Source organism: Trachurus japonicus, chromosome 7 (assembly GCF_045865225.1).
Source record: "Trachurus japonicus isolate A0001 chromosome 7, Traja_1.0".
Lineage (NCBI taxonomy): Eukaryota > Metazoa > Chordata > Actinopteri > Carangiformes > Carangidae > Trachurus > Trachurus japonicus.
Genome location: NC_140913.1, coordinates 2,253,808 through 2,397,986, shown reverse-complemented (window position 1 = coordinate 2,397,986; position 144,179 = coordinate 2,253,808). Strand labels below are relative to the sequence as shown.

General features: G+C 41.8%; 3 protein-coding genes across 5 annotated transcripts in view; 1 reads left to right on the top strand and 2 right to left on the bottom strand.

Annotated features, from left to right (window-relative positions):
• The first annotated feature begins 28,531 nt into the window (after nucleotides 1–28,531).
• bcap31 (B cell receptor associated protein 31) lies at nucleotides 28,532–64,295 on the top strand. Its single transcript, XM_085780800.1, has 8 exons — nucleotides 28,532–28,649; nucleotides 30,763–30,862; nucleotides 36,312–36,412; nucleotides 37,961–38,105; nucleotides 41,567–41,702; nucleotides 61,166–61,292; nucleotides 61,454–61,554; nucleotides 62,900–64,295. The coding sequence occupies exons 2-8, from the start codon at nucleotides 30,771–30,773 to the stop codon at nucleotides 62,924–62,926; spliced, it is 729 nt and encodes a 242-aa protein (XP_085636926.1). The 5' UTR covers nucleotides 28,532–28,649; nucleotides 30,763–30,770; the 3' UTR covers nucleotides 62,927–64,295.
• A 12,042-nt stretch (nucleotides 64,296–76,337) lies between these two features.
• slc6a8 (solute carrier family 6 member 8) lies at nucleotides 76,338–120,222 on the bottom strand. Of its 2 annotated transcripts, XR_015036127.1 has the most exons (14): nucleotides 118,610–120,222; nucleotides 102,106–102,237; nucleotides 97,991–98,258; nucleotides 94,775–94,907; nucleotides 84,882–85,016; nucleotides 83,184–83,287; nucleotides 82,922–83,046; nucleotides 80,825–80,937; nucleotides 80,384–80,521; nucleotides 80,129–80,231; nucleotides 79,082–79,182; nucleotides 78,278–78,448; nucleotides 76,606–76,851; nucleotides 76,338–76,563 (listed from the first exon to the last, which is right to left on the bottom strand). XR_015036127.1 is itself a non-coding variant. In XM_085780799.1 (13 exons), the coding sequence occupies exons 1-13, from the start codon at nucleotides 118,959–118,961 to the stop codon at nucleotides 76,717–76,719; spliced, it is 2,010 nt and encodes a 669-aa protein (XP_085636925.1). In that variant the 5' UTR covers nucleotides 118,962–120,222; the 3' UTR covers nucleotides 76,474–76,716. The 2 variants fall into 2 exon arrangements, 1 of the variants encoding a protein (XP_085636925.1); XM_085780799.1 differs by having other exon boundaries at nucleotides 76,474–76,851.
• A 17,401-nt stretch (nucleotides 120,223–137,623) lies between these two features.
• The window catches only part of slc35a2 (solute carrier family 35 member 2), a 16,529-nt gene continuing 9,973 nt past the window's right edge, over nucleotides 137,624–144,179 (bottom strand). The window contains exons 5-6 of one of the 2 annotated variants that reach the window (XM_085780789.1): nucleotides 143,844–144,179; nucleotides 137,624–138,324 (exon numbers count right to left, since the gene is read on the bottom strand). The exon at nucleotides 143,844–144,179 is cut by the window's right edge and continues 260 nt beyond it. In XM_085780789.1, coding sequence (XP_085636915.1) covers nucleotides 138,297–138,324; nucleotides 143,844–144,179 — 364 coding nt within the window. In that variant the 3' untranslated portion in view covers nucleotides 137,624–138,296. Of the gene's footprint in view, nucleotides 138,325–143,369; nucleotides 143,486–143,843 lie in introns of those variants that run through there. The other variant, XM_085780788.1, reaches the window with a different exon arrangement.

The window sequence follows — 144,179 nt, the reverse complement described above, 5'->3', positions numbered from 1 at the left end:
TCGTTAAAGATTAAACCTTCGATTTGATTATAGCTTTCTCCCTCTTTCCCTCCCTCCCACCCTCTGTGTGTGTGTGTGTGTGTGTGTGTGTGTGTGTGTAAAAGCCCTGAGTCAGACTGTGCTGCCTGTTAACCAGCTGCACAGTCAGCATCTACAGGTGTCTCACACACACACACAGCCACTCTCCCAAATTAACCGTTAATCATAAACGGTAAAAAAAAAAAAACAATGAGTCATGACTTTCCTCGTCTCTGCTGCTGCTCAAAGCTTCACACACACACACACACACACACTGTCGGTGGTCTCAGTAATAATTTCTTCAGTCAGCGTGTTTGATTTTTTTCTGCTGATGTTTGGAGTGCAGACTCTGAGATTTCCTCCTGACACATCATGTGATTAAATGGACTTTTTAGCGTTGGCTTGTCAGGTTTAATAATGAAAAGCCGTTCATCACTGCAGAGCCGACCTGTACCGCTCACTGTGACAGTCTGAAGGACGACACACCTGTTTGATTCAGATGACTGACATCACAGAATGAAGGAAATCCTCATATCATTCTACTACTGAAGCTCAAACTGTTCACCCAGCCTGGTTATACTGTTACTTCTTCCGGCCGTGATGATGCTCACATAGATCTCACACACATCTGAGTCATAGCTGATGAAAATTTAATGACAATAAAAAATAAACATAGTCTCTCTGATGTCACCCACAAGGTTATAAAGAGCTGTTTTGAAGTCAAGTGAGCCGCTGCACTGTCGCCATCTTGGCAGAGCCTGACTCCGCCCCTCATCCCAGCTGTTCAATCTATAGAAGACAGTAACCCTACGTCACGTAAAAGGCCACGCCCCCTCGCCGGTGAAAACAAAGGAGAAGTCCTCCGTGTGTTCCATAGGCGCTAATACAAAAAAACACAATGCCAAAGAGTTGTTGTGTAGAATTGTTTGTTGAACAACTTAAAAGAACCTAACATCAGATTTTCCCTACTCCCCTTAAAGTAACATTGCAGAGTTTTTCGGCCTTAAAATAATGTTTCCAGACTCATTGCAGTGATAGAAAAATGGTTAATAGGATGAATGGTGCTGCCGCTGCAGCCTGAGCCGGGTCGCGTCGGCTGAAACTGCACCATGTAACTTCCCTGCACGGGTACGGATCACCGCCCCCCCTCCTCCCCCCCTCCCCTCTGCGTCGAGGGAGAGACGTGGTGGGTAAAAGCGAAACTTATGGTTCCCCTCCGGTCGTCGTCGCTGTCGTCGTCGCCGCCCCCCCCCCCCCCCCCCCCCCCCCCCTTCTCATGTACATTTCTCATGAGAGCAAGGGACTGTCATTGTTATGTTCAATGTTTATGAGTAATGTTCATTTGTTATCAGTTTGACACCTGTTTTAATTGTTTGACAACTTTCTAATATCTGAACTCGTGTTGTGTTGTGGGATGAGGTCAAAATGACTAACTAACTAAATAACTATCTAACTAACTAACTGACAAACTGAGTGACTAAATTGACATTATTTAGCCCAGATTACAATGATTGGAAAATCAATTTTATAAATTTTTATATACACACACTGTTCGAAAAATAGAAAAATAAAGAGCTGTCTATATTGGTTGCCTAGCAACGACTATTGTTATTTTTTGTAAAGTATGTGTGTGTATATGAATGTGAAGCATTACTATAAAGTGTTTTGAACTGTGTGTCTGGCTGGCTATATAATATATATGGCTATATAAATGCAGTCCATTTTCCATTTTTGCATTAGAATGAATGGAGGTCAAAATGACCTCTTGGCGGTTCTAGGTAAAATCACAATTGTCTTCGTTCTCTTTTATACTAGAATCATGAAAACGCATAAGATGATGTAGAACACACTTTTAGGAAAAGTCATCGACTGGGAGACATAGGGTTTTTACGCAAACAGAGTTACATGCATTTTAAGAAGCGAGAGAGGTCAAAATGACCTCATGGCGGTTCTAGTGTTCAATTTTTCGGTAAAACGAGGTGATATAGCTGTCTGCTTGACAAACGTTAGCTATTGCAGGAGGTTTCCAGGCCGGTTAATGTTAGATAGGCCAAATCAAGACGGACTATGGTGGGATTTGTATTTACCGCCAGTCAAAACCAGCAGTTTGTTTTCACCGGAATGGGGGCGTGGCCTCAGTTGCTACTCTCATCTATGGGCAAAGGGGCGGGGCAAGTGTGTAGCATGTTTTACCATAGCAAACATACTCTGTCATGTTCATTTCTGCTGTTAAATTGGACATTTTAGTATGGGACTCTATGGGGACCGACTCACTGTTGGAGCCAGACTCTAGTGGTGGTTAGAGGAACTACAGTTTCTATTTCATTGTTCCCTTCATTTGCTGCTTAGCTCTTGCATAAGCTTCTAACATTAGCACATCATGCTTACCAGCTTGTTGTCAACAGTTATAACAAAGCTATGTCCAAAATCACTGACTCATTCAAACTAAATGGTGGGTCCTGGTGGGCGGGGCTCGGAGCATGGCTGAAGGCAGAAAGTTACAGAAGTCCTGACAGCTCGTTTTAAGGCTCAGACTGAGCACTTTGGTCTTTTCATAGTAGATTCATGTAGAACCTTGACCTGCTTTATAATGAAAATAAACACAGACCTTTATATTTAATTTCTGTGATTTCATCTCACAATGATGATCTCATTGTCTGGATGGAAACCTCTTGGACTCATTAACTGTGGGCTTTCTCTGTCACAGACTAAAGATAGAGGCGCTGCTGGTCGGAGCAGGATGGAGCCGGCGTCTCATCCTGTCTGTTTTACTCATTGATCATATAAACGTTAATGATGAAACTGGCTCATTAATTCCTAATAAGAGAGATCACAGCTCGTCTGGTTGAATGAGGGGCTGTGTCCGCTGTATAACAGCTTTATGACATTATTGTTGGATTATCAGTGTGTTAGTCAGCAGGTCAGACCTGTTTCTGTTAATTACCCTGACGGGAACATTCCTTCCCTTAGCAGCTTTAATGAGCTCCAACATTTAGAAATAGATTTGACTGTATCAGCAGTAAATGTCGCTTGTGGCTCGATTCTTATTTTCCAACCTGATGGTGAACTTCATGAGCTGAAGGCCTGCGGGGTGTTTGTCTCCTCTTCATCACAGCACAGTTTCCTCCTCCTCTTCCTCTTTTAGTAGATGTTTGTTATTTGATTGGACAACAATATTGATTTAAGTACAAAGAGTGAAGGGTGTAATGAGAACAAATGAGGAAATATTTTAAATAAGGTCACATATCTGCTTTATAGAGAGAGTCAGAAAATCCTAAAATAAATCAGAAAAACTGATGGTTGAACACTGTGGAGAGCTTAAAGTCCAGTCCCAGTTTGTTGGAGACTGTGAAATGTTTGTGTCTGTTTTATTGGATTAAAACGTTTATTTTTCGTTCATTATTCAATTATTGCTGGGTTTTTGTGTTTTAAGACTCTGTGTTGTTTGCCTGTTATTTTGTTAATGATCCACGTTAGGAGTGGACAGTGAGCCAGATGTGCTGCTTCATATTGATGAAGGGCCAGATGTGCAGTGACCAACCCAGAGACAAAGTGTAAGGCCCGCCAATGTAATAATGCCCACAAACGTAATAAACCACAAACGTAATAAAAATATGCAGCTTTTAATGTAATAATCCTGCAAACGTAATACATTTTCCACAAACGTAATAGCCGCTGCCTACTACAAACGTAATACGCGATTTCCCACAAATGTAATAACTATTACGTTTGCAGAGATTTATTACATTTGTGGGGAAGTGAAAATCTTCAATTTTCAATGTAATAAAATGTAATAACGCAATGGTCGTTGTGTTGGTTGTTGTTGTTTACATCTACTAATCGCCCCCCCCCCCCTGCCCACCCCCAAGCAGCGCATCTCTCTCTCTCTCTCTCTCTCTCTCTCTCTCTCTCTCTCTCTCTCTTCCTCCCAACCGTGTACCTATCACAATCAATCCTAAGCAAATGTTTATTATAGAAGCATCTGCAGGGGACAGCGCGTGTCATAAGCAGGAGGACAAAAATGTACGCAAAAGAAGTAAAAGAAAAGAAAGAGGCATCTCTCTCTCTCTCTCTCTCTCTCTCTCTCTCTCTCTCTCTCTCTCTCTCTCTCTCTCGGGCAGTGACACGCTGTCATTCATTCATATCTCAGCACTGAGACAGCGGACAGCGGCTTGGTCATATTCAGCACTACTAAGACAAAATATCAGCAGTTCCCCGATAAATCCATGGCACTGTACATATAGTTATGAGGCAGAAAGAGAACTCAACACTGTCTTCTCCCGAAGTAAAACAATATTATATAAATAAATAAATATATGATAAAGACAACGTTTCGAGCGACTGGCTCTTCGTTGTATTTGACTCCGTACAGCAACAATAATAATAATCATAATAATAATAATGACTATATAAGACCCCCCTACAGTGGAGCAGTTTGCAAGTAGCCTATGGTGTGTGTTTTAAATAGATAGCCTGGATAGTTTTACGCATGCCTCTGTCAGGCATACAACAACCACTTCATGCAGTTTTGTTAATTTTTTAGTTAATTTTCGTTTCTTTTGGATTTTTGTGCGTATTATGGAGCCGTTTTGGTCCATGTTTGTAAGTCTTTTTTTCCCCTGAATTATATTTTCTAAAGATGCAACAAGCGGGGTCGGAGTGTGTGATTGAAAACCACCACGGTCTGCTCCCCGTTCACGTATCGCCTCCTTCGGATGCCGAGACTTTGTGATTATTAGTTTTAAAACATCATACGTCATATATGTCAAACAAGAGATTACAGTTTACAGAGCGCGTTTGAGCCGCGGACTCCGAGACGAGAGGAGAATGACACCGGGTCCGAGCCTCTGATCAGCAGGTTTGGTTTTTAGCCAGGAGCCTCCACTCTCCCTGTAACAAGCTCCAAGTCATTTGTCAGTACAATTAGTCCCAAGCAGTTTAAAAAATGAAACATAAGGTAAATATCCTGCATATTTTCTCTTTTGCTCCTCTGACCAGATCGCGTCCATAGCGGTGTGTTGGCAACGGTCTGTCATACAGAAATAACAAAGTAACACACACGCATCACATTATGAAAGTGCTTGTGATTTTTGGGGGGCTAAAGTGGGGGACAACAGAGCTCAGCCAGGTGGAGAGCGTAGCTATAGCGCACACCCTAGTGTACATTAAAATGATAAGTTAGTTTAACATTAGGTCGGAGGGTTTTCCCCCTACCTGTTTATTGACAGGGCTGATACTGACAGAGGACACATATTGTGATTGAGAGAGGGAGATAGCCTGATTTTTAAAAAAAAGGTAAACACAACACTTATCAGTCTAAATAGGCATCTAAAGGTTTATTAATTCAATTCAATTTTCCCGCAGACAGCGGCGAGAGAGAGAGAGAGAGAGAGAGAGAGAGAGAGAGAGAGAGATATGGCTGTTTGAGGGGTGGGCAGGGTGGGGTGGGCTCTCCGTGATTGTGGAGCGGAGAGTCAGCAGCTGGATTTCGCACAGTCAGTAGGCTATTAGTAGATATAAACAACAACAACCAACACAACGACCATTAGTCATTGCGTTATTACATTTTATTACATTGAAAATTGAAGATTTTCACTTCCCCACAAATGTAATAAATCTCTGCAAACGTAATAGTTATTACATTTGTGGGAAATCGCGTATTACGTTTGTAGTAGGCAGCGGCTATTACGTTTGTGGAAAATGTATTACGTTTGCAGGATTATTACATTAAAAGCTGCATATTTTTATTACGTTTGTGGTTTATTACGTTTGTGGGCATTATTACATTGGCGGGCGTTACAGACAGTGTGAGAGATTTTCTCTTTCTATGACAAACTAACATCTGTTCCATATACGTACTATAGATGTGGTTCATGGTCTCAACCAGGTCTGAACCACCTCTGAACCTGCCAGGGTTAAGGGAGTGGTCTCTGTGCTAGTGTGTGTCATTAATAAATAATGGTTGTCATGGGAGCGGCCCATTAACAGCAGGGGGAGAGAGGGAAAATACCAAACACACATTGATATGAGGTGTGTTTGTGTGTGTTAGAGAGAATTAGACTGATAAACCAGCTCGGTCTCTCTGGAACACTGTTATCTGTGTGTGTGTGTGTGTGTGTGTGTGTGTGTGTGTGTGCGCGTGCACGCATGCATGCATGTGTGATTAGCAACTTCTGTCTCTGCTGAGGCTTCAGCTGTGACATCACTGCACATACATTCATCCTATCATGCAGCACAGATATCCATGTACTTGCATATGCACACACATTTATACTGTATATTCACTGTGTATGTGCATGTGCACTTGAATATGTAATGTATATTTGCATCAATTAAGGAATTTGTCTCTCTAGGGTTCACTTTCGTAGTATTATGTAGCTAAATTATATCTGAAGAGCAATTTTGAAGCTCAGAGTGAGCTGCTCCACTGTCGCCATCTTGGCAGCAACTGACTCCTCCCCCTCAGTCCCGGCTGTGTGGAGCTGTGTGGAGCTGAAACTCAAGGCAGATTCAGACTACACAAATTCAGGCCAATTTTCACATGATTTTGTCATGGCTGACAAATTTCCAGTGTTGGGCCCAATTATGAACATTGAGAATGATGAACAGATGTGTAGTGTGACATAGCCTAACTGAAGACCAGCCATTTCACATCTAGGATGCTGTATGCTGGGAAAGTCTATGTGAGAATTGGCTTAGTCTGACATGCTGATCCTGCATCGGTAATGATGCAGGAGCTGTCCATGGTCCTGCACATAATTACTCATTGTCGCAGAATGTAGGATTTTATCATCAAATGGGCTCTTTGCACAACTCCAATACTTGCTGAACTTAGTGCTGCTCCTTCATTTCCTGTCTTACATTATTGGACAACCTGATTAATCCAGGTGTGTCTGACCATTGTGACTACTCAGACACACCTGGATTAATCAGGTTGTCCAATCATGTAAGACAGGAAACAAAGGAGCAGCATTAAGTCCAGGAAGTAGTGGAGCTGTGCAAAGAGCCCATACTCACTATACTGTAGGATACATTACTGTAAAAAGCCCACTCAGATTGTTACAGAACTGTACTGTGAGGAAAGAACAAACTTTTCCTTTTTACAGCCAGTTTATTTTTTCAAGCAAAACATTTCAAAACAGAGCAATAAAAATTGCATCAACTGTGTATACATGTTAGCAACAGGACTTCAACATGTTTTCTTACAGGCTTGGATCTTTTGGCGTATCGATGAGCAAAATCCCATACCACCCTCTTCAAGTCCAGCCTGTGCACGCATTTATTTTCAATACATGGCCCGCCCTGACAGTCTCTCCTGTGCCATGGTGCTTCTCAGATACGTCTTCATTATGATACTATTCTATGATACTCTGTTGTAATACCTATTGGGAAACCACCTACCTTTTGTTTCTCTAGGATACAGACCTTCAAAACTGCATGGTCCCTGCCTCAAAATAAACTTTTTCACACATCTGTAATATCTACAGGGGAATTAGCCCTGTTACTGGGATAAGACATGTCAGTTTTAAGAGCTGATTCCAGGCTAATTTGAGATGCAGAGCCATCTGAGGCTATGTCACTGCTGCTGTCCACTTTTGCTGGCTGGTTGGATGAAGATGGATGCAACTCTGGGCTCTCCCTCAAACAATACTGAAGCAACGAGATGCTCCTCCTGACTTGATGTTGAAGCTGTGGGCCTGTGCTCTACCTTTCCTGGTGCTGAATCTGAATTTTTAAGTTAAAGTTAATCCATTGCAGGAAATTACATTGTTACCACAGCAGCACCAGACAGAAGACCACACACTTGCATCATACATAGAATAGCATGGATAAGTGATAAAAGCAGCAAGGTCTAAAATTTCATTTCACATGTTTTTTCATTGACCCCCCCCCCCCCCAAAAAAAACAAACAAAACAAAACAAAACGAAAAAAACAACTAAAATACGAGCAGTTGCTGCCCCCTCACCCTCTCCTACCCCCCCCCCCCTACTTCGCCTGCTGCATCGTCGTCCTGCAGCGACTCACCGTCACGTCGGTTTCAGACAGCAACCAGCAACAGTGAAACTGACTCTGCGATCCGCTTTCATTTCGGCATTTTGGTAGCTGGAGCTATGCTAATAGCATCCGTGGCTAAGCTTTCCTCCAGCTCCACGTTACACTTGTTCCAGCCTCTGCCCATTGTTTTTCTCTAGAAATAGAAACCTTTTCCAACTTTTTTATCTCCGTACCGATCGCGCTCGTCTTCTCCTTCTTCTTCACTTCTTTCTCTGATCTATAGTCTTCTTCGTTCTACACATCCCAGAAGCCCCAAAATGACTTGTGCACGACAGCGTCCCCATTTACCAGCCGCAGAAAAGTGCATTTGACGTCTATGGACGTCAATGGCACTCAAGCGTTGGATTTTGATTGACGTCCATAAACGTCAGTGGCACTCAATGAGTTAAGAGAAGTTAAGAGAAAACCAATGGCTCATGATTACAGTAAGTTAAAAAGCCTAATGGCAGCTGGCAGAAAGGACTTAAGTTTCCTCTCAGTTTTACATTTAGGAGGGATTAGAGCTCTGTCTGAAGGTCTCAAGGGCATGGAGGGGGTGCCTGTCGTTGTTCAGGGTGGAGTTTATCTTCTCCAGCATCCTCACGCTTGCAGCCTGCTCCACACAGTCCAGGGGGATGCTGGTGGTAGAGCAAAGCAAAGGCTGACAGATGTTGAAGGACCCCAACTCTCTGAGAAAGAACAGTCTGCTTTGTAAACTGCCTCCATGTGGCTGGACCAGTCCATTTTGTTGTCCAACAGAACACCCAGGTATGTGGAGACAACCCAGAGTGGATTTTTAGGTCTTAAAGGGATAGTTCACCCAAAATTGAAATTCCACTCATTGTCTACTCCCCCTCATGTGGACTAAGGGCTGGGAGAAGTTTCAGAGTCCTCCGTGGCTTCTCTGAGTTACAGGGGGTCTCGGCGTAGCAGTGCATGTCCATATAACGGTTGCAAATGGATACCAACTGTCTTCGTAACAAAAAGACACACCAAAAAACATCCAAATACCTCCATGCTGCTCGTATGTAATGTCCGTCTTGTATTGAAGCCCCGAAATGCGAAATTGTCCCGAAAAAAATTAAATAAGTCTATGTTTCAAGCTTGTTTGTAGCGGAAGCTCCTCTTCCCAGTTCGTCAAATTTGGACGAACCAGGGTCTGTCCTCTTCCCAGTTCGTCCAAATTTGACGAACCGGGAAGAGGAGCTTCGAGAAGCTTCCACTACAAACAAGCTTGAAATATAGAGTTATTTAATTTTTTTCGGGACAGTTTCGCATTTCGGGGCTTTTCATTCATGGTGACATTATGTAAATATGTGCAACCCTGTGAAGAATGTATACCATGAATGGAATAAATCAAAATGAAATTATAGCTGCTGCGCAGCGATGGGTCGGGTCCGGGCTACTTTTGGGCAAATTTAGGCAATTCTGAGCAACAAACAGGAGAATAGGAAGACAGGACAGTTGACCTTATAATGTTCAATTTGCATTAGTTGAGGATTGAACCCACAACCTCGGGAACCAAAGACTGTTGTCTATCGCACTGAGCTACTTGACAAGTGGCATTCAACAGTGGCTTCACAAATTGAGTAAGCCATTCACTGTCGTGTAGGCAGATTTGAAACCACAGTAAAAAGAAAAATCTGTTTTTGAGGTAAAATAATGATATGTATTTGTCAAACATCTACTATGAGTCTAAGATGTTAAGAGCTTTCGCACATGGTCCAGTCCAAGCTATTTGGATCATCATCGTCATCATCTCCCTTGCTGGGTCTCGAACTCACAATCTCTGACACCAAGAACCAGCTCTTAACTCGCTGAGCTAATTGGCTGTTAGTGAGACCTGCTGTGTAGCTTCATTTATCCACTCAGGTGAGTCAGTGCCCGGGCAGCTGTTGTCAAGGCAGATTTCAAAAAGTATCTAAACAAAAATCTGTTAATACATAAATTGCATTTAGACAGCAAAACAGCTTGAGGACATGTGACATCTTGATCTGTCATCATCATCCTTGTTGGGTCTTGAACTCACAATCTCTGACACCAAGAACCAGCTCCTAACTCGCTGAGCTAATTGGCTGGTAGTGACACCTGCTGTGTAGCTTCATTTATCCACTCAGGTGAGCCAGTGCCCGGGCAGCTGTTGTGATGAAATGGTCAAAATGTCAATAATTCAGTCATCTAAACAAAAATCTGATAATACATAAATTGCATCTTGACAGCATGGAAATGTTGGTGATTTGTTTTTAATGATACGTGTTTTGCTTCATAAGAGAAAATATGATGTTTATAAATTCCACTCTCACATTGACTGCAGTTGTTTCCATGAGAGCAGAATTCAAAATGTTCTCAAAAATTCAGTTTTTGAATTAAAATTCTGATATTTGCTAAACTTCATCAACCATGACTCCAGAATATTCTCATTTTTTTTCAGGAAGTTTGAAAATGTATTTAGCAAGAATTTGATGGTATATGTTTACAGTACTGTTTACAGTCAAACGTTTTCATGCACTGTAGGCTCAATTTTTGCTTAATCAAAAATCCGAGAAACAAGTTTTGTGGAGGACGGTCTGGAGATGCTCTGTAGCAAGTTTGGTGTCAATTGAGCAAAAATTGTGGGAGGAGATACATTTTAAAAGTTTTACAGTTATTGAAAAAAACAGAGTGATGGACTTCATAATTTGTAATAAGTTTAAGTGGACAAAAGTTTCAGCAGTATTGAGGCTACATTGTGGTGAAGTTTCAACACTGTAGCATCTACCGTTGGTTTGGTAGGAATTTTTAAAGTTTTTAAATTTAAACGCTTATTGTGCCCCCCCTAGGAGGGGGTCCTTGGAGTTGAGTGCATCTGGCATGGGACTGAACCTTTGTGCAAAGTTTGGTGAGTTTTCGCCCATGGGAAGTATGACTTCCTTGGAAGAAGAAGAAAGAAAGAAAGAAGAAGAAGAAGAATTCCTAGGAATACAATTGTGTCCCGGCAGCTTAGCTGCCCGGACCCTAATGAAATGAAATCAAGGACCATGTCTTTAGTCTTGGTGGTGTTGATCTTCAGGTTATTGGGGGTGCACCAGTCCACAAAATCCCAGACAGTGTTCCTGTATCCCCTCTCACATCCCCCCCTAATGCAGCCCACAACAGCAGAGTCTTCTGAGTATTTCTGCAGGAAGCAGGTGCTGGAATTATGCTGAAACATTAACATGCCGGGTAACATTTTTATTATAGCTTGTATTTTAATTTATGAAATAGCCTATCCTGTATTTATGACTCTTGTGTGACAGTAGCTATATTTTTCTCCGTCTGTAGGCTATATCTGTTTTTGTGCCTCATTATAAAGACAAATTCCCCGTAGATTAGGCTATATGAAAGCCTTAGAACGTTATATTATTCTGATTCTGAAAAGAAAACGTCAGCATAACGTATAGGCTAACTAACTTCACACAATAAGGCTGTTTAATAACTGTTTATCTTGCCAACATTATCGACACGTCTGACAGGATTTATCGTTTCAAATAGACTAGTGATTTTCTTAAATTTGGCAAAATTCAGCAGATTTGTCTTTGTTGTGGCATTTTTGGGCTCTGCTTTGATATTTCCGTTTCACTTTCTAAGTGTCTCTGAGTCACTGAGTTGTACTGATGTGAATTTCCCGCCTAGCGTATCAATTGGACCAAAGGTCTCTGACTAAACTCTGGACCAGTGAAGTTTTTATTTTATTTTAAATATTTGTTTAATTTTTATGCTCAAAATACAGACAATATCATGTCCTGAACCCTATGTTGCCATTAAAAAAAAAAAAAAAAAATTGTTTTACAGGCGGGTCTGGGGCCTATATGGAATGCACTTCGTCCAGCTGCTCATTTTGTTCTGACAATTCGGAAACACACAGAAACGAACCATACCTCAGACAAACCTGATATCATCCAGGTCAGAGGTCAGTAGGTCAACCTACAGACCCCGGATGTTGATAACAGCTAACCCCGGACTCAGAGGGGAATAGCACTATCATAACAAAATATTGGTGAAATTAACGAGTTTCGCAGCAGATAATGTTTTATTTAGAGGTTGCATTCCGGTGCCCTGTAGACTCACATACGGATATACGTGGCTCTCAGCTTGAGCTAATTTCGTCTGAAGGAGTCGTAAATGACACCAAAGTTATCTGGGTGAGTAAATTATCGTATTTTATGCTAGAAATAAGGTCCAGAATGTAAAAAACGGCAATTCCCCTTTAATAAAATGTCAACAGGTGAGTATAAAAATTCACCATCATACAATGATCATGAAGAATGAAAGTACCTATGAAGCCAAAACATGTCTGCTGTACAGTTGGACATTTTAAAATGGGAGTCAATGGGGACTGCCCACTTATTGGAGTCAGACACTAGTGGCCATTTAGAGGAACTGCAGTTTTGAACACTTAGCTACAGTACATGTTGGCTTCATATTTGAGCCTGTTAGTTTGCTGCTTGGGCTCAACACAGAAGGACCAACTCCTCAGATCATGACTCAGAAGTCCAACTAACCCTGACTCAGCACAGAGATTCAATATCTGGAGCCGAATGTACCTTCTGGACCAGAGATGGAACATCTTCGAGGCGCTAAAACCCAGCTGGATTTGACTCATGATGTTGTTGTCCTGTCTCCTGGCTGTGTGTGAACCCACTGTGCTCCACTATCTGCTTTTAGATCAAAGTTAAAGCTATAGTGCGTAACTTCTACGTGTCTGTAAATCTCCGTTTCACCCAAGCCACTACAAGAGGAGATGATACAACTCTGATTAAGCCGTTCGGCTCCTCCAACACCTCGCGGTATTTTTCAGTATTTGTTCTTTTTGTTTTTGGTGTCTTTGGCGACATTCCCGCGCTGGCGCACAGGAAATAACATGTTCTACTGGGTTTTACCCGACAACGAGAAGGGAGGGGGGAGGAGAGCGCTGCTAGAAGCAACATGGAGAACCTGAAGAAGCGACCAAGAGGTTCAGAAGTGGATCCTACTAAAAAGAAAAAGCCTTCCCGTTCGGCAGAAGGTCTGTTGGCGAAGAGAGTGACAAGCGGTAGCGGTAGAAATCCTCTAGGGGGCGACAGAAGTTACGCACTAAGGAAAAAACTTTCAGTTTTACTTAAGCCTCATAAAACTGAAAAAAACCTCCTGTGAATGTGGCAGAATGTCTGAATGTCAGCTCCATGAGGAGAGAGCAGGGAGGAAACTGCATCGTTATCATCGATTCAATCATTGATTTTATTTTCCGGCCCTCTGTATCTGCCTGTGAGATTTTAATGACCGCCTGTGGAAATTACACTTTAGTCAGAGAAATAGAAAAAAGTCCAGTAAACACTCAGGATTCTGAGTCAGTGAGGATCTATTTCAGACTGAGCACCAAAAAGGTGATAGATATGTGTGAAATAATCCAACAAGTTCACAGTTTCGACCTGGTGTCTCTGAGATATGAGAGTTTTTATTCAGCTCGCAGTCGGATCAGAGAGTCACTGAACTGCAGGAATTCACACAAAGTGGATTCTTACACCATTTTTCTTGACTGTAAAAGTGTCACCGTCTTAACAAACACCTCCTGTCAGAGCCAGAAACCCAGTGGACATGTGTGTGGAGGTCAGCACTTTTCACAGTTTGGTTTTATTTAACTTTGACTGTATAATCAGTGAAGTGTGTGCTGCACTGCCTCCGTTCAAAACAGCAGGTTGTGATGGGCCTGTTTCACTATCTGTTCTGTGTCTGTGTCCATCCTCCTGTAGAAAACTACCTTAAATGGGTGGTAGTTGCTTTTTCACTTTTTTGGTCCCGTTTTTCCTCTATGGAGTGCATATCTTCACTACATTAAAAACTCACTGCTTTCTGGTGAGACGAGATCTGGGACACTGGGTTGAAGGGTTTTCGCCCAAGAGACGCTAGGTGATAGGTTCTCCCCAGAAGTCATTTAACCATCACAATTACTCCAAAGCTGTTTAATTAAGGCACAAATCTTGCATAGTTCATCTTTAAAGGTCATAGGTGAAGCAGCTTGTTATGACATAGTTAGATTTTGTTACTAGGCGACATCTAGTTGTCAAAGCACAGGGAGAAGTGGGATGTTCTAGTATACAGAGAGATAAAGTCCATGTCAGGAGCAGTCATATGATATTAGTCAAAGACAGACTAACATATACCCAGAACCCTGCAAAAGACAAGTTTCCGTTCATCTCTTTTAATGAGCATTGTCAGTTTTTGCATAAAATACCTCCAACTGTGAATCATGAAAAACACATGCAGCATGACACATGATGATCACATGTCCACTACTTAAAATGTCCTACAGCATTGGATGGAAACACACACTGATTTAAAGGGTTTGAGCCTCTATACTGTAGAGCCTACAGGTTGTCTATGATAGATGTCCATGTGTAGTGTGATTATAAAGCAGCTCTAGGTTCTATGTTGATACTGTGAAAGTATCAAAGCCTCAGTCCCCTCCACAGAGAAATGCACACAGCCTGTATTCAGAAACTAAACCTTCAACCTTCAATATCAGCCAATCAGAAGAGAGAGTCTCCTCTCTTCTAATTGGCTCACTGGCCTGTTGTTGCCAGAGCTTCAGGCTAAACGATCTAAACAGAAAACACAAAAGTGGCGTTGCGTTCTCACACAGAGGAGATGTTAAACTAAGATGTGTTTTTGGTCCTTAAAATTGCAAGAATATCCTCTCTTGGATCAACACTTAACATTAAACTCAGGGGGAGAAAATATCAACCTTTTAATGAAATAATGAATGGTCATGTGGCCAATGGGACTATCTCTTGAACTACATCTCCATATAATCACTCTGAGAGACACAACTACATTTTTTGTGATGGTCGTGTTCACTCTGAACATGAACTAAACTGAACAGATGCTTCACAGATTCAGCCTCAGACTGGTCGTCCAATTTTCTTAGAATCCAGATAAATTTGTACAAAAGTTGTGTGATATGAAGTTTATGTTATAAACTGTACTGAATTTGTTTTAATATGATTAAAGTCGTTTATTGGGTTATGACTCAAACTGGGCTACAAGGAGTTTTCAGCACCTATCACTTAATCTGTGCAGAGATTAAAACCTACATGTAGTACAGGTGAACAGCCTCTGTCTGACTTTTACAGGTGATGAAAATTCTGTTGCTGTGAAAGTGGCTTTGGAAAAACTTCAGGACTTGGCTCAGTTTGATGGACTGAACACTCAGAGGCTCTGATGTCCACACAGGAGCAAAGAGAGAACAGCCATCGAGGGATTAGATTGTACCGAACAGCTTCTCCCTCTGAGCTGCAGTTAATGAGGCTCAGTGTTTGTTGGCGAGATGAAAATATCCACAATCCCACAGGAGAAAATTAACTGACGCTCTCCAGAGATTAGACCGAACACAGAGTTGTGGGAAGCTATTTACAGAAAAAAATGTCAGTCATAATTATGATTATCATCATTTAATGACTTTAAAATTCTTATTTACATTTTTATATTCTTATTTAGGTGAAACAGATGCTGGCAACTCCCAGTGGATCAGACTATCCACTGAGCTACACTGTAGGTAATATCATGCACCCTCCAGAGATTAGACAAGACCACAGTGTGTTGTTCATTGCTGATATTTAGGTCAAAATACAACAAAGTCTCAACTGATGAAAAATAGGGGACATTAGCTATCAAGAGATAAGACTAAACCCAGCGTTGGCTATTCCTGTGAGGCGTCCCCAGGGTGTCCAGAGCCTGTTTTCAGGAGATAGACGGGTCCCCTTGGACAGGTCTATTCTCATTTGTCGTCTGTAATAGGAATTGGCAACAGTAGTCATGGAGCAATGGATCAAAATCATGGCAGCTGTACAGAGGATAAATCAGGCTAGAACTCACACACTGTCCCCCTGGAAGCTTCAAACCACCACTGAACTAAGTTTGGGTACAGACTAATCTCTGGACACTGGGGTGTTTGTCACAGTGCGACATACACAACACAAGAAACTAAAAGTCACAGAAAACAGGGACTAAAAGAGAACCCACACAGGGACGGGGAGAACATGCAGTCTCCACCCAGAAAGGCCCCAGGCCCAGGAATCAAATCCAGAGCCCTCCTTCTAAGGCAAAGTGTTAACTGGGCCACCATGCTACCATAATGCTTCATTTTAATACTTTAATTCTGGATTTTTTGACAGTGTAAATGCTCTTATACTGAATCAGTGCGTTCTTCAGTCGTTGTGTCCCAGTTCAGGGGCCACATCCTTTGTGGGCCACAGTCTCTAAGGCTCGGACCGACGGAAATCCATGATCATTTCCTTTGTCTTTGAGGTGTTCAAAGACAAAGGAAATGATCCTGGATTTCCGTCGGTCCAAGCCCCCTCTTCAGCCAGTGAAAATTATGGAGTGGACATCAAGGTGGTGACATCCTATAAATATGTACACCTGGATAACAAGTTAGACTGGTCCCTCAACACAGATGCACTCAAAAAGGGGCAGAGCCGCCTCTTTTTCCTAAGGAAGCTCACATCTCTGAACATCAGTAGTAAGATGCTGCAGATGTTTTATCAGTCTGTGGTGGCAAGTGTTTTATTCTATGCTGCAGTCTGCTGGAGAGGAAGTTTGGGGGAAAAGCAGGCAAGGAGACTGGGTAAGCTCGTTAAGAAGGCTGGCTCTGTGATCGGAGTAAGGAGAGATACAATGAAGATGGTGGAGGCCATCCTAAACAACACGGATCATCCACTTCATAACACCTTGATGGACCAAAGAAGCAACGGTCTCGTCATTGCAGGACAGAGAGATACAGAAGATCTTATATACCCACAGCCATCAGACGTTTTAATTCTACTGCAAACGGTAGATGAGCTGACAGACAGATGAATTTCCCTTTGGGGATTAATAAAGTAATTTGTATCGGATCGTATCGTATCATATCGGATCGGATTGTATGAAGGTGTGGCCCTTTGTAGCTGTCACAGGCCGAGAGCTGAAGTGAAATGAGACAGTCTGGTAATGTGATGGGTCCTCAGCCTTACAGGGCTTTCAGACAGAACGCTGCAATGGCACCTCTGTGCTCTGACACCCATTAATTACAGTGGTGTGAACTCTGTACCTGAGTGCAGATCACTTTCTGTATGAAGGCCCCATTAAAACCTCTGGTAATGTCAGACATGTTTGACACCTACTGTAGGAGTTATAACCTGAGTGATTATAATCATGATGACATCAGTCCTGGAGCAACAGTAAACATTGTCACTCTTGAGGCTAACATGAGCTAGCATATAAGTGTTGATAAAGAAGTGACAGGTAAAAGCTGGAGCTTCTCCTCATGGGCCAATCCATGAATCTCTCTCTGTCCCAGTCGCTATCGTAGTGTCCCTGGGCAAGACAACCCTAGAGACACCCTGCCTGTTGTATGTTCCCCGCTGTGTCCAGACCGGGGAACATAGAACCTTATTTTAGAAAAAGGGTCCTATGTTCCCCGCTTTTCCCCAAAAGGACCCGGGGAACCTGCCATTTTTGTACCCATACCTGGAAGTGGAGTTGTGACTTTGCAGATTTTTGCCTATTTTTGAGAGAGAAGTTGAGTTGCGACTTTGAGTGAGAAGTGGAATTGTCCCATTGGTTGGGTTTAGGCAATGAAGAAATGAGTTGGTTAAGTTTAGTAAAAAAGACCAGGTAGAGGCTAGACAGGCCAGATAGAGAGAGTCCAGATAAGTAGAGAGAGTCCATCGACCGGCAACAGCAGGGAACATAGGACTCTTTTTTTGAAAAAAGGTCCTATATTCCCCGGTAACAGCGGGGAACATAGGACCCTTTTTCTGAAAAAGGGTCCTATGTTCCCCAGTATGTATTGCGACCGGGGAACATGGGACCCTTTTTCAAAAAGAGGGTCCTATGTTCCCCTATGGGGGAACATAGAACCCGGGAAACATACAGTAGGTACGCTCCATGCTTCTGTCAGTCTGCCCCAGGGCAGCTGTGGCTACTTACATCGGTGTGGATATTGGATGAGTGAATAATGGTTTCTGTGAAACGCTGTGGGTATCGTGAAAATAAATGTAAGCCATTATTATTATTATTATTATTATTATTATTATTATTATTATTATTATCATTATGTGTGCGATGTTACCAGAGTCTGAGCTTCAGTTTAATGACACCACATCAGAAGAAGTGAAGTAGGCCCAGGCTTGGGATAGAGAAGAAAACAGCAGACCTGTCTCTCCTCTCTCACCCCTCCTCCCCCATAAGCCCCCTCTCTTTTCATTTCCTAATTCCTCCTCCTACTCATCGATTGGCTGAATATTCATGTCATCTGTATCAGTGGGGGCAGAGGAAACACAGTCTCATGTCATTTGAGTCAAACACACACACACACACACACAATCTGTCCTAACACTGGAGCTGCAGCCAATTAGCTAATGGCTCGTTAAGGATGGCGTCCATTAGAGCTTCTAATCAATCAATTAAGCGCAACAGATGAGGATTTAATTGATCTGCTTCAGTCTTCCCATTGATCACATGATGCAGTCACCACGGCAACCACATGGGACAGAAATTATGATAGGGCTGAATCAGCAGGATTTCTCTCTCTCCTTCTGTGTGTGTGTGTGTGTCTGTTTGTCAGATGTGTCATTTCTTAAAGTTATAATCTGATGAACAATTGACATACTGTCACACATTTAATGATTCAAAATATTTTATTAATCACAATATTGTATTTGTAACGTGTTTTAGTTTTGATTGGTTTATATTTTTCTCGCTGGACTTGGATGTGTGTCAGACTGCTGAGACTAAACAGGGCCCAGTAGGGCCCACAAAAAACCCCAGTAGTCTAATCTTTGTATGACTGATTTATTCTGCATAAGACCCTGACTAATACTCATAGTAATGCTGCATTAGCATCAAAACAAAGTAGGCTAAATAAAAAATGATAATACATACTGTACGTAGTCTATGAAAAAAAGTGGAAAAGTCAGGGGGCAGGGGCCCACTTTAGTATTCTTTCAGGGGGCCCAGAATTCCTAGCAACGGCCCTGCATACAAACATAAAGTGTACATTTCCTATGAATGGATATTGGATTATTTTTAAAGGTGCAATAATGAAGGACCTACACCACCACCTCCACCTGTGGTACCTGAGCATGAAGAACTTCCCCTCTGGTAAAACCAAAAGAGGTTCCACAACTGTATTTTCTACTGAAAAGTTGACTTATACATCTATTTTATACATTTCCAGTGTTAGTAGCAATAGATTATTCATATTCATCAATGTACAGATATTATTTGTCTGGATACACAAACAGACAATTAGATGACAATTTACACTGCAAATTGGAAAATTACACCTCCCAAATATTTGTAAGAGGAAACAGTTTCACCCTGCTTATTATTGATGAAAACTAATCATACAATTGTCTTCTGTTCATCAGGAACTTTGTCGTGTTGACTCACTCAGTGTTTGGCTCTAAACATGTGATTTTCAGCTAAAACCATATTAGTCAACGACACCAGACTCTCCTCAAACATGTCTGCTTATAAACAAGGTCCGGCCAGAACGTCCTCATAACGCTGGTCCAGAGCCGGTCCTCACAAGGACACCAACACAAGAAGTAAACAAACACAAACAAAGTGACGCGAGCCAACCCCTGAGAAACACAGTGGAACAGTTTTGTCTGCGGGTGTTTGAACGCAGCTCCATCAGCAGAAGGTTTAGTTCTCTGTCTGTGGTCCAGTGGGCCTGCTGCCACCAAATTAATGAGACTTTATGGGCAGCAGTCCCAGAGTTAAACACACACACGCGCGCACACACTTCCTTCACGTCGTTGCTCTCATTGTGCGTCTGTGTTGTTGTGTTGTATTGTTGCTGTGTGAGCTGATAAAACCAGAGCTCTCTCCGAGGCTAAAGACAGAATGTGATTGACAGCTTGTCCTCAAAACTCACCTGGACTGATCAGTTTTTACCTCAGTGATTCTGTTTCAACAAAACGGTTTTTAAAAATATTTTTGTTTTGTCATTTTAGACAACTGAGGAAATCTGTGTACCAGATTGTGACAGGTCAGGACCAAAGCAGGTCCATTCTTGGTGCCGTCTCATATTAGACAAACTTTGCAATGAAAACTATAAACCCTTTTAAACTTCCATAAAGACTCTATACAGTGATCTATCGCTGCCCCAAACCCACCGTCTACCCATTGCCTGCATGTGTGGCGTTCAGGGAACATAATGCAAATTGTTGCATAAACGTCAACAACTTGAGGGAGGTTATGTCCTGTTATCCATTGGCTAGATTGTGTATGAAACATAAGCTAGTCACACACTCCACACATATGCATACAATTTCAGGCCATCTGTTACCACGACCTGTCTAACAGCTGCTCCTGAGCAGACATAACATTTGACTGTGGTATTAATTAATTCTCAATTAAACAAGTTTAACAAAGTTAAAGCAGAAGTAAGCGGAATATCTGTGTTAATAAGTCTTAAATAGTTCTATCTTCCGACAGCAATCACTTATATAGAGTGTTTGGTCTGAAACACGGGTCTGTCAGTCACTCTGCTCTGCTGTAAGCCGAGGAGAAAACTTTCCTTGTATCCTACAACCTTTATCCAATGAGGAGAGAGAACGGCATAAAGGGGCGGTCCTCTCTGTGTGTGCAGCCAAGGGATGCGTGTGAATGTGGTGACGTAGGGACGAGGGCGGGGACTGCTAACTCCATCTGCTGACAAGAAGTTAGCCAAAACCACCGGATCGCTTACTTCTGCTTTAACTAATAACGCCAAAACAACACACAGGTGTGCATATTTTGTGTGTGTGTGTGTGTGGGGGGGGGTTGACATTTTAGTTTGACATGTTTCCATCCAGGAAACCAAGTAAATAGCCTATGATTTTCTTTCTTTCTTTCTTTCTTTCTTTCTTTCTTTTTTTTGGCACTTTGAAAAAAGATAATTGGTTTTCTGATTACCTGGGTGATTAGATTTTGTGATGTTTGTAATGTCCATCTGTGACCGATGTTGTTCTGGCCTGCCCCAGGTCTCCCGCATCGTGGGTGACGATGCTAACTGTTTCGCCAAGAGGTCAATGGCCACTTGGCAAGTGGATTAGCACGTCTTTTATGGGTGAGTGTGTTTAACTTCAGTACCGCTAACCGCCACACGCCGTCACTTCTCCTTACTGGTACTGTATCTCGTGGCTGTGACTATACCCGCAGACATCCGATACACATAGGCTACACCAGACAAAGGTGAGTAAACTGTCAAGGTGGACATAAGCCTGTGATAAACAGGGCAGTGAACAAATGAAGCTCAGATGTATCTTTATTGTGGTCATGAGGAAAAGAAATTTAGATTATATGTTTATAATAGTTTATCAGTGTGTGTGTGTGTGTGTGTGTGTGTGTGTGTGTGTGTGTGTGTGTTAAGAACCTCTTACTCCATCATGGAAATGATTGATGAAGTGATTTTATTCTGAATTCACCACCTAGAATGACCCAAATATCTTATTTGAGGTAAGAATCAGACTCTTGACTCTGATCATATTTTATTTGACAGAGAAGGTGACATCACTGCAGCGGTGAGGTCATAGATGTTACTGATGGAGGCAGCCACTGTACAACATAGAATATTCTATTACAGCGTGTGTGTGTGTGTGTGTGTGTGTGTGTGTGTGTGTGTGTGTGTGTGTGTGTGTGTCCACTCAGCTTTCTCATCATTAATACATGTCATCATTTCCACTTAGAGTGTTTCTGACCTCGCCTCCCTCATAAACATCTCCAGTCTCTTTATTATAGGCTACATAGTCTTTTTATTCATTATCTGCTGCCCTGGTCAGTCAGACCTGAACCTGAACCTGTTCATGTTTTCTCTGTTAATGTAGAATCACATCTCTCTGACCTTAAAACACATGAAGCTGAGCTAATACTTTGACATTGCAGATTCAAGATTTGTTCTTTCTTAGATTTGACAAATGGGGAGCCTGAAAGTACAATATTGGCAAAAAAAAAAAAAAAGACAAACAAAGAGATGCAAAATAAAAGAAATGAATTAATTGAATAAGAAATTAAAAAATAATAAAAAACAGATGCAAAGCAGCTACAACTACACAAAACAACCACAAAAGGACACGCATGGCCACAAAAGTTACATAAAACAAATACAGATATGAAACAACCTCAAAGAGACAACCAAAACCACAAAGAGTGTGTGGCAGTGAGACTGGGACATGAGGTGGACAGGAGATGGATCTGCTGCCGTGGATCAGAAACAGACTTGATTCCAATCCAGTTTACAGTAAACTGCTGAACAGAAAGTCAGTTAACAATGACCCTGCTTCACGGTGATTACATTACAGGAGATAACGATATAATTGAAGTCATCCATATCTGCCAACAGTCATCATTCAGGGGGGGAGGGGCGGGGTCTCTGCGATGTGGAGGTCAGCGGTTCATCTGTGGATAGATATTTATTCCAGTTGTTTTAATAGTTTTTATGTGTCATTAGAACTCAACACCTCTCTCCCTCTTACTCCTGCCCCGCCCACCCCCCCACAGAGGCTAAAAGCCATCAGGGTTAAACCGCCTAGCAACAGTCGAGCAGCTCTTGCATCATTTATGATTGGGTGTCAGCCTGTCACATGACCCTGTCTGTCATGTTTAATAAATGAAGTCTGGTCATCGCTTTAAACTGTCTGCTTAGACACAACATTCATCTTTATTTCACACAACAGCAGAGAGCAGTCCATTGAAATGATTTTCAACGTCTGACCCAGGAGAGGAAAGCTTTTAAAGATAAATCTATCTAATATACATTCAATATATTACAAGGGCTTGGGGAAATTACTTTAAAAATAAAATATGTGGTTAGGCGAAGGGTTATTCCAAACTTTTACAAAATGATATAAAAAAAACAAACAAACAAACAAAAACAGTTTTAACACCACCTACTGGATCCTTTGGTGTCAAGGAAATGAGGATGAAGATGATTACCTGTCAGACCATTATCATCCAGAGCCGTTATACTCCACCTGTCACAGCAGAATCATCTTCTCCTTCTCCTGCTAAACTAGAGCATAAAGAGTTGATATGTCTCTGTTACACACACACACACACACACCAGCATCTCATTCATAACTGAGACCATCAAAGACTCCTCTTCATCCTGTAATCCTCACTGCTGCTAATCCCTCTGTCTTCTCTCCTCTCCTCTTCTCTCGCTTCTTTTATTTCCATTCAGCAGGGTCCTCTCTCTGTCTCTATCATCTCCCTGCTCAGTTATTACCTTCTTCTTCTTCTTCTTCTTCTTCTTCTTCTTCTTCTTCTTCTTCTTCTTCTTCTTCTTCTTCTTCTTCTTCTTCACCTGTCTCAGTCTTCATGTCTTTGTGGCTTGGACTAAATTTAGGATGTTTGGTTGGTTTGATATTCTTGTGTTGACGCTCTGTTCCTCTGTGGCCTGAATAAATCTCCAACATGACTCTTGACAGTCACAGCCGCTCTGACAGTGCTTGAATATAACAATATGTTGCAGTGGCCGCTGGGAGTTTTCCTCTCCACTGTGCGTGTGCAGAGTGCTGCTCCTGGTTTGCTGCTTTCTCTCTGTGATGCTCCGAGTTGTCACTTTATAGATAAAATTCAAAATGCGTGGAATCAGATTTTACCACATGTCAAACACCTGGAAACAGCTGGACCAGCACATTGTGCCTGGTTGCCATGGCTTCAGGTGTCTCTTCCTGTGCAGCTTCACCCTCACAGTCGTCTCTCAGGTTGATTCCTTGTGACTTTAGTTCAGCCTGATGTCACTGCTCATTAGCTGCTGTTTGCTTTAATCAGGTCCTCCACTCTTTATCACAAGTGTCTCTGTTTCTACAGGAAATCTGACTGGCATGTTTGTTTTATTTCCTTCAGACTTATTAAAAAGCAGCAGATGTAAAAAAAAAAAAAAAAAACCTCTACGCTCTGTGTTCCTCTTCATTCTCCCCCATGTTGAACTAAACTCTGTCTCTGCTTCCTCAGACAGTGTGAAACAGGTGACAGGCTGCGTTCAGGAACAATGCATCACAGATTTTCTGCTGTCAGACTTCCACAGTAAGTCCTTTAATCAGGAAGCCTCTTTACCTACTTATTTCCCTTCCCTTCCTTTCCTTTCCTTTCCTTTCCTTTCCTTTCCTTTCCTTTCCTTTCCTTTCCTTTCCTTTCCTTTCCTTTTGGTGCTCCTCCATCTTTCTCTCCTCTCCAAAGTCCATTCTTTCTTTCTGTCTTTCTTTTTCTTTCTTTCTCCTCATGGCTTTATTTCCCTAATCGTTTTATCCATGCACCATGACTCAAACGCAGACACACACACACTCTCTCACACACACTTGCACACACACACACACACACACACACACACACACACACTCCATCAGAAGGACACATTACCCCCTGCATGAACCGACTCAGCTCTGCCAGGATCAGGGGGGCTGCACGGCACTGATAACAACACACACACACACACACACACACACACTGAGGAGGGTTTCGTCATCTGGTTTAATGTTGCAGCTGATCGATGAGTCTGAAATATAACTCTGTTGAATAGACGACGGTTAAAAGACAAAATCTAACAATAAGAGGGTGAGGGGTGTGTAACGTGGCCGACTGCTGCATCTATTTGTCCCAAAAATGACAATGAGTGAAACAAGGAAGGTGAGACCTGACAGATTTGAGAGGATCAGAGTCTAGTGCCTGGGCTGCATGTGTGCAGGTGTTATAGTATCGAGCATGGTGTCAAAAGTGCTCCATCCTCAGACAGCAGAGTCCATTGTGATGGTTTATATTCTGAGTCTAAGGGTGGCACAAGAGGAAAAATCATGATGATGTCTAAAATTCTTCATCGGAGGGTTTCCTGAATACTGATATACTAACCATGACTACAGTACCTCACACTACACATCAAAAATCTCAAACTGTCCCTTTAAAGGAGAGATATTCTGCCCCTTTTCCACAAATTAAAATAGTTCCCAGGTGTCTTAAAGACATGTCTGTGACATGCTTTGGTCAAAATCCCCCAAGGATCAAACATCACAGCTCTTTCCATCCTCTCAAAACAGCCCTGTTCAGAACGGCTGGTTTCAGTGTCTGTCCCTTTAAATGCAAATTAACCACTGCTCACTCTGCCCCGCCCCCTGTACTCACAGGTAGGGGCATGGATGTATTATAATACATCCATGGGTAGGGGTGGTATTATGCAAATTTGAAAACTAATGACATCACTGGAAGACACCTGAGGGAACAGCTCGTACAACCACATGGATTTCAACCAAAGGGGCAGTTGTTGGTCTGAGAAGTGAAGCTCACTTCCGCGTTCAAAAAACTGCAATCCCCTCGGCTGTCACTGGGGGCTGGTGTCAGAAAGCAGCATTCTCCATAGACCCCCATGTTAAAATCGCAGACTTTACATCCTCAATAAACATGATCAAAGCCTGGTGTCAGAACATTTTTTGGTCTCAACCAATAGTTTCTACCCCCGCACACACTCTGAGGGGGGTGCATTTTATTTTAACTCTACTGTTTTACTATTATTAGGTTTAAAATTCTCGCATAAATTAGGGTGCGGAAACGTTGAGTGACAGGTCCGGAGCAGGTTTGGCAGTTGCTTCGAGGCCAGTGGGCGGGTTCTCGGCCGGTTGACCCGTTGAGTTACCGCCTCTACTTCAAATATGGAAAGTACACACCCACCAAAATCCAACATGGCGCTGTTCAGGCCACCATATTTGAGTCACAAAAACGACTCCCCAAAAGCAATGTGACGTCACCGGTGCTACGTCCATGTTTTTTACAGTCTATTCAACTATAGGGAGCCTGCACATTACAGATTTTTTTTTCATTTCTCACATTTTGGGGGCCGGAAGGCAAGACAAACACCTAAATATATGTTAAAGAGCCTTCAAAAAGTGTCCCCTTTAAGGTTACACACAGCCCCCCAGTCTCATGATCTCCAGCTACTAACCCTATATGTAGGGAAGTGACAAAAAATACCACTTTAATATGTTATTTTCCTTTGTTTGCTACATGGTCCTCAGAAAAAGTGTGACACAGGCCTTATGTGACAGTGTGTCCAGATGGGTTGTGATGGGTCAATCCAAGTCAAATGTCCAGGCTGATCCTCATTCCCACACTGTCTTCTTGGTGTAGCAGGTGCAGAGGAGCAGAGACGTCTGATTTGGAAGCACTGGGCCCGGTGATGTGCAACCTTTAAAACACACTGTCTGTCCAGCAATGCTTTCCTCTTTCCTTTCCTCCTTGACCTTGCCACCTGCATGCTTGTTATTTTGTTCTCACGCTATACAACACACACACACACCAATACAGGTTCCCTCGTCACAGACCTTATTAACAATCACATCTCATCATGTTGTTTTGTATTCAAGGGTATATTTTTTTAAATACTTATATTGTCCTCAGATTGCATTTCTCTCTTTTTTTCATGGCTTCAGAGCAGGGCCTTGACAATCATGTATAATTTTATAGATAAGGGAGTGATGATGATGCAGTACATGCTTTGCATTCATATATGGTGACGCAGTGTTCTAAACAAACCGTCAGCAGCAGCAGGAGACAGAACACCAGAAAAAACGCCATTCTGAGAAATGAATTGTGAACATCTCTGTGGGAAATACACTCGAACCTGACCTGCAATAATTTAATTTAAAAAAAACAGAAACCTGACCTGAGGGAAACCAAGAATATGCAGACCAGACTTGAAAAAGCATGAGAAATAATTAGATCCGTTTCAAAATGCAGTTGACCTGAACAGACCTGAACAGTGAGAGAACACAGCAGCATCATGCCCTATCAATTAATTTATTCAATTAACAAGCAACGGTGGAAAAGAGCAGCTCACTTAATGTTGCCTCTTAACGCTGAGGAGCAAAACGATGTTGGAGCTTATGTTCTATTGTGAGAATGGTTTCCACTCACATCTGTGCATGTGTATGATCATAACTGAGATATCCAATATCAGACCACTAGAAGCAGAGTCAAATTCAGCTTGACAATTTCACTTGTCTGTAGGTAGATACAGTAAATCACCTATCAAAGCCTCCAGGATTATCCACAGTGCGCAAATTGTTCAAAAAATGCTGCTCCGCCCTCTTTCCTGACAGGACCCGTCCAGGAAAATGCCAGGCAGGAGCTATAGGTACAACAGCTGGTATAGACAAGCAAGTTGCTGCCACAAGAGGGCAGTGAATTACATGATGGTTGTAAACAGGTAACATATCCTTTATGGGACACAGCACTGTTCTGAGATCAGATGTTAGTAAAGTAACACTACTCAGATTCATGTCCATGTGATGTGTTCTCCAAACACAAATTGATGTAGGCTAAAGTCCTGTTTCACCTCCTGGATCAAGAGACCAATCAAATCCCATGAAAATGACAGAAATCCTGCAGTTGCATCATTTTTCTAGAATGAGCTCATCAGCAGTTTCCTCATCAGACCTCCTTCTGACCTTAGAGGATGTGGCAAACCATGTGATCAGAGCTGACACAGTGTGTCTTCGTGTTTATTCAGATGCGCAGCATATTGACATGGTAGTAGTAAAACCAGTGGTGGTCACATATTCCTTCATCACCATGAACACACACACCATCCTGCCACACCAAACTCACTACAGCACAAAATGTGGATAAATCCACAACTGAAATAGCCTCTTAAGTCTCTATTTCCTCCTGTCATGGTGATCAGCTGTTTGATGAAATTACTTGAGACTTTTTAATCAAACTAGCCTATGTATTTGTGAGATTAATTTAAGGGTTTATGTCATCAGAAGGAACCAATGAGCTGAGAGCCACAGACAGATTGTTTAGAAACAGACTAACACACTGCTGTAAACATGCAATTTGGGAACAATTTGAAGAATTTAAACTATATTTCTAGGTCTTCAGTTGACCCATTGTTTCTCAGATATATTTGAAAACATTTCCATCAACTGCCTGTGGACATTTAGTCCAAATTTGGTGAGTAGCCTATCTGAGTTTCTAAAATAAAATAGGCCTATAAGATTATGAATACTGTACACAGTTGTATTTGTTCAGACTCGTGTGGAGATAGAAAAAAAAAACCCTAAGGTCATCTGGGAGCTTTTTTCCCCGCTACCATAATAATTTACTGTGGAAACACAAGAGGGAGCGAGAGCAGACTGTGGTTTTGGTTTGTGGATAAACTGTCAGAGTGAGACGTCTTTACTTTACTGTCTGCACTCACAGCTCAGTTAGGGCACGGAGATAGTTTTCTGCAGACAGTGTCTCCCTCTGCTGGTCGACTGAGGGAACCCTAGAATGGACGAATCTTCATAATTTCTTAATTTTGCAATTGTTATTTTATTTGTTTACTTTTTTATTTCATTTCTAACATTAACTTCTTTATACTTTTGCTTTACTTTTAGCTTTTCCTCGCAATTAGCCGTACGTCACGACTCCGCCCCTCTACCGCGGGTATATCCAATCAGGTGTTGAGGTCGTGATGATGTGTCATTAAACGCCGGAAGACGAAGAAGAGGAAGCTAAGCTAACAGGCTAATTGACTTGACAGGCCAGCGTGTGGACGCTGCATTTTCTCCGAGTACGAGTCCGTGGATTTTCTGAGGTGAGTCCCAGCCTGCAGTCAACCTGCCGAGTGACTGGTGTTTTATTTTGGGAGAGCCTGCTGAAGGAAGCTGCTAACTGCTGTCACCATGCTAACAACAACTAGTTCAGAAGTGTCGAAAGTTAAAACTCGGCGGAACAGACTTACAACAGTTTTACACAGACTCAGACTCGAGCATACACGCGTAATGGTAAACAAGAAGTTTAGAACAAAATTAATACACGTGACGTGTTCCAGCATATAAACGTGAGCATTATTAGCTTCAATTAACTTACTGTCACATTCCAGCTAATAAACAGGGCCGACGTTATGAGGCACATTCCGCTAACTGAAGTTTCAGAGTTTTCCTTTGGCCCATTAGCAGCTGTTCGTTAGCCTGTCCTCCAGAAAATACACCCAACTTTAACACGAACAGCTCGGCCTGCTTCCCAACAGTCCCATCTTGGTATAATATGGGTCAGGTTTTAAATGAAGTTTGGTTGTTGTCATCATCAGAAAACAATGTTTTCAGGTCAGTGGGTGTGGCAGCTGTTACCTGGGGGTTCGGTTATACAACATCTTGGATCATAAACAGCTAATCTGTTTCCACATCTGGTGGAAATATGTGACAGGCACTGAGTTGTTGGTCTTGTGTGTGACTGATAGTTACTCTCATAAAACAGAGGCACAGACTCAGCGGCCTGTCTTATCTTATCCTTATCCTATTACTCTTCATATTCAATAAGGAGCCCTGCAAATGGACTGTAGTGTGTTTCTGTGGCGTGTGTCAGCAGGAGTTGCAGCCTTGTTGCGCCACTGCATGACACAGCTGCTCTGAGTTGCCACACCCCCCCAACGCACACAGGCAGATCCACACTGACGGGCACATCATCCACTCAGCCAGAGCCACTGTCACTGACCAGGCAGGAGGTCAGCTTCTGATCAAACATACTGACTCAGCAGCTCAGGGAAATGACTCCAGCTGAGTTTAGCTGCAACTCCCGAGCCAACAAGAAAATCAAAAATAATCAGCAACTATATTGATTGAATTTTGTCAAGCTCAAGAAGAAATTCTTCAAATTCTTTGGTTCCAGCTTTTCAAATATTAGTAGTAATAGTATTAAATGTTTCTCTCTATTGTGTGTGATAATAATAATAATAATAATAATAATAATAATAATAATAATAATAATAATAATAATAATAATAACAGTAGTAGTAATAATAATAATAATGATGAATCATGATATTTAATGAAAATGTTTTGACATTTCACTTAGTTTTCTCTAGAAAGTAGAACCAGATTGTTCCACCGTAGACTCTGCCTTGTCAAACAACTTCTCCCTTTTTTCATCAGATTATGTATACCGGTATTTCAATTCATTCTTTTTCAAATATCACATTTAACTGACAGAGTAGCTGATAGTGGAAAATAACATTATTATTTCTAGCCCTCACATCATTTTCACACAGGAATTGTTTACTGCATTGTCATTGCATTGGACTGTAGCTGTGTTTGTACCTGCAACATTAGAAACTGAGTGGGCTTTGTAGATAAACTAATCTGTTTCAGCCGGATCAAATGTCCAGTCTGAGAGGAAACTCAGCCGCTCGGTATTTTAATTGGTTTTATTCTTAGCAGTGTGTCCTGCTGGATCAGGACTGGTGTTCAGAAACCTCCAGACATAAACACATCTCACTCAGCCTCTCGGCTTCTTTTTGATTCAATTTCACTTTTATATTCAGCATGAGGCTGTTTGAGGAGGGAAACCACTGTTAGAGTTTCTTTTACCGTGACTGCTGGCAGATGGAAGACTGAGGTGTCTGTGCTATAATAATTCTGCAAATATCTGATCACAACCAAGTATGTTTTGTTGTTGCTATCTTTATTATTATCATTATTATCATAATATTATTGACTGAATAAACAAACACTTGAATGAAAATACTGGTGCAGGGTGACATTACCTGACCACAGTGGTGGTGTTAAATCACACACACACACACACACACACACACACACACACACACACACACACACAGAGAGAGCTGAGCAGGACGGCAGCTTGTTCCTCTGTGGGACCTCTGGCCTGTTTCCTGACATGTGACCCTGTTCTCTGTGTTTGCGGTGCAGGAATCACGATGAGTCTGCAGTGGACGGCCGTGGCCACCTTCCTCTACGTTGAGGTCTTCTTTGTTCTTCTGCTCTGCATCCCCTTCATCTCACCCAAGAGGTCAGTCAGTGCTCACCTGTCCTGCATCTCACCTCTTAAACCTCCACGCTATGAGATAATAACGTATAATTATGTAACATTAGGACACATGAAGCAAATACTCAGAACTACTTTCACTTTTGAAGTCACTCTGCCAAGCAGCTGTGTCGGGAATGTAGTTCCAGTTACTTATTTACCTCTAAAACAACTCTGTCTTATAACGTTCCATTATTATCTCGTAGCGTGGTGAATGTGCAGGTCACAACTTGTCCACAAGAGTCTTTTGGAGTTGTTGGATTGTGTATTTGATGAGTTGATGAGGGAAAGGCGAAAATATACCATATGCCTCCATAGCGTTAGCTGAGCTGCTTGTATCTCTGCCCCGCAGATCGAAAACTAGCTTGCACCGACAATTAAAGGGGACCTATTATGCTCCTTTTTGCACAAACTAAAATAGTTCCTGGGTGTCTTAAAAACATGTCTGTGACGTGCTTCGGTCAAAATACCCCAAAGATCAAACATCACAGCAGCTCAAAAACAGGGTTCTGCAAAACGGTCTGTTTCAGTGGCCCCTCCCTTTAAATGCAAATGAACCACTCCCTCAGCATTGCGTTACCATGACGATGTCTACTACTAGTACCTATACTGATTTGGCCAAAATGTAGTATGCAAACAAAAGCTAAATCTGCAGTAGGCAAATTGCCAGATCTCCAGTCTGCATCTGACCAGTCTACATTGTGTAATGAAATGCACCCATGACCTAGTCTCACCCTAACCAAAGATGGTATAGAGTAGTCTTTGCCATGTAGGCTACTGTAACCATGCAACATGTAATATAACTTAAAGCAGATATCAGTGGCACGGCCGTTTCGGCTAATGCTGTGTTCAAGGCAGGCTTTTGAAACCGTAAGTTACAGCTTCAAGTCACAACTACGACTTGGTAGCGTTCCAGGTAACCCGTAGCTCGTGTTTTTACCGTCCTGTTGTCTGTGAAAGTTCCCTATAACGGCCACTCGTAACTTCCGACCCGTGAACTCGTACCAGATCGAACTGGTATGACTTCACAGGAAGGAAAAACACAAAGTACGAGTTTCCTTGAACGCACCATGAGTTAGCAGCCCCCGCCCTTGTCAGGCATCAATTGGTCCTCGTGCTACGTCACCACATTCACGCGCATCCCTTGGCTGCACACACAGCCCTTCATGCCGTTCTCTCCCCTCATTGGATAACACTTGTATCCCACAAGGAAAATTTTCTCCTCGGGTTACAGCAGAGCAGAGTGACGGAGAGACTCGTGTTTAGGCTGAAATACTTCATGTAAGTGATTGCTGACGGAAAATAGGACTATTTAGGACTTATATTAACAAAAACATTCCACTGATATCTGCTTTAATAAAATACATTAAAAATATATGCAGACTGGTCAGTTCATAGTAAAACAGTTATTTATTGATGTAAATGTGGTGATTTGTGCACATAGACTACAGAGCTCCGCAGCACTGCTCCTCTCTATCCTCCTCCTTCTCACAGCTTCACTTTTCATTCAAACTAATTCAACTGCCACAATTGTAAGATTTCATCAATGAGACCAACATTTATCTCCTAAAAAGAATAACCACACGGTGGTAAACGTCTAAAAAACCTGCTGGTATGTTTATTAGCGATGGTTTTCTCTACCGCGATGAGCACGGATGCCTGCCCGGCCAAGGAGGCCTGCAGACGGGCTCTGCCTGTGTGAGGAGCCGCTGCAGCTCCGGTGCTCCGTCGGTCCAGCGTTACGTCGGTCCGGCGAACAACGTCACCCCGGCGGTACGTCGCTGCTCACACAGGTACAGCTTCACTTACATGAAACGTCGGCGTAAACTTCTAAATAAAACTTAGTAAAGTGACGCTACAGCGCTACTACATGCAGGGAAAAAGCAGGAAGTAGACCGCTCCGCTCTCCGCTGTGACCCCAGCCACAACAGAGCAGCATGGGAGGAGGCGGGGCCGGCTGGAGCAGAGACCTTGGCATGACCATGTAGGGGAGTCCGGCACGCCATGACATCAACGCGACCTCATGTCAAAAAAAAGTCAGTGCAACTGAGTGTAACAGGGTGTGCAGAGAAATCCAAGAGAAATCCCAATCATCTAGCAGGGTTTACCTCCAAATGCATTAACCTCATGATATGACACTTCCACAGCCTCTAGAACCATTATCCAACATTTTAAACATATATAAAGGTCTGAAAAGCTGGAAAAGCATAATAGGTCCCCTTTAAAGGTAACAAACCTACTCCTAAAACTATAGGGATTATGGCAATGGGCGAATTTGCAAAAATGTTGAAATATCCCTTTAATGAATGGTAGGTGACACTTAGAGCAGAAAACATTCATCAGAATAATGGATACTGCATTCGTGTAACATCATCAATTAAGCAAATGTATCTATCTAACCAGTTATGATGTTGAACTAATAGTCAGCTGAAGGAGTATTGCCATTTTCTCATTTGTCATTGTTCAATCAAGACAACAGTATCTCCATCATATACAGTATACAGCATCTCACAAAAGTGACTACACCCCACACATTTTTTTGAATATTTTATCATATCTTTTCATGGGACAACACTGACAGTCCATCACCTTTACCCTCAGTGTCTTTAGCAAGGCAGTGGTCGTCTTGGAGATGTGTTTGGGGTCGTTATCATGTTGGACTACTGCCCTGGGCCCAGTTTCTGAAGGGAGGGGGTCATGTATGTCACAGTAGGGTTAGGGGACAGGCAGGCCCACTGACAGGCAGGGGTCTGCCTGTCAGTGCTCAGACCATACACTGCACACTGCATCCAATTGGTCTGCATGGCTGTCGTCCCAGAAGGAAGTCTCTTCCAAAGATGATGCACAAGAAAGGCCACAAAGTCTGCTGAAGACAAGCAGACTGGGGACATAGATAGATAGATAGATAGATAGATAGATAGATAGATAGATAGATAGATAGATAGATAGATAGATAGATAGATAGATAGATAGATAGATAGATAGAGAATACTTTATTCATCCCTAGCAGGGAAATTCAAGTTAGTCCAGTAGCTCACACAACAATGACAAAAAAGATGAACACAAAAAACATTTTAACAAGTGTTATATAAAACGATTGCAGCAGGAACAAATGATCTCTTAAATCTTTCGGTTCTGCAGGTCAGGGAGATGAGACTTTTGCTTCGGCTGCTCCTCTGACCTGAGAGGGTTTTGTGTAGAGGGTGTTGGGGGTCACCCAGGATGGTCTTCAACTTACACCCCATCCTCCACTTAACCACAGCCTCTACCAGCTCCTGGACATGGATTACTGGAACCATGTCCTGTGGTTTGATGAGACCAAGACAAACTAATTTGGTTCAGATAGTGTCAAGCGTGTGTGGCGGCAACCAGATGAGGACTACAGGGACAAGTGTGTCTTGCCTACGGTCAAGCGTGGTGGTGGGGGTGTCATGGTTTGGGGCTGCATGGCTGCTGCCGGCACTGGGGAGCTACAGTTCATTGAGGGAACCATGAACGCCAACATGCACTGTGACACACTGAAGCAGAGCATGAGCCCCTCCCTTCAGAAACTGGGCCCAGGCCAGTAGTCCAACATGATAACGACCCCAAACACATCTCCAAGACGACCACTGCCTTGCTAAAGACACTGAGGGTAAAGGTGATGGACTGTCCAACATGTCTCCAGACCTAAACCCTATTGAACATCTGTGGGACATCCTCAAGTGGAAGGTGGAGGAGCGCAAGGTGTCTAACCTCCACCAGCTCCGTGATGTCATCATGGAGGAGTGGAAGAGGTTTCCAGGGGCAACCTGTGAAGCTCTAGTGAACTCCATGTCCAAGTGCTGGAAAAAAATGGTAGCCACACAAAATACTGACACTTTGGGCACAATTTGGACATTTCACTTAGGGGTGTACTCACTTTTGTTGCCAGCGGTTCAGACATTAATGGCTTTACATTGTATCAAAGTGTCATATCTTCAGTGTTGATACAATAGAATATTTACATATATTTTTGTGAGGGGTGTACTCACTTTTGTGAGATACTCAGTGACTACTTTAAAATAAAAATAAAGCCACTGATGGGTCTCCTATGTGTTGTATCAAATCCATGCTGAAGTCCACATGCAGGTTAAGGGGGCTTACTGGACAAAAATCAAAAAGACTGACAAAAAAAGTACGAACAATACTTGAAGTGATAATGGTAATGATGATGACAATGGTCAACAGAAAATATGGGAAAGAAAAAGTAAACCACACCCATCTATCCATCAGCGTAATGACATAATAAGTGAAGCCCATACAAATACATAAACACAAGCAAAAACATATTTTGTCTCCTACAATATTATGTGAAAACCTTTTTGAATTTTATGTACTGTCATACCAATGAATCTTGTGTCCTCAGATGAAAGTGGAACATTAAAAGTCTCTGGTAAACGGAGCCAGTTCCAGCTGAAGAGGCTCATTGACTTGAGAGCAGACACAGGAGCAGCTGTGTGTTGATGTGATCACGTTAAAACCCTCAGACCTCCTGACTGCAAACTGATAAACTCTGATTAACTCGCCGCAGAACAGAGACTTCACTGAGACGTCTGTTTATCTGAAAAACATTGACAGCATTGACACTCCACTCTGACACTGAAGTCAGTGATTTGAAGAAATGAAAAAAAAAACATCACTGCACAGTTGATGTGTAAACTCACTCTGCAGTGGGACAGAAAATCCACTTCTGTTCTCTCAAAACCTGTGAGCAAAAGATTTAGGTTTAGGAGCGCTTCACTCAGACTGTATTTCCTTTCCTTTGCGGTCCTGACAACTGCTGCAGTCTGGGGCAGGAGGCTACACAGTTGAGCTTGAGAGGAGGGGCCCAGTTTCAATGTTTTGTTTACAAACTGCAACGAACAAAACTCCAGACTCTACCTTTAAGCAAAAAAGTGACAGGAACCTGTTTTTAACAGAGGTTCATTGATAAATGCTGATTTTACTTTCCAATTCTTATGAAGTTTGGCACAAGAATTTTACACTGGAAAATAAATGAACCATATTTAACATGTTTTTACATTCTAAAGAGCGAGCTACATCTTTTCCCAGAAAGAATATTGAATGTTTTGTTTGCCCTTTTAAGGGATTAATAAAATAGTCTTGAGTCTTGAGTCTTGAGTCTCTTTAACTGCTCTCTGCTGAAACTGTGAATGTGTGTCAATGTTTGGATCTCATTATTTTGGTCCACAAAGGTAGGTTTGATCTGTGATGGATTTCCTGTTGGTCTAATATTATTTTTTCAGTGCAGTCTGAAGTCACCACAGTTCACCTGAACAGTCTGATCTATGTGCATTTCTTATTAGTATTTGTCATGTGTGTGTTTGTGTGTTGTTGGTAACCACTAGATGGAGCCAGAGCCCTACAATAGGTTTATTATAGCAATAGTTGATGGTTCTGTGTGATGTTGCAGGTGGAACAAGATCTTCAAGTCTCGTATCATCCAGACCATCGCTCTGTATGGAAACACCTCATTCATGGTGGCCATCGCCATCCTCGTCTTCCTGCTCATCGGTATGTGTGTGTGTGTTTGTGTGTTTGAAACCTGCTGCTCTCAGCCACCTGAGAGTAGACGTATTGGTGGTGTTAAAGTTCAGAGTAAAGTAGACCCTCTTGTTTTAGTCACATGATCCACCTTGATTCTAAGTTGTGTTTCACTCAGACACATTACATCTAGGAAGCTGAAGAAGCTGCTTCTCTTTCTCTGTGTAAAATTTGGCCAACTTTGTAATTGGATGGGTACGCTTTTAAATTAGAAATAATAATGCTTGGTACACTTCACAATAAGACTCAGTTCCAACAGATCAATCACTTTATTCTTACAAATAAATTCCTACCATTCATAACTAGTAAAATTCTTATTGTAAAAAAAAATTGATGTTTTTCAAATTTTACATCGAGTCCCCCCATTTCCAAACACACACCTGACACAGAGGTTGATTGCATAGTTACCTAGCAAATACGTGATGACCAATAACCAATGAGATGTGAGGCTTAACATCTCAACCTGACAAATGATAAATCCACATTTTTGAAGGGATACTTAAACATTTTGGTAAATTCTCCTATTGCCATAATCCCTATAATCATAGCAGTAGGTTCATTAACTTTAATTGTTGGTGCATGTTGTTTTTAGATCGGCAGGGCAGAGACATGAGCTGTTCAGCTAATGCAACAAAGGCGCATGGTATTACCACATTTCCCTCGTCAAACTAAATACACAATCCAACAACTCCAAAACACACTCATGGACAAGTTGTGACCTGCAAATTCACCACGCTATGAAATAATAACGTATAATTATGTAACATTAAGACACATGAAGCAAAAACTCAGAACTAACTTGCGCTTTTGAAGTCACTGCTGAGCAGCCATGTCTGGAATGTAGTTACGGCTATGTGTTTCCCTAAAAGACAACTCTGATAACGTTCCATTATTATCTCATAGCGTGATGAATGTGCAGGTCACAACTTGTCCATGAGAGCGTTTTGGAGTTGTTGGATTGTGTGTTTGATGAGGGACAGGCGAAAATACTGCGCAGCATGCAGAGCTCACGCCTCTGCCCCGCCGATCTAAAAACAGCTTGCACCGACAATTAAAGATAATGAACCTTCAACCTACTGCTAAGACTATAGGGATTATGGTAATAGGAGAATTTGGAGATATAGAAAATATACATTAATATAATGTGTGAGAGGAGCTGATCTGCTCAGTGTGAACAAACAGATTAATAACAGGTTATAACCCATTCATAAATCTTAAATAAACACATAAGAGAATAAAAAGAAGCTGATGTGGGCTGTTCACCACACACAGGAAGTTATGATGTGAGATTCCAGCACAGGATATGAAACCACTCCCTCATTCATTCATTTGATCAGTTTCTGATCCTCACTACATTGTTGGATGCGGAGTAGAAGGTATCTTACATTGTGACTGTGAGTCATATCCAACCTGGAGATTAGCACCAGTGTCCAGCCCTAATGTGTAACAGTATCGGTCCTAGGATTCAGAATGATGATGATGATGATCTTCATGTTATTTGTGTGTGTGTGTGTGCAGATGCATTTCGTGAGGTGAGGAAGTACAGTGTGACGGAGAAGGTGGACCTGACCAACAACCCTACAGCCATTGAACACATCCACATGAAGCTGTTCAGAGCTCAGAGGAACGAGTACATCGCCGGCTTCGCTCTGCTGCTCTGCCTGTAAGACACACACACACACACACACACACACACAGCAACAGGCTGACTGATATAAATACAGGGGAATTTTACAGTGGGACGGAAAGAATGAGCAGCTGTGATTGTGTGTGTGTGTGCACGCGCGCCCGTGTGTGTGTCCATTTAGTCGCTGTAAATCCTTCAGCCTCATCTTGATTGGAAGGCGCTCAGAAATGTGAATTTATTCCTCTCTCTGATTGGCTGGCTGCTCAGGCAGAGTCAAACGTACGTTAAATCTGATTGACTGCCGAGCCCTGTGACACGGCGTGTTCTCATTGGTTAACGGCTTGTTGTTGGGCTGAAGATCCATAAACTTACTGACTGATGATCAGACACATTCCAAGTAGTTAACCCGATCTCTCTGTGCTCACCACGTCTTCACACGTGTGCGTCACACTCTCCCTCAGGTGTTAATGCTCACAGTCTGTGACATCACATGCTGCTTAAAACACTTGCCACCTCAGCAAAACCTCATAATGTATAGTTGTAACTTTTGGGAATCACTAAAGGGGCTACTTGAGAGACCGTCTGTGATTGGTTGATCTGAAACTCAAAAATGTAACATAAAGGTTTTGCGGTCGATGACTGTAGACCAAAGAGCCTCCATCATGGCTTCTGAAAAGCAGTTTTGAAGCTCAGAGTGAGCTGCTCTACTGTCGTCATCCTGGCAGTACCTGACTCCTCCCCCTCACTACTAGCTAATCCAAAAATGAGCAAATAGGTGTGCAAGCATACATCACTGTACAGTCATCATGAAGGACAAATTTCTGCTGGATTCATTTCCCTCAGTGTGTCAGTCCTTGCTCAGTGGCTGTGTGCTGCCTGTAGGGGGCAGCAGCAGCAGTGTTGGATGGACCCGGCCACACTGAGTCTGTAGGGGGGTCAGCCATGGCAGCTGCAGGTCTCTGCAGCTGCTGCATCACATGCTGTACTGCTGCTGCTGCGGTGAGTCATAGCGGAGGTGGAGGCAGCTCCGAGCCGGCGGACAGAGGGACGGCTGTGGACAAACTACTCTGTGACTGTGACTCAGGAATTTCCAGGCTCAGCCAAGAAGGAAATATGTAGCACGAGTTTATGGAAAGGCTGAAGAGCTGGCAGCTGACAAGATTATTTCAGGCCTGTGAAGTGACTATCAGCCATATTTGGAACTGAGATCTCCTCCTGCAGGTCGTCTCTCACATGGGGGAAAAAAAACCTTTTTTTTCTCTTTTGTCTTCATAAACTGCAGCTTTGGGTTGGATCTGGAAGCTTTTTATGTTTCCCCTGTGACACTCTGGATCACAGAGATGTCTGCTGTGTGTAGAGGAACAGACCAGCAGCGCTACAGTCTGGTGTTCCTGATTCCTCTCTGAGCTGCACTGTTTCAAAAAACTACTCAGTGAGCGTCACTGTGTCACTGGGTCACTTCCTTCATCAGCATCAACACCCCGTCCTGCTGCATTAAATACTCACTAAAGCACCAAATCTGCTGCTGAAAATAGACCCCAACAAAGTCATTATATTGATTGATAACTGCAGTGATCGGCCCTTTGATTATAATGTCCTTCAGGTGAATTTGCTGCTCACTTCAGGGTGAACTCCACAGCTGTATTTTAAACTCAGCTCTTCTCATTGCTATAGCTCAGTGCTAACAACACCGGCCTCAACCGAGCTCTGCACTCAGTTAGTGATGGCATCTGTTGTTATTTTTTTAGTCTCCTATTATTCACAGATCAGATCCACCGTATGATCAATACTGACACTGAGAAAAAAAATATCATCAAACAAAATCTGTGTTTCTTCTCTTGCGTATTTATGAGTGATACTACAAGTGCAAAGAAATGTAAACTATAAATTGTGTACAAAAATAACAATCATATTTTGATGGATAATTAGCGGACAAGTCTCGCACAAGAGTAAAGTTGACACACTCAGTATGTTTACAGGCAGAATAAACAACAGCCAGACTTCCTCTTACTGCTACGAAGACGTTGTGCCTCCGAGTTGATATTCCTTTGTTGATAAAACAAAAGGGAGCTTCAGACAACCTGTAAACATACTGAGATGGTCAACTCAACTCTCGCACGAAACTTTGTGAGATCGCACGGGATTTTGCGAGACTTTGTATTACAGCTCCGTTTACAAACATGTCTGCTTCTTGAAGTAAACAAACCCCTCGGTGTATGTTTGAAGCCATCCAACGTTTTCTGTGGGAAAACAATTGCAGTTTTTGGGATGCAAACAGCCTAAACAGCGTAAGATCGGTCTGCTCCCATTATATGCTGCAGTGGCGATGTGGGGACAGATAGAACTACTGCAGAACAGGAGACATTAAAAAGAAAATCTTCAGATTCATTATTTTAGAACTAAAATATTAGGAAATATAGGTTGAATTTGCAGGGAATTGTCCTTTAATAAACGTTGGTCTTGTTGTTGTTAAAAAGCTCTTGAATGTTTTCATGCAGTTTCCAACCAGGGAAAGAGGTCAGAGTTTAGTCGTGTGGTCAAATTAAAAGTCTAAAAACAGCAGGCCACTTCTTTAATGAGATCCAAGAGCACTGACCAGTGACCAACAGGAATGGGGGCAGTTATTCTGTATATTTGCCCCCCTCCGGTTGCTCCCCCACATCCATGCCCACCCCTGTGATCCGCTGTGAGCCCACCCTTACATCACCGCCTGTCCATGCCATGCACTGCACATACAACACGCACACCTCAGCTGGGAAATGTCAGGGGTAACTCTGTGGGCGTGTGTGCCGTTACTATATGTGTGTGTGAAGTGGTGAATGGCTATATTAGGTTGTGAGTGATGTGTTGAAGCCTGAATGACAGGTGGCCTGATTTACTGTAACACACACACACGGTATGTCTCAGGTTGTGTTGTTGTTGTTCTTTGTTATTATCACCGTCAGCAGCAGCTATTGGAGCAGGTTGTCAGAGTCTTGGTTCCAGTCCAGATTCTGGATTCTGTGTGTGTGTGTGGGGGGGGGATTTGTCCTTCATTAACCAGTGTGTTGGCTGTGTTTTTGTTTTATACTTTATTGCAGGACTGCACAAATTATTAATTCACATTCCATTACACATATTTATTTTTAGACATTAGAGTTATCCCACAAAAGCTGTGTACAACAGAAAAGGAAAACGCTCATGATAACAAATTATACAAAGAATAAAATACACAATTCATAAAAATACTTAGAAGCTACTGTGCTCTCTGTCAGCTGGACAAAATAACATTTCATTTTAATTAAAAAGTGCTTGCTGGTAGACAAATAAATAAAAACTATTTATTTATTTATTTATTTATTTATTTACAGTTAGTTACCAGTTATTTGCTTCAGAGCTGCAATTTTAAGTATCCTGAATAAGTATTTGTTTTTTTCTGTTGTGAGCTCAGCTGATGTTATTCCTAAAATAATACATTGTGATTCCACCATCTTTTTGTGTGTGCTGTGTTACTGCAGGTTGCTGCGTCGTCTGGCCACTCTGCTCTCCCAGCAGGCCTCGCTCATGGCCTCCAACGAAGCCTTCAAGAAGCAGGCGGAGGGTGCCAGCACCGCCGCCAAGAAATACATGGAGGAGAACGAGCTGCTGCAAGAGGTGACACACACACACACATACGCACACATGCACATACACCCATGCTCATGCGTCTCAGGAGTGGGGGGCTCGTGTCTTCAATGTGACTGTCAGTGAGTGACACCGACCAGTAGGAGGCAGCGCTGATCTGCAGCTGCCGCGGTGAAGCAAGTTAACACTGGCAATATCCAGAGGAACACGCTGCATTCAGTCTATGCGGCTCATTCACAGTGCCACACGCACGTGCTCGCACACATACATACATACATACACACACACACACACACACACACACACACACACACACACACTCTCTGGTAATCTGACCAGGGTTTGTCCACGGTAAAGAGATCACCAGGTTCTCCTCTGCTAAAAGAAGAAATTGCTTCATCTGCATGTGACAAACATTCACACACATGCCCACACCCACATACACACACACACACACACACACACACACACAGATTGTTGATTCTTGATAGTTCAGTTTAGTTTGGTTTCCAGGAAAACATTGTTGTCACTAGTTTTTCACCACAGGAAAACTAGTTCTGAGAAAATAATTTAGTAATCATATAATCAGGATTGGGAAATCAGCAGAAACTGCACTTTCTTTTTTTTCCTTTTTAATAAACAAAATACTTTTGGTGACAGTGAACATCTCACGGTGCTGTTATGATCACAGTGATCCGGTCTGTAATGTTGTTAATGAGAACATTGGTGTTACCTGCTTCACTAGGACATTGTTATATAAGCAGTTATGTGAAGCTTGTTATCAGCTGGCTCTGTCAACCCTGGGAGTTCCTCGGGGCTGCGGGGGCATTCATGTGACATCATCGGAGGCATGAATGAAGTGATTGATACGATATTAGATGAAACTTTGATTATCCCCTGTGAGTGAATTCAGTTATGGCAACAAACTCCTCTAACCATGTGACGCCGTTGAAAACATTTTAAAGTAGGTCAAGACTGTTTTTGCTGCCAAAACACAGAGCAGTGGAGGAGTGGTCCACGTCTAATGTTTTCTGACTCAAATGTTGAATTCATAACAGGTTGCTATAGAGAGTCTGGAGGTCAGTCTCTCTCTCTCTCTGTAGTGAGTCCACTCCCTGTGACACTTCTTCAGGTTTCAGTTTCTCTGAGCTCGTCCTCTGTCACAGCTGTGATTCTTGGCTGTTGATGGATTCTCTCTCTCTCTCTGAATGAACCAAACTCATCATGAATAAAGTAAAAAAAAAAAGAAACTGCTGCAGGTCAAACCGAGCCAACCAAAGAGCTTATAGTGCTGCTGTCCAACTCTGACACACTCGCTCGAATCAGTCACCAGCCCAACAACATGAAGCTACAGTGGTCAACAATAGTGCAGTGGTGTCACAAGTCTTGTGTTTTATTCACAATATTAAAGGTCCAGTGTGTAAAATGGGGGGGGGGCTGTGACTTCCAGCGTTCATATTCTAGATTGCAGCCTCACTCACTCCCGCTCACCCCTCCCGTCGGCAAAGTGACGGTGGCCTCCGAGGACGAAAAAACTTGTTACCCCTGCAGTTTTACACATGACCAAAAAACATGCATGTGATCGGCACTCAACTGCCCACATTTCCTCCAACATTGCTGCTGTTCACCTATTTGTTTATTTTTGATGTGTGGTGTGATGAAAAAGCGAATTAAATTCTTCCATCCAAACTCCCTCCATCTTTTAGAGCTGGTGGAGGTTTGTTGAGTTCTGCACATAGAATGCCAATCAGTCTCAGACAGTTTAATGTTCAATTCTCGTTCCCATTTAGATTTCACATATAGTGAGTTCCTTCCATTTTGTTTTTGTAGACCTCTATACAACTTAGAAACAATCTTAACAGGCGTACATTTATATGCATTAGTGAATACTTCAATCACTTTGTTTTCTTCTGTAGAAACTCCTCTTTTGATTACTGTCTCATAGAAATGTCTTAGCTGTAAATATCTAAACAGGTCACCATTATCTAAACCAAATTCTCTTTTGAGTTTTTCAAAAGTTTTGAAAGTTTTTCCCTCTAGATCTAAACCATTTTACTATATGTCTGCTGTTTCCTCCTGCTTCTTCTTTCTGTCTGCCTTCTTCTTCGTTGGTTTATTCATGAACGCGAAACTCTTGAAACGTGCTCTCTGGTTGGCTGGATTTTCCGTTCAGACTGCCGTACAAACATGGCGGCGCAAGATGGCAACACTCTCTAAAGCAAGACCCTTGCTATATGTATATAAAAGAATAATTATTAGGCTATGGAAACCAAACAATTTTTATTTTATAGCGATTATACACAAATATATTCATGGGTAGTATATTCAGATTTTGCCAATAAACCTTGCCAATTATTACACACTGGACCTTTAAAGGTACCAGTGTTTCCTCCAGGATTTTTTTAAAGAGTGGCGGCGAGGGTGGTCTGATCAACGGGGGGGGAGGGGGGTGCACGCGCGCGGGACCAGATTGTCCGAAGGGGGGGGGGGGTCATTTCGGCGTTTGGTCTATTTTGTGCACGAGCCGCGAGCCACCGTGTCAATCTTGGCAGGAAGTCACACAAAGAAACACGAGAGAATCCGGTCAATTTTCAAAATAAAACACCGCGAATGACAAACACGTGAGGCCAATGTGTGTACGTTTGTAGCCTATTTAATAATCGAAACAGAGCGCGACAGATGAACACACACAGAGCTGAGGTGCGAAGCGCTTGTCCCCCGGCCGCCACAGAGTCGTTAATTAATGGTTAACACTGGATGCGCTGGTTGATAAGTTTCGTTTTTAATGAGGAGGAAATAAAGAACTCAGCTGTGATTGAAAAGCATGAGTCGAAAGTTGTAACTGTGTAGTGGAAAGGGCTGCAAAGTAGCTACCTAAGGGTAACTGGTTGTGGAAACCCTGCTTAACATTGTTTTAACATTAAAAAATTTAAATTAAAAAAAATCATCATTCTGAAGGTGTGGCGGCTTTTATTTTGCCGTGGCGGTGCGCCACGATCAATTACATGTAGCGGAAACCCTGGGTACATTGTGTGAGAATTACTCCCATCTAGTGGTGCGGTTGTAGATCGCAAGCAACTCAGTCGTATTTTTCATGCTGCATTCACGTGAAATCGGTTAGATGGCAGACGGACAACAGCCGCTGCAGGTAACGGCTTAAACAAGCCTTTATGTAAACAAGTGACCCGTCAGCACGAGGCAAAACAATACACGTGACAATATGTTGTCATGGCGATGTCGTATTGTTTACCTGACCCACGTTTTACCGGCTTTCTCTCCACTTCTGTGACTAAAATGACATCTGGTTTGTTACCGACGGTAACGACTGCCCGACTGCAGGTGAATGCAGCATCAGTGTAACGCTCCATTCCTCCTCACTGCGTTACCGCGGTGACTTTTCACAGACGCCACCTCGACCTGAGCCGACAGCTCCGGTGTCTCCGCTGAGTTTCCGTGGTTTCCTACCGTCACGCTGCCACTGAACGTAAAAACATGGCGACACCACATGGCAGCAGCACCGAGCTTACCCGCTCCATGGAGATATGAATGATATGAACGGCTAATTCAGAGCTGAAAGGAACACTTCACTTTGTTAATGGGGGTAATTATTGATAATGAAAAACGTACTTTTGAACGAAATAATCGATTTTCGTGAATAGATAACAGGAGAACTTACACAATGTACCCTTAATGTTGTTATGTGATGTGATCCTCAGATAGAAGTCGACCCACAGTTTCTCGAACCTGAAACATACTGACTTTTATTGCGGCCCATTCAGTGTCCTTTAGTGTTAGAAACTCTCAGTTCAGTGTTTGCTGCTCGTTGAGCTCCCCAGAAGTAAAATATGACATTAGAGCCCGTTGCATAATAATGTGTCAGTTCAGTTGTTTGGTTCAAACAGGCTGTGGATGCAGGAAGCGCTCTGATGTCTGATGTTGTAAAATAATGGTGTAATTGCGATTGAACTTTTCAGAGTAGCAGTTTAAAACAGTTTCATTCTTATGTAACAGAGCGATACAACAGCTGTGTCCCAATTCGGGGGCCCACGTTCCTCCAGAGGATGTGGTCTGCGAGGGTGTGGCCCCTCGTAGCTGTTGTAGACTGTGAAGACGCTCGGGCCCAAAGAGGGTTTTCTCTTTCTGTCCCCTGCTATTCCCTTACATCATCACAAAGCACGCTTCCTGACGCCCAGGGTGTTGACTGTCGTACCATTGGCTGTTGAAGTGAAATTAAACCTAATACTTATATTCAGCAGTGGAGTCCTCTGGCTCTCTGTCACTTTTGTTTCCTGCCATATGATTTTCATTAATGGTGTGCAATGAATCTTGGGATAGGTTAGGCCAGGGAGGATCCAGCTGTTGGAGCCTCTGAGGGATGAGACCCTGAGGGATGAGACTCAGAAATACAGTGGAAAGGACTGATCGTTAATTTTAATAAGGTGTGATGGGCACCTCAGTTGGGAAGTGTTTTTCCCCTGTTCTATAAATATCCACACTGACAGAAACAGTGTGGATATTTACCGTTACAGTAACAAGAGTCGATTTGTTGCCTCCAGCCCACCTCTAAATTGGATAATTGTGTTTTCAAATTGTGTTTTTTTTTTTTTTCAGCTTTTTTAAGTTATATTTTCGGGCAATGTATGCCTTCTTTTATTAGATAGGACAGTGAAGAGACAGGGGGAAGAAGCAGGGACGGAGACATGCAGTAAAGATCGTCTCAGTCAGAGACAATCACAACATGGGCCGTGCTCTGACCACCGAGCACCCCAGTTCTTTTGGTTTTGATGAGCAGTTTGCTCAGCTGTAGCGAATTAACAACGATTCTATGACCAACAGATGTCTTGTTTACTGGCTTAGTCAGAGCTGAAAGTGCTTAATCAATTAATATAATAATTAATGTTTTTTTGTTTTTTTGTGTGAGTAATGTTTGGAGCCGGAAGGCTGGCCCTGAAAAATACATGTAAATGCATGTAGGACGGACCCACACGTTTGTTCAGAGTCAGAAGGGCGTAAGTGTAGTTGGTGCCCTTCAACAGCATTCAAAACGACTGACACAACTGCAGACATGGAACTTGTCTGAGGCAGAAAAGATTTTGATGAATATTATGAAACAAACTGATGAATCCTATATTGAAGAAGTTGAAGATGAGTCAGAGTTGTTTTGTATGTGATGACAGAGTGATGACAGTAAGACAGAATCATGCCTTGAGAGCCTTACTGGGGTCATCCCTATGTTCCCCGGGTCCTATGTAGCTGTTTTGTGTGTGACTGGGGAACATAGAACCCTTTTTTAGAAAAAGGGTCCTATGTTCCTTGCTTTTCCCCAAAAGGGGAACATGCCATTTTTGGTCCCATACCTGCAGTGGAGTTGTGACTTTGCAGATTTTTGCCTATTTTTGAGTGAGACGTTGAGTTGTGACTTTGAGTGAGAAGTGGACTTGTCCCATTGGTTGGGTTTAGGCAATGAAGAAATGAGTTGGTTAAGTTTAATACAGTAAAAAGACCAGGTAGAGGCCTCATTTATCAAAGAGGGTGTAAAACTGCTACTAAATTTTTGCGTACGGCGAAAAGACGAAAATGGCGTACACCCAAAATATTTACACCCAGGGTTCAAAATTAGCGGTCGCCAGTCGCCAGTGGCGACTAACATTGATGCTTTGGCGAGTAAAGGAAGCCGGCTGACTGGCCACTCTGGCGAGTGAAAAAAAAAAACTACTTCGTTGTTGTTACTGTTCCTCCCGACCTGGCTGTGACGCTTGGGTTGTGAGCCGGTGTCGTGCAGATCTTAAAGCTCACAACATGCCGTATAGCAATGATTTGTGACCGATTACAACGCTCGCGGCGCACGTGTGTATTCCTCTCTCTTCAGTCTGGTGTTTGGCTGCACTTTCAATGAGAAAAGTTCCATATGAGCGCGATCAGCTGAGACAGAGCACAATGGATGTGGCATTCATCAGATATCGCAGCGCACATGTTTATTTAACGGCAAAAAAAAAAATCGCTCCAATTTTTTTTTTTTTTTTTGCGCTCATATGGAACTTTTCTTATTGAAAGTGCAGCCAAACACCAGACTGAAGAGAGAGGACGAGCAGAGCTCCTCTGACAGCTCCTCTGTGGAGCTGCAGGAGAGCTGCCACGTCTTTTTTTTATTATTATTGCAGCGCCGTTATTACAGGTGATGCACATCTATGTCCGTGTAGGCACATTTATTGTCTGATCTTCCTTCATGGTGCACAGTGTCAGTCCTCCTGTGAAACTTTTAGCCACTAAATAATATGACTGAAGGCAGTGGAAGTCTGCACATGTCGACACGCCCCCATGAGTTGACGACATAAGGAGCTAATAAATAAATCTATATAAATAACTGATAGTATTATTCGGTCAAGTTCTTGTTATAGGTTAATGGTTAAACGGTTAACCATGTGCATCCCTAAAATAAACCTTTTAGGGAAAAAAGGCAAACTTGACTCCTTTATTCCACACAAAAATATGCTAATAGCTATGATATGTGTTAAAAATGCTTATGAGTGTATTATAACAGTTCAACACAATGAAAAATATACATAACAGCTATACATAATTTTTGGCCAGTAAAAAATCTTTCTTGCCAGTAGATTTTTAAAGCTCACTAGCCAGTTGGCCAGTGAGCAAAAAAGTTAAGTTTGAACCCTGTTTACACCTTTTTCAGATCAATCAAACTGTGCATACACACAACTCTCCGCAATTTCCCTTTGATAAATCACACCGGACCCAAGAATGGTGCACACGTGAACACACCTCTTAGTATATTTTTTTTTGGCTTTTCATGCCTTTATTTGATAGGACAGTTGAGAGTGTGACAGGAAATGGGAGGCAGAGATGGGGGGAATGACATGCAGGATAGGGCCGTCCGAACACACCTCTTACTCCACCCCCGGAACGCCATATATGGTCAGCACGTGCATATTAATTAGCCATGTGCGCTCTGTGGAGTGACAACAAAGTGACAACAAAGTGACAACAAAGTGACAACAAAGTGACAACACAGTGACAACGAAGACAACGGGCGGAGGGCGGGGGAAAGAAGCGGAACTACATACACGGCGATATCGGGCAATAAATCAGTCAGAAAAATGATCTTGCATTTTAGGGGTGTCACGATTCTCCAAATCCTCGATTCGATTTGATTTTCGATTTTAGGGTCACGATTCGATTCGATTCGATTCTCGATTTTTTTCCTTTTTCTTACAGCACAGACGCCTATGCTATTTTCAGACTAGTCTAGTCTACGATCATTGGTTTTATTCATCAAATTTTGTACAGTAAATCTTATTTCAAAAGATGGGCTACATATAAGTGATGCAATTTCCATAATGTATCACATTAGGCACTAATGGTCACATTTAAATAATTTCTTTACAATATAAAGGTAACATGCCCCCAAAAATCATGATCCAGGGGCCAAAATTGCCCCCAAGGTTTTGAAACAAATATATTAATATCTGTACATTATCATAATTTTATTTTCATTAATTTACCGTCATTATGTCTCATTATTCTCCTGATGTCGGCTTAATGTAATGTAAACGAGATTGCGCTGATACGGAGAGTCATGTGACAGACAGCGGGGCAGAGCTGCAGCTGCTGCGCTGCCATGGACCTGATGATCAGGTCCTGATCAGACTGGCGGTGGTCCACAGTCAATCAGTCCCAGATCCTCCACCGTCACCAGATCCCCTGAAAGCCCCCGCAAATAATACATAGACAAATAGTGGCAAGTTGCACCTTTTCGTCGGCTTATTATTTGCGGGTTTGTTTTTTTTTAATCTTATAACGTCTCTGCAACATGCGGCTCTCAGTGCTTGTGTTGGTGCTGTGTAGTTAGAGCTGCGTCTCCCTCCTGTTTCCCAGGTAGGAGGGACAATAGCCCACCAGGGCTGGGTGATAAAACGCTATAAATTGCGAAATAACTTTTCTTCGATAGAAATATGAGACGTGGTCGATAGGTTTCATTCATCCATGTTTTGGCAAATAGCCAATGATATTGAGAGTTGCGCCGTGCCGAACCAATCATGTGGCTGGAATAGAGCCAGTCAACATGTGCATTTGTTTGGGTTGCTGCAGACATGCACAGCAGCTGACACCGCCGGTAAAAAAAAGAGAGAGAGCGAGGGAGAGAGAGAGATAGAGAGAGAGTGAGTGTTGTCTCGAAATAAAAAGTAAAGGAGAACTCGGACCAGTGACTGACGAGACGCTTGGTGCGCAATGGGGACAACAACGGGCAGTTGTAGCTTTGCGGGGGGGGGATCGTCGATCCTCTCTTTGACTTCGATGCTCGAGATCGTGACGTCATTTCGATCGATTTCGATAAAAAATCGAAATCGTGACACCCCTATTGCATTTTAATAAGCTACAATAAAAACAAAAACCTCCCAAATCTCAACAAACGGGAGCAGAAAGAAGAATAATCTTATGTAATCTGCCCCTTTATCCCAGAAAATCTTTTTTTTTTTTTTTTTTTTTAACGCCTAGATGTTAAAACAATGTAAAGCAGGATTTCCACGATAGTTGCCTTTCCACTACACAGTTACAGCTCTACTGGACTCGGTTTAGGTCATTTTCCATTACAGCTGAGTCCTTTTTCCTCCTCAGAGCCGCGTTGTCTCACTCTTTATTCTCTCCTCTCGTCAGCTCCAAACTCACGTGCACCTCGTTAACTCAGGTGACAGAATAATAACAGTCTCAGTAGCTGCAGATCAGTGTGCGCTGCTGCCGATGTGTTTTTAAACTTGGTGGGTTTGATCCTTGTCAGACGTCACACTATAGTGTGTAAAAGCAAAATCCTCAATCCGCTCTGTTTATCAATTAACATAGAGCCTAGTGTTATTATAGAGCGGGTTGGATTGCCAGCATCAACGGTCCACCACTACCACAATTACTTCAAAAAAATCCTACTGTGCTCTCTAAATGTACTCCGCGCTCCTCTCTCCCTCTCACACTGCAGTTCTCTGACTCAGAAACGGTGTCGCCAATTCCTCCTGTTCCTCAAAGAAGGTGTAAATGCCGGTACGCCAGGGTCAAAATGGGTGTAAATGTACGCACTTTTTCCCGTCAGGTTTTGGTTTGATAAATCCCAGATTTGGCGGAGAAAAGTGCGTACGCACAAAACAGGGGAAAAAGGGTGTAAAAAAAGGTGTATCCACAATGATAAATGAGGCCCCAGGTAGAGGCTAGACAGCCCAGATACATAGAGAGAGTCCTGATAAGCAGAGAGAGTCCATCGACCGGCAACAGCGGGGAACATAGGACCCTTTTAAAATAATTAATGAATGAGTTAAGTAAGGGATAATGTATAGTTCGGAGGTTGTTATGGAGAAATAAACCCCGACAGGTTGTATGGAACCCCGACGCGAAGGGGTTTATTTCTCCATCGGGGTTTATTTCTCCATAACAACCGACCAACTATACATTATCCCGCTTAGAACACGGCCTACAACTAAATCATTCAATAATGTAACACAAAATAATGATAAAAAGAGATTTTATTCATGTAAAATTAGACCGTTGCTCGGGACGCCGCTCTGATCAGCGCAGCACAGAAAAGAGAAACTATGCAGGATATTTACTTTATGTTTCATTTTTACCGTCATTAAACAGCTTCGGACTAATAGTGATGTTAGATAAACGACTTGTAACCTGTTACAGGGAGAGTGGAGGCTCCTAAGTTATTTCCACATCGTGGCTGAAAAGTAAACTTGCATCAGAACCTCTGACCGTGTCACAGCTCCTCTCCTCTCTGTAGCTCCGCGACACAAACGCACCCCATAATCTCTTGTTTATGACAGATAGGACTACACAAAATACACATAACGTGTATGGTAATCCATCGATCCACTGATTGATTATCAAAGGCTTCAAATGCACGAACGGGAGGAGGCTCAGCAAAACAGCGGCCGTGACCGGACATGCAGAGTCGGCCGTTGCTATGGAGTCCCTAGCAACGGTCCGCTCAGCGGTGGTCTATCGAGAAATAAACACCGCAGAATATTGGTGATTGACCAATCAGAATCGAGTATTCAAGAGAGCCGTGTTCTAAATGAAAATTAATTACTTATTCAAGTGTTAATTATTCTGTGTTAATTATTCAATCAATTCAATGCATTGCTCAGCAGATACGCCCAATATGTCCATAGAAGACTTGGAAATGTTTGGTGCCAAAAAGGCATCTGACGTTTTTGCCATATTTTTTTGATTTTTAAAAGTTTTAGAACATGTTCATTGTGGCAGCTTCCACCATCAGTGTGTGAATGTGTGTGTGAATGTGATGTACTGTAAAGCGCTTTGGGTATCGTTTCAGGTAGAAAAGTGCTATATAAAATACAGACCATTTACCATTTTAATATGCCATACATTTATTACATAAATACTTGTTCACATAAGTATGTCTGTGGTTGCAATGTTGTGGTTTAATGTTAATGAATACAGTTGATTGAAGTGTGGTCAAAATTTTGTTTTGTCTCTCCTGTAAAGTTTGTCAAAAGCCACTTACGCCCCTCTGGCTCCAAGCCCTCGAAGCTGATTAGTTGTGATAAAACAACACGAGGATGTCTCGTTTGGAGAAAGGAAATTATAAAAGTAGATACAGCTAATTAAAATAATCATTATTTACAGCCCTGATTTAATTTGGTAATTACTGTGATCAGATATTGCTCCAGCTACTGCAGTGTGCAGAGTGACACCGTGTCCTCACCGTGTGTGTGATATAAATCATAGTGGGGCCTGGAAGGTCAGTTACGTCCATGTGGAGCTGCAGTAACACGTGCAGCCCTGATAACCGTCACTATTTTTGACAGGATGGTGTAATTTCACTGCAGACACTGTTACTCAAGGTGACACACCGACTGCACCCTAGGGTGTGTGTGTGTGTGTGTGTGCGTGCTCACGTTCACATGTTGTCAGATAGTGTATGTTGGTTTCATAGTCGGGAAACCTGCTCTCTGATGCCTTCACAGCATCACATTGGCCAGCAGTTAAACAGATTAAAACAGACTGCATTGCCGCCCATGCTAGCAGCAGTAGTAATAACAAGTCAGATGGCGTCTCATTGTCACCATTCAAGACTTGTGACCAGCTTTTCCCATGGAAAATAAACAACAAAAAGAGCTGCAGATTCATATTTCATTTTCAAAGACAGAAATGTCAAAATATTTAGATTGAGACTCTAAATAGGACTAGGGTTTACACAGAAATGTTGACAGATCAGAACTTGATGTTCTTTTATAGAATGTAAATTTTAAATCTCAATAAAGCCAACTGTTACACTTTTATAATCGACATAAGATAAAAAATGTGATTATTTTCAATTTAATCATCTGGTTCAGAAATACGGATGTCAAATGATAGTTGCTTTGTGTGATTTGATTTGAATTGAGGGAATCATGTTTTGTCTCGTAGCAACCACCCATCCCTGAATTAAATTTATTCAAAATAGTATCATTGCAGAGTTTTTATTACCAGTAAACATTGAATCATTGCCCTTTGAATCCACATGATATGGTATAATAGTGAAACGTTCACCTCTGACAGTAAGTGTTGGTGCTGCTCTGACTGCAGTATGAGGATGTTTTTTATATTTTCACCTCTCATGTTTGCAAATGTGGCCGATTAAATTTAGACACTCCCCAGTAATACAGTCTGACTTTGGCGGAATTTCCTCGGTGAAGCGTCCTCGCTCCCCCTCACCGGTCTTTCTTAAAGCATGTGTGTCTTTCCGGACACTGAGACACCGTGCTTTCTTGGTCACCTTCCAGTTTTCCCTGGAAGTCACTGATGTCCCAAGAGATTTGATACTGTACACATCTAATCTCTGACGCCTCCAGATACTAAAGGTTTCAGTCAGGAAATGATGTCTGACATATTTTTGATGGTTTGGAAAAATGTTCTCAGCTCCTTATCGTGCCTGTGATTAGCTCTCACTCTCTCTCTTTTTTTTTTTTTTTTTAATCTTCGTAGAGTTGATGGTTGCTGAAGCTGTGTGATAATTTGTGAGGCCATAGTTCATGTGTACTTGCGCTGGCTGGATCAGGATCTTTGAGATCCTTTCTGAACCCGAGACCTTGTGCTGCTGGATTTGGTTCAGTAAAATTAGGTTTTATGGCCAAGCCCTCCTCAGTTAAAGGTCTGATGCTCAGCAGCTGTTTGACTCTGTCACATGGAGCGACAGCACTTTACCAGCTGAGCTCAGTGCCAAGCTCCAGTCTCATCAAATCTTTCATTTTGAGACTTGAGCCCTGAGCACTGAGTTTACCCAAATGTTTAAGCTGGGAACCATTGGACTAAACCAGCAGCTCCACCTGACGCAGCTAAAACACTGACGTGTGCTGAATTTTGATACTTTGATACAACAGATGTTAAACTCCTTAAATATGTAAAAAAAAAAAAAAAATGTTAATATCACGGTTTTCCCACAAAAATCTCCATTCACTTCCTCATTGTGAAATAGTAAATCAACACATTTATAACTTTTTTTCAGTGTCATTTCCTGTTTCCCTAGGTTTTATGATGAGAATATGCAAACGGAAAACACAGAAGTTCTGCTGATGCACTGCCGTTTTCAATATTGAATAAAACAGAGTTTAAATACCTGCACACTTCAAAATCAAAGCAGTCCACATCAGAAAAAAAAACCTGTAGTCATAGTGACATTGGCATGGACAAGTGTGAATACCAAACAGCCCTCTTTCAACCACAGCTGCTCACACACAAACACGCAATAATATATGATGAAGGAAACTGGAGCAGGGTGAAACTCTGTGGAAGTTCCAGCATGAAGAGACCGAAAGTTACTGTCACTTTACTTTAAATAGACACAAATAAAGAGGGAAGCAGAAGAGACTGTGGCTGTGTGTGACTGTGGAGAGTCACACACAATCACAAACAATGATTCATAATAAAATTTACAGCTGCTGAGCAGACCGAGTTCACCTGACAGCCAATCAGACAGCAGGATTTTTCTGTTGCTAGTATCACTCACTCACTCTCTCTCTCACTCACACACACACACACACACACACACACACACCCACACACACACACACACACACACAGCAGCTGGTGTGTCACTCTGAGGTCAGGAGGTGTTTGGTATGAACACCTGTTGGTCTCTGAGTGGGCGGAGTCAAAGCCAGTCCAGAATCTTCTTCTTGAGGAGAATCAGACTTTTAGTTTCAGATCAAATGTAGTTTCATTGTTTGTTTGATTCTGCTGTAGCCGCGTCGACTGGATCAGATCAGACAAGAGGCCGTTTCTTCTGGGAGGGAAAAGAAGAGCTGAGAGTTGATAATCAGAACCAGTCTGCTCCATATATCTGCTGATATCATCACATGGAGCAGATGTGTATCTGTCAAACGGGATTACAGAATCTGTTCACCGGAGCACTGATAAAAACCATTGTTGCACTGTAAAATGTCTCACACTGTCTGCATCACAACTCATGTAAAAAAAATGACAGTTGAATATTTTGTAGGTTATTATTTTGTTATATAATCTCTTCATGTGCATAGAAACGTGAGAATGGAAACACAGCTACAGACAGAACTTGTATGGAATTAAAAATGCCTTATGGAGACGGTAAAATTAGATCAAATGTCACCAATAGCCACAACAAGTCTGTCCTGTCGACCTCACCGGATTTTCTCTTGATTGATAAAAGTCTTATGTGATAAATGCTGATGGAAACAGTTCTTTGATGGATCACGATGGATCGTTTTACATCAGTTCTGCTGCGTATTTCTAGCTTCTCAAAGATAGGGTGGGAGTAAACAGAGAAAGAAGCAGAGTCTTTCAACCACATCAGTTTGGAACTGCTGTTTCCAAACCACAGGTCATCTCCATGTGTAGCATTTAACTTTAGGTGCATCTGCACCTTCATCAAAACGGTGTTTTCATGTGATAGTTTGGTCTGTCACAATTAGTTGGCACTTAAGCCCTGTTATAACTTGTGCAATAGTCACCATTTGTTGGTAGATCCCATTAGAGCTGCAACAATTAATCGATTAATCAAACAATAATTGATTATTAAATCAATTGCCAACTATTTTGATAATTGCAAATAATCGGTTTGAGTAGTTTTTTAAGAAAAAAAGGCCAAATTCTCTGATTCCAGCTTCTTAAGTGTAATTTTTTTTTTTTTTTCTTATATTTTTTTAGGGGCTTTTTTGCCTTTAATTGACAGGACAGTTGAGAGAGTGACAGGAAATGAGAGGCAGAGAGGGGGAGATGACACGCAGGATAGGGCCGCTCGACTGCAGTGAGGACTATAGCCTCAACACCGCCCCATGTGAATATTTCTGGTTTCTTTGTTCCTTTATGACAATAAACAGAGTCTCTCTTAGTTAGTTAGTTAGTTAGTTAGTTAGTTAGTTAGTTAGTGAACTTTATTGTCAATCACACTATGTAACTGTCAATTACACAGGGGATCGAAATTACGTTTCCCCAAACTCCAATGTGCAATTAACATTCAACATACATTTACCACACACATAAAAATGAACACAGACATCAACGATATTTAAAAATAAGGACAGATTATGCAGACGGACAGACAGACAAGACAAGACAATGGCTTATGCTATTGTGATGTAATAATAAAGTGCAATATGAAAGTGCAGAAGCAGCAAAGACATGTGTATGTTATGTGTATGTTCATGTAGTATGTTCAGGGAATTTCCTTGAGTGAGCTGAGTTGTCTGATGGACTGTGGAAAAAAGCTGTTGCTGAGTCTGGTTGTCTTGCACCGCATGCTGCGGTAGCGTTTGCCAGATGGTAGGAGGGAAAACAATTTGTGTGCCGGGTGGGTAATGTCTGTGATGGTATTGATGGCTCTCTCGCAGCAGCGGGATGTGTGTACAGGTCCTGAATGGGTGATTGGGCTGATCTGGTGATCTTTTCTGCTCTGTAAGGCCTTCTTGTCCGCAGCAGAGCAGCTGCCGTACCAGACTGGGGATGCTCTCGATAGCACCCGTGCAGAAGGGGGAAGGTTGGCTCTCCTCATCCTGCGGAGGAAGTGGAGGTGTTGCTGTGCCTTTTTGACAAGGAAGGTGTTAGTTGTCCATGTCAAGTCGTTTGTGACATGCACCCCCAGAAACTTGGTGCTTTTCACAGACAGCACTGCCATTGATGGTGAGTGGGGTGTGTGACATGTGTTTCTTCCTGATGTCCACTGTTACTTCTTTTGTTTTATTGACACTGAGTTGTAGATTGTTCCTGTCACACCAGTTGATGGACCTCCTCTCTTTAGGCGGAGTCGTCATCATCGCTGATGAGGCCCACCACCGCTGTGTCGTCTGCGAACTTGATGATGTGGTTCGAAGTGTATCCAGCACAACAGTTGTGTGTCATCAGTGTGAACAGTAGAGGGCTCAGCACACATCCTTGGGGGACCCCGGTGTTTATGATGGTGGTCTCTGAGGAATTTATTCCAACTCTTGACCACTGTCTGTGGTCTGTTGGTGAGAAAGTCCAGTAGCCAATTGCATAGGGACGTGCTGATGCCTATGTCACTGAGCTTATTCACCAGGTGTTGAGGGATGACTGTGTTGAAGGCGTAGCTGAAGTCGATGAACAGCAACCGCATGTAGCTGTTTTTGTTTTCCAGATGTGCCAGACATAGGTGGAGTGCTGTTGCTATGGCATCGTCAGTGGAGTGCTTGGGGGCGGTATGCAAACTGGAACGGATCAAGTGTAGTGGGGAGACTGGATGTTATGTGGGCCTTGACCAACCTTTCGAAGCACTTCATCATGATGGGAGTGCTTTGGGTGTGTAATCATTCAGTGTTGTGGCTGGGGATTTCTTGAGTAGTGGTACAATGGTGGTGGCTTTGAAACCTGCTGGTATGACGGCTTGGCTCACAGAGGTGTTGAAGATGTCCGTGAGAACATCTGTAAGTGAGTCAGCACAGTCTCTCAGCACACGCCCAGGTATGTTGTCAGGTCTTTGGTTTGTGGACACAACAAGACATTTGAGGACGTCATCTTGTGATTTGGGAAACACTGATTGATATTTCTCAACATTTTTTAAAGTGAAACGCCAACTTTTTTTTTTTCGTGTCTTGCCTCACTCCCGAGTCCATGACAAGCAGATAGACACCATCCTTTCCACTGTGCGTGCAGTAACAAGGGAGATAGAGCTGTATCGCCCGTAATTAGCTTAGCTCAAACACTGGAAGTGTATAGGTAGTGTTAGCCTGCCTCCTACCCAAGCCAAACTCTGTATCACTTTATCAACATTTCAAACATTTTTAGGCGAGAAAGAAGCCATTTAGATCAGCAGTGTGTCGTATTTGTCTTAATACCAGCTGCTTACAATTTTGTTCGGACGAATTCGCTGCTACTCAAGCTAGCCGTTGTGACCAATGCGCTTCAGGTTACTTTCACGAAATAAAACACCCGTTGCTCTTTACATACAGAAGTAGGGATGCACCGAATATTCGGTAACCAAATATATTCGGCCGATTATTGCAAAAAAAGCAACATTCGGCCTTCGGTGGAATGAGCGCAAAGCAAGGCCGAATATTAAAAAAAAAAAAGTCTGATAAATACGCGATCGTGCGATGAACCAAACGGCAGCTTAAACCCCAGCTTTATTAGTAAGTGACTCCTACTGCTGGAAAAACAACAGCAACAAGAGCAGTGGGGGGGAAGCTGCACAGCGACCGCGTGCACCGTTGCACGTCGCTCCAAGAGCCCGGTGCGTCCTGTCTGCAGCGGAGACACGGCCACTGAGAGGACTGAGTGAGGGGACCGTTCCTGTAGGAACACGCACCTTTTAATGAATCATTTAAAAACCAAACACCCTGAACAGCATGCTGAGTACGAGAGGGAGAGACGGCTGCAGCAGTTAAAACGAAAGTTCCTCGTCCCAGCATGTCGCCAACTCCGTCCGTCCGTCTTTTAAAACAGTGTTTCCCAACCTTGGGGTCGGGACCCCACGTGGGGTCACCTGAAATTCAAATGAGGTCGCCTGAATTGTCTAGTAGCCTAATTGATGAATTAAAAAAAATCTGACCAAGAAAGGTTAGGAACTACTGTTTTAAAAGACACTTGGGTTTTTTGATCTTTCAGCACTCACAATGGGCCGATATAGGCCTAAATTAAAAACTTTATATAACTTGTTGTGCTTTTTTGATGACGGCAACGGCAACTGGAATATTCAAAAACTGTCAGAATAGTTAATAAACATTTACTTTCTTTGAAAATTAAGTTTAAAAAAATATTTTATTAAAAAACTTTATAACCACTTTCGGTATTCGGTATTATTCGGTTATTCGGCCAAGCGTTTTGATTTTATTCGGTATTCGGCTTCGGCCAAAAAATGCCATTCGGTGCACCCCTATACAGAAGTGCTTTTCCTTTGAAATAGGAAGCTAACCTACCCTCGATGTAGCTAGCTTGAACCAAAATAAACCGTCTTTGCTTGAACCCTCCGTTTTGACCTATCTCGTCCCGTTACCGGCATTTGACCGCTCAAGATGCCTTACCGGAGAGTTTTGTCAGCTCTGAGACGAAGATCGGTCCGTTTAGAGTTGCTGAAGAGTGTCTCTGATGACTTTAGGTGGAGGCAGGCTAACACTACCTATACACTTCCAGTGTTTGAGCTAAGCTAATTACGGGTGATACGGGCTCTCCCACGTTACTGCACGCACAGTCGAAAGGATGGTGTCTATCTGCTTGTCATGGACTCGGGAGTGAGGCAAGACACATAAAAAAAAAAATGTTGGCGTATCCCTTTTTTATTTTATTTTATTGACCAAATCGTTTAAATAATTGACATATTACTCGATAATGAAAATAATCGTTAGTTGCAGCCCGAGATGCCATCCATGTTTGCCATCCAGTAAGCTAACTTACTGTAACTTTGCTGGAGTTCGTATGGCTCAGTGGTTTCCAGGCAACGACCCCAGAAGCTCGTCACACATTTAGCTTGTCGGCATTAGGTTTCGCGATTCAGTGCTAAAATGAATGGAAACACTTTAAAATGAAGAAGAACTGTATTCGGAACAGTAATTTGATCACAAAACAACCTGACCTCATTACACACAGGTTTTTATTTAAATTAAAGCTCTGACAAAAAAAATTCACTTTCACAGACTTTATTCACATTAATGTTTTAAAAAATCAAATTTCAAAATAGTTTTTCTTATTCTGTCAATCCATGATCAATTAATGGACTCGGCTTTAATCAAGAGTGTTGGTTTTTTGTCAGTTTCACCTTAAAGGTGCCATATGTAAGAATGTGGCCAAAGACGGTTACTGCAGTCAAATTCAAAACACAGTGATCTTGTTTTTTCTCCCAGCCGTAGCGGCAGCTCAGTGGAAGCAGACTGAGGCTGAAATGCCACTGACGCTGCCGTGACTGGGAGAGAGGGCTAGGTGGCGCAACATGCCAACACGTAAATTCAAAACATAAACATGATTTGCAGTCTGCAAAAAAAGATTTTTAATGCGAATACTCTGGCTGTACTATTGTTTTTGGTGAGTTCATCATGTTATATGAACATTATTCCTGAGTCTCTGTGACATATTAAGAGGATTTTACGGCCAGTTGCACAGTATTTCTTACATACTGTACCTTTAATTCTGTTTGTATAGTGCCAAAACATGATGTATATTAGCTTAAAGGGATACTTCACCCAAAATCAATAATTAACCAATTTTCTACTCACCATCATGCCAAGGAATGGTTTGGAGAACTTTCAGAGTCATCAAAACTCTTTTGGAGTTCCAGGGGGGGTCCGGCTGGCAACAGATTTTCAGATGTTCTTCTGCGTTTACATCATACATCCATGTTTTACAACGACGAACCAACATCTCGCAGCAAATCTCGCGCATGCACACAAACATCAACAGAGCCACTGGGGAGCTACTGCTATAACAAGGCTAAAAACACAGATCAAATTAATTTTTTCCAAACAACGGCTTCACGACACTTGAGTCAGCACAGACGAGCAGTATGGAGGTATCTGAATGTTTCATAGTGTGCGTTTTGGACGATTCAAAAGTGAACTCTATCTGCCGCCATTATATGAAAATCTGTTTCCAGCCAGACCCCCCCTGGAACTCCAAAAGAGTTTTGATGACTCCAAAAGTTCTCCGAACCATTCCTTGGCATGACGGTAAGTAGATGATTGGTGAACTATTGATTTTGGGTGAAGTATTCCTTTAAGGCTGTTAACGGAGTCAGATCAAGACCTGCCAGTGTTCTAGAGAGAAAGCAAGTTACAAAGAGCAGCTGTTGGTCACAGTGGACTAAGGGAGTATCTTCTTCCATTTATGTTGAACTGTGGGAGTGGAAAGGAGGCAAGAGTGAGATTTATAAAGTAAAACACACACCTATTTATAATCCTGATGAATAGTGTATGCGTACTTCTGGTTTTTGTGTGTACACATAGCTTTACCCATGAGGCTACACAGTGTTTTATTCATCTGGCCTCTGCTCTTTTTTTTTTCCCGGCTAGAAACTGCGAGATGCCGGTATCGAGGTGCCGGAGGCCGGGAAGAAGGGAGCAGGACCGCAGGAGGAGAACAAGACCCTGAAGGAGGAGGTGAAGACCCTGAAGGAGGAGCTGGAAACCGCCAAGAAAGGTGAGGAGGAGAGAGACCAAGATGAGGAGTGAGGAGGGGGGCGTGGAGGGGCACAGAGGAGGGAGCTGGACTTCCAGGAAGGAGAGGATGAGAAAGATCTATCAGATCACCATAGCGATGAGCGTGTATTATTTGAACCCCGGCGTCATTTGTTCTTTCAGCTCTGCAGAAGTCTGACAGTGACGTTCGGGCCATGAAGAAACAGTCGGAGAACCTGACGGTGGAGTACGACAGACTTCTGGAAGAGCATAGCAAGCTGCTGGTAACACACACACACACACACACACACACACACACAGACACACACGTACACACACTCCTACTCGTGCTCATAAATCACCGGTTGTAACAATCTGACATCAAACACTAGCAGGGACGAGCTCAGCTGGACTGAACGCTCCATGTTGGCAGCAGTTGGTTAAAGAACAGATGTTACAGATGTTACAGATGCTGCTGCTGGTTTCCATATTTATTATCAGCCAAGAAAACAAACTCTGTACTCACTCAACTCAAGTCAGAACCAAAACCAAAGCAGGAAGTCATTCCAACAACTGCCCTTGAGCAAGGCAGAGTCCCAGCTGGAGGCCACAGCACACAGAACCAAACCACTGGGAGCCGGTAGAGTGAGAGATCAGTGTAACAGCAGCTGGTCCACACACACACACACACACACACACACAGAGGATTTGGACTGAGGCTTTGGATCTGGTCCCTGCTCCAGATCTGGATCCAGTTCACAGAGGAAAAAATGCAACTGGATTCCTGAAGCTCCATGGCAACCAGCCTGTTAGTTGTAGTGCCGCTCAACAATTGCACTAGTAATTGAGGTGTTAATGACATCATTTCAATTTCAATTTATTTAGGATAGCCCCTTGAGATGCAGCATCTTGTTTTCAAGGGGATATAACACAGATACAAAAAATAACATAAAACACACAGTACAAAAAATAACACAAAGCACACATTACAATAATACACAACAGACACAAAACACACTGCTCTCCCACTTCCACAGCCCCCATGCCCCACCCACTCTATCACAAGCTCTATATATGTATATGTATATGTATATGTGTGTGTATGTATACATATATGTACAGTTGCATACATATGCATGTGAGTGCTCACATACACACACATACAACTACACATACGCATGTCCCCATAAAAATACAACATCAGGAGCAACAGAATACTACTGCAGCCTTGAATAAGATCATAAATAAAACACAAGTACACAGCTTGTTATGTGGGAAAATTAATTTGATCTAAAAATTAAAAAAAAAAAAAAAAGAGGTGATGGACTTCAAAAAGGAAGGTAGATTATTCCAATCAGTTGGAGCTTTGTACTTGAATTAACATGCTGATGAAAAACTATACAAATAAAATTGCCTTGTCTTGCCTTCTGATCTTCAAAATTGACCAGTTTGACTTTCTCAGATGTCTCAGCCAGTCCGCTGCCAAAATTTCTTACACTTACAATCATTTTATTTTGTGACATAACTTTCAGATCAATCTAGTTCTTAGATGCTTTATTTTTAAACCTGTTACTAATTACATCTCCTTCCCTGTCTGTATGTTTTTGCCGCCCTGCTCTTTGTCTGCAGGCGACCAGCGACAAGAAATCAGACTGAGAAAGACGGTTCCAAGCTTCTGTCATCTTCATCTTCATCCTCGTCAACGGTCTGCAGCGTCTGTACCCACCTCCACATCCAGCTCAGCGGCACGGTGACACTTCCTCCAGGGTCGGCTGACATCGGTGGACTGTGATTGTTCATTAGACTGACTCTGCTTTATCACGAGGCTGATACTGTTTTTTTTTGTTTTTTTTCCCCAAGTTTTTGTTTCTTTTTCACTTTTCTTCCACTTTGAGTCAAAGTTCTTTTTGTACAACGTTTAAACAGCTGAACTCAGTTGAAGGATTTTTGCCGTCATAAAATTTGATCTGAACATTCCTGTACCCTGAAACGACCTGAACTTAAATCATGTTTAAGTTTCATTCCATAATAAGAACCAGCCGTCCTCCTGCACTGAGAGGAGCGCTCCAACAGCCCCTCTCCCTCTCTCTCTTTCTCTCTCTCTCACTGTATTTTGAGAGTAAAATAATGCTACAAAAATCACTGGGTGAATCTCAGGTTGTAAATTTCTCCATTCCATTATAATTCCCTATATTGTCGATTCAAAGCGACAGTTGTGAAGTTTTCTGAGTGTTTGGACCTGGTTTTACTTTACTAAGTGACTCACAGAGCAAAAACAAAACATCTTGTGTCCTTCTGTTACGTTTTCTGCTCCAAGTTTGATCAATAATCCATTTAAAACGGTCTAAACAGTGACACAACGGAGGAGGTTTGAGGTACAGTCTCTGGTTTTTGTCTCTGCTCCAGTTCACTTTGAGACCCTGAAGTGATTTTTACAGTCATGTGACATCTGCAGATCATTATTCACCACATGATTGGAGCAGAAACTGGGACCAGAGGAAACTCCTAGCTTTGTTGTTTCTGTCTTTGTTGCCTGGCGATAAACATGGTGGGTTTCATTAGCTGTGTCCTCGTTAGAGCCATCTCTCTTTTCTTTTCTCTTCTCTGCTCCCACCTCTATTTCTGTTCAAAGGGGGACAGCAGAGTTTTATCTCTTTCACTTGACGGTTGTTTTGTGGCTTTCAGACTGAGATCTTTCTTCACACTCTCCTTGCATGTGCGGCTGTTTTCTGACCCTCGTCAATCTGAAACCATCCTCACTGCATATTTCCAGCAGTCAGCAACGTTTGGCACAAATGTGAGAATCTGTTGCTGCTCAAAACACTTCAGTGTTTTCTGGAGAGTCGATATTTCAGTCTGAAAGCCTCAGTGTTGTTGGTTTACGATGTAGTACATGTGATATTTTGGTGTAAACAGGAGGATTCAACAGGTGTATTGGGTTAATGTAGAAAAAGGTCCACGAGCTGTTTGTTCATCACATCTGTTAAATACTGTAGACAATAAATGGGTAAATCTGCAAGTTCAAATGTAGGGCCAAACTTGTTGACAGTGAAAAGGTTCAGTTCTTTGCTGGCCTGTTGTGTTTCATCCTGTGAAATAAAATGAAAACTGTCATATTTGATAATGTTCTCCCTCTTGTTCTCTCCTGATGAACAGGTGGATTAAAACCAGGCCAAAGAGCACAACTGCCCCAAATCCCCTCCCAGGTTCCCTCTCAGTTTGTGAATGTGCAGCGCTGTAGCACAGTAGAATTACGAGGCGGCTGCCGATGCCGAATTCAAAGGTGATATTGGGTTTACATAGTCCAGATTCTCTGGCATGTTGATGGGATCACTGGCACCAGCTTCACTGATTCAAGGAAAAGAAAGATGAGCAGACTGCGCTGCAAAAAAAAAACGGATCAGAAAGAGAAATTCCCACTGAGGTCTTCCTGAGGCTTCACTCACACCAACAGATTTGATTGGGTCATATGTGTGTGTGTTTGTTAATGCAGGGGTTAGGGAACAAGAGAAATCTGATTGGATAACTGTATTTCCATAAGTTTAGGACAGTAACTCTCTAATTCCTGAAGCAAACCTGATCCAATATGAGGCTAAAATTCCAATAATAAAAGAGGAGGTACTAAATGAAGGGGATAATGTGTAACATTTAAAATACCGCCGCTCCAAAAAGAACTGCTGGATGTAAAAGAGCCCACTGAAGGGTTCACTCTGTTTTTTTTATATATATATACTGGCACTGATTGAACACCATTCAGTTTGTGACGAAACTTTTTTCATCAGAGTAACAGGTTTAGTTTGTCTTACGAAACTTTCTTGTGACTTAGACTTAAACGAGCTTTGCTCTGTTCTCATTGAAAAATCTGAACTGTCAAGCTCATGTTGGTCCTCAGACAAGAAGTCATTCCCTTTATCTGTCTCTGTTATGTTTGCATTGGGTTTGTTGATGCTGAATGTACACTCACTACCCACTTTTTTTTGTATTTTAAGTTTGATCATGTGATTTCTGCCTTGTTTTCTGCTTTTATTGAGTTCCAGCTTTAAAGAAATGTAGAGTGGGAACGTCGTCGTTTAAAGGTCGTGATTCACTGAGAACTCGTTTCACTGTTTCATCACCTTTAATCTGTACAGGTTCAGGTCTGTGCATGTCAACTGACAACTGCATGTGGTTTAATGTTTTCAAGGTTTAATCTTAGTTGTGACGTTCAATAAAAAGACAAAAGCAGATGTCTTGTCTTCTGTGGTACATCACATCAATATTTAGGCATTCTTTGTCCTCCATAACAAAAGTAATTTTTTAAAGTCTCTATTTTATTGTCATATATGTTGATGAAAATCCTCGTGGTGGTGACAGTTTTGCCGTTTACAGGGATGTCACCTGGTTTTAAGATGAGAGTTTTAATGAATGATATCAATGGGAAAGATGCCATCAAGAAAAGAAAAAAAACAAAATCTACAGAAACTGAGAGCAGCTGGAAACTCTTCTCTCATGATCATGATTTAATGATCAGACGTCCCCAAATGAATGAGATCCTCGTGTTATGAGAAACCTCTCGATGATTGTTACAGCTTAAGTAATATCATCGGATAATGCACTTCAGAAGTGTTAGGTTATACCGAGATGTGTGGAAGTTGAAGTTCACTTGTCAGATGAATCAAATGAAATAAAATAAAATAATCACACTGAAAAAGTAATACTTCTGCATGTGAGCCTGTTGTAGACCCTTGTTACATGTTTATTTGCATAAAAATGTAAATTTATCTCAGACCAACAAACAGCTCAATTGAATTTATTATGTTTGCCAATTTTCAATAGTGAGGTTCTTTTCATACCTTTACATGTTTGATTGATTCTTCCGTCGTCTTCACTTGAGAGTTTAATTAAAAAATGGCAGAAAATTGTTTTATTTTTTTAATTCCATAGATCAAAATGAATACAAAATGAACAACCACAGTAATAGTCCGTCTCTATATTTTAAGTTTCTATTCGTGCCAACTATGAAATGAAAAAAAAAATTGTGAAACTGAAGATCTTCAAAGTGTAGGTAGTAAAAATAAAACACTTGAATATCAGATTTGAAAAAGTGAACAGTCTGATGTAGAGTCTCTGTTTCAATCACCAACACTTTCTGTTAGGAAATGTGTCCACCAGCTGATGAATGTTAGCTCAGTGTTTCTCTCTGATTTCTTAAACTGAATTTGGTCACAGTTTAAGGACGTTTAACTTCCTGTCCCTAGGCCTCAGTGGACCAGCTGATTGCTACCACCGAGCCTCATGTCCCTGTGAATTCAGACTGACCCCAAGATGAGACAGAGAGACAAAAATGGAGGGGACTCTTTTAGTTTGTAACACAAGATGAGCTCAAACTGAACTATTGTTCAATACTCTTTATTATAACTATTATAACTACTTCAGGTCATTCAAACAGCTGAGGTGAAGGTTCTGGAGCCTAAATTTCCTCTTTTGTAGCTTGAACACGTGAAGTGAAACACTGACATAAGTCATTGGCAGTAGTGTCTAAACATAGCGTCTTCCCCTTCTCCTCCTCTCGGTCTTAATAAGGCAGCTGTTGGTCTAAACGTCCATTCAGCTCTGGAAACCGGTTTGAGCCGCACTGTGGACCCCCCGCACCATCTCATCAGATCAGCTTTCACAGCCGACCCGAGCGCCTTGTGTCTAAAACCGCTGACAGGAGAAGGTCTCTTTTTAAGCCCCCAGTATTTCTGTCTTCTACTTCTTGGAAGCTCAGACTGTTTTAAAGGTGTTCAATCTGCAGGGAGCGGCCAGAAAACACACAAACACCATCATGTCAGGGCTCCTCAGACTTTAGCAGAAACTCATGGGTCAGTGTCTGGACCGGCCTCGTCTGAACCACTGTCATGTTTCACAGAGTCAGTGTGAAACCTTTCCAGAGAGGTGCAAGACCGGAATCATGTGACCACGGCGGTTCCAGTTCGATTACATCGAGGAACCTTTGTGGCATGAGGGACCAGCATGTGCTCGCTACCCCTGCAGCAGTCCAGCTAGAATTACTGCCGCATGGTTGGATGCCAAATCACTTTTTGCATTCACAAGATATTGCATTCACAAGGTCAAAATCACATTTGTGACCTTGACCTTTGAGCCCAGGTGAGAGCTTGTGCCAAAGTCAAAGAGGCTCCATCAAGACATATCATGTCCACAACAATGGGCCTGTGTCGTGGTAGAGAAATGATCTTTTAATATTTTTTTTAATAATTTCCCCTGACAGCCAATGGTCTGGTCCCACCTACAGCATTTTTTTTTTTTTTTGCTGTACTGCTGCTAAGAAACCTCTCTCTGGTTGTGTTGCCTTGTTCACACTCAACTATAAAAAGCCTCACTACAGCATGTTAAGCATGCTGCTGTTGTTCAGCAGTCAGAGGCATGATGTGTCCTCTTCCTTTCAAACAGATGTTAATCCAGTTGTGTGACAACCTTCAGTGTCAACTTTAATATACATCATACAGAATGTTGGGAACATTCATTGACCTTTGAAGAGGAACTATGTAGCTTTTCCGCTGTTTTGCTAACCCTCCTCTCGGCCATGTGCATTTGTTTACAACGAAGCCAGCTAGTAATCAGTCAATAGAGCGGTAGATAACGTTATTTATCATGATGTTGCAATGTGTGTATTCGTGTAGTTTCATCCGTCATAAACTAGAGATTACGAAATGTTTGTGTTGTGGTGCCACAGAGACGAGAGCTGGGACACCGGGCGGCAGCGATGATCTTGCAAAGTTGTTTTTCAGCCAAGAAATAAAGTGACACGCACGTGGAAGGCAGAGAGCCGCCATTCTCTCTCATAACAAGTTAAGCCATTTACTAAACCATCACAATTACTCCAAAGCTGTTTAATTAAAGGGACAGTTCAACATTTTTGGCAAATTGGCCCATTGCCATAATCACTAGCAGTTGGTTCGTTACCTTTATTTGTCGGTGCAAGTTTTTTTTAGAACCGCAGAGCCGAGCAGCGAGCTGCTCAGAGCTATGCTACGGAGGCTAATGGGATTTCTTGGTTTCCCTCATCAAACTCATCAAATAGGTCAATGGTCAAAAACTGTTTTTGCCATTTGTGCATACACACACAGGAACTTCTGTGCAGTTGTTCCAAGTCAGGTGGAAAAACACAAGGACATACAAGACAAGACAAGAAAAACACTTTAAAAAGGCTCGAACCTGGAATTAAAAAGAAGGACAAGGGCATAACATTCTCTAAAAGGACCAGAAATCTATATGTGTATATAAATAAAGTGTAAAAATAAATTAGGTGTAAAAAGTGCCAAGTGCTACTGAGGTAGGTGAGTGTTGTGTTGCCATGTGCCCGGGTTATTTTGTGTTTGCTAGGAGTCTGACTGTAGCTGGGTAGAAGCTATTGAAAAAGCGTGATGTGTGTGTGATGATGCTCTCTGGTCGTTTGTGTCTGAAGTTGTATGTGCAGTGTTTATGTTTGAGCAGGAAGTGAGCTGGGTGTTGTGTGTCTTTGATGATCCTCTCTGCTCGCTTTTGACAGCGCAGTGTGTAGATGGAGTTCATGGATGGAAGTTCAGTCCCTATAATCTTTTCTGCAGTCTTTATGACTCTTTGCAGAGCCTTCCTCTCTGACAGTCTGGTATTGCCATACCACATAAAGCTTCAGTGCAGTGGGAAACGTTGGTGTAAGTAGCTACTAGGCTACATCCATCAAGTGACCAGTGAACAAGTGCAGTCAAAGTTCAGAGTAGGAGCTAGCTAATTGTGTGTAGAGACAACACATGTCCTGGTTTCTTGTGGTCTTGGTCTTGGTGGAAGAGGTGATTTTGATGTTAATTTTGTGATGGAGAGACTGAGTAATAATGGCTTACTAATGTCAGCTTTTCAGAGACCATTATTCATTCATACCACATTCACACCGGTGGTGGTGGTAAGCTACGTCTGTAGCCACAGTTGCTCTAATATCATGCTTTCTGTTGGCCGAACTTGTGTGGTGAAATTCTGATGTTGTGATTGCCCATCATACAAATATGTGTGTTAGTGTGAAGCACGCTAGAGGCTCATTAACATCCAACAATAAACAAGTTCTCCCCACTGTGTCCCAAACAACCCAGAAACCACAGAGACAGAGCATTTGTCATGACGCTGGTTTTATTGCCATTGGTTTAGTCGTTGGTGAACGAGCACAGTGATCACAGTGGTTTACAGCATGGAGACCCCCACAGGGGTCCAAGGTCAATGAAACACAGGTGACATCATCAGGGCTCGGAGTTAACTCTCTCATTATGAACTCAGCTGAGTCTTTGGCCGACGACTCGTTAACGTGGAGCCCAGAGTGTCTCTACTACTGTTAACACAGCTACTAGTTCATTAAGCTACTTATCACCTAATCGATTGTCTAATCTACAGTTATGGATGGAAGACTGCGGTATACAGGAAGTCAAAGAGACAGTTACAATAAAATGACCGACACCGGGATGAATGAGGTCACCATGTGGCTCAGTTTGGGCGGGAAACACAGACACGGCTTTCAGCCTCAACATTTGTAAAACAGTACAACAAAGAATCACAAATTCTATTTGGTCTCAGCAGCAAACTGAGAAGATGTGTAGATGAAACATCAGTTATTGTTCTGAACAAGAAGGAAGTGGATGTAAATCTGCGAATAAAACTAACACAAATCTGACCTGTTAGATATTCAGACAACTAACACAGTGTGATAATGAGGAAAACCTAACAACACGTGGATTCTAAATGAAGTTCTGAATTAATAACAACTTTTCTGATTCATATGGATTTTATACTCATGATGTCATGATTTAGAAATAATCTAAATCTAAAGAGTCATTCTTGTTTAGTTCCAGCAAAAATAGATTTTAGACACATTTTCTGACAAGATCTCTGTTAGAAAAATATTGTCTCTGAGAACTTCCTAGTTAAAAGTTTTAATGCTGTCGCCTCGTCCAACATGAAAAGGTGCAGACACTCAACATTAGTGAAAACCTATACTTATATTTATACTGCAAACTAAATTAGATCACTTGGTAATGCAGCAGTATAGATTTAAGTTTGTCAGCAGCAAACACCTCGATGACATGTATAGATATTTATAGTTGTTATTCAATACGATGGTTTTTCAACAGTCAACAAGAGTGGGGGTTAAAAACTACTGAATGCCAACATCACACGTTAAACTAGTTATCAGAAGCTTGTGAGAGTTTTATTTCACCCTGATTTAATTTTTTTCTTATTTTAGCTAAACACAAACAGATGTAATTTAGTTAACACGTGGTTTTAACTTTTTTTGTTATCAGCGCTGTACATTAAAGCCTCAGGCCGCTCGCTCTCTGTTTCCAGCCCAAACATAACGGGATTCCCGTCGGAGGAGAGCGCCCCCTGCTGGTTCCACTAGTACAGCATCAGCTTCCCAAAAATGGTCAAGGTGAGTGAGTGAATTAACTGATAAAAGGTTTGGGTTGTGTCAAAGCCAGAAAACTCAAATGAAACAAAAAGAAATAATCTTTTCTTTGTTTCCTTCTGTGTCTTCTTCTCTGTTCATCTGGTCGTAAGAAAGAAAAACAAAAAACATTAGAAATCATTGACGATTCTTTTCTAAAATGATCTAAAAAGTTATCTACAGTAAAATGAAGCTGATTTTTAGAGAGAGAAAAAAAACCCTCTCCACTCTGTGCTGGTCTGGGAGCAGCAGGAGGTTTTTTTGGGAACCAGGGTTGAGATGTTTTTTTGGGAAGTAGACACTCTCCACTGAGGGATACCCGCTGACGGTGAATTTAGTTTGACAGTATCGATTATCCTCTCCTGCAGAGGACGGTCAGAACAAACAGACTCTGTTTGTTTTTACACTTTCAGGTTCGGAGAATCGAAGTGTTTTTCCACCTGTAGCACAGATTTTATGAACACTGAGGATACCTGATGAAATGTTGGCCCAACCACCAGAATGAATTCTTTACTCTTTTATTCTTTTTGTCATTTAACTGTCAGATAACATTACGTTTCCCTAAAACCAGTTTGAAAACCTTCTAAAAGTCCATCCTCAGTGCAGCCAAACCCTGAGCCAAATGGTGCGTTGAGGTGTTTCTGTCAGAGTCTGAACGTCTGACCGCTCATCTGAAAACACGCAGACTGAAGCCCGATTCTTTGCATAGCATGTTCACGTCACACCATGGATGTAAGAAGACCTAGTGGCCACTTTTGGTACTGCAGCTAAAACAGCCCAAAAGTCTCTTTCGCCTTTGACCTCCATCCTAAAGGACACGTCTCTAATACTGTTGGTTCTATTATGACTGTCACTGTCAAGTTTTAAACATTCTTCGGTCTTAGAAAAGAGATTTTTATGTGTCAAAGGTCCCAACCAGTTCCTCTAATACATCCATGGTTCACAGCATCAGTCTTTTTTGTTTCTTTCCCTTTTTTTTGTAGGTTAAATGTGATTTTCTGCTCAGTGTCCTTCAGACGTCACAGTTTGGATCAAAGATACTGTCTCAACATGTTTTTTTTTTTTGGCAGAAGAGCACAAAGACAAAATGACATGAAACAACATCAGAGTTTGGTAATGTACACATTCATTTCTTCAAGTTGTTTTTTTTTTCATATTTTCTTTTGTGTTAAATGGCTGCAGATTTTTTTTTTTTCATCTTTTTTTTTTTTTTTCACCCTCTGACCCTCCCAGGCTCCCGTCCAGAAACCAGACATGAACATTTAAAAAACAGTTAATGTTACAACATCACTTAAAAAAAAAAAAAAAAAAAAAAAGATTCCATGTTTAAAATGTCAGTTTTATCATTTCTATAAAATACTGCCTCAGGTTAGTTCCATTAGTGAGATAACAGGAAACATCAGTGATCTGCAGCCCATCTCAGCCACATCCGCTCCCCTGCAGCTAACCAGGGTTTCATTATTCATTAGTCTGATTTTTAGTTTATCACATTAATGGTTCTTTGAAAACTAACAATGTTAGAAGAGATTTTTCAATCTGATTACTTTTGTAGTCTAAACATAAAATCCAAACACTTTGAGAGGAGTGATCAGCTGCTGGGCAAATATTATATTGACATTATTGGATTTTATTATTTGGACAGCTGACAGTAGAACTGTTCCAGAGTCAGATTTAAAACTTGAATGGCCTCTGATTGGGACAACGACTGATTGGTTCAAAGATTATTGGACTTTTTAGCCCATGTAAATTAATTTACACCATCAAGGAGTTGTTTAGTGTCTGGATTTGTCTGGTGTCTGGAAGCTCCCATTGACTGCTGGGATATGTAGTGAGTTTTTCTGCTACGTGTCAATCTGCCCAGCTCACCTTACTGAGGTAGCTGTACTTGTAGTACTGTGTTTCTGTTCAGATGGTGGACACTGGTTTGTTGTGTCTCTGTGTCACTTCTCAGACACACAGACACAAACAGCAGATTGTTGTCTTCACCGTTAAACACCAGTTCAACTTAATTCACCATCATGTGCAAATTAACTCTGATAAATCAGACGAACAGATTAGTTGTTCCTTTTTTCGTGGAGATGATAATAAAGTGAGAATCTGAGCCGTGGGGGGTCTGAGGGAAAAATACTGATATTCTTTAAAACACACAGAGGAAAGAAAAAAAAGAAGAAGCTAAAATCATCTTGAAGCTAAAACTCTCAAACAGTTGAGCACTTTGAGAATTAGAAAGAAAAAGAAAATTCCCTTTCATAGTGTGTTCAGAGCCACACAAAGCCTTGCCAGCCTTAATATCACTGCATCGCAGCAAACCCGCCATAATAAAAGCCACGCCCCTTGCTGTTTGTTCACGTTAGCCGGTCAGACGACGTTTAAAGGCCTCACTGCACCAATGCATTTTAATTTATATCGCAAAAAAAGCCACAAAAACGTGACACATTCTAGCTCTTATTTTACAGTTTTAGTTTTGTTACTTTCTTTTAGTTTTTAAGCAGTCACTGCCAAATATTGTAGTTTGTATTGTTTCCTGTAGTTGGTCAAATTTTCACTGATGCTTAAGAACCTTTAAAGCTGCAACATGAAGCAGAGTCAAGGTGGGAAATGTTTCCAGAAACACTCTCCCACAATCCCCTTCTGCTCGCAAACCGCAACCTCCGCTGCCGCTGACATCGCTGACATAATATTTGCATAAAAAGCTAAAAGAAGTTTTATTCTGAAAGTCTGAATGAGAAGTGAGGTAGCCTAAAGCTTGACTTGGTCGCAGCCGGCATGGTTCGGTGCAGCTTGTCGCTCGCCATCTCCAACTGAACGTGAACAATCATCATCATTGTCATCATCATCATCATCACCATCACATTTCCATACTGCATCAAATATAGATAACACACAAAGATATTCAATATATATATATTTGTCATACTGTATGTATCAGCAAAATAAAAGCCTCCACAAAATAAATCTCTGATTCATTTTACAATATGTAAAACAAAACACGATCTCTAACACCATTCTTTTTTTCAAAGTGCTAGCAACATTATTTTACAACAATGTGCAAATGTATGTAGTTTAATATATCTTACATTCGAATCATTATGTTTCCCCGTGACAGGTGGACGGTGAGTGGTTGCTAGGAGACAGAGTTGTAGACACGCCCCCGCAGACTGCTGATTGGTGGGATGTAAACCAGAGCCGTACACAGGACGTCCTGTATGGCTCTGGGTTTGGCTAGTCAACCGTACGGGCTCTAGAGTTAAGACAACGATGTAAGGCAACGCTTGGCATCACACTGAGTCCTCCAGCTCTCATCTCCCCAACAGCTGATCTGAGGACAGGTAAACCTCCATCCACCAGCTGTGCAATTACAATGAGTCATGTTCTGAGGCTGCTAACAGACACGATAGTGTCTGGTGAAGGTCCCGTTCTGCGGACTAAGGAGTGAAGTGAGTTAAACGTCTGAATATGAATATGAAAGTGGCTCAGATCCATGGACAAGGAAGTTTAAAAGTTTAAAAGTTCAGGTTTTATATTTGACACGTATTATGTGTTAGCGCCAGGATGTTTTGTTGTGTGTTTTACTTCAGAACTGTCAGAGCAAAGCGGATCAGATCCACCTGAAGGTCTTGGGTTTGGGCCAGTTACTCAGTTAATGATGAGATCTGGTTTCATTAAGAAGGGAACCGTCAGCCGTTCCTGAGGAGAGCGTGATGTCTGGTGGGAGGAGCAACAGCGTTAATGAGATCGACAAGACGAGGCAGTGAGGAGTGAGCAGGTTGATATTGGCAGCTGGTCTGGGATCAGCCCCTTGTAGGGCCATCGTTCCATTTGGCACTTCAGTCGACCCGGGGTGGGGACGCAGAACGAAGCCTGAAACCTCTGACCTGAACTTCCTCATGAGGAGGTCAGATCCAGAATATGAAGGGCTTAAAGGTCAGATCCAGTGAGAATTCAGTCTCAGATATTTGTCTGATGTTTTCCTTTGTCAGGGTTTGGGTTTTGGATCAGACTGGATTTAATGGGTCAGTCTGTGGTTTGTCAGTGGGATGACTGGAATGTGTCAGGTACTGCTGATAGCTGAGGTCGTCCATCAGCTGAGGAAAACCATGCCATGTAGAGCTGCAAGCAACGGCCCGATGGGAAGTCGATCAATCAACCATCATTGATAGGAAATTGTGTAGAAAACATTGTGAATGTGGGCGAATTCAAAAACCATTTAATCAATAATCAAATTTGCCTTTATTAAGTTAAATTTGTGAGCTCTTGGTGATTTGAAAGTTCAGGCTTTGATGGGTGAGATGGGTTTGTAGTCCAAAGCATCGGACAATAAGGAAGTTGGGGTTCAAGTGAAGTGAACATCCTCAGTGATGGATCAGCTCTACTGTTTGGATTTGAATGAAAGTGAGAGTGAGCTTATTAAAACATGTCTGGGACTAGAGTCTCACTGGAACCTTCCTCCTAGCATCAGATCTATTGCTGCCTGAGTGAATCAAGCCTTTAGTGTGAATGTGGAAAACAGATCGGAAGTCGGCGGTCCGAGGACCACATGCTGCCCAGGAGACAGGACTGTTCTGGGATCAGTAGTAGAGAGCTGGTGATTCACAGTATTTATCTTGAGAACTGCACAGAAACGAGCCGCGCCGACAGACCGCAAGAGTCGGGGAGACGGCTTCAGTCCGACGGAGACTTCAGTCCTGATGGGGAGTTTGGGGTCTGGGTCTGAAAACAGGCTTCAGCAATCAGAGTGTCACATAAAGTGCTCACAAAGGCTTCAGAAGTAGGACAGTCTGATGATGCCTTCAGAGCTCACTGAGCTCAGTTTGGCTTCCTTGGCAGCATGGTGCATTCACGGACCGCTGGTTGCCCCGTTACAGGAATTGTTTTTCTTTTTTTACTTCAGTCTTGTTGCCAATTTCTAAGAAAAGCCGCATCAGTGTAGCAGAAGACTTTGAAACTTTGAAATCTTAATAGTTTTTGTGTTGCTTTTGCTTTCACTAATGTCCTCCAAACTAAACTTGAAGTTCTTGGTACAGGAAGGTTCTTTCCCCTTTGGTTTGACTGAAGTCACTTTCAATTCCTGTTACGACGCAAGCAACCTCTTGGTAATTTTCTGGGGGTCAGTCAGTCTGTCTGTCTACAATTCTGTCTTAATGTACGGCCTTCACACACACAGACACACACACACACGCACACACACACACAGAGGGATTTAAATTTTCCAGAGAGAAGTTTAGATTTTGCAAAAACTGCATCTGAATAGAAAAAGGTGCATCACCTCCAGGATAAGATATAACATTGACAGGTGGAGTGTGTGTGTGTGTTTGTATGTGTGTGTTTGTGTGTGTGCGTGTGTGTGCGTGTGCGTGTGTGTGTGTGTGTGTGTGTGTGTGTGTGTGTGTGTGAGTGAGAAGGCCATCTGTCAGGTTTGTGTGTGTTTGCATGTCCAGCCCTCCCACCCCAAGACAAGATTGCATCGAAACCTTTAAATCTAAGGTGGATGAACACAGTGCGACTCCAACAGGAAGAAGATCTTTCCTATCTTCCTCTTCAGCTCCTCCAGGGTCAAGGAGATATTTTTCTTCAGTGAGAACCAGAGGAATCACAGCCCTTCACAGTTAAAGAACAAGACCAGACATCTGCTGGTTTTCTAACACATGTTTTTGGTGTAATTTGGGAGTAAAAAGAAAATATTTGTAAAACCTCCTGAAGGAGCTTCTTCATTCCATTCTGCCTTCACTTCTTTCCAGGTTTGAAGAAACTCTGCAGAGTTGTTCTGCCTGGTGATGGAAACCAACCAATCATCAATCAGTTACTCCGAGGAGACAGACTGATGGGTCCGTTCCGGGTTTGGCTGGTCAACCGTACAGTCTGCTGAGAGGCCTGGTGGTGGCTGAAGGTGAAACCTGGAGGTGGAGGTCGTGGTGGTGAGGTGTTGGTGTTGGTGTTGGCGATCTTGTCCTTGGGTGGGATGGATGGAGATGGAGCACTGTGATTGGTGGAGCACAGCCTACATGACGCTCTCAAAGATGATGACCTTGTTGTCGTCCGTGCCAGGAGACAGCGAGGTCAGGGACTTGATGTCTGGGGCCATGTACTCCAGGTGATGGGCCCCCCACACCGGGGTGGTCAGGTGGGCCCAGCGCTGCAACACAGGTAGAGTAACCAACACCAGATCAGTGAGGGACAGAGGGACATTCTTCACAATTAATCTCATTATTTATGATATATATATATATATATATATATATATATATATATACTATATAGCTCTGGAAAAAATAAAGAGACCACTCCAAAATGTTCGTAAGGGGAAAGTTCAACATTTTGGCAAATTGGCTCATTGCCATAATCCCTATAGTCTTAGCAGTAGGTTCGTTACCTTTAATTGTCGGTGCAAGCTATTTTTAGAACGGCGGAGCGGAGTGGCGAGCTGCTCAGGGCTTTGCTATGGAGGCTAAGGGAATTTCTTGGTTTCCCTCATCAAACTCATCAAATACACAATCCAACAACTCCAAAAGGCTGTCGTGGACAAGTTGTGAGCTGCACATTCACCACACTATGAGATAATAACTACGAATAAGAACGTTACCAGACAGAGTTGTTTTAGAGGTAAATTCATGCAAAACCGCTGATGCGCGTTGCATTCAGGGACAGTTTTTCAGCAAGCAGTCTCTGTATTTACCTCGAAAACGGCTCCGTTTCGTAACGTTCCATTATTATCTCATAGCGTGGTGAATGTGCAGGTCACAACTTGTCCACCAGGGCGTTTTGGAGTTTGGGGATTTTGTATTTGATGAGTTTGATGAGGGAACCCAAGAAATTGCTGCTCCGCTCCACCGTTCTAAAAACAGCTTACACCGACAAATAAAGGTAACGAACCTACTGCTATGACTATAGCGATTATGGCAATGGACCAATTTGCCAAAATGTCGAACTATCCCTTTAAATCATCTTTTCTACATATGGCAGCCATGGATCCCAGTGTCTATTGAACTCCAACACAAGCGCACCTCACTCTACTTAGCTGATCACCTGAACCAAAGCATATTTAATGAGGAAGAAAGATTATAAATAAATTTAAAAAAACACTGCTGCGATTAAAAATTGGGATTATTCCACCATTGTTGATTTCTAAACTCTTCATAAAAAAGTTTAAAAAGTAGTGTTGTGTTGTTTTAAAATGAATATGAACTTGTTTTCTTTGCATTATACAAGGTCTGAAAACAACAAATTCTTTTTGTTGTTTTTTTTATTTTGACCTGTTGCCATTTTCTGTGAATAAATAAATGCTCTAAATGACAATATTTTTATTTCCAATTTGGGAGAAATTGTCAGTAGGTTATAGAATGAAACTAAAGTGTTCATTTTACTCAAACACATAGTAAAACCAGAGGAACTGATCATTTTGAAGTGGTCTCTTAATATTTTCCAGAGCTGTATATATATATATATATATATATATATATATATATATATATATATATATATAAAGATTACTATGTTATAATATGAATAAATACATATTTGTTTGATTTGATGACATGAATGCGGTGTGAAGGAGTGCTGACCTCTTTGAAGGTTCCCTTGGCTCTGAAGAGTTTGTAGAGAAGACTGGCGGGGATGCAGAGCATGGAGGACATGGCCAGACACCAGCCAATCACCTCGCCCCACCATGGGTACACATACGAGTTGTTGTAGGTCAGCGGCTTGTAGTTCACCAGATGGAACAGGAAGATGCCCTACAGAGGAGACAAGGAGGGTACGGTGGAAAATGTCTTGACCTTTTTGTTTTTTTTGGGGGGTATAACATTACAACTATTACTGACAATAGGAATTAAAGCTGCAAACAGTGTTATGTGGACCCATGGTTTCATGAAACTCTGGGCTGAATTTGTTGAATTGTGAATATGGGAAATGTAGTTTTGAAATACAGCCATGAAATAACATGAACTGGTGTGAATTGACATTTCATAAACCATGAGCAAAACTATCTGCTCTGATTGGTCCAGAGCTCCACGCATAAGGTCAGAGTGACACCACGTGTGCCTGAGATCATTTAGATTTAATTAAGGCTCAAAAGCAACGCTTACCCGCTAAACCTTTAAAAGTTTTCTACAGGAGACGGCAAGGGACAAAAGGTGCTACTGTGATATAAAAGTGTGGCGTCACTCATGTGCTGACTCAGAACTCATAATGCGTTTTTTTGTATCGGCTGATTAATCTAAACTATCAGCTTTTTCCTGCTCTAAACTATCAACATCCTGGCTCCGTCCACCTGTGGTATATTATTTACATCAACTGTTTTCTGAGAGAGCTGTGGTGTGGCTGTGCTTTCTTATCCTCTCTGCAGCGCTGCTGTTGTTGAGTCTTACCATGCAGACACATGGAGTTATATAGGACCAGCACCACTTCATCCAGGGGAAAGGCCGGTAGCCAATCATACGAGCTACATCATCCATGAAGCGGTCAGCACCTGCAAAACATTCACCATCAATCAACAAGGACTGAATCATTATAATAGCTGCATTTTTTTTTCTCTCAGGGCCATTGACATCTATTATTACATGGGAATCAGGTAAAGTCATGCTATTTACTGATTTAAAGGGGACATATTATGGAAATATCACTTTTTAAAGGCTCTTTAACATATATTTGGGTGTTTCTCTTGCCTTCTGGCCTCCAAAATGGGAGAATTGACAAAAAAAATCAGTACTTTTCAGGCTCCCTAGTTTTCAGATTTGCATAATACCAGGTACCAGTAGAATATGAATGTGTGTGTGAAAGGGTGAATGTGACCTACAGTGTAAAGCGCTTTGAGTGGTCTGAGAGACTAGAAAAGTGCTATATAAGTGCAAGTCCATTTACCATTTACCATTCTACCAGTAGAAGAGGCAACCAATGGTTCATTTGCATTTAAAGGGACAGGCACTGAAACCAGCCGTTCTGAACAGGGCTGTTTAGAGAGGATGAAAAGAGCTGTGGTGTTTGATCCTTGGGGGATTTTAACCAAAGCATGTCACAGACATGTCTTTAAGACACCTGGGAACTATTTTAATTTGTGGAAAAGGGGCGGAACATGTCTCCTTTAAAGTTAGATAACATAAACATGACCCTCTCCTGCTCCAGGCTTAGTCTGAATGGACATAAACATCCGTTATTAACACTGTAAGTGGACCACTTGATTATTATAGGTAAATTATATAAAGAGCATGTGTACAGGACTCACTGTGAAGAGTTTCCACTATACTGGAAACATTCTGACAGGCTGAACTGTGACCTTTACTGTCACATCATGTTACATAACTATTCATACACTTATTTTGAGATCAGACACTTAACTAACAGAGTATCGTATGGCTCACCAAGCCATACCTACAGTACACTGTGTATGTGCAGAAATGCATGTGTGTGTTGCATACCGTAGACCCAGGCAACTACTATGCATTCCCAGAATGCTTGCCACAACAGAGTCATTCCACTGGCCGAATAGTAGTCAAACAACTGGAAGACATACATCCCCCCCTGCAGAGAGAGACACAGCTTGGTCAGTGGATGAGTCAGTTCAACACCAAATTAAAATAGTGTGACTTTCTTGTTCCACTTCTTCCTGGACTCCTCTTGGCTGCCAGTTTTATTATTATATTAACCAAAAACATCAGGCGACTGAGACTGACCTGCGTCACCATGGAGAGGTCGATAATGAAGCACAGTAAACAGCATATTGCCACGGCGATCTCCCTTTTGTAGCGATGGTAGTATTTTCCAGGAAACAGATCCAGGATTCCAGTAACAAAACCCTCCACCCCGACAAACTGCAGGGAAGCAGAGAGGCCCAAACACACACAGTGAGTGCATTCAAAACACAAACTGAAGTTGAAACTGCTAATAATGACACAACTGTATGGATCTGCTGAGGGATATTCACATGCTACAAGAAATAACATCATGATGTCACAGAAGTGCAAATATAAGAGATGATCTGAGCTTTCTAGGTTACACTGTCATCACATTCAAGGACACCTTAAGAGTCAGCTGCTATTCAAACAATATTCTTAATGTGGACGGTCCATGTAGGTTAGTGGTTTAGACAGCAGCTCTGTGAAGGTTTCAATCACCTGACTGTCCAGTCCCAGCAGCAGCAGCATGAAGAAGAAGAGCGCGGCCCAGAGCGGAGCCACCGGCATCAGACTGACCGCCTTTGGATATGCGATGAAGGCCAGACCAGGACCTGAAGCACACACACGGAGACACACAACACACACATTATAAACTATCACTTAAAACACTGAACATTGGATTTGTTATATTACACACTCCTCTGGACTGAGTTTAAATTCTATTTCATGTTGGTTTGACGGCTTTTTTACTCTTTGTCAGTTCAAATCTTTTTCCTTCATTTGTAGTTTCAATGTTGGTTTAAAGGGATATTTCAACATTGGCACACACGTTTCCCTCATCAAACGAAATACACAATCCAACAACTCCAAAACACTCTGGTGGACAAACAGCTTGCACTGACAATTAAAGGTAATGAACCTACTCCTAAAACTACAGGGATTATGGCAATAGGCGAATTTGCCAAAATGTTGAAATGTCCCTTTAACTGCTGGATGGTTTTATTGTGCCAGTCAGTATAAAGCTTTAAAATCATGATATTTGATTCAAACAGTGAATTAAAACAAAATAAAAACAGTTTGAGACAAATTTGTTTTCCTCACTTTTAATCACTTTGTGACCACACACTTCACTCTCTCATTAACATGTTGTGAAACAGCTCATTACTACCGGTAGTTTGATTATTTATCCATATAAACCTAACCATCCCATTAAATGTGTAATAACTATACTTGCTTAAGGTTTATAGACTGGTGCTATTTAAGCCTTTAAAGAGGTCTTGACTGACCGGTGTCTCATCCAATCAGCCGTGGTCATCAACTTTACTGCGAATCCTGACGAACACATTGACTAATGGTTTAAACTGTCAGCAGCAGATTTTATTCTCCTCTCCTCAGTGGAGTCGACAGATTAAAGGTGCATTACGTGTTTACGGCAGGTTCACTGTTCATTTCTGTTTGTTTCACCTTCAGAGCTGAGCATCATGAAATAAAGATGAGTCACATGTTATGACGTGAAAAGCCCTGGTTAAATAATCCTAGAGTTAATACTTTACACACACACACACACACACTGCACAAACACACACACGCGCGTGCACTGTGCTTGCTATCTGTAAAATATCAATGAATTAAATACTATTATAAAGAGATGGTCTGGCTGAACATGCCCCATTTGAAAAGTGCCTTGAGATAACTTCTGTTCCAACTGGTGCCATCCAAATAAAAACTGACTTGACTTGACTTAACACTGTAATGCTAATACTTTAAGCCATTGTAAACGTGTCAGACAGGATTCAGGTTAAATTGGATTTGCTTTTGTTTTGTTTTTTTTACAGTGAGATTAAAATAAAAAGATACACGTCCTCACACTGAGGCAGCTGCAATTACACACAAACACACGTACACATATACACATATTTATTCTCAATCGTACACACTGACGCCTTTTTAAAAGAAAGCAGTCTGAGCTCTGCAGCGTGTCGTTCCTTCAGGCCTCAGTCAACAGTGTTATGTTCTGCATCTTCTATTTCAGTCATGGCAAATAATAAAAAGCCCTCAGTCGCTGTGAATGGAGGTGTGGAGCTGCAGCTCAGAGAGGGAGAGACAGCGAGAGACAGCAGGAACAGAAATGGATTCATGAGAGAAATGTGAATCCACAGTGAGACGCTCGTCCTGCTGCAGCACGCTACAGTACCTTCTGTGAAGAGCCTAAATATAACCGTGTGTTTGTGATGTCACGTCATGTGCTTCGGAGCTAATAATAAACGTACAGTTGGCTGTAGAGTGTACACATAAAACTACACACACACACATACACACTGAGTCTCCGGGTTCAGTCAGTCCTTCTGTGAAGCTGGTTTCACCGAACGGTCCTCGAACATGTCACCAGATCCCACAGTGGCTGCAGCTTCGACAAACACCGTAAACACGGTCGTCACCATGGCCTCGCCACACGGAGCTGCAGCCACAACCCAACTCTCAAAAACACACAATCACACCCACCGACAATATACATAAAACGTCTGTGTGCACATGCAAACAGCTGATGTGATGTGTGATGTGAAGAGTGTGTGTGTGTGTGTGTGTGTGTTTTACCTGATTCAGCAACCTGTGAGATGTCAACTCCCTGCTCAGCAGCCATGAAACCCAGAATAGAAAACACCACGAAACCAGCAAAGAAACTGGTTCCACTGTTGATCATAGCCAAGACGAAGGCATCTCTGCAAGACAGGAGAGTTCAGATGAGTGTAAATGAGGCTGAACATGAAGCTCAGATAATCACAGAATCCACACAGACAGTATCTAGAAAGACAGACGTGTGTGTGTGTGTGTGTGTGTGTGAGTGTGTGTCTCATACTTGTAGCAGTCGTTGTTGAAGCGGTTGTAGCTGCCCAGAGCGGTCAGAGCTCCCAGCCCGATGGCGTAGGAGAAGAAGATCTGTGTCCCAGCGTCTATCCACACCTGGACACAGGTTTTACATGTTAGTCAGAGTTCCTAGCTGCTCAGCTCAGCATGTGACATTTCACTGCTCAACTTTTCTTATACTGAATGTCTCTCTGCGTTTTAAAGGGATATTTCAACATTTTGGCGAATTGGCCTATTGCCATTTTGAAGTCACTCTGCCGAGCAGCCGTGTCTGGGATGTAGTTCCGGCTACGTATTTACCTCGAAAACAACTCTGTCTCGTAACGTTCCATTATCATTTCATAGCGTGGTGAATGTGCAGGTCACAACTTGGCCCTTTAACTCGCTCAATTCAGCCATCTGCTAAAAGTCTTGGCGTAATATTAGACTCTACATTCAAATTGGACAAACAGATCAGTTCTGTTGTTAAAACAAGCTTCTTTCAGCTACGACTCCTCGCCAGAATTAAACCGTATCTGGTTTCTAGAGATTTTGAGAGTGTTATTCATGCTTTTATTACTTCAAGATTAGACTACTGCAACTCTCTGTATGCTGGCCTGGGGCAGTCATCCCTCCACCGACTTCAACTCGTTCAAAATTCAGCTGCCCGTCTTTTAACAGGAAAGAGAAAAAGGGACCATATCACACCAGTTTTAGCCTCACTACACTGGCTTCCTGTTAAATTTAGGATTGATTTGAAGATTTTATTGTTTGTTTTTAACAATGGTTGTTTTTAAACATGCTATATCCTAAATAAAATTGAACTGAACTGAACTTGTCCACGAGAATGTTTTGGAGTTGTTGGATTATGTATTTGATGAATTTGATGAGGGAAAGGCAAAAATACTGCGTGCCGTGCAGAGCTCACGTCTCTGCCCTGCGGGTCCAAAAACAGCTTGCACTGATAATTAAAGGTAATGAACCTATACTCCTACGACTATAGGGATTATGGCTTTAGGCAAATTTGCCAAAATGTTGAAATATCCCTTTCAGTCATGTTTAATATGTTCGTTCCACTTCCTGTTTTATTTTGATACTCACCTATCCTCTCATTTCAGATCTCCACTTCCTGTTGCCTCACGCCCTCATGATTATCTGCCCCGCCCTGATTTGTTTCACCTGTGTCCTATCACCCCTGCCTCCCTTGTGTATTTAGTCAATGTTCTCCCTGTGCCAGTTCGTCTTTGTTCCTCAGTGTCAAACGTTCCAGCTATTTCTTCCTAGTGTGCCTTTATTCCTGGTTGTACAGTACTTGTGCTCTGCCTTTTGGACCCAGCCTTTGCCTGTTCCCTGTCGGATTTGTTTCTCCCTGGACTGATCACCTGTGTACTGAAACATTTGCCAGTAAAGATGTTTTTTTCTCTTACTACTGTCTCACAGTTGTGATCTTGAGTCCATCCACTGTTACCAGCCATGTCACTGAGATCATGGACTGTTTTTTATCCCTGAACCTGGTCTGACAGGAGCCTTTAGTTACAGCAATGGAGTAGGTTTATTCCAGTGTGAGAGATGGAGCTAATGAAATCCGAGTCAGTCTGTGAGTGTTTGATGAATGCCCTCTGAGTTGTAGCTAAAATTTGATCCAATGTTCTCAGCATCACACTGTGAGAAGGAGTCTGAGGTTAGAGTGCTGTCGGCTCAACCCACTGACCTGTGCCTCCTCCAGTTTGGACCAGTCTGGTTTGATGTAGTACATGATGCCGTCGTAGGCTCCGGGGAGAGTGACTCCTCTGACCAGCAGGATGATGAGGACCACGTAGGGAAACGTAGCTGTGAAGTACACAATCTGAAACACACAAAACAAACACACACATGAATGGGTTTCTTGTTTTGATCCAACTTAAATCCTTTAACTACATGAATACATAATTGAAGAACAAAAAAAAAAGTATTCTACTTATTTTATCACATCAGAATACAAAACATTTTCAGTTTCACAACCTCAGTCTCAGTTTCTTTTTATTCATGTTTTTAATCATTTCCAGGTTTGCTGACTGTTTCTTGTGGAGCTCTGGCTCATCAAAATTTTTAACTTTTTTAAATTAATTTGTCACATGAGTTAACAAAAGTTAAGGAGTAACTGCCCTCAGTTGTCACGGTTACATAGGGTACACCAGCAGCAGCGTAATGGACTTTCATCACCACAGTTCCAACAATAATAAATAATAATTTTGTTAGGTTTACGGGAAGATCATGATCATGACGTAAATAAGTTCTTAGGTGATCTTTGTTGTCATGGTTACAATAAAAACAACTTGCAGAGGTTAAACGGTCATGGATAAAAGAAAACAACATGAAGTAATGGTTTCACAGCGTTGTGTGCTCAGTGGTAACCTGCTCCTGATGTGGACCTACTGGAGTCACCTTCATCATGACTGTCACAGTAAAACCTCATGAGGAGCCTCAGCTGTGTCTGTGAGGACGTGTAAAACTGTGGTCTGGTCCTTTAACCCACTTCAATCTGTGAGAATCGGGTGAATTTAAACAAACATGAACCTGATCTAAATCAACAAAAACAATATGGAGTTTCAGCACCAGGCCTGCTCCCATGTGGAGCTGAGCCTCAGGTGAATCTCTCTCTCTCTCTCTTTCACACACACACACACACACACACACACACACAGTGAGAACACAGTCATGCACAATCATGGGTTTCTTTCTGACTCTGTAGTACAAACTCGCTGAAAAGAAGCTGTGTCTGTGTCTTAGCTGCTCAAGCTTCACCGCTCAAGACTCTTCTTGATTCTTAAAAAAGGAAAGCTGTGAAAAGATGAGATAGTTTCTGCTTTAACACATTTTGTCTGATATGACCACCTGCCTTCTCAAGTCCCTACCAAAACCCTTTTTCTCTGGTTAAACCTTTACTTAAGGAATCACACCTTATTCTGTTATTAATAAATGTCAGTCGGTCTCAAACCTTCCTTTCCCTTCTGCACGTCTTACTGGACTTCTTACAGCTTTCAATTCAAAACCAACTAGGAAACAAACTTGGCTTGTCTGTCCTTCACCTGATTAAAGTCTTATATATTTGCCAGAACACGGTGCATTTCCTACAACAACACTGAAATAAGGAGTACCTCAGGGTTTTATTCCTGGTCCTCTGATTTTATGTGGCAACTCTTGGCTAGCGCCCAGTCACAAAATGTATGTCCACTTCTACACTGATGATACTCCACTGTATGCTGCTATCCAACCTGTGTTTCAACTTCCACTTGGACCGCTAGGTTTGGTAGTGGGACTTTGTTGTTGGTTGGACTCACCAGCTGGTTCCTAACACATCTGCATTGTAGCTGGAAGCTGCTTAAGTTGACAGGGCTACATGAGGTGAATACGGTCAATCACTCCTCTACAATCATTACATTAAAGGTCATTTGCACATCCTGAATCCACAGCCATACCTTTGTTTCATTGAAATTTGGTTATTGTAACATTTTCGTTCTCTTCATGTTGCCTCTTCAGGTATTTCTGCCTGTGTAATATTACTACTTTATATGATCTTTAGAGCTTCCATAGTGCTGTGCTCCCTCTCCCTCTCTCTCTTCTTCTTCCTGTTGTCAGGAGTTATATAAGATGTTCATATATAACAGTGTAGTGTGTAAACCTGTTTTACATTAAACGGGGCCTGACAACTTCTGTATAAAGTCACCGCTATCTAATTAAAGTTCATGTATCTTCTTGGCAACTACCTCAGTGCCACACACACTGAGGTATTTAGGTCAGCATAATGAATCACAAAAATGATTTCCCAATCACATGTGAATAAAATGTGATATGTTGCATATTTTATTTATTTCACTCTTTATCTCTATTTAACAGCAAAAACATTCAAGACAATTCTATTTTAGTATTACTGTTTGTTATCATCATTTATTGTTAAGTTTTATTCTTTGTAACTTTTTGTTCTTCATTTTTTAGTTTTATATGTTCATGTTTAGATTTGTAAATGTCTTAACTCAGTAAAAATTTAACAATCCAAAAAGCATCATCTCTATAAAAGGTTCTCGTCCATTCTTTTACACATTCAATTTGTGCGTAAACAGTGGGTCAGAACTCATCTTTTGCTTGTGAGTAGACCTTTGATTGTAACATTAATTTTTCAGAAAACCTTAACCAAAGGACTGGAGTTGTTATGCAATGGGTGTGTAAAGGGTGTGTCTGAGAATGTGCCCTATTTGTAGTGAAGTTTGTGACTCAAGAACAGATGACGATGTGTTTGGACAAGTTTGGTGTGGAGTAAATGAATCATTGAGAAATGGCATAAACACTCAAGACAAGCTCAAGGGACAAATGGGGGCTGTAATGGTGCTATTAATCACAGCTTAGCACATTAATTGGCATTATTACTGTAACAACAGCCCCCAAATACAAAGATCACTGAACTCTCACTGAGGCATGGATCGAACCATGAGACTGGAAATTCACTCAACTGTTGCCTCCAAACAAATACTCATCCTACATAAAGTTCACTCCACGGCTGGATAGTATTACAACAATCAATCTCCTCCCTCTATTTCATAAAATTAAGTTATATACTACATAAGTAATATGTTATCGTTAAGCTCGTCACACAATGCATTTTTGAAATATAATGAAGCTGTGTACAGCTTTTTTTGGGCGGGTAAAAAACCAAACTGACAAAACTCTATGCCACTATCCTGGACGGAGGACTGGGCCTCCTCCACATCGCCTGGTATCATTATGCTTTTTGTCACAAACAACTGTCAAAATTATACATGACAGCTGACCAAGCTCCAGTGTGGGTGTCTATAGAGAAGGAACTTACATACCTCTACCCGATTCAGGCCTTCATTATTCAAACTAGTGATGTGATCCCCTATGATAACCCAATCCTCACCTTCTCACAGGAGACATGGCAAGCCTCGCATAAAATCATGGGTTTAAATCCTAATTGTACAAGTAAAACATCTTTATGGCACAATAAAAGCCTCAGGATAGGTCTGAGTTTCCGGTTATCCGGTAATTACCGGACTTTGACTGGTAAAATCTGCCGAAGTCCTTTTAACCCCTCTTGTCAAAATGTCTGGTGAAAATTTCCACATGTCATTTTATTTTTTTAAAAAAAGAGAGAGAATCTTATTTTTATGAATGTGTAGGCCAGGCCTATGTGGAATGAAACTTTTTCTTTTTTTAATGCGGAACTTGTCGCTTGTTTCATGTACTCTGACAAAGCATGCACCACGGTACAACAACTATAGCTGAAGAGGTCGGACATGTCGAAACAAACAAATCTTTAAAACTATTTTCCGAAACCAAACAGGTCTAAGTTGTTGTTACTGTTGTTGTGTGCAACGTACAGCTGCCAATTTTTTAATTGCCCGTTTATTCGGCTGCGGCAGTGTGACACACAACAAAAAAAAAAGATTATAAATTATATTACAAAAATGAACGCGTTAAAAAAAATTAACATATTTTAATCGCACTTATTTAAAATTTTTTTTTTTTTTTTTCAATTTTTTTTTTTTTTTTTTTTTCTCACGTGTGTCTACGTATGTGTGTCTATTTAAAACACCATCTCTGATCTCTGCCCGCACATAGACACACAGACATGGGCGCACGCTAAATGCGCTATATAGCGCTAACTGCTCAGCTGCAGCGCTATATCTATGACCTGTCACTGTCACAGGTGCATCTCACCTCATTGTGATAGGACTTCACCCTCAGAGCTGTCTGTCTTCAGACTGTCCTGACCTGTCCCCAAGGGGGCAGTTGTCGGTCTGAGAAGTGAAGCTCACTTCCGCGTTCAAAAAACTGCAATCCCCTCTTCTTCCTCTGGGGGCTGGCTCCAGAAGGGAGCAACTCCAATTGAGCCCCATGTTAAAATAGCCGATTTTACAGCTTAAAAAAACATATTTACAGCCTGGTACATTTTATTTTTTTGCTCTCAACCGATAGTTTCTACCCCCGCACACACTCTGAGTTTTTTTTAAACTCTACCGTTTTAATATTATAAGGTTTAAAGTTCTGGCCAATTAGGGCGCAGAACCGTTGAGTGACAGGTCCGGAGACCGCTGCTTTGAGGCCAGTGGGCGGGCCCTCGGCCGGCCAACGGCCGCACCGCTCCAAATATGGCAAGTAGAATCCAACATGGCGCGGCTCAAACCCCCGTAGTAGCGGCACAAAACAGACTCCCCCAAACCAATGGGTGACGTCACGGACGCTACGTCCATTCTTTTTACAGTCTATGCCTGTCCCTGAACATCACACAGGGACAACATGGAGCTGCCTGTGTGATTGGTTACTGAGTTTTATTAATGTTTACATCAGGCTGAGTTCAACAAATCAGTTTATGCTACTGTGATTTAAGTAGCCTAGTTAAATACTACAGTAATCATCATAGTGTATTGGCAGGAAAGACCATTTAATCTGTATGTATCAAATATCGATTAATGAATTAATCGATAATTTGCATCCCTAGTCTGTTGGTCTTGGTTAAGTACCACCTTGAATGCTTAAGCTTATGTATTCAGTCATTCAATGGTATACTAAAATCCATGTGAAAAAAAAATGCTTCTCACTGTTCTCAGGTCAAATATTTATATGCGATTAAAATGCGATTAATTGCGATTAATTAATTACAAAGCCTCTAATTAATTCGATTAATTTTTTTTATTGAGTCCCAGCCCTAATATTTTCATGGACGGGTTGGGTCAAGTTGGGAACTGTTTATATTGGGGATTTATTTGATGGAGGCCAGTTTCTTTCTTTTGAGGGGAAAGTATAAACTCTCAACAAGGATTTTTGGAAATATCTGTAGTTATGTAGTTGTATCTTGAATAATAAGCAAAGCTTTTCATTATGCATGTTTCATGGAACACCGGCAACATCTGTGTAAATAAGCACAGAGACACTTCACTGAGTTTACACACTAAAAAGAATGGCCGCAGGTGGATTAATGAGTTGAATCAGCAGCACACCTTCTAATGACATGACTTTCCAGCGCCTCTGAGTTCTGGCTCTCCCCTTGGGTCTTCTCAGTGGCTGGAAAAGCTCCAAAGCAAGGAGCCTGAGGAGAATCCTCATCACATGACCAAACCACCTCAACTGGCTCCTGCCAGCTTCTTCACACTCTGCTGCAAAACCAGCCAGTAAACACCGGAGGTCACGGTCACACTGTACAAATGTGGTTTATCATCATAATCAATCAGAGAACCAGAGGGAAGTTCAGGATGTTCTGTCAGACAGAACTTCCATGACGATCAGGAGGGAATCCTGAGAGGTTGGAGACAGCTTTTGCTCCACGTGTCTTTTTTTTATTTCAGGACAAATTGTGTGTTCATTCATTAAGCGCTCCAGCTGCTGATGCTGCTCGTCTGCACACTATTGTTGCACTATTGTTGTCTCTATGATGTTTTATCTGACTGAAGCCTTTATACTTTACTCTCCCTGTGGTTGTAAAGAACAGTGTTGGTCCCTCTGCTGTCATTGATCTTGTGTTGAAGTCTTTGTCCACTGCTTTGATTCTAGGGTTCAGAAAGTTCATTCAGTCCTGATTCTAGGTCATGACTTGAGCTTCTGCATTGACTAAAACTCTCTCTCTCTTTGTTAGTGTGTCTCAGTCTCTCTTGTCTGATCTGACCTGACACTCAGTTTTCAGCCTGACAATCAACAGCAAAACACACACACACACACACACACACACACACACACACACACACACACACACACACACACACACACACACATGATTCACATACGCAGGGGGTTAAGAGATTCCATAAAACCTGGGGGGAAGTCTGCACTGTTCATGGATGTGAAGAGTCAGCACTTAAAAGGTGCAGTTCATCCAATGAAAATATATAAATCTCTCTCAGACATTCCTCTCTCTCTCCCCCCCTATTTCCCTCTCTGTCTCTCTGTTTGTGTGTTTACTTATCTTTGTTCGGCTTTGTGTATCTCTACACATCCATCAGACATTCCTGTTAAAGCTACGTCTTATTCTACAGGTCTTAAAATTCCACTTTATATCCAAACGACCTCCTGAGAAGTCTGTGAAACTTCACTCGGGGTATTTCCAGGTGCTGAAGGAGGATTCACATTAACACAGCTCAAAGAAAACTCTTGAGAGGAAAGAATCATATAACATTGTGATCAGTGAACACATAGCTTACAATTTCTGTCATGGAGTCAGTAATAAACTCAACACAAGTCATTTAACCAACTACAATAAGTCGTTTCTGTACTTTGACTGTCCCAGATACAGTTCTGTTCAGAGGAAACCCTCAGGAAGGAAACAGACCGGCGTTCTCTAGCAACCAAACAGTCCCTTCTACTGTACTACTGCAGGTAACGGCTTGACTGTGAGAAATGTACTAGGAAGGTGTGTCTGGGTGTGTGTGTCTGCCTGTATACGTATCTGTTTATACAGGTGTATGAATCGGATGTAAATGTTTATTTAAGATTTGATCATAAATGCTTTAAACACAGCATTATTACATTATCACTTTAATGTAAACACTTAAAGGGATAGTTCAACATTTTGGAAAATTGGCCCATTGCCATAATCCCTATAGTCATAGCAGTAGGTTCGTTACCTTTAATTGTCGGTGCAAACTATTTTTTAGATAGGCGGAGCAGAGCTGCGAGCTGCTCAGAGCTACGCTACGGAGGCTAATGAGATTTCTTGGTTTCCCTCATCAAACTCATCAAATACACAATCCAACAACTCCACAACGCTCTGGTGGACAAGTTGTGACCTGCACATTCACCACGCTATGAGATAATAACAGAACGTTACCAGACAGAGTTGTTTTAGAGGTAAATTCATGCAAAACAGCTGATGCGCATTCCCCTCGGGGGCAGTTTTTCAGCAAGCAGTCTCTGTATTTCCCTCTAAAACAACTCTGTCTGGTAATGTTCTGTTATTATCTCATAGTGTGGTGAATGTGCAGGTCACAATTTGTCCACCAGAGCGTTTTGGAGTTGCTAGATTGTGTATTTGATGAGTTTAATGAGGGAAACCAAGAAATCCCATTAGCCTCCGTAGCGTAGCTCTGAGCAGCTCGTGGCTCTGCTCCACCGTTCTAAAAACAGCTTGCACCGACAAATAAAGGTAACGAACCTACTGCTATGACTATAGGGATTATGGCAATGGGCCAATTTGCCAAAATGTTGAACTATCCCTTTAAATAAACTACACTTCCTGATGTGTGGTTGTTCACCTCCTCCAACTACACTCCAGCTGCAGATCCACTCTGTCTCTCCTTCTCTTCCTGAGCCACAGTGGAATCATGAATAATGTTTTGGCAGAGCATCATTTTCATCCTGATAGACATCTGTGTTGGATTTTGTCTCATTAGTGAAAGAATTCCTGAATTATTGCCACAAACACATTTCATAAGGACACAGCGACCTTGACCTTTGACCTCTGACCACCAAATCCTAATGAGTTGGTCCTCTGGCCGTCACCGTCCGGCGCTCAGGCAGAAAACTGTGAGTTATGAGGTTCAGAGCAGAGCAGCAGCAGTGCATGATGGGTATTTCTCTCAGTCATGTCCCACTGCAGTCGTGCATCCCTCCTGCTGGACAACCAATCACAGACGGCCACCTCAGAGCCCCCTCCCCACCAATACACACACAGAGACACACATACACACACACACACACACACACTGTCGTCATAGTAACGATTAGCCTGCCATGTGACAGCGTTATGTGTAAGTCTCATCTTCACGAGCCAATGACACACACACACACACTATAGTCTCTTTACATTCCCTTGAAGGTTGTCGTTTTAAAGGGACAGCCCCACATTTGTTCACACACTGTTCAGCTCCATCAGAAGAAAAGATAAATCTGAGCCAATTGCTTTTTTGTAATTGAGTTTTTCATTCAATGCAGTTTTGTGAGGACTTGTTATAAATTGAAAGGCTGAAAGGAAAGTTATTTAGCAACTAATTTGATTTGATTAAGTTATTTTTAATCTGAAAACAAAATACCAAAAATGTCATAGTTCTAAACAGTGTTTATTATTTTCAATAATAAATTCAAAGATAATTTAAAGATAAGATAAAATTAAAAGGTGAATGCATCATGAAAATAACAGTTTTATTGCAGCTCTATATAAGATATTATCTTCAGCTCAAAGTGGAATAAAAGCTGCCGGTACGTGAGTAATAATAGTCTGCTGATATACTGTATTACTGTATCCAAGCTGATCAATCAGCTTGCCGGTTGACCTCTGACCTTCAGCAGCGTTATGTAATCGACTGGATGAACCCAGCTGCTGGTTCATTTCACAGACTGACAGTCAGTGCAGCACTGACTGCAGGATGTGTGTGTGCTTATAGATCTGTTTACACACTGTGGGGTTTCTCAACCACAATAGTTCTCAGACTAACCCTATTACAGTAGCATTATTATCACAAATTACATCAACAACAGAAAATCTTTTTTTTTTTTGTATTTCATCTTTTCACCAACAACAATAAACAGTAATAATAACTTGACAGTTTCCTCTGTTTTCCATATGTCACAGACTGTCAAACTGAAAAGAACATGACTCATGTGTGTAAACATCACATGTCCCTCTTCTTGTATGAGTCATGTTATGGAGACCTGGCACAACGCAACTCAAAAAATGACTCATCTTTGATCTGTGTCAGACACATAGTTGTACAATTTAAGACTGTGGATTCCACTGGTCCAGAACCAGCTTAGCTAGCATTAGCAGTGATGTCGATCCTTTGTGTGACAGGTGTTAACAGTCAATGGCCACTTTATGCCACATGTTGTGTCATGTCACTCCTCCAGATATTAACTTAAACAAAACCCACGCAAACATTGTTTGTCTGCTCTTTTCTGGGATCATTCAGTTATGTCTTGTATTTTGTACAATCAGAGAAAATCTGTTGTTTCACCTGCACTTTTTCTTTTTTTTAACACCTGACTTTTCTTATTTTAGTCAATTTTTTTGCCTTTCTTCTTTCACTTTCTCTCGTTCTTTCTATTTTTATTGGACTTGTATTCATTCATTCAATCTGTATGTTTTTAAATTGAATTGTCAATAATCTATGAAGACTCAACCCAGCTCAGGATGAGTACAGTGCGGGTGAATCAAGTGTTTCTGAGGCCAGACATCCTCACACTTAGTGCAAATCTCACTTTATTGTGCTGAGCTTCCAGTCTCTCAGACTTTCACCAGAGGTGGATTTATGTAAGTAAGTCTGTGTTGCTAAGTGATTGAATTGTCAATAAAAAAATACCTTGTCCAACAAAAAATTTAACATTTTTCCTTGACTTTTGGGAGGAGCACTTTGAAGCAGGGGAATGCCATACTGTCATGTTTGTGTTGTACTGTTCACTCTGACATGTGCTGTGGCTGGACACAGATCAATGAACACAACACTAAACCTGTTTGAATCAATGACCAAATCGAAGTTGTGTGCAGTGATTCTGGAACCAGAATACAAGTGCTCTGACAGATTTTCATGTTGTACAGAAACCAGAAATCAATACAGTATGTGTGTCTGTGTATGTGTGTGTGTGTGTGTGTGTGTGTGTGTGTGTACATAGATTGTATGTTACCTTCCCGGTGGATTTGACTCCCTTCCAGACGCAGAAGTAGACCATAATCCACACTGCCACCAGACACAGCATCAGCTCCCAGTTCATGCGTCCAGGTTCATCCAGACCAGACGAGATGTTCAGCACCTTGTTCCTGCACAGAGAGGAAGGAGGAACATGTTCACGTCACACTCACCAGCAGGACGTCCAATCAACTGTCCAGCTGACCAGAGTGTTTCTGGTCTTGATGCTGAACTAGAATAATGATGTCCTGAGCTGTCTAATTATCAGAAATGATACTAACGTAAACGACAAGATGGTAAGAATCTGAATTTTGTTCCTATAATTTTGTTGTTGCAGGTGTCTGCTCACCTGACTTTAAATTCAAACACAAATGAGCTCGGTCATATTATGAAAAGTTGCACTGTCTGTGCCCTGTCTGTGGCTCTGGGCTCATCGGTTCCTCCTGATGATGACAAAAGCCTTTAAAACCAGCGCAGTAATACACACTTTCCTTTCATTTCATTTTGCTTCATCAAGTGAGTATAACATGTTTCTCTTTTTCATTACACACTTTTCATACTGTATCTAGCTAATTAGTAAACCTCTGTGAACTTACTTGTTTTGTATTTTTATTCAGTAGTTACTATTTTCATTATCACCTTTTGATGCATTTCCATAAAAAAAACATGGACATTTGAGGGATCTGTGCTGTTACATTAATGACATGATTGCACACTGGCTCAGTAGTTCATAGGAAGAGGAAGAAGTTCGTCATGTTACTGTTGATGGTAAATAGTCCTGTAACCTTACACCTGACTGTCTCATGCAGCTAGTTCACCCTGGTTCTTGCCACTGTTAACGTTTCCTGTTTGAAAGTCGATCACATGATCTCAAAGAGATTGCAGCTCACTTATCAGCGCCCCGCGTGTTGTGTTGTGTTTACTGCCACTGCGGACAAATAAATCTGGCTCTGCTCTTGTATGGTGCCGTGCCACTTGCTACTGCTAACGCGGCTAGCTGCAGCAGCATGAGGCTCATACTGAGGCTACAGTTGGTGCAGCCACTGCTGCCACAGTCAGCAGATCCACATGTGTAATAAGAGTCTGTTTGGTTACAGTTAGGGAGGGGCTGCTCCAATCCAAGCAGAACAACCTGTGTGATGACTGGTGATGGATAACGACTCCACATGACAAATAAGAATATAACTTTGATGCCTAGCTAATAGCTATCCATATTTTAACAGGATGGCAACCAGGTGAAGTTTAAACAAAACAACTTTGCAAGAAAGCCTGACAACTGACTTATCTGTTACAACTCCAGTGTCCACATGTGATGACAACAAATGAGCAGCCTGAGCAGTGCCCCCCATACACACACACACACACACACACACACACACACACACACAACCTCACCTGTTATTGACCTCTGTTTTCTGATAACAATGTGCAGAACCACTTTTGACCAGAGCTGGGACCAAGTCACACATGTGCAAGTCTCAAGAAAGTCTCAAGTCATTTTCTCTTGGGCAAGTCAAGTCAAGTCACAGGTTATGTCAAGTCAAGTCACCTTATTATTGCATTTCTCCCCGCAGAATCTGATCTTTATCAAGTGAAAAGACAACCTGTTTAAAAAGTATGACGATGAATTGGATTTGCATTGTAATGACTGATATTCAGTAAAGGACATGTCTGTTCTGATGATACAAGTCAGCACTGTAAAAACTCATGGATGTGGGACATTGAAACATCCCTGGACGCTATTAGCGACAGGCAAACAGCCAATCATTTAACAGCTGTGTAGTTGTGTTGCAGCACCATCGCCATGTGTGTTAATTGAAAACAGAACATCGTGTGAGAACGTTGAGCGCTGAGTGAGAGGAGATTATAAGAAAAAAGGACATGTTTGGCTCATCGTTATGGTAAGTCATTAAAGTCATCGTGTCTCAAGTCAAGTCAAGTCCCGGGTCTTTAACGTCCAAGTCCAAGTCGAGTCTCAAGTCTTTTATTTTTTGTCAAGTCAAGTCACAATCATCAAAACAGTGATTTGAGTCGACTCCAGTCCCCATTTCTGCTCTTGACACCACCACACACTCAAATGTCAGGTATGTCAAGTGGTGTAAATGTTTGACTGAGCACCTGATCACTGACACAGGTTATACTGTATCTGCCCAGGGAGTTCTGTAGTGTGCTACTAGCTTAGCTACATGTCTCAGCAGTGTGGTGGGAACAACTCTGTTATCTGTTTGTTTTTAAGCTTTCCTTTGTGTGACCTTCTACAAAATCTTTGGAAATCAATTCACTCCTTTACACAATCTGTTCTGAAAATAAAATTTGATTTAAGCCCCAGTTTGTATTTGTTAAATGATTCATTGCATCTTCAGTTAGATACGAAAAATAGGATATTAATTATGATAACATACTTTGCGAAGAAATGCATCATCTCTTATTTTGGAAAGATGATTTCCCTCCAACTCTTAAGATTTTTACAGATCAGATTTGAGCTTTTTTACCCTTAGAAAATTAACTTTGGTGTGTGGTCATATTTTTCAAGAATTTTGGTTTCCAGTACTTTTATTTTATTTATTTATTTATTTATTGGTTTATTTGGGTGGGACAATGCAAATTAATGGACATATAAAAACATGTAAATGTGCCGGATTGTAGCAGCTAGTGCTAGTTTCCATCCAGAAACTTTTAGGCTTGGAGGAATTTTCTAAAGGGGACATATGATTGGTTGAGCCCTGTCCTATAGAGCAGGGCAGACCTTAATATTAGATATATGTATCTCTGTAAAATCTATGTGTATGTTTGACTATGTGGATGTACATATGTGTAGCGAGCACGCTTATGTGTGTTTGTGCAGGTAAGCACATATATGTGCAAATACCCACTAATGTCAGTGAAGACAGATTGCTGCTTTTTCACTTATTTTTTATTGATTTAGATTTTTTTTTGTGCTTGTTTTGTTTGTATTTTGTTCCTTTGTTTGTATATATATATATATATATATGGGTTAAACAAAAAAAGAAGAAAGAAAGAAAGAAACTGTACGAGTCACCCCATCATTGATATTGTTTCAGGATGGATATTTTTGTTGTTAAAAATTTCCAATTTTTGTTAATTTATTGGAAATAAAAACATATATATATATATATATATATATATATACACATATATATATATATATATATATAATAAAACCAAGGATCAGTGCATTAATGCCAGAACTCACTCCCAGAACTCGATGATGGGCGATCGTGCGCCCGCCAGCTCAGCACAGGTCATGTTGTTGACCACCGTGACGTTGGCCATGCTGGCGTTCCTACAGTCCTGGTGATGGAAGCTCTCGATGCAGTTGGGCGTGTTCCACGGGTTGTCGCAGGAGGACCAGGGGAGGGTGGAGCCAAAGGACTTGATCAGATAGTAGAAGCCCCAGGCCAACACCATGATGTAGTAGGTGTTACAGAAGAACACGATCACCATGGAGGCATAACCAAGACCTGGAAGAAGAAGAAATGAACATGTACACGTTAGATAGATGACTGACCATGAAACAGATCAACTTCACATTATTAAAACAGACTGATTCTTTAAAGAGACAGAGAACATGGATCAGGGATCAGTGGGGTCAAGCTGTTCCACTTCCTGTTGTTAAACTGGGTCACAAGTGTATACATTTATGGTTTTATGAGCAGCAGCAGGTCTCTGATTACACCTGAACTGTGAGGTGAAGGACTTCACGTGGCAGCACGGCATGTTCTCCCACTCAGAGATCACAACCAACTTCTAAACCCCCGTCCAGACTGAGCCGGCTAAACCAGGACACGGTGCCAGTGCAGTATAAATCAGCTGGTCTACAGTAAATGATGACAACTGATCACATCTGGTTTTAACACCAAGACCAGTTCATTTTGTGTTTGTTGCTTTTATTTTTTGTTGTGAAGTTGTGTTTGATCAAATTGTTTCTGTGACACAGAAAACCAGAGAACTGTCGCTGCACCTGACTGTGGTGTTCAATATAAATACTATGTATTAATACAAAACACCTGTCCTCAGATCTCTACACTGGCTTCCTGTGACTCAAAGGATAGACTTTAAAATCTTACTGGTGGTCTACAAAGCACTAAATGGTCAAAATATATTCTAGATTTATTAAATCCATATGAAGCATCCAGACCCCTCAGATCTACTGTGTGTTCCCAGAACCAGAACCAAATCAAGTGAAGCAGCGTTCAGTTCTTATGCTCCTCATCTGTGGAACAGTCTGCCTGCACAGAGGACCGTGCATTCATTTAAGTCAGGGTTGAAAACGTTATTGTTTGCTAAAGCTCAAGCTATTTGCTCAATATATTTGCTAAAACTATATATCATTTAATTGCTATTATTGCCTTATTTCTTTCTTTTCCTTTTTAATGTATTTTTCTGTTTTTGATTTTAATGTGTTTCTATGCATCTTTGAATTTTCTGGTGTATGAATTGTGCTATACAAATAGATTTGCCTTGCTTTTGCCTTACAATTATTGTAGTCAGTAATTGATTGATTGTTTTGACAGAAACTCTTTGATCAGGCAAAGAACATTTTAACAGACAGCTCTCATGTTTTACATAATGAATACAAACTGATTCACTCAGGGAGGATACAGGGCCCCGCTATGTAAGACCAACCAGTACAAACACTCATTCACCCCTCTTTCAGTCAATCTCATTAACAAGCAAACACAAACATGAACTGCAACTTTTGCAGGATGAGCTCAGGATGAGGCAATGTTTTTTGCACATTTTTGTATGTTTTTATTGTGTCTGCACTCATTTCTGTACTGTTTGACTGTTCTGTTCTTTATGTTTTCACTGTCTCATGTATATATTTTTTATTGTCTATGAAGCAGTACCCTGCATTCAAATCAAATCTCTCCCAAGGGAAACAAATAAAGAACCTTGACTTGACTTCAGGGAATATAATGCATGTTATGTAATGTTCAAACTGTATTTTATCTGAGGATCCATTGAATTTTCAGTATTTAACTTCAATGCAGCCTTTAGCCTTCAGCACTGTCCCTCATTCACAGCTATTTTACGCAACTTGATCATCTGCAGAGTAGATAATCTGCTTCCTGTTTACATCAGTGGATGTGATTGCTGGTGTGTTTTCAGGTGTGGAGATAAAACAGTCTGGTCGTCTGAGCGGAGATTGTTTTAAAAAAGAAAAGCCCAGTAGTTTGAACAGCGTCTCCGTCCTGCTGCACACAAGAAAAAACCTGTCAACCCATGAATGACTGGTGTGTTGGCTGTTGGCGTTGTTCCCTCTGATTGTGTGTGTGAGTGAGTGAGTGAAAATGTGGGCGGAGCTCTGGCATGTGGAGGTCAGAGGAAGGTCTGAGTCGGAGCAGTAAAGGCATCCAGTCGTAACAAGTCATGTGCTCTTATATATAGATCAAACCTCTGATAAACACTGTAAAACTAACAAAGATACAAAGGAATAAGGTGGCAAGGAGAGAAGGGTGTGTGTGCGTGTGTGTGTGTGTAGTAGTAGTAGTAGTTGTGCGGCCGTGTCTGAGGGCACGTAGAGCAGGATCACAGATTATCACCTCCAGATAAACCTCCACACACACAAACATCTGTGTGTTTGCAGACGGATGTGTCCACTCAAACACACCTAAACTGCTTACTGCATGGATTTATGTCTGTCACCATAGCAACATGACCTCACAGAGGATGTCGAGGGTTTTGGTCGACACCGAATCAGACAAAAACGTAGTTTTAAACCTATAAATATATATCTACTGTATATCTGGTCAACATGTTTCTTGATTTATGTTTCTATCAAGTGACCTCTAAGGAGACAAAGAGATACATGTGTGTACTATTATTTTCATGTACTTCTAACTTACTAGTTGTACTTACTCCATTTGGTGCCACTTTATTTTTTTATTATAATAATAATAATACATTTTATTTGTAAGCGCTTTTACAGATGCTCAAAGACAATTTACACTTTAAAAGACTTCCTCTGTTTCGCCCTGTTTGCTTTTAAAACTCTCATTTGTTTTATTTGAAATCTCTTATCTCCCTCCCTTACACTGATTTTTTTTTTATCTTTAATCTTTTGTTCAGCCTCTGATAACGTATTCTGATGTAGTCTTTTTATAACCTGGTCCAGTTAGTCCACATATTCTGTTTTTTTTCTGCTAAAGCACATTATGTCTCTGAGCTAGATAAATCAACTTTGTTATAACTGTATTTGAGTTTTCAAGTCTCTGATTGTTAAGTGATGTTTTCCCTCCTACTGGTTTTCAAGATCATCAATACAACCGCTCATTAATTCACTACTGTGATGAAGTCAGTCCAGATTTTGGGAAATAATGTTTTCATGAAGATGAGTGGCGATAATCCCATGAAGGTCTCATCTCTCTGTGTTAAAGGGATAGTTCAACATTTTGGCAAATTGGCCCATTGCCATAATCACTATAGTCATAGCAGTAGGTTCGTTACCTTTATTTGTTGTGCAAGCTATTTTTAGAACGGTGGAGCAGAGCCGCAAGCTGCTCAGAGCTACGCTACGGAGGCTCATGGAACTTCCCTCATCAAACTCATCAAATACACAATCCAACAACTCCACAACGCTCTGGTGGACAAGTTGTGAGCTGCACATTCACCACGCTATGAAGTAATAACGGAACGTTACGAGACAGAGTTGTTTTAGAGGGAAATACAGAGACTGCTTGCTGAAAAACTGCCTCCGAGGGGAATGCGCATCAGCTGTTTTGCATGAATTTACCTCTAAAACAACTCTGTCTGGTAACGTTCTGTTATTATCTCATAGCGTGGTGAATGTGCAGGTCACAACTTGTCCACCAGAGCGTTGTGGAGTTGTTGGATTGTGTATTTGATGAGTTTGATGAGGGAAACCAAGAAATCCCATTAGCCTCTGTAGTGTAGCTCTGAGCAGCTCGCCGCTCTGCTCCACCGTTCTAAAAACAGCTTGCACCGACAAATAAAGGTAACGAACCTACTGCTATGACTATAGGGATTATGGCAATGGGCCAATTTGCCAAAATGTTGAACTATCCCTTTAACAATTCAACATCTGACAGACATCCCATCGTTTATTAATCTCACTATGACCATAAATAATGTGAAGAACAAATACTGAACATTAATAAACACTGTAACATGTTGTTATGTCTGAGTACAGCTGCATATCTGATAGAAACACTGCTGATAACAACCAGAGGACCTGAGTGTTTCAAAATGATCAGGCTATTGATCACCTCAGTTAGTACCACCCTTAGCTTTATTTTGCTGATAGAGGCTGAAGCTTTGTCACAAAGAGACACACAGCTGCTGCACCTTTAAAGAGCGGAGCGATGTTCCACACGTTGATGCTGCCGGCCTTCATGAACTGTCCCAGGGCGATCTCCAGGAAGAAGATGGGGATTCCCCCGACGAAGACGATGAGGAGGTAGGGGATCAGGAAGACACCTGCAGGACCAGACAAAGACAAAGACAGAGACAGGTTCAGACTCTGACTCACTTCACCACGGCAACAATCTTGTCACATCACAAGCGTGTGTTACGGCCTCAACACAAGGTCAAAACAATATTTCTCTCAGGTCTTCTGACGTCATTTTCCTCCCTGTCACTTCTGCTCTACTTGACTCTCAAATCTCAGATGTGCGAGCGTCCTTGAACGCACCAGCAAGGAGACTGAATGGTACATATTCTATATATATAGAAATAAAGAGACTCAGTTTAAAAAGTGACAGATGCTTGGTGAGATAAACCAGGACGTGTAGTTAATGAACCAAAACATTCAACTGTGGTTTGGTCCTTTAACGCTGCCTCGTGTTGAGTTCAGAGTGACGCTGTAATTTGGGTCTCATGTATATTTCAGCAGCATCGTGACGAGAGCTTTATGTAACTGAACAGGACGGAGGGAAGGAAGTGACTCTTCATCTCTCCATCATCCTCTCTCAGACTCTAATTTCTCTCCGTCCTTTTCCCTGCCTTCATATTTAGTCGGGGCCACAGATGAATGAAAGAGCAGAAGGGAGATGTTCTCCCTCTTTGTCCGCGCCAAGTGTTCGGCTTCACACACTATAGAGAAGAACGAAGAGAAATAAGGGAAGTGAATCTGAGAGCTGGTTGGGCTAATGCTGACCCAGAGCTGGCTCAGCACCGACACAGGCATGGATTCAGTTTATGTAAATGTATTGTTTTGATCCAGTGATTCAGCAGCGATAGAAATAGAAACAGAAACAGAAATAGAAATTAGTCTTAAACCCCTGGTTCTCACCAGACCATGTTCTTCCTGTTCATGAATAACTATATGAATAAGCAGGTTATTACATATATAAGTAGAAGTGTGTGTGTGTTACTTTAATTCCTACACACTAATCAGTGTATCGGGGGACTGAGGTATCCACCACTGTGTTAATGGGTTCTACATTAAGTCAATTATCAGTAAATTGAAGGTCTATTCCTGTTATGAACATAATGGCCGTGCCCTCTCTCTCTCCTTGGATCAGAGTTCAGTAATGTAATGGCAGCTGCTGTTACATAACCCCCCCCCCCCATCCCCTCTACCAGTATCATTCTAGTTTGATTCCATTCATACCAGTTCTTGGTGCCACTGTGACCCAGTTACCCCCTGTTGTGTGTATGTGTGTGTGTGTACTCTCCATCACACCAATTAAAATACCAGAGAGAGAGAGAGAGAGGAAGAGCATTCCTAATTGTTCATTCATGTCTCTTGGCCCAGTTCAGCGTAAAAGGATTCATTCATTCATTCATTACAACAGTGTATCAAATAACTGCATCATATGGCACAACATTAGTTATTCACAAACTCAAAATCAGCTCGTATTGATGTATTCAGGCTTTAATTTGCTTATTCAGGCTTAATTTGACAAATTCAGGTTTAATTTGGTGTAGTTAGATTTAATTTGGAGAGGTCCAGCTCTGGATTTGCTGGATTCCTATTCAGGTTTAATGTAACATATTCAGATTCAACTTTGTGGATTTAGGTTCAATTTGACATTAAGGTTTAATTTGATGCAGATGTTTAATTTGTTCAGGCTCAGATTTACTGTGGCAAATTCAGTTCATTTTCTGGGTTCCTGTTTAATTTCATATTCAGGTTTGATTCATTTTCTTTTATTTTTGAATTCTGGTTAAATTTGGAGAATTCACGTTAAATGATTGATGATTTATTCTGGTTCATTTTGGTGGATTCTAGTTTAATTCGGAGGATTCAAGTTTAAATTGGCATGTTAAGATTCAATTAGCTGGATTCATGTTTCATGTGATGTTTCACTTTTTCAGACATAGTTGGATTAAAGTGGAGTAAAGATACGATGATGAAAGATCAACCACTGCCAAAAACAAACAAACAGCTATACGTGTCAGCCAGTCAGTGCTACACAGAAACTGACATGACAGTGATACACTGAAATGATTATTTGATAAATAAATTATTATTATTATTAAATTAATATTAACATTAACTATTTTGAAAACATGAATGTGCACGTGTGAGAAGGCACGCATTTCAATTACATATTATCCATATCAATCAGTTATATCCTACTATTATTATTATACTACAGTCTTATAAAGATAATCAGGAGAAGTTGTAAAATCACCTTGAACACTGCTCAGGTCAACATGACCATTCATCAGCCTGCAGGTAACCGTGGCAACACAACAGGTGCTTGTGGTGACCAGTGACACTGACCTGACAGTCCTGAGAGAACTGATCGATTAGTTCATTTGATCAATAGATGGAGGATCACTGAAGGTGAGCCTTGTCTTCTTTGCACAAGGACCACACTTCAGCCAATCAGATCCCAGAGCTCTTTGTGTCTTAGATAATAGTAATGGTGCCTGCGGGCTGCACACACACACACACACACACACACACACACACACACACACACACACACACACTAAGCGAGAGCAGCCACTTTAGAAGCAGCTCATGTAGCGGCTGTTGATGTATGAGACACACGGACACGACTGCTGGCTCACTGACGGCACAGTCCGCAGTGACGTAAGCTCAAGTAAAGCTACGCAGGTAGCACGCACACACACACACACACACACACACACACACACACAGCCTACACAGTCTCCCAGTGTATTCGTCTAGCATGAAAACACATGAGCTGCTGGTGAGTCACGACTGCAGAGAGAAGACATGGGGGGAGGGGGAGGGGGCAGCCATGTCAGCAGCTCAATAAAAATCCACTTTTCTCTCTCACACACACACTCGCACACACTCGCACACAAACGCACACACTGTTAATGCTGTTAGGTTGTCACTAACTCAGTGTTGATGGGATTACAGAGTAGTATGGCCTCATCACAGTCAGCTGCACACACACACACACACTGAAAACACATCAACTGTCGACTCCTCAAACGGTAGAGGCTCCGTCCTCACACACTACCGTCACATTCAAATCCACACAACTTTATTCTAGGGACAAAGTTTCCAGAGGTCTCAAGTTTATTTGCTCATTAAAGATTATGAACCTGAATATTTGAGTCTGCGTCTCATTAGGTTTCAGTGTGGAAACCTCAAAGTGCCTCAACAACAGGATACACAAGGGAGTCATTTCCAATACAGACAGGGGGCGGGGGGCAGGGGGTGGGGGGTGGGCCACAGCCCGTTTATTAAAATCAGGTCGGCTTCGCTTCAGGGTTTGGAATCAAGTGGAACCAGAATCAAGAGTTGGATCACAGCCATGAGGACGACTAACACCCACAGAGGCTGAGAGTGAAAACGTGAAGAGTGAGCAGGCACAGCATCATCCAGCAAACACACACCACACCACACCACACCACACATGGTCTGTTGAGAGCTGAAAGTGAGACAGAAACAGAAAGAGAGCGGCGGCTGCAGTTAGCCCGCTAAGCTGCAGCGCTGCAGTTAGCTAGCTAAGCTGGCTAATCCGTGGTAAGTCACTGGGCTAAGTACTGACAGGCGGAGAGCCTGACGGACTGATAACAGTGCTAATGACAGAGCATCATCACCACTATCATCATCATCATCATTAGGGGTGGGAGAAAAAATCGATTCACATAAATATCGCGATATCTTTTTTGACGATTTTTAAATCGATTTTTGTGCATGTGCATTTGTTAGCCTTTTTTATATACAGAGAGTACAGGTTTTGAAAAGGGTTTAAGTTCACTTTATAATGGAGTATGTTCATTTATAGGCTCCTACAGTGTTCGTGTGCAGATAAATGTTAAAATGCAGACTAAAAATCGAGAGAATCGGCAATATCGTAGAATCGCAATTTAAATCGAATCGCCATCCAAAAAATCGTAGAAGAATCGAATCGGGAGAAAAGCATATTGTCCCAGCCCTAATCATTATCATCATCATCATCATCATCATCAACGACAATTCAACTTGACTGCTCTGTGAGGAGGAGGGGATTCAGAATGAATCTAGTCTTTTATGACCCTCTAAAGTTTTTCACCAAACACCTACAGGACCAGCGGGACTCTGTTCACTGCTGCAGGTGTTCAGCAGCTGTGATAAGTGAGGCAGCGGCGGCAGTGGCGGCAGCGGCGGCAGCGGCGGCCTTTCAGGACGGTTTGTGTCCTGATCTGCAGCAGGTAACATATTTGGCACGTTGTGACTCGCTCAGCTCTGCTGCCAACTGACCCGGGATCAGAGGGAACACCTTCCACCATCACACTGGATCCAATGAGCTTTAATTAGGATTCAAGAGTTATTTTCTGCAGGCACAGTAAACAGTGAGTGATGACAGCTGATAAAGGACCCCAGTGTCAGATCAGGTAGGCTAGGCTACTGAAACCATCAACACAATCTCTCTTTGTATTGATGTAACCAGAACTGCAAAAAAAAATTTCTTTGTTGATATTCTAGCAATGATTTATTTTAATAGATAGCAGTTGTTTAATGTATATTCTTTAAGTTAAACTCAAAGAGCCTCCTCTGTTCTGATTGTTGTTGCTACAGAGGAGACTGAGAGAGGAGATGAAAAACTACACTGAGATGGTTTTTGGCTCTTCAGTGTTTAGCTCAGTAAAGCACCTGCCCCATGTGTTGAGGCTGTAGTCCTCACTCCTCACCACATCGAGCGGCCCTATCCTGCACGTCATTCCCCCCTCTGCCTCCCTCTCTCAACTCTCTTGTCCATTACAGGCAAAAAAAGCCCAAAAAAATATAGGCTACTTAAAAAAAATTTTTTTAAAGTAATTAGTTATATTTACTAGTTACTTTCCCTAAAAAGTAACTGAGTGAGTGACTGAATTACTACATATTTTTTATAAAATGTTCAAATATGTCAAATTACTTGGACTCACCCCCCTAACTCTGTAACTATAACCCTAACCTCCCGTTATCTGGAACTCCAGATAAACAACTTTTTTCCGACTAGTTGATGGACTGAAAAAACTGTAAAAATGTGTATACAACGTAAACTTTAACGGGTGCATTATTTTGTGATGGGACTTCTTGAGTAACAGCGCATTTTATTGTCAGTAATAGGGATGGGTGAGTACCGATACCAGGTATCCTATCGGGTCAATACCAGCCTTATTTCAAAGTAGTTTCTATACAAATACCTGAGTTTCTGCTATGCACATTGACGCAGCCGCAGCCTGCCGTTAGTTATTAAATAAATAAATAATAAAGCTTGTTAAGTGTCTCAACCTGCTGGCTGGTTATCAATAAACAACGCTGATGAGGTTATTATCACGCTCCCTGTGTATCATCTCCTCGTCTTCCCACTCACATTGATAAACACACACTGCGACCGACCTTGCAACACGTATTACTCGGTATCGGTAAGTACTTAAGAGTGAGTACTCATACTTGTACTCGGTCTGAAAAAAAATGGTATTGAACATCCCTAGTCAGTAACGGTAACGGCGTTGTAACGTGGGAAACAGTCACTTTTTTGATTACTCATTACTGAAAAAAGTAGCGCCATTAGTGATGCTGTTATTACCATTACTGTAGATGCTATGGATAAAACAGGAAAAGGATACAACTAATGGTCAAATTTCTTTCACAACTAATCAATCTTCTCCTGTCAAACAAACCAACATGTGATAACAAGCAGAAAGCAATAGAAGAGACCAAACCCTCTGTCCATCTGCCAACAGCCTCAGTGACCTCAACCAAACACTTTCTGCCAGATGCTAACTTAGCTTAGCTTCCCCTGCCAGCCTGCAGATGGACTGGCCCACATACCTGAATAGAGCGCAGGCCTGATTAGCTCACCTGTGCTAAGCATGACTCTGCAGCTCACCGCCGGGTTCAATGAACTCCAGCTTAAGGCTTACAAACTCTCAACCTCTGCCCGCTTCATAATCGTTCTCTCTATCAGACATTAAATGCTTATGTCATCTAAATCTGGATATTTATAACCTCATTGAAGAAAAACCTTGAACCCGAGTATTATATATACAGTATCCTCCAGCTCACCTGATCTGTTTTATTACCATACAAATACTTCTATTACAGTGTGTTTGCTTTTTACATCAGGCTCAGTGCATCTTAGTCATTTCTGCCATATTCAATAGGAAGCTGCTTCACGTTGAGCAGACTGGCTCATATATCACACCTGTATCTTTAAGATCGGAAATGATGAGCCAAACTTGTTCCTGACTAATTTTAAATTCCAACCTGATTTTTGTTTTTTAAATCATTAAGACATCAAGATAAATCTATGAGGATGATACTAGAACTGTCACAAAAATATTCTAACTATAATGTCAGTCAATAAACTGGAATAGATTTGCTTCTCAAATGTGAGGATATACTGCTTCTGTGAAACATGCAACATATTAATGAAATGTCTTTTGTTTTTGCTCAGTTATTTGGTCAAAACAAACTTTCTGAAGATGTGAGTTTGAGCTCATATTTCTTTAGAGAGATTAATTTATTAATAGATTGACTAATGCAAGGTGACAATAATAAACATGGGGTTAGGATTGCTTGTCAAAGTGGAGTTGAATCAGAAGTCAAAACCTAGACTCATCTTGTGTCAACCTGAGCTATAATGAGATGCTGCACAGGAGAACTGGGTGGAAGGATACACTGCTGTTCATCAGGAAATAGTTCCAGCACCCACCCACCTCCCTCCTAAAACCCTCAAAGTCAGCTTCTTACAGTTCTGAGACACAACATGTGACACAACATGTGATGCAACATCCCCATTCACAAACTGGTGGCCCACTGTAAGCACCGCCTTCAAAACGTTGCACAGTGTTTGTTGTGTGTGGCAGCAGTTACACAACATGATTAACTGCAGCTGAGATGAAACATAAATCAATAAAGGAGGTGGTAAAACAGACGAGGAGTGCAGAGAGTTCAACGTGTTGATGAAGATCTTTAACTGTCACTGACCTGAGAACAGGAAACGCTCAGTGGAGGCATCCAGCATGTCTGACTCTGACCACACACAGAACTACAACTTCCACCACATCTGAACCTGGCTGCTGTCACCAGACGGAGCCTGATCACTGGAGCTGAATCAGACACTTTCACTCTGACTCACACCGCTGATCCAGACGTGACAGGACTCAGTCAGCAGAGTGAACTGAACCCACGCGTTTGTCACTCGAACACACAGCAGTTGTAACCTCTTCCCATAGGGCAGGGGTCTATCATATGTCTGTCAACTGCATGGTAATCATGCAGACAAGCTATTCAAATTTAGGTTTTTATTTGAAACATAAATGTGGAAGATATAAAACATTGTCTAATCAACCAAAAATTCCACGACCCCCTGCAGGACCTCCGCAGACCCCCATAGGGGTCACGGACCCCCTGTTGAAGACCTCTGCCCTAGGGTGTTTCAAGCACCCCTGCAAACTCTTGAAATACCACTGGGTATGTGATGAAACCAGGGCAACCCCTCAAACATCCATAATATTAGACACAATAATACTGTAATATAACCTCCTCTAGGACTCCAAGTATCCCTGGAATATTTTAAAGAACTAATAAAAACTTTAAGGACAATGGCACCTTATCAAGGACCACTGTAACCACTTGGAGAGGAGAGGAGAGGAGTAGAAGAGAAGAGAAGAGAGGAGAGAAGAGGAGAGGAGAGGAGAGGAGAGGAGAGGAGAGGAGAGGAGAGGAGAGGAGAGGAGAGGAGAGGAGAGGAGGAGGAGAGGAGAGGAGAGGAGAGGAGAGGAGAGGAGAGGAGAGGGGGAGGAGGAGGAGCAGTGAGGTCTGTCAACAGGATTAAAAGATTACAGGCCACTCCTGTTAATCTCTGGTCCACGTGGCAAGAGGGATGATGATGTCACACTTGGCAGCCAATCAACACACACACGCGCACATACACATACACTGTAACTGTCATGAAACTGTATCTATCCCTTGACCTTTGACCCTGACTCTGATGGCACTGAGCATAAAGGCCTGAACTGACCAGTCAGAGCGTCCGACTGGCACCTCAAACAATCACCTCACCAACTCTGACCAGATCACTAACTTCAGCCCCTGGAACTTTCTCGAGGACCTTTGGATACTCTTCAAGGATCACTCCGACCCCATTCATCGGTCTAGGGTTAGGGTGTTGACAGGTGTTGATACACTGCCCCCACCCGCTACATCCTCTATGAATAAAGGCTAATCTCATGCAGACACAGATACACACATAAAGAATAATCTCAATTTCTATGTCAAATACTGTGATTAGTGTTAAACTAAGTGTTAAGATAAGCACCACCCAACTGGGGTGTGAAAATCAAATGCAACCAAAGCTCAGAACCTATTACCAATTGAAAAATGTATATTGTTCAGAACCCGATGTGACTTTGCCATTGGATAGATCCAAGAGATCTTTATGTGCCCAGTTGAGGGCTGGGATTCTCCCTCTGGCAATAGAAGTTGGTAGGTTTAACTCAGTGCCTGAGGATGAAAGACTATGCACATTATGTAATTTAAATGTAATTGAGGATGAACTGCATTTTGTGTTTCATTGTCCGTTATATGACGAAGCCAGGCAGTTTTTGTTTCAGAAAATGCAAAATGTGAAACCTGAGTTGTTTTGGGTTGATGATGAGGTAAAGTTGGAATGGTTCTTCAGGAAAGAAGTCTTTACTATAGCTACTTTCATAAAAAGTGTCTGGTTAAAAAGAAAAAGTGAATTATTTATGTGAATTCCATGTGGTTTTTGTTTTTGTTTGGTTTTGTCTGTGCTCTGATGATTTTGTCTGGTGTCTAAATATGATGATAATGTGTCTTGTAAGCCCTTATCGGCTGGGCGCCTTAATTGGTGCACGACACGTAAATAAATATCAATTCAATTCAATTCAATTCATGCACTACAAGATAATAAATTGCAAAAAGCAAACACAGGAAAATACAGTTGTGTTCATTTTCATCTTTTTTCCTAAACTCTGTTTGTTGTACATTTCCCATCTTGCAGTCATTTCCTTAACCAGCCAATCAAGTTACAGCAAACATGGTCTCAGTCTCAGTGTCTGTCCCTTCCCTTGATTACAGTATGATGTCATGGTGAAGCTGACCTCTGACCTTTTAGATATGAAATGTTATCACTTCCTCATTTTGGAGCCAGGAACGTGTCCAGTGAACGTGAACCTCCGTCTGACCTTCAGCGTCAAAGACGAGCCAGTGAGAGACGTGTCCTCATGAAGACACCAGAACACACAGTGTAACTGCACAAGGACACAACTGATCTCTGAAAGATGAAGACTGAGCCGCAGGTCAGTTTATAATCACTGAGGCAGAATCAATGTGAGCCAGTGTGTGTGTGTGTGTGTGTGTGTGTGTGTGTGTGTGTGTGTGTGTGTGTGTGTGTACTGCTGCAGTCACCCTGCCAAGGACAGGCCAGTCATCACACACACACACACACACACACTCATACAGCAGGATAATAAATCTGAGTGACTGTTTGGAGAGTAGGGAGAAAGAGGACAAGGATGGAGGGAAAAGGTGGCAAGGGAGGAAGGAAAGGGAAGACAAAAAACATAGAATAGGAGGTTATAGAAAGGAAAAAAGTTGGAAGGAAGAAAGGAGGAAAGAAAGGAAGGAGGAATGCACAGCAAGAAAGAAGGAAAGAAAAATTTAGGAAGGAAGGATAAACTAGGATAAATGGGAAGGAAGTAAGGAAGGATGCATAGAAGAAAGGATGGAAGAACATTAAGGAAGGACAGAAAAAGGGAAGAAGGAAGGATAGAGGGACAGATAGAAGGACAGACAGAAGGACAGAAGAAATGTTGATGTAGCAGAAGTATAAAAATTGTGTGTGTGCATGCACGCGTGTGTGTAGGTATGATATATGACTACGCTCCATGAATCTCTCTATAAAAGGAAATGATTAACCAGCCCCACACGTGGACGTTGGAACAGCTGTCTGCAACCTGCAGCTCAGGTCGAGGGTCCCAACCGACTGACCACCTCCTCCGTCCATCTCCATCTGTAGCTTTATACACACTGGACATGTGACCTGGGAAGCACCAGGAAGCTTCTCCACAACACATGAGAACTGACAGTGACCCCTCAAGGACACCTGGGAAATATCATAACATCTTCAAAGACAACCGTCACCATTGGAGACTACAACCACATTAGTAGGTTTTTATATTAGAACATTGTTTTAAAACTAAAATGATCTCTGTCCATGATGACGACCTTGAATGCACATTTACGGTACATGACTCTTCGTGTAAACAGGGAGCAGATTGTCTACTCTGCACTTCACTGGGCGCACACAATGTTCTGAACAACAAACTACAGCATTTAAATACAGACTTGCCAACAAACAACAAAGTCAAAAACAAATGTAATTCATTATCATGATGGTTTCACAATTGAAGGTCGAGTGATAATTTCCAAAGGTCTCTATTTTTAAATTAAAGCAGAAGTAAGCGATCCGGTGGTTTTGGCTAACTTCCTGTCAGCAGATGGAGTTAGCAGTCCCCGCCCTCGTCCCTACGTCACCACATTCACGCGCATCCCTTGGCTGCACACACAGAGAGGACCGCCCCTTTATGCTGTTCTCTCTCCTCATTGGATAAAGGTTGTAGGATACAAGGAAAGTTTTCTCCTCGGCTTACAGCAGAGCAGAGTGACTGACAGACCCGTGTTGCAGACCAAACACTCTATAGAAGTGATTGCTGTCGGAAGATAGAACTATTTAAGACTTATATTAACACAAACATTCCGCTTACTTCTGCTTTAAAACTGGTGAGTAGAGTGGTTTTAAAATTTAAATTAAAAGTCATAGTCGCTCAGCACCCATGACCTCTCCTCCAGGATCACCTAGATCCTAGAAGCTGACACTGAGCTGACAGACATCAGTTAGTGAGTCTGTTGTGTTCCTGCTGAGATGTTTATACTACACATGCCCACAGTGTACCACCCTCCAGACCTCCTGCTCCTCCTCCTCCTCCTCCTCTTCCTGCTGCTGCTCTGTCCTCATAGAAACACTGGAGCAACACAGAGCTATGACTGTTTTGATTTTTACTGTGATCTTTCATGACAGATGGTTCCCCCCAGGTTCACTGGAACTCGTTCTGGTTCTGGAAGAGAATCCAATGATAACCCAAAGACACATCTTTAGACTTTGTAAATGATTATCTCCTGACAATGGAACCTGTCAGTGGGTGGGATATGTTATATCAGTGAGGGAACACTTTAGTCCTTGAAGTTGATGTGATGGGAAAGGGAGATGATCTGAGCCACATTGTGACGGCCGGACGTCTGGGTCTGAGCATCCCCATGTCTGCAGCCTGCAGGTGTCTGTGGAGTGGTTAGTATCCACCAAAAGCGGTCTAAGGGACTGGACAAGCAGTGAACCGGCAACAGGGTAATGGCCGCCTAAGGCTCAGTGATGTGCAAGAAAGTGACGGTGGGGGCCCGGGGTGACTCCTTCTTGGAAACAGTGTTGTTACGGCTGAGCGGAACAATTGAAAAACACAAACACAAAAATGTAATGAAGGTGTTGACTTGGTGTCGAAATTCCCCAGAACTCCATCTAGTTGTAGAACCACATAAACAGGTCTGATCTGGGGAGGCCACACTTCATGCTTCATGCTTCATGCTTCAGGGCGTTTTGATTTGATGTTGTAGCAGCAGGTTTGGTATCAATGTTGCGTATTGTTATTACTGTCTGAAGAGGGTAGCTAGATCGTTAAAGGTTATAGCTACTGTACAACTTTTTCATCAAAACAATTCATTTTTCAAAAATAATACATCCACAGAACATCTAGAGGGGTGCAGAATAAAAGTATTTAATTTTACAGATTTTTTATAATTTTACATTTATTTTTATAGTATATTGTTTTATAAATTTAGACGGGTCCAAAATATAAAAACATTAAAGGGACATTGTGTAACTTCTTCTGTTATCTATTCAGGAAAATCGATTATTTGGTTCAAAAGTCTGTTTTTCATGAATCAGTAATCCCCCCCATCAACAAAGTGAAGTGTTCCTTTCAGCTCTGAATGAGCCGTTCATATCATTCATATCTCCATGGAGCGGGTAAGCTCGGTGCTGGCTGCCATGTGGTGTCTCCATGTTTTTACGTTCAGTGGCAGCGTGACGGTAGGAAACCACGGAAACTCAGCGGAGACACCGGAGCTGTCGGCTCAGGTCCAGGTGGCGTCTGTGAAAAGTCACCGCGGTAACGCAGTGAGGAGGAATGGAGCGTTACACTGATGCTGCATTCACCTGCAGTCGGGCAGACGGCCGTCGCTAACAAACCAGATGTCATTTTAGTCACAGAAGTCCAGAGAAAGCCGGTAAAACATGGGTCAGGTAAACAATACCACATCGCCATGACAACATATTGTCACGTGTATTGTTCTGCCTTGTGCTGACGGACCACTTGTTTACATAGAGGCTTGTTTATGCCGTTTCGTGCAGCGGCTGTCATCCGTCTGCCATCTGCCCAATTCCACGTGAATGCAGCATGAAAAATACGATTGAGTTGCTTGATATACAACTGTAACGCTCTATGGGAGGAATTCCTACACAATGTACCTTTAACATCTGGTTATGTTGGCAATGAAATGATCTCTATGCCAACAACAATAGTACGTTGATGTCATGTGAGGCGGAGCGGCAGATCGTGATAGCTCTGTGGCGAAAATGGCATCGTGCTAATGCTAATGCTAACTAATGGTCAGCCAGTACTGTAAAATTTACAGTTCAGAGACTCTGCGCTGACTGGGGAACCAAAACTTTGTATCCTAATTTATCATATGGATCTATTTTTGCTAGAACTGGAAGATGATACATGGTCTATATTGTGATGGGGTCTTGTAATCCCATGTGAGATGGTCCAGACTGGCATGACATCGAAATAAAAATGACCTAACCAACCAGCGGAGTATAAAAGTGTTTGGTAGACTGTTCAGCTGCTGTAGTTGTTGTGTGTTGTGTGTGTGTGAAATATAATCCTGACGGCGCCACAGCTGAGGGGAACACGGACATCTGAGTCAAAGTGATGGCGCGAGCGAGTGTCAGAGAGGACACGGCAGAATGCTCCTTTACTCCCAGAGTCTGGCCTCGGTCCCTGTTTGATAAATCAGGTGTGAAGCAGCAGAGTCAGTGAAGGAGGAAACCTTTACACAGGACCTCAGTGTCTGTGAGAACTCAACCTTTTCGCTGGATTCTCTGTGATTTAACACGAGTCCTCCTCCCTGTGTGACCGTCCAGACCCTCCACCCCACCCCCACCCCCACCCCCCCCCCCACCCTCCAACCAGCTCAAACTGGCTGACTGTGTGAACCAGACCTTTTCAGGTGAGAAGAAGAAACGTCTCTCTCTCTCTCTTTCCCTCTCTTTGTCTCTCTCAGCAGTTTGTCTCAGCCGGTGAAGTTTGGTTTGAAAAGAGTCGGATAAGTGATGAAACCTCCTGCAGGGACTCCTCCTCCTCCTCCTCCTCCTCCTCCTCTTCCTCCTCTTCCTCCTCTTCCTCCTCCTCCTCCTCCTCTTCTTCCCTCCACCTCACTGCCTCTCCACAAAACATTTCTACTTTTTACAACGTTAACCGTCAGTTTCCTCTGAGTGTGAGAGAATAAAGACAATTCACCGGTCATCTACAAATGTTTCCTTTTCTCCCACTCACTTATTTCACTCACAGACACAGACAGAAGAAAATATGCAGTTACTTCTGCCTGAAAAAAGTCTGATTCCTTATTGATTCAGAGTTTTACGGTGTAGACTAAATAATACATACTTTTCTCTCATACCACCACCATACTATTATGTTATTCTACATTGTTATGTTATGTTATGTTATTCTACATTATTATGTCATGTTATATTATGCCTTTTATGTCATCTCATGTCATGCTATACTATATTATCCTATGCTATGCTATTATGTTATTCTACATTATTATGTTATGTTATATGGCATATCATTCTATGCTATATTATCCTATGCTATGCTATGCTTTGCTATGATATATTATGTTATGTTATTCTACATTATTATGTTATGTTATGTTATGTTATGTCATTCTATGCTATATTATCCTATGCTATGCTATGCTTTGCTATGATATATTATGTTATGTTATGCTGTCATGTCATGTCATGCTATGCTTTGCTGTTATATTACAGTATGTTATGTTATTCTACATTATTATGTCATGTTATGTTATGCTGTTATGTCATGTCATGCTATGTTATGTTATTCTATTCTACATTATGTTATATTATGCTGTCATGTCATGCTATGCTTTGCTGTTATATTACAGTATGTTATGTTATTCTACATTATTATGTTATGTTATGTTATGCTGTTATGTCATGTCATGCTATGTTATGTTATATTATGTTATGTTATTCTATTCTACATTATGTTATATTATGCTGTCATGTCATGCTATGCTTTGCTGTTATATTACAGTATGTTATGTTATTCTACATTATTATGTTACGTTATGATGTTGTGTTATGTCATGTCATGCTATGCTATATTATGCTATGCTATGTTATTCTACATTATCCTATTCTACACTATGCCATCCTATGTTATGTTATTCTACATTATGCTATGCTATGTTAGAAAATGTCCACTTTCTCTCCAACACACCATACACATCTTATTTTTTAAAGTGTACTTCTCATTGAGTGTTTAGTCTCTGATGTAGAACAAGTGACAAGGTGAAGTTGTGCAGCAGAGATCATTAATGATTATGAACCGATCTTCCCAGGCATTCTGTTTTCTGCTGAGGATTTTCTGCCCTCCCTTGTTTTTGTTTGCAGTGAGTGAATGAGTGATGACTCTGAGTCAATCAAACACCTCCAGACTGAAGACGGGTTTAATGATAAACTGCAGTGACACGGTACAAACATCACTCGTTTTCTCTGCTGTTTGTTGCATTTCTAAGAATACTTGGGGTGAGATATTACAATAAATGTGAGACAGAAACAAAATTAGAAAGTTTAGCCTATACTGTGGAAGTTGGAGTTGAAAATGTAAAGGCAGGAGGTAGCATGAAGATGGAATTAATACAGAAGTTGATACAGACTAAAAAATATTGCTTCAAATATCATAAGATCGGGGATTAAGGCCCTGTTTACACGACAACGCTGAAAACGGCAAAAATATTTCATCGGATGTGCCTTTTCGTTTAGACGGCGACACCGTATGCACGCAGATTTCCACCCCAAAAATGCTAAACGCAAAATAATAATTGTGAACGCAACACCACTTTTGCGTTTTTTGTTCAGAACGTTTCCGTGTAAACGTAGCCTAAGTGAAATGAGGCTTCAGTTGAGACTCGGGGTACTGTTGTGTTAAACAGGGTGGATACAGGAGGAGGTCTGCTAGTAAAAGCAAAGGATAAAGGACGACATAGTAAAGACGGATGAAGAGTAAACACTGACAGAGGACAGGTAGGATCAGAAGAATGTAGCTGGTCAACACAAAGAGACAAGTGGGAAGTGGAGGTGGATGAATGGAGCTGATAAAGACTAGGGCTGCACTGTAAGGAATCATATTGAGATTATTTGGCAGACATTGAATCTTTTGTTTTTGTATTTGATTTTCAATTAAACACATTTTTAAATGATGGTGTTATTCTTGTTTGGAGTTGTGCCAAATAAAATATAAATGTTCTTTGACATCTGGGGGATATGATCTGTTTGGACATCTCTATAGCAGCACAGTGCATAACAATGTTGTGACACATTTTCCCTTGATAAAAAATTAAGAAAAAAAACTGCAGCTCCAGCAGTTTGGATCCAGCACTCAGCCACATTGCTATTTCTATTCTATTTAGATTAATTGTGCAGCAGTAGATTGGAAGCACAGCAATATAGACGTGAGTTGGTAAAATGAAAAACTAAAAGTTATGAGACGGAAGTGTGTGTGTGTGCACTGAAACAAGCTCTCCTTATAAAGTGAGTCTGTCACAGAGTCAGCTCCGCAACACTGATAAGACGCACACAGAGTCGACTGTTCATTCAGAGGCTGCCATCACACGCACACACACACACACACGCACACACTCAGTGATGAAAGCCAAGAACCTGAACCTGCTGCTGTCACTGATCAACAACATAAAACCATCATTTCAGCATCATGCTGTCCAGACACATACACATATTATATCATATTATCTCACTGCAGCCACGCCCCTTTATGGTTAAAGCCCCGCCTACTGGGGCTTATGGGAAATGTCCAAAAGTAGAAGGTAACTGGCTGAGTTTTAGTTGATGAGCAGGTGAGAGATTATGTCAGCTACACTGGAACAGGAGCCACGGGACGGGATGGCTGATCGGCCAGGGAGGCGGGGCTTCAGCTAGGAAAGGAATGTGTGTGTGTGTGTGTGTGTGTGCGCGCGCGCAGGTGTGTCGTGCCTCACCTCCTCCATTTTTGTAGCACAGGTAGGGGAACCTCCACACGTTGCCGAGTCCCACCGCGAAGCCGACGCAGGACATGATGAAGTCCATCTGCCGCGTCCATGTCTCCCGCTCCTGGTACCCCGGCCCCGCCCCCGGGACAACCTTCTTCTCTGGGCCGGAACAAGCTCCGCCCACCACCACACCTCCACCGCCAGACCCCGCCCCCGCTGTTGACAGCGGGACCAGGTTGCCATTGGCCGCCGCCGGAGGGTAGCCGCTGCCGCCGCCATTGGACAGGATGAGGGGGTTCTTCTTGGTCTCCTCCAGAAGGACCAGAGAGCAGGAGGAGGCTGGGAGGGTCTGCTTCTCCATCAGTCCAGGAACCAGTCAGGAACCAGTCACTAGAGGGTCCTAAATGTCAGTCTGTGTCTCTTCTTGGATTCCCTTTAAATCCTCTAAGTCTTTGTCCTGTTTGGGTCCTAAGCCCAGAAACCAGTCCCCAGTTCAAACCCAGCAACAAAGCAGTCAGTAAAGGAGCAGTCTGCTGGTTTCAGTTCTGCAGGTCAGAATGAGTCCTCTACTTCAATTAGTCCTAAAAAAAAATTTAAAAAGTTTCTGAGTGTAAAAACAGTCAGTCAAGGAGCAGAAACAGTCCGCACTGTTTCACCTCACTCTCCCTTTAATTTGCAGCTAAGAGCTTCTCTCAGTCCAGGACCTGGGCTCACCTCAGCTTCAGTCCACCTGCTCTCAGTCCCAACAGCCAGTCAGAAAGCAGTCAGTCCAGATCCTCGTCGCCTGACCCTCAGCTTTCCCTTTAATCTGTCTCTTTTTCCCTCTTTACAGACTCACTTCTCTTCTACAGTCAGGTCCGTCCTCACCTTGAGTCCAGCGGTCAGGATCAGATGAGTCAGTCCGCAGTAGGTCCAGCTCTGTCCCGGTCAGACCGCCTCTAGATCTCTGCTGCTCCCACCGTTATCCGGTCTCCTTGACTGTCTCTGTCTCTGTCTCTGTCTCTGTCCTCCTGCTCAGTGATACTCAAGAATATATATGATTCTTCCTCTTCTTCAGCAGCGGCCGATCAAGAATCTGTTCTTTTATTTATTGATCCGGATCAATGGCTTCAGATTTGAATGAAGGACACAAATTGAATTATCTAATAATAATCTGGGGACATTTCTCGCTCTGATTCAAAATAACAGGAAATGATAAGATAGAAAAAAAGGTCAAAATAAAAAAAATAAAGGGAGTTAAACCGACAGTGGGACGGCGACCTTCAAAAACAATCCACGAAACACTTGAATGTGAGTCTGAAGAATCGCATGGGAACAGAGAGTCACGGAGGAGACGGCGGCCTGCTGGAAGACAGGGAGGACGGAGAGGACGACAACCCCGCGATGATCACTGTGTCAGGGAGGGGGGGGGCACCGAGCGGAGAGCGGCTTCAGTCCCGGAGGCGTGCGGCGGCCGGGCGGTGCAGTCTGTGGAGGAATTGCTGCAGCTCCATCCGAGGAGGAAACGGAGGAGAGAGAAAAAATGTCGGAACAGACTCGAACGCGTCTCCACGCTGCAGTCAAATGTCCCGTTACAGGCGCTCCGAGGTTTATAAAGTCCTGCCGCGGTCCGTCTGTCTGTCCGTCCGACACACCGGCGGCTTTAAAAGGAGAAGCGGCTGCTCGGTCTGACGTCACAAGTCCCCGCCCTCTCTCTCTCTCTCTCTCTCTCTCTCTCTCTCTCTCTCTCTCTCTCTCTCTCTCTCTCTCTCTGAGCTCAGCTAGTCCACAGCATCTCTATGGATTCAGGTCTTGGCTCTGACTGGACGCTCCCCTTTAGGAGGTGGACTGGACTTCACCTGATGTTCTGTTCAGGCTCAGCATCTTCTCCTGCAGCTTCAGCAGGTGGACACACACACCTTGGCACCGTCCTGGATAAACTGGACCACGTGGAGCTGGTCCAGGTCCACAGCCTGGTCCACACAGGCAGCATGAGACCCAGATCCCCCCCCCGATGCGGTGGGCTGATGAAGATCATCTCAACTCTGTGACCCTTTAAGCCTCATCCTCAGCAGCTCCTCTTCATCCTCTGAGATCCTCTCCTTTACTCTGAGCGCTGAGCAGTCACACTGCTTTGACTTACTACATCAGTAGTTGAGGTTCACACACTGATTCAGCTTCACTTTGTGTTATCGGCTACCATATTGTTCATTAAAGCAGAAGTAAGTGGAATATTTGTGTTAATATAAATCTTAAATAGTTATATCTTCCGACGGAAATCACTTATATGGAGTGTTTGGTCTGAAACACGGGTCCGTCAGTCACTCTGCTCTGCTGTAAGCCGAGGAGAAAACTTTCCTTGTATCCTACAACCTTTATCCAATGAGGAGAGAGAATGGCATAAAGGGGCGGTCCTCTCTGTGTGTGCAGCCAAGGGATGTGTAGGGACGAGGTCGGGGACTGCTAACTGACAACTAGCTGACAGGAAGTTAGACAAAACCACCGGATCGCTTACTTCCGCTTTAATGGAGCTTGTATGCACAACTACACACAAACATTGCAGACTGTTTTTCTGCTTCAGACATGTTGAGGGTTTTGTGAATGAGTAAAGGTGAAAATAAGAATGGATGGATAAAGAGAGGGAAGAGAAGACAGTGGGTAACTAAAGGTTAAGAAAAAGGAGAAGGGGGGAAAAAAGGGTGAGATGTCAGAAACAAATACAAAAGAAGTCCAGTACCTCCTTAGATGTTGTCATGGTGACCAGGTAGATTTATTGTTCACAGTATCAGACATGGCAGTGAACAGGAGGGTCGGCGGGAACTCCTGCTGGGCTGTTGGTGTTTCAGGCGTGGACCGGCCGACTACTGCAGACAAACAGTATTCCATTATATTATCACAGCCTTTTTGTCTCTCCTATGGAGATATTATGGTCTGTCCTGGCCAAGTGGCAACCTCTGAGGCTGAAGCCAGCATGGAAGCATCAAAAACTGCACTTCTTCCAATGACCACTCGAGGCTCTAAAAGCAGGTCAGTCCCCATAGACTCCCATGTAAGGATAATTAACTTTACATGAGACAATTTCTGTACAACTCACTCGTTTTAATCTTTGTAAGGTTTAAAACTCTGCATATCAGGGGCGTCACTGGGTAGAGCAGGCACCCCATATGCAGAGGCTACAGTCCTCGCTGCAGCCGGCCCCGGTTCGAATCCCCCGGTGGCTCTCTGCATGTGATTCCCCGTCTCCTGTCCTATCAGTTAAAGGCATAAAAGCCCCAAAATACTTAAAGGGGTATGTCAACATTTTGGCAAATTCACCCATGGCCATAATCCCTATAGTCATAGCAGTAGGTTCCTTACCTTTAATTGTCGGTGCAAGCTATTTTTAGAACGGTGTGGCAGAGACGCAAGCTGCTCAGTTAACGCTACGGAGGTGCATGGTATTTCTACATTTCCCTCATCAAACTAAATACACAATCCAACAACTCCAGAACGCTCTGGTGGACAAGTTGTGACCTGCACATTCACCATGCTATGAAATATATGATATGTAACATTATGACACATGAAGCAAATACTCAGAACAACTTGCACTTTTGAAATCACTCTGTCAAGCAACCGTGTCTGGAATGTAGTTCCGGCTACGTATTTACCTCAAAAACAACTCTGTCTCATAATGTTCCATTATTATCTCATAGCGTGGTGAATGTGCAGGTCACAACTTGTCCACCAGAGCGTTTTGGAGTTGTTGGATTGTGTATTTGATTAGTTTGATGAGGGGAAGCCAGAAATACTGCGCCCGTACAGAGCTCACGTCTCTGCCCTGCCAATCAATCAAAAACGTGTCGAGCGTAACATCACTAGCCGGAACTACATCCCAGACACGGCTGCTCAGCAGTGACTTCAAAAGCGCAAGTTCTGAGTATTTGCTTCATGTGTCTTAATGTTACATAATTATACATTATTATCTCATAGTGTGGTGAATGTGCAGGTCACAACTTGTCCATGAGAGTTGTTGGATTGTCTATTTAGTTTGATGAGAAGTTTGTGGGAAACGTGGAAATACCATGCACTTACATTATTATTTCATAGCGCGGTGAATGTGCAGGTCACAACTTGTCCACGGAAGTGTTAGATTGTGTATTTAGTTTGATGAGGGAAATGTGGAAATACCGTGCCGCTGGCGTCTCTGCCCCACCAATCTAAAAACAGCTTGCACTGATAATTAAAGGTAGAACCTACTCCTAAAACTAGATTATGGCAATAGGTGAATTTGAACAAAAGAAGGCTCGCGCACATCCAGAAATGCAGCCAGGTGCTGAGTCCAAGGAAACGATAATCAAAAACAGGAAAGGACTCGCAACACTGTATGAGCTCCCCAAAGTACAAACATTTATTAGAGGACTATAAAAAGGACAACGTTTCGAGCAGTGCGCTCTTCGTCAGGTCAATCAAGACAAATGCTTACAGGTGTTCATTAAGTAGATACACAGGATCCACCCATGGGCGTGGGTGAATGAAACACCACCAGGTCTGACAATTAGTTGACGACATGGTCAGTAGGTGAATTTGCCAAAATGTTGAAATATCCCTTTAAGTATTTGGGGGCTTTTATGCCTTTAACTGATAGGACCAAGGGGGCAGTTGTCGGTCTGAGAAGTGAAGCTCACTTCCGCGTTCAAAAAACTGCAATCCCCTCGGATTCCTCTGGGGGCTGGTGTCAGAAGGGAGCATTCCCCATAGACCCCCATGTTAAAATCGCCGACTTTACATCCTCAGTAAACATGTTAAAGCCTGGTGTCAACGTTTTTTCGTCTCAATCGATAGTTTCTACCCCCGCACACACTCTGAGGGGGGTGAATTTTTTTTAACTCTATAGTTTTACTGTTATTAGGTTAAAATTCTGGCCAATCAGGGCGCGGAAACGTTGAGTGACAGGTCCGAGCAGCTCCGTGGACAGCTGCTTCGAGGCCAGTGGGCGGGAACTCGGCCGGCCAATCCAACATGGCGCTGTTCAGGCCGCCATATTTGAGTCACAAAAACGACCCCCCAAAACCAATGGGTGACGTCACGGACGCTACGTCCATTCTTTTTACAGTCTATGGATAGGACAGGAGACAGATAGGGGGAACCACATGCAGAGAGCCACCGGGGGATTCGAACCGGGGCTGGCTGCAGCGAGGACTGCTCAGAGCAGACTGTGTGTGAATGTTTGTTTGAATGGGTGAATGTGATGTACTGTAAAGCGCTTTGGGTATCGTTACAGGTATAGTAAAGCGCTATATAAATACAGACCATTTACCATTTACCATTTAAAAACTAAAAAATGCACATTTGAGGGCATGGCCACTTTGAGTGACAGTTGGGAAAGCATATGCCTGCTATAAGCCATGCTCAAAAGCCTGATGAATCAAGATGGAGAACATCCACTGGTGCTACTTTATTTATATAGGTCATTTTTTACAAAAGGGCTTAACAGAGCATCATAACAACATCCTCTGTCCTTAGACCCTCACATCCACTGAGGGAAAACTCCCAAGAAAACACTTTTAACAGGGAAACAATTGGAGAAACATCAGTGTGATATGTAGATGTTGTATGAATAGATGTTGTATACAGTGTACAGTATACAGAGCTGCCGGGTGTTCTACTTCACAAAGAGACGGAGAGCAGCACAGAAGGAGGCCGGCAGGTAAAAAGGTCATATTTTAAACATGCACATTTGCTGTTCATTTATTCTCTATACTCACTTATCCTGGACAGGAGCACCAGGGTGCTGGAGCCAATCCCAGCATGCATTAGGCAGGAGGCCAGTCTGCCAGCCTGTCCTGAGCCAGTCCATCACATTTACAACACTGAGCTCCTCCACCATGTCTCAGCAGCTCGGTCCCGTGCACAAACCTTAAATGATTTCAAATGAAAGGATCAGTAACAACGACAACAATAATCGGTGCAAAGGACTATGGGTTGGGTTTGAATCCAGGTACAACACAGCACAACATAACAACATATAGATTCAGTGGTTCGACATTCCTTGTCTATAAAACCTTTAATTTTTATTTGTCTTGTGATTTGATTTCAGAAACACTAAGACAACAAACTACATTTACTTCAATATAAAAGATGGATAAATTGATCCATTGTAAAACCTTAAAACTCTTTAGTAATAAACAACTAAACTGAATCACAACAACATGTGGTGACAACATGTGCTGTCATTACTGACAGTAACAGTTCCTGCTGTCAGCGACACTGTTGAGTCTCAGTGAGACGTTGAGTAAAGTTTCCCTTTCCCTTGTTTCTTCAACATCTGCACCCTCTGGAGGAGGGTTAGAGGAGGACATGGAGTCTGATCTGAGGTCTGCTGAAGATACGCTGAGGACACATCAACAGCAAAGGACTGGACCACACTTTAGAGCAGTGGTTCCCAACCTTTTTCTTAAGGGACCCATATTTTTACCATTAGAAACTTTGGTGACCCCCCACCCCCCACCCCCCCGATGTAAAATAAAATAAAATAAGGAACATCATAACTTCTTTTACATGAAATACTTTATTATATTTCAGTAATTTAATAACAGCATGGAACTAACAATCAGGAGAACCTGTGTATGATTACAACATATTTCTTCAGAACTTGTACTTTTAAAAACATAATTGTGTTTTTAAAAGTACAAGTTCTGAAGAATATGTTGTAATTTTACACAGGTTTTTTCTCATTGTTCCATGCTGTTTTTCAAATTCATTGTGACTGATATTGCCCTGCTGTATATTATGTATTTAATGTTTTAAAACTGTTGATATTCAATCATCTATTGATATAGGCCTATAATTTAGTTGTTTATCTATTTAAATACACAAATAAATGTTTAATGTGTCCCTTGAATTGAGTTGATTTTGTCACATATATGAATTAAATGCTTAGCCTACTCATTTATTTAACATTTTAATTACATTAAAATTATTAAACCCCTTAAAATCAAGAGGACTTCGCGACCCCCCCCCCCCCCCCCCCCCCCCCCTGGATCTTTGGTGCCCCCTTTGGGGGGTCCCGCCCCCCAGGTTGGGAACCACTGCTTTAGAGGACTGTACAATTGTATACCTGACTGTTTATTTTTTACTTTTTTAATTGTTGTTTGTTGTGTGTGTTTTCTTAGCCTTCACTAACTCTTTTAACCACATGGGGCAATTTTAAATTTGTTTGTACCACTGGTACAAATGACAATAAAAGCAGTCAATGCAATTCATCCTGACCTGAACACTCAGCAGTTCTGATCACAGTTTTGTGACCTCTTGTGTCCTGACTGATGACACATGAGAGGAAGAAGTACTGAACTACTGAACCTGACACTCCCTGTGGGGGAGAGATCCACTCAAACTCAGACCTCCTCCTCCTCCTCCTCCACCACCACCACCATCTAAATCTAAATCATGTATCAAGTTGTTTCTACCAAAATTCTTCTGAACATAAAAGAAAATTGTGTGAAATTCAAGCAGCCTGCAGGAAATACATCCAAACCAATAAACAAGCACAAAGGTTTAGTTTAGTTTAGTTTTTAGTTTAATAAGTTTATTTGTATCAGGGACAATGTACAAAATAACATTAGTCTCGAAATGAGAAGAGATGCCTTGTACCGGATTTAGCTGACTAGCTACTTTCCTTTTTTTTGTGATCAAGGTTTTATTATTTCATCCCCCCCGCCCGTTTTACAATATGCCCACATTAAATCAAATTCACAGTTACTTAATTGACCACCTTAAATCATATATATATATATACCACCGTACATCGTACATATACCACCATACATCATATACAAAATGAGTACGTCATAACCATGTGGGCTATTGTCCCACCCTTATCCCACCCATACCACCCCTACCCCTCTGGCTTATTTCCCTCCCCTCCCCTTCCCCGTGCTGGATTTAGTCTCTGAACATAAAGGGGGAAGTAGCCTACATCACATACAGTTCAATTAATTAACACAGAAGTGTCAAGTCCCCTTGTCCCTCTCCTCTTCTACTAACAAATGTCCAAAGAATACACCAGTAATAATGAAAATAAATAAATAAGTAATAATAAAAAATAAAAATAAAAATAAAAATAAAAATGACCATCCTGAGATAAGGGTGATCTTATCAGTTCACACTGCCAGTAGTATCCCCCAAATATTCAACATACATAGCCTACATACCAAACATACCATACAGGTACCCCTCAACTCCCAAATCCCTATGCACAAATTTACCCAGACATCTTCATACACTTTTATAGTTCATACATGGGGGACTAAGCCCTATCGACTAACCAATTTTGTCTATGTAACTTAAGTCTAATCTTCTCCAATGCCTTAGACAGGACCTCGATGCTATTCGCTATAGCCCCATTCGATCGGGCAATCGAGAGCTCCAGAGAAGTAATGTCGTACAGTAAGGCAGTCCATCGAGAGATATTGAGTGTGTGTGGCGGTTTCCACCTCTGTATTAACATCTTCTTAGCTGCCGTCAGGCCTAAGAAAAGTAGTTTCTTCTGAGTAAACTTAAGTACTAATTGCGAGTCATCGTTTAGCAGCAAAACAATCGGATTACACGGTATGCTGATCCCAATTATATCTCCCATCAGGGATGCTACTTGAAACCAAAAAAGCTCCACATCTGGACATTGCCACATCATATGACAATAAGTTCCTATTTGGCTACAGTTACACAAGGGGCAAGTGGGAGTGGAGCAAAGTTGAAGTTGGCAGCGTTTCCTGGGTGTTAAATAAAATCTGTGAATAAATTTATAATGAATCATTTGATAATTGAAATTCCGTGACGTAATTTTAATGTTTCCCCATACTCTCTTCCAATCAATAACTTGGTTATATTCCTTCAAATCAACATTCCACACTTTGGTCACCCCCAGTGTATGGCCTTTAGCTTCTTGTATTTTTTGATACAGAGTGGATACCAGACCTCTGGATTTAGATTCCATGCCTAAAAGCTTGAGAAGGGGATGTTCGAGAAGAGGCATGTTACATGGAACTCCATGAGCTAAGATAGCATGTCTCAACTGTAAATAAAAATAAAAAGAAGATCTGGGTAGATTATATAAGCTCTTGAGATCTTCATATGACCTAAGTCCTCTGTCGTCTATAATATGAGATAAAATACGGATACCAGAGTTAGACCATGGGGAATAAATAATTGGTTTCCTCTCCAAGCATAGCAGCTGATTTCTAAAAATTGGTGTCTGCGTGTGCCACTGCATCTCCCAGCCACCCAATTTCTCCACTTCCCGCCAGATCCGTATAGAATGGGCGACTATAGGGCCAAATTTTGTTTGACAGTATCTGGAGGGTAGACCACAAAAGGTTAATTCTTCCAATTTGTAAGGAGAAACAATATCCTGCTCCATCTGGAGCCACGAAGGGTTCACATCTTGAAAGAACCAGTTTCTTAAAGGGCGGAACATAAATGATAAATAGTATAAATTAAAATTGGGCAGCCCAAATCCCCCTAGCTGTTTGCCCTGCTGAAGTACCGTACCCCCAATTCTAGGTCGTTTTCCCGACCACAAAAACTTTGCCACAAGACTCTGGGTCCTTTCCCAATAGCGGACCGGCGAAGGTAAGGGCATACTGGACAGAAAATTTATCTTGGGTAAGACCATCATATTAATAACTGATATTCGGCTACTTAATGACAATGATTTATGATCGAACCATTTCTCCAGGTCCCCTTTAACTAAGTCAAATAGTCGTTTATAGTTCTTATTAGTAATTTTGTCAAGAGTAGAGAAAATATCAACCCCCAGATACTTAAATTGCGGAACTACTGGGATTTCTGTGTGCAAATCTGAGTATTCTGAAACATCCTTCAAAGGTAAAAGTGCTGATTTATTCAAATTTACTTTATAACCTGAAATACTACTGAATAATGAAATGATTTTATTACTGTGAGGCAAATCATGAATCACATTACTGAAATATAATAAAATGTCATCTGCATATAATGAAATGGAGTTATGCACTTTCCCCACCACTATAGAATTTATATTTTGGCACTGGCGAATTTTTTGTGCCAGCGGTTCCAAAGATAAAATAAACTAGAAAATTTCCTCTTGGGAAATTTTGAATGGGCCACGGGAGCTACTGCGGGTTGTGCCATCTCTGTCAACATGGGAATCAAACCCACGATCTTAAGGTCAAGACAGAGCTGATCAGACAGACACATGATCATCTTTCTATAAGCACTGATATGGAGGAGCTGTAACCACATTAGGTTACCTGTGTGTGTGTGTGTGTGTGTGTGTGTGTGTGTGTGTGTGTGTGTGTGTTGTGTGTGTGTGTGTGTGTGTGTGTGTGTGACTGTAATCACATGAAGCTGGCTCTAGAGTCTGTGTGTGTGTGTGTGTGTGTGTGTGTGTGTGTGTGTGTGTGTGACTGACTTGACACATAGTTAATTAGTAGCTGCATCCTGTGTCAGTCTGATTTAGCTGTGTCTGTGTTTATAAACATTTAAACGAGCGCCAGGTGGATTGTTTATGAAGTTAACGAGCCCCCGCAGGCTGAGACAGACAGAAACGTGGAGAAAAAGAGCCATTTTCTGCCTCTGCACCGGTCTCACATTTAGGCTTAGCATGACAAAACGGTAACTCCTATCAGAACAAAACACAGATCAACGTTGCTCTAAGGACTTACTGAAAATTTCAGTACGATTTGGTGTTTCTACAGTAAATATTTTGGCGACGCTGGCAGTTTTAAAACATCAGGCCGTTCTGCTTCTCTCAGAAAATATTTGTATTGGACTCAATGAGGAGCAGAGACAGACGTGGCCGCACTTAGAGGCTCAGAGTTTAAATTCTGTAAGTCTCTCTGATATTTTGAGCAGATTAAGAGATCAAGGATGAGCTCGTCTACAACCTTGGCCGAAATTATGTGTGTAGAGTGTGAATTGTGGCCGTTTGGAGTTTGGATAGAGAAAAAATCTGGAGTTTTTCTGGCATCTCTCCCACTCTAACCGATGATGTCACCCACTCTGACACGAACATTCCGTGCAATACACACCCATTATAATCTCACAATTTCTCCAAAAATGATCATGGTCATTGATCAGGGATTGATCAAAAACTATATGACCTATCAAAACGTGGAGTAATACGACAATACACAAGACTTGTGTCTACTGTTTAAAGTTTAAATGGAGTCTCTAGGTGAAAGTATGCCTGAGCAGTAGACGTTTGTTAAACTACAATGATTGGTCTTTTTCGCTCTTTTTTTTCCGCCCGTCCCATTGACTTACATGCAAAAATTTTGCGCAGTTTGCAAACTGTTGAGAAAAGTAATAGCATACCGATCCCGATCAAACCGCACGTTTTGATATATAATTTGTCCTGCATAGCGAATCGAAAATCGTCCGGAAGATGAAAAATAAAAACTAGAAAAAGCATTTCCAAGAATGGAAATGGTGTGAATGCTGAAAGCAGCTGAACGCTGTTGCAGAATTAGCAAATAGTGCAAGCAGTGATCACCATACAAATGTTTGACCGAGGTAGGAATCGAACCCACAACCTCACAGTTGCAGAGACTGTTGTCTGTGGATGAACTGCACTCTGTCACACTCTGAAGTTAACGAGCCCAAAGCTGCACCTGTTGGAAACACACTGTGTCAACACCAAGAAAGCTTGAGAGTCAAGCTTGAATGACTTAGAATGAAAATTTCTGTGAATTTCAGGCTGAGAGCAGCAGTTTCAACATGAAGCAAGTTATCAGAAGTCAACAGAGGACGACTGGGAAAATTATTCACTATAATTGTTGTTGAGGCAAGATTTGAACCAGCAACCTTCAGGTCTCCAGCCCAGCAAGCTAACCACTAGGCTACAGACAGAGACAGTATGTGAGGGGCAAAGAAAACGTTTAATAAGAGGATCACTGGCTTCTGCTTAAAAAAAAACATAAGGAAAGTGCAGAAATTAGCCACACCAAGTAAGACTTACAATGAAAATTTCTGTGAATTTCAGGCTGAGAGCAGCAGTTTCAACATGAAGCAAGTTATCAGAAGTCAACAGAGGACGACTGGGAAAATAATTCACTATAATTGTTGTTGAGGCAAGATTTGGACAAGTAATTGAACCCACAACCTCATGATCACTAAACCTTTACTCTGCCGCTTCGCCACAGAGAGCACAGACATAAGCATGTTGCCATTGTAATATGATGATGTGCTGCAAACGGTGGCAGTAGCAATTAATGTGTCTCTTAACGAACACCTGTAACCAATTGAGGGTGGGGGAGGGGAGCAGAATTCAACATCACATAACAAGATTGCTCAGCCTGGATTCGAACAAGTGACCTTGGGGTTGGCAAGCGGCCACCTTACCAACTGGACTACAGACAGAGTTGTGAAGAAGAGAGGTTGAGACTTTGATGAATGTGAGATTTTTCAATGATGCTTAAAATAAAGAGAAATGAGTATAAATTAGCCACACCAAGTAAGAAGAGGACTTTTTTGTGACCTGTGACTATTTTTTGGTGAATTAAAATGAATTAAAAAGCACTTAACAGCAAGTTACAAAGTTGAGCTCCTTCTCCTGCTGCTGTGAAAAAAAATGCATTGGGCTGAATGAGAGCAGAGAGCTCCCTGGCTGCATTTAAAAAATATTTTAAATGATTATCTAAGTCTCTTTGCATTTTTGACCAGAATTTTAGCCAGAAGACAAGTGTGGCTACAAAACTGGAGAAAATAATTTGTCTAGAGTTTAATTTGTGGCCGTGCTGACAGTTTAGCCAGAAAAACTCTAGAATGTTTTTTTGCCTCTCTCCACTCTAGCACCACTCTAGCTCTGCTCGTTAGACGCAACACACACACACATTATAAAGCTGAAAAAAATCAGAAAAAGTTAAATATTTTAAAAAGTATAAATAGTTAAAAAGAGAAAAGTAATGCCGATAAAGTTAAAAAAAAAGCTGCACATTTTGATATATGAATTGTTGAAATAGCACAAAGTATGAAGGACTAGAAGAAGACCGTAAAAAGGCGGAAGAAAATGGCCGAACAGAAGAACAGCAGTCACACTAACTAGGAAAAAATCCACACAATAACAGTACTGCCCGGTGCGATGGCCCGTGGCCCTAATAAAAGTGGAGAGAGGGGGCAGCCTTGGCGAGTTCCTCTGCCTATGGGAAATGGAGAGGAACACTGGTTCCCCGTCAACACCATCGCTGTAGGATTATTATACAGAACTTTTAACATATGAATAAATTGTCCACTAAAGCCCATATGTTCCAGTGCAAACCACAGGAAGCTCCATTCAAGACGATCGAACGCCTTTTCTGCGTCAATAGATAATATTGCAGGCAGGGGACACGATTTAGGAGAAGCGTGTATAATATGCAGTAATCTTCTGACATTGTCTGATGCAAACCTATTCTTAACAAAGCCTGATTGATCAGGATGGATGAGTTTAGGAATTACTAAATTTAATCTATTGGCTAGGGTTTTGGCAAACAATTTCACATCAGAATTTAACAATGACACTGGCCTATAACTCGCACAATTAGTTGGATCTTTGTTTGCCTTACACAAAAGCGAAATAATAGCTGTATTAACGTCCCTGTTGAAAAATCCCTTCTGGAGAGATGCATCGATCATATCAAGCATAATTGGTCCTAAATCCGGCCAGAACTCAAGATATAATTCTGGCGGGATGCCATCTAATCCGGGCGATTTGCCTTTTTTCATCTGTTTCAATGATTCAAATAGTTCATTTAAAGTAATTTTATCGTCTAACGGCTTACACTCCTCTTTTGTAAGCTGGGGTAAACACAAATTTTCAAAGAAGGAGTTCATTAATTCAGTTGTTAAGCCCTCAGCTTCATCTATTTCATTCTGGTATGACTAGCTACTTTCCATCCGTAGTCCCTGGGCAGGTGAATAAGAACAATAGAAATGTAAGAATTATCAATTTACGTAGCGTTCTAAACATCCATACACATGTGCATAATACACCCTCTCACACATCACAAACACTGGAGACATATTTCATATCAGAAAGAAACATACAGTTATTAAAATACTTCACACTTTGCCAAGGTTAAAAATAATTTAGGCTCATGATTAATGCTGACATGACTGGTTTCTTAGAATCAATTTTTTGACTTCCCGGGAAAAAACACTGAAGTCTGTACAAAGTTTCAGATTAGTTGGAAGATTGTTCCATGATTTGACAGATTTAAAAGAAAAGGCAGATTGAGCAAAAGCAGAGCTACGCTTAGGAATATTACAATCTCCACTTGAGACAGATCTTAAAGCTCTGGTGTAATGCTCAGAGCAGAGTTTAACGAAGGTTTTCAATGGGGGAGGAGCAGCATTATGAATTATTTTGTACACTAAACGAACATCAGAATACATCATTAGATTATCAAAGCTAAGCATTTTATATTTGTTTAGTATTTCACAATGATGATACTGTGACTTTCTGTCTAATATTTTCAGAGCTTGTTTGTGAAGTGACCTGATGGGTTTCAGGACAGATGGACTTGCCTGAGACCAACAGGACATACCATAATTATAATGTGACAAAATCATGGCATTGAAATAAGTTTTTGCGGCTTCAACTGTTAATGAGTTCCTGATGTTTCTAAAATTTAACAAGTTATATTTCTCATTTTTTTGATATGGCTTTTGAATGTAAGAGTGGAATCTAATATCACATCCAGGTATTTGAACTCATTAACATTTTTTATTATTTCTCCATTAACATATATATTTGGAAAAACAGTATTTCGTTGTTTATTTGAAAAATACATGGTTACCGTTTTATTAGTATTTAGGGTGAGACGAGAGTACTGTAAAGGATTCAACAGCACAGCTCTGTGCTCACATGGATGTGTTTGGACTAGATCCAGGAGGTCCCAGGTTCAGGCAGCAGTCTGGAGGCTTGATCACTGTAACAACAGCTGGGATGGAACCTCTCCCATGGCAGCTGTATGGAAGAGGAACCATCTCCTGCTTCTCAGTGACCCCAGTCAGACCGCGTATTCACCTTCCACTCAGCTGATCTCTGATCAGGAGTGCTCAGGGCTGAGATGATGTGAACATCCTGGACACACTGAAGGACCACAGACTCTACTGATGTCACCTGCCTCTCTTTCATAATGAACAAAAACCTTCTGTCATTGTAGGAGCTGCATGCAGCAGATCAACACTCTCTCTCTGACTGACTCACACAAGCACAGGCGTAGCTACAACAGCACATACCTGTTTATTTGCATATAAAGCAGATACTGTATGTAAAGCAGATGAGACCTGGAGCTGTATTCACAAAGATTCCTGGTACTTCGAGTTGAAGAAATTCTTAAGAGTTTTCCTTTTTCTTTGATTTTTCTTATAATTTTACCTTAAGGTTAAGACTAGACCCTTGTAAAGATCTCAGCCCTTAAGAGAGCTCCAAAGGTGAAAAACTGTGAACCAACCTTTTCATGGATAAGGAGCCTAACAACGTAACCAAGAGATGAGAAACAAATGGGATGATAAATAATAGTTTTTAGTGTGTTTTACAGCTGATTTAAGACACTGGTCAAAACCGACCCTAACACAAGAGATGGTACAGTAGCAGAAAGCTGACAAAAGGAAGGTTCAATTGAAGCCAAGGGGTATACTGACAAAAAAGGCCCAGGGGTCCACACCAAAAGTATTAAAACCAATATTTTCATGGATAAGGAAGCATAACGATGAAACAAATTGGATATGAAAAAAAAAGTTTTTAGTGTATTTTACAGCTGCTTAAAGACACAGGTCAAAACTGACCCTAACACAAGCGATGGTAGCAGAAAGCCAACACAAGATGATGGTTAAGAGTTTCTTAGACAGAGAAGCAAATGACAGAAGGTCAGAGAGATATTCTCCAACAACAGAGATTTAATGAAACGCTACAGATTAGACGGTGCAGTGATGATGTTTGTGGTCATGAGTTTACTTCTCCCACTGCAAAATACTGCAGCAACAGCCGAAATGAAGGGGATGACAACATCAAGAAAATAACTGGACAATGAAGCAATTCCACAGTGACGAGTTGGATCTGTCTCAACCTTTAGTCAGCACATTGATCAATGTTGTAGCAGTTTGTTATATCTGCTGGATGTCCACATGTTGAAGGCTCATTAACAGTTTGCCAGTGTTGTTGGGACAACGAGGGAGGAACAACGCATTCATTTGCAGTTTCCCAGTCTGTCTCTTCACTGTCGTAACTCCAGAGCGGAATTTTCCTCTTAATGCTCTTCTGCTAATTGTGCAAAAAGTAGAAACACTGTTCCTCTGTCCAGTTGGGTTTTCTTCTTGTTTTTGTGTCCATTGGTCTCTGTTTTGGTCCTTTTGCCAACACACACTGCTGAGTCAACATCCCCCATTAAAACCAAAAGGATTCAGTAATAACATTACTTGATCAGGTCCCACAGTCCAGAGACCAGTCCAGTGAACCCTCTGTTATTAAACCATGGTGAGAGATCAGAACAGAGAACCTCAGTGCTCCTCGGAGAACAGTGAGGACAAGAACTGGACCAGGTTTGGGCTCAGGTGTCCAGGAAGAGTCAAGGACAAGGTAAGACCTGGGTCAGGGGGCAGGTTCAGATGTCCTCTGCAGAGATGGAGCATCTCAGCAGCTCTCCATCAATCCAGTCAAAGACACTGAGTGAGAGACGGACCTGGGCTGACCCAACAGTGGACACACTGATACACAGACCTGAGCCTTGCACGGATGAAACAGGACCCTGCTAGACCTGATGAGAGCCGAATGATTTGGATCAGGTCTCTAAAGACCCCCAGTGTGGGTCAAAGTGAGTGAGTTGATAGTGAGCCACATGGTGTCCACCTGGAGACAGCTCTGCACCACAGTCCTCGTCCTCCAGCACACATTCATCTCCTTGTCACTGGTTCCTGATGAATCTCAGCTGCTTCCAGACGGCGCTCGACTCCACTGACCAATCAGCTCACAAACACCTCCTCAGACAGCGTGGACCTGAGGTCTAGGCTAGATCCTGGCTGTAAAACTTAAGTGTGAGGCCTAAAGAACCATGGACATAAGGTTGCTTGGTGGCACGCGCACACACACACACACACACACACACACACACACACACACACACACACACACACACACACACACATTTGTAATGTTGCTCTTCCTGACCAGGACATCCTTGGAAAAGAGATTGTTGAATCTCAGTGGTTCCTTCCTGGATAAACAAAGGTTAAATAAATAACACACACACACACACAGGATGAAGGCTTAGAGAAGAGGGACCGGTCTAATACCTGCAAGTGTCCCTTAAAAACCTTGAGCCTGGCTAACACCTGGCATTAGTCAGTTTAGCCCTGAGAGGAAATGAAGGGCCCTGACTAATACCTGGTATATGAGAGTCTAATGTCTGGAGGAAACTAGATGGTCCTTGCCAATACCTGACAAGGAAAGTCCCGACTAATACCTGGTAGGGATGTGAAGCGATGGAGCTCCTTGTTATTTCTTGCTGGCTCAGGGTCAGTTCATCTTTTTTTAAATTCCAGTTCTATGTAGAAAGCAACGTTTCTCTCCAGCTGTGAGGAGCTGACACTGTACAGGCTGTGATCTGACTTTATTTCCATGTGATTGCTTCTTGGTGTGAGATTTGCCCTCTGCCATGTGCTCACCTGCAACTTCCCTCACTGGTTAATTCTTTGAGCCTCTCAGGGAAGTAAGAGACACTGTCGCCTCCTGGTGGCTTCTTTGCCAAACTACAACTTTTTGTTATTCACCAACTCAAAATATTCTCACACGTAAATAAATACAAAGAGACCCAGAGATGATGAAGTACCCATAATTTATTTATTTAGTTTCTTTATAAAGAGCAACTTAACGTTTATGTTTGCACAGTTCAGACACATGAACAACATGTTTTATAAGAGAACAGATTCCATTTTAATAATAATAATAATAATAATAATAATAAAGAATGAATACATAAAGCTAATTTCCACAAACTGCTTTGGAGGGCTTTAAGGCACTGAGGTGGGGAAAAAAACAGACTCATTTACAACACAGACAGTTTCAGAGTGTTGAAGATAAAAAATAATAATAAAAAACAAGGTGTATAAAAGAAAGAAAGAATATCATACAAAAACACTGTAAACTTTCAGAGTAAAAACTGTAAGGTCACTTTAGGCTGATACATTTCTCTGATTCAATGATCAATTTTACTGAAGACATAAACTTCAAATTGATTGATCTCACTTCCTTGTGCTGAGGCACTTTGGTGTCACAGACATTTATCAGTAAAAGTTTCTTTACTCTTGCATTCTGGTTGGTTGTGAAAATAAAATAGAGAAATAAAGAGAAATAAAAATCCCTTGTGTTAGATCACACAATAATAAAGTATAATAAAAATTCCAATAAAGTCAAAAAGTTTAACTACTTTTGTCTTTATTTTAAAATTTCACTTTGTGATTTTGACTCACTAAATAAAATATCCAACTTTGTATCATAAAATTTGCACTTGCATGTATTTGCACTACCCTCTTTTCTTAAGTTATAAAGTAAAGCAAGTCATTTATATTTGGTACAAAATGGCGGTGCTTTTTAAATGCTAAAAATCTATTTAGAAAAGCAAGAAAACTATCTTAATTCTATTTAAATAAAATAGATTTTAAAAAGAAATGCTTGAATAGTTTCATCCAAAATGTCACAGACCAATTTTAGAATAATAAATACAACATTTTATTTTGTAATAGAGATGCGTCACTCCTTAAAAAAAAAAAAAAAGAAAGATCTGCAACATTGAGTTTCTGTCAGATGTTAAAATCTATGTTGATATTTTTTAACTCTGACTTTGTTAGTAAAGAAAAAAATCCATTTGTTTTAGTGTTTGAATTATTTAAATACAGTATGGAGGAATACTTTTCTAAATGACAGAAAAATATCCACAGTGAATCAAGTTCAGATCATTTTTGTCCATGATATGATCATTTGAACTCATACCAAACTGTTAAAACAGTTTCCTTGTTGTTGTTTATCTAATAGTTGTTTGTTTTTCAGGCACAAATAGGTTTCCTTAGACTGTCTATTAAACATCAGGTGAAAACCTTGCTGTATGTGTTAAATGTTTGAAATAAAGAATAAATAAAGGAACCGTGAATACATTTTTTGTAAAAATCATTTTCAGTCCTGTTATGTTGAGAATTTTGAGGTAAAAGGATGAAATGTCTATAGGTTCAAAATCACATTATCTGAACATCTGAAAATAATTCTACAGTAAAAATACATGAGAAGTGTATCATGAAAAAACAAAATCCTTATCTTATATTGAAACACTTGATGTTGTTATTTTGACCAAACAAATACTAAGCCAATGAGATCAGTCTCTTAAATAAAATCAGATTATTTGGAGAAAACAAGAACATGATTACACTTGTATAAATTCATGAATATTTCACATTATATCTTGGTTTTGAGCTGACATTTGACCTAAAATAAATATGTTTTAAGATCATCAGAGATAATGATCCTATTGTCTCATGATGGATATTTGGTTCTCCTCTGGAAAATATATAATAATCAGATATTTTAACTATTATTATTTGTAAAGAGAATATTAAAAATGTTAATATTAATACTGATGTTGTTTAGCAGGCTGTTTGTGTTGCAGTACCATGTGGAGGCAGCAGGGGCGCTGTTTGAAGGCAGCAGCTTGTCTGTCAGTCCGTCCTCTCAGGAACCTTTCTCTTTACTCGCAGCTCTGCAAAACACACAGGGAGACAAGAGGAAGAAGAAGAAGAGAGGAGGTTAGAGCAGCCATTTCCCATGATTCATATGGAGGTGGTGGTGCTGGAGGAGGAGGGAGAGGATCAGCTGAGCAGGGGGTTCAAACTTCATCCAGAGGGGAGCATGAACATCTGGACACAAACAGCTGCTGGTGTTAGACCACAGCAGCTCCTGTGACGTGTAGAGATGATGTCACTCTGATAGATTTAGTTCATTCACAGTTCTTTCTTTCTCAACATAAACAGATCCATCTGTCACTCTTATTTTGAAGGCAAATTGTGCGGCAGTGGCCTTTATTGTGAAGGTACATTTGACTGCTGCCACCTGCTCAGGTCTCCTGCACGTGTTTCTGCTGAAGGTTGTCCAACTGAAAGTTCTAAAAGAAACTGCCGCCATCTCTGTGTCCTTGTTAAGTCATTTTAAAGCCAATGAAATTTGTTAGAATAAAGGTTGATCGACATATTATGTAAAAGTGTTATATACACAGATATAGATATGATACTGGTCACATTAATGCAGGGGTAATAGTAATTATTAGACACTGTTAAAACCATTCATTTTAAACTGTTCAACTTTTTTTTCCTGTGATGTTTTTGTGTTAGTGTTAGTATTTTTTACTTGGTTACTTCTTCCACCACTGCATCTCCATGTGTCCTGATGGCAGTGTAAACATATCCCACAATTCCTCTCTGCTGGTATTTGCATGAGCAGCAGCAGTGACTGGGTGAAACATGTCTAAAAGTGAAATGACTGCAGAGAGGCAGCTGTTGATTCTGTGCCACTGCTGCTCTTACACATTACGCGTTGACCCTTTGTGTTATCTGATGGTATGTTTTTTAAGTATATTTTTGGGGGCTTTTTTCACCTTTTTAATGTTTTAATGTTTTAATTAGATTAAATATCAAAAAACAAATGGCTTTTTTTGTCAAATAGATGAAAATCAAATTCTTGTTATATTAACTCATAACCTCTGTATATAAACTATTGGTGAAGACTATAATGAGCAGATTTATGAACAATGAAAGTGTTCATAAATAATAGTAAATAAAAGTGTTGCTGCTGTACTTTGGACTCAGTGTGCAGAGGAAAATGTCACAAACCCAGTTCCTGCCTTTTATTTGCTCCTGTTAGTGACTTGAGTTTGATCAGTGCAGAGTCTGGATTTCATTAAACATGAGTGTTAGTCAAGAGTTTTTAGATCAGAGCTTAGAGAGACTCTGATCTGTGTTAGATTGTGGAGCGCTCTGCCTGAGAAGACAAGCTGAGGGGAAAACCTACTCAGAGTGTTTGCTGAGGAAGGACTGTATTAGTTTGTGAATAAAGGGTTAAAATGACGTTTGACTATGGAAATATTTGAATGTTAAGAGTGAAGAAAAGAAAACTATCCTATAAAAACAAACTACTTTCCTCATAGTTGACTTCTTACTCAAATATTCTAGCTTCACTTGAACCTGAATGGAACAGTAAAGCTCCTGTCACTACAGCTGCTCCTATAAATTAAGACAAACTCCAGAGTTGTTGAGTCCATGTCCTTGTTTATATAAAACTTTACCAAAAGAAGTATGTACAAATTCAGAGGCATTGGTACAAAGCAACAATCAAAAGTGCAAACTAACAGATCAGAGATGAAACCTGGACTTGGTTTCCACAGAGCGGACAGACGTCCAGACAGAAGGAGGAAGTTTAACACGTCCTGAAGGATCCAGAGAGAAAAACCAGGATCTGCAGGTCTCATCAGGTCCTGAGGGACTGGTTTCTGATGGATCCGACAGGATGTTTTTAAACTTGTCAGTAGGGGGCGCTCCAGACTCTGACGTCAAGAATCAACTCCAGCTGAAACTTGTTGATTCATAAAAATTATTTGGTTAGGATCAAAATTAAACTGAGTTTAAAATGATCAAAGTCTGAGTTTCTTCATCTGTTTTTAGGGGAGAAGTTAATATTCAAATGAATGTCTATCTAACTTACATGTTCATTTACTTCAATTCTTCTGCCTTTAACAGAAGACCACTTGTTAATTTTCCAGAAAACAAATAATAAATATGATTCTTCTCATGAGAAAACTAAGCATCATTTCCTGGGATGACACTGAGACACTGTGGTTTGTTCTTTTGTTATAGCAACGTTCATTTTCTCATAGCAACAGAGCTCGACATCACACAAACAAACTGATATAGATCTCATGATAATTAGCTTGTGTCTTGAATGTAGTGAGTTAGAAGAGATAACATTCTATCCTGAGACCACAGCAGCAGAGGAATTAACTTAAAAAAAATGTCACAGAATATGAAATTAATGATATTTTTCTCAGTTTACAAAACGGATATCCTGTTATTAAAAAAAAAAAAAAAAATCAACATAACAACACTTAAAATAAACACTTTAAACAACCCTAAAATAAATGTTGTTGTCTCTGTATAAATATATAAAGACATGGTTTATCTGGAAATGAAAGGATCTTTTTGGTGATAATTGTATGATACGATGAGATGTTGATCTCCCCATATATCAGGATTGTATCCTTGTGCACAGATGATGTGGTCTCCTTACTGCAGAATGACAATATGTAATGATGCTAGATGCATACTAATTAATATGATGGGATATTTATCTCCAGAAAACAACCTTTCAATATCAAAGATATTTTATCTATTGTCACTAAAAATGACTTTTTTGCTTTCAATTATTTTCTGGAGATGAAACATATTGGTAATGTTGTGAACAGGCCTTTGTTTCTTGGGTTTCTCTGATGTTAAATATTTTCTAACTCAAAATGTAATTTCACAAGTGTTTGTGAAAATGAGGGGGAAAATGCAAATGATCAGATTCAGATTTTGTTGTCACGGTGACCGTTGACTTGGATTGATCTGATTGGTTGTGACAGAAATCTGAAGCTTCCTGCTGTGCCTCCTCTTCCTCCTCAGTCACCACCACCACAATTTAAACAAACAAACATGAAATAAGATCAACTGATATATTAATTTATATTTTTAGAGTCTCAGACAAACTGTTTCTGGAAGATTCAGAAAATAACAAAATAGATTTTTTTTTTTCTTCACAGTTTCAGTCAGTGATTCAGAAAAAACACCTTTGATTTTGATGATTAACAGAAAACTATTTTCATTTATTATTGAACCTTTAGGGATTTTTTTGTCTCCATTTCAACGTGAAGCAGCTGAAAAACATTTGTTTCATTATTTCCTGTTTCACATAGAGAGGATTTGTTGCTTCTTCATAAGATGTTGAACTTATCGACCCCGCCCCCGACCCTGAATCTCAGCTCAAAAAAACTGAATCAGGAAAACATACGGGCTTGGTATCTAAAAAAAAAAGATTGTTGTTCATGATTTCATTGTTTCTACTTTTTTCTTGAGATAAGAAGATAATAATTTATTGTTGGTTTTCAATTTTCATGTTGAGATGATGTTTTTATCTCAGGAGCATTTTGTGTTAATTAATAGCTTGTGGTCATTTATTCAGCAGAAATTAATTTAGTAAAATGCAAAACTTTTGCAAAACTGTTTTTCATTTCTTCTGTTTGTGAAACTTTTAAAGACAACTTTGACTTTCACTCTTTTTTTCTTTTTAACAGAAATTATTTCCACCCCACCAAAGGCAAACAGAAACTTCTCTGATCCTCAACTGAATGAAACAGACAAGAACTTTCCTGGGAGGAATTCCACCTTCAAGCTGCCGCAATTATTCAATTGTTGGTTAGAAATGAGAAGAAATTACTATTTCTGAGTCTTTTTGTTCAAATAAAAAAGTCAAAAAGTCAAATCTTCTCCAGCTCCAGTTGTTTCTCAGCCCTGAGTCCTGTCTGCAGGAAACAGGCAGGACAACTCCTATGTTGCTTCAAGACAAAACCCAGGGCAGAGGAGTGACTCAGCAGTGTCTGGGGGTGTTTAGATGAATGAACTAAAGTGAAACTGTGAAGGCGGTGGAATCTCCCCAGACTAAAACCAGCCTGATGGACTGTTCAGTGACCTGGAGACAAAAAAACTACAAAGAAACCCCTGGATTGAAAACAGCAACGTAAACACAGAAGCAGCTCCACCTCCCTCCACCTGGACTCCACTAACTGGCCGCTAACCCGCTCCAGCAGAGAGACATTCAGCGTGTCCCCGCGGGACGCCTCCGTCAACGAGACGCCTGCAGCGTGGGACCAACAGGTTCGGTCGAGGACGAACATTTAGAATTATGATGCTCCAAAAACAACGAGCAACCGCCCCCCGCCCCCTCGGCTCCTGTCACAGCTGCCTTTTAAAACTGTTCAGCGTCTTGAGTTTAGAGCAGCGTGAAGAGTCCAGGAGCCGGTTCGGTCCCTCAGACCAGAACAAACCAAACAAAACCAAACAAAACAAAACAAAAAGAGTCCGTGTGAAGCTGCGGAGTCTTCACACCGTACAAAGTCCCAGTCGTTCTGTGAACTCTGCCGACTGTACACCGCTAACCTTACACCCACAGCTGTATGGCTTCTGTACAGATGAGAGGAAAAGGCACCGAGCACACACACACACACACACACACACACACACACACACCCACAGCCGGGGTCGACTGACAGACGTTTTCACTGGGCAGCACACATCTGCAACCGTCCGGCCGACCGGCGGCTCTGAAGACGACTGATCAGGCCGACGGTCGGTCAGCTGCAGGCCCGGCGTGCGTTCTGATTGGCCGGCGTCTGCCTCGTGCTGCAGGAAACTGTCCTTTTGTTTTGTTTCAAAGGTGGAGTCCAGCAGTGGTTCAGCTCCTCCTGCAGCAGCTGGAGGCTGCTCAGTGAAAACATCCGTCTGGTCGACGTCAGCTCAAACTGCAGATTCTCCACCAGCAGTCACACACATCAATAAATCATCTAGAATCAGCGTAAGGCTTTTTTCTCTTTTCATTCAGTTAGTAACATTGAGAGTTTTAAGGCAGAGAGGGCGACAGACAGACAGACAGACAGACGACAGACAGACAGACGACAGACAGACAGACAGACAGACAGACGACAGACAGACAGACAGACAGACGACAGACAGACAGCTCCCCCCTCCCCCTCCTCCTCCTCCTCCTCCTGCTGTTGTGCTTTGACCTGCTAGGCTGTGATGTGGACGGTGGAGGGAGGAGATGAGACGCCTCCCTGAGCTCTGAGGAGGAGGGAGAGGGAGAGGGAGAGGTTAGTGGTTAGGAGGAAAGAGGGAAAACTAGAGAGGAGTTAGGAGAGCTGTCCTCCTTCCTCACCCCTCCTCCTCCTCCTCCTCCTCCTCCTCCGGAGGGGAGGGGCGAGTTCAGAGTCACAGCTGGAAAGCGAGGAGTGGGTCTGTGCTCTCCTCTCCTCTGCATCACCAGACAAAGGTTCGATTCCATCATGGACTCCTCTGCTCTCCTCTTCGTCGCAGAGGGAGGAGGAAGAGGAGAGCAGACAGGAAGTGAGCACCGGGAGACGCCACAGAGAGAGAGAGAGAGAGAGAGAGAGAGAGAGAGAGTCACTTCACCAGCACTGACTTTGGCAGAAACGCCTCCAGCTCGCCGCCTCTGTCCGTCCTCGGCAACGACGAAGGCGCGGAGGAAGACGAGGAGGAGCCGTGGGACGAGGAGGAGGAGGAGCCGGACGCTTTGGGAAGGCTGTACATGTAGACGGCGCCGATGACCAGCCCCGCCCCCGCCGCAAAGAGCGGGTCCACGTGGAAGCCGAACAGGTAGACGGACATCACCGTGGAGACCACGATGGAGAAGGATGTGGCGAAGCCCTTCAGGATGTTGTCGGCGTACTTGACCACCACGGCCACCAGCAGCCCGCCGAAGGCCTGGTTGAAGATGACGCACCACACCATGTCGGTG

Excerpts from the sequence above, each read along its gene's own strand:
- bcap31 (XM_085780800.1), top strand. The coding sequence starts at position 30,771 with ATGAGTCTGCAGTGGACGGCCGTGGCCACCTTCCTCTACGTTGAGGTC. Across the intron at positions 36,413-37,960 it reads CCTCGTCTTCCTGCTCATCG|ATGCATTTCGTGAGGTGAGG; the intron begins GTATGTGTGTGT and ends GTGTGTGTGCAG. Across the intron at positions 61,293-61,453 it reads GCTGGAAACCGCCAAGAAAG|CTCTGCAGAAGTCTGACAGT; the intron begins GTGAGGAGGAGA and ends TTGTTCTTTCAG.
- slc6a8 (XM_085780799.1), bottom strand. The coding sequence starts at position 118,961 with ATGGAGAAGCAGACCCTCCCAGCCTCCTCCTGCTCTCTGGTCCTTCTG. Across the intron at positions 83,288-84,881 it reads CCAAACTGGAGGAGGCACAG|GTGTGGATAGACGCTGGGAC; the intron begins GTCAGTGGGTTG and ends ACCTGTGTCCAG. Across the intron at positions 80,522-80,824 it reads TGCTGGGACTGGACAGTCAG|TTTGTCGGGGTGGAGGGTTT; the intron begins GTGATTGAAACC and ends GCTTCCCTGCAG.